A 144179-nucleotide genomic window follows, 5' to 3' on the forward strand; every position below is an offset into this window, starting at 1 on the left:
ACATGCAATGGGTCATATAATCCAAAGCATGTTTTTTTCTGGTGGGGATATCTAATCTGGCATATTATTTCAGATATTTTTGGAAGAAAATCGTAGAGACTATAGGCCCAGTGATATGGGTTATTGGGGTTTCAGTTAGATAATTACATATTGAGAAAAAGAAAATAGTGAGTATTAGCACAATAGGAAAAACAGCACAATGTTCAGCAAGTTTACATTACAACGTAAACCATTAGCTTGGCTATTTTTCTGTTTTGTATTCTTGTTTTTGTCCAGATAATGCATTTGCAGTATTATTCTTATATGGATGATAATGTAAGTTTCTGAATATTTGGGAGGATGACAGAAGGAATAATCGTGTTCATTTTTTAAGCTTTCTAAATTCCTAGAAACATAAGACATTTAAATATTTCGAAATGAGTTTTACATAGGTTTGTTGGAGAAATTAAAAAAAAAGTTCACTTATTTGACCCCTTTCTTACTCATGTTATAAAGTTTCCATATTAAAAATGTTAATACCTCTTAGGCAATTATCTCTAAACACATTATTAAAAATATAAGAAAATTATCTAATATATATATTTTTACATTCTCCTCCATTAATCTTAACAGTAAAATGACTTCATATTTATGCTCATTTCTCATTTTATAAAATTACCCTAGCAAACAAAATTTACCTAAGTTTCTATTTTAACCTCTAATGGCCTAGCTTATTTGAATGATTGTTACATCTCCAAGAAACAATTGTCTAAAACTTTGAAACATTAAATACTGAGTAAATTGTAATATCAATAGCTACCATTTTATTGAATGCCTACAATGTAGCAAACACTATGCTAAGCATACTTTGCATATATGCTCTCATTTATCCTCACCATCAGTTCACAGACAGAGCAATGAGACAAGAAGAGCTTTTGAGCTAAAATGCAAGTTAATTTCAACCTAATCCTATGTTCTTTATCATTATATTGGATTTGGTGTTTGATTTTTTCTTTCTTTCACAGTCCTTATTGTATTCTTTACTTGCATCTGACAGTTTACTGATATCCAGTAGAGATGAGAGAACCTGTGGGAAACACTGGATTTTAAGGACTTTCTAATTAAATGATTGCACGATTATGTAGAGTGTGAAGGAGAAAAATAAAGAAATTATGCAAAGAGTTAAATAAAGTTTTCCAACATATACTTAGCTTTATAATTTTAAAGACTTTCTCATCAAACAGTGGCAGAGGTTTTGACTAAAATGGTAATTGTTTATTTCTTCATCTCTGTAATAGCAGTTTCTTGGCTAGACAGATCATTTAGGTAGCTCACAGCTGTTCTTCTAGAAATTTCCCTAGAGTGATTTACAAATTTTGTGGAACATTCTGTTAAGAGTGGGAAATATGTTAGGAAAAAAAAAAAAAAAGAAAGGCTATTGGAAAATCAAAGTTCTTTCAGATTCCAAATGTTGACTAAGAAGAAGGAAGTAGCAGTTTCCTATGGCTTCCTAATTGAGAGTGCTTGCAGCTTACAGGAGGTTCAGTAAATTAGAATTATGCCCTCTGTAAAAATACAGATTAAATATGGATTAAAACCTTGGAAACACTCAAGTTCATAATTGACTCGACCAATGTTATCTCAGAATGCATGAAAAACAGCAAATCATCAGTATCATTGACAAAAAGGTTAATTTTGGCTACAACTAGGATTTGTCTAAAACTTATTAGGATAAATTGTAAATTGAAATAAAAGATTTTGGTGTTAGACAAACCTAGTTCTAGTTAATTGTCCTTAACTAAATTTAGCTAGCTCTTCTAAAAATAATTAAAGAAGAAAAACACTTTCAGAATTGTTTCAAAACTTTTCCTGAGCTTGAAATGCTTTGAATAGTTAGTGTAAGTCAGAACCACATGTATTATTTTTTCCAGAATATATATAAACTTGGAAAGGAAAAAAAAAGTTAATGATTTCAGAAAATGTTTTGTTGGTAAACAGAACTCAAATGTTAAGACATTCAAAATCTCCCAAAGAGTGGGGCTCCCTGTAAAATAGTAAGCAGAAAGATTCTCATAAAATCTTTGATGTTTGGGAATTAATCAGGCACTGAAAGAAGAAATCACAGGTGTAATCAGTTTGGAGATGGCAAGCTGCATTAACACAGGCTAGTTTTGAAGGAATATAGAAGCTGCTGTAAATGAACACTTTATGCTAGAAGGGATGTGGATATAACCAACATTAATTATAACCAATGTTGATTTTTGTTTCTCCATCACAAAACATCTCTATATTTTTATTTATTTTTTATTTATTTATTTTTAAAAATTTTATTTTATCTATATTTGATTTTTGTGTCCCTTTATCGATTCCTCCTTCCCCCCTCCTTCCCTCCCTCCCTCAACATCATATCTGTTCACTTGTCTTAACGAGTTCAAGGAATTGTGATTGTTGTGTCTTCTTCCCTGCCCCTCATTTGTTTGTGTATTTATTTTTAGCTCCCACAAATAAGTAAGAACATGTGGCATTTCTCTTTCTGTGCCTGACTTATTTCACTTAATGTAATTTTTTCTAAGTCCATCCAGTTGCTGTGAATGGTAGTATTTTATTCTGTTTTAGAGCAGAGTAGAATTCCATTGTGTAGATAAACCACATTTTCTGTATCCACTCATCTGATGATGGACATTTGGGATGGTTCCAACTCTTGGCTATTGTAAATAGTGCTGCAATAAACACTGGAGTACAGGTATCCCTTCAGCATGATGATTTCCATTCCTCTGGGTGTATTCCCAGCAGTGGAATAGCTGGGTCATATCGTAGATCTATCTGTAATTTTTTGAGGAACCTCCAAACCATTTTCCATAAAGGCTGCACCATTTTGCAGTCCCACCAACAGTGTAGGAGGGACTACACTGCAGAGTAGTGTAACCCTGCCAGCATTTATCATTCTCAGTCTTTTGGATATTAGCCATCCTAACTGGAGTGAGATGGTATCTCAGTGTGGTTTTGATTTGCATTTCCTGAATACTGAGTGATGTTGAGCATTTTTTCATGTGTCTGTTGGCCATTCATATATCTTCCTTTGAGAAATGCCTATTTAGCTCCTTTGCCCATTTATTAATTGGGTTACTTGGTTTTTGCTGTAAAGTTGTTTGAGTTCCTTGTGTATTCTGGATATTAATCCTTTGTCAGATGTATATTTTGCAAATATTTACTCCCACTCTGTTGGTTGTCTTTTCACTCTGTTGATTGTTTCTTTTGCTGTGCAGAAGCTTTTTAGTTTGATATAATCCCATTTATTTATTTTTCCTCATCACAGGGATGCAAAGTTGGTTCAACATACGCAAATCAATAAATGTGATATGCCACATCAATAAAATCAAACACAAAGACCATATGATCATCTCTATAGATGCTGAAAAAGCATGTGACAAAACTCAACATTCATTCATGATAAAGACTCTCCACAAGTTAGGTATAGACAGAAAGTATCTCAACATAATTAAAGCCATATATGATAAGCCCACTGCTAGTATCATCTTGAATTGGGAAAAGCTAAAAGCTTTTCCTTTAAGAACAGGAACTAGACAAGGATGCCCATTCTCACCACTCCTATTCAACATGGTGTTGGAAGTACTAGACAGAGCAATCAGAGAAGAGAAGGAAATAAAGGGCATCCAGATTGGCAAAGATGAAGTCAAACTGTCCCTGTCTGCTGATGACATGATCCTATATATCAAACAGCCTAAAAGCCTCTCCAAAAATCTCTTAGATTTGATAAATGATTTCAGCAAAGTTGCAAGATACAAAAGAAACACACACAAAACAGTAGCATTTCTATGCTCCAACAGTGAACATGCAGAAAAAGAAATCAAGAAAGCTAGCCCATTTACAATAGACACCAAAAAAATAAAATACATAGGAATAAAGTTAACCAAGGATGTGAAAAACCTCTACAATGAGAACTACAAATCACTTTTGAAAGAAATTAAATTGGACACAAGTAAATGGAAAGATATCCCATGCTCTTGGATTGGGAGATTTAACATTGTGAAAATGTCCATCCTACCCTAAGTGATCTACAAATTCAATGCAATCCCTGTCAAAATTCCAAAGACATTTTTTTTTGAAATGGAAAAAACTATCGTAACATTTATATGTAGTAAAAAAGACCATGAATAGTCAAAGCAATTCTGAGGAAAAGAAATAAAACTGGAGGCATAACACTACCTGACTTTAAACTGTACTACAAAGCTATAATAACCAAAACAGCATGGTACTGGCATAAAAACAGATACATGGATCAATGGAATAAAATAGAAAATCCAGAAATCAACCCTTACCCCTACCTACAGCCATCTGATCTTTGACAAAAGTACCAAGTCTACAAACTGGGGAAGAGACTGCCTCTTCAGCAAATGGTGCTGGGAAAACTGGATATCCATATGCAGGAAAATGAAACTAGACCCATACTTCTCGCCATATACTAAAATCAATTCAAAATGGATTAAAGAATTAAATATACACCTCAAAACAATAAAACTCCTTAAAGAAAACATAGGTGAAACACTCCAGGAAGTAGGATTGGGAAAAGACTTCATGAATACAACCCCCAAAGCACAGGCAACCAAAGGAAAAATGCACATTTTTTTTTTTGACTTACTATATGTTGATATTAAATACTTTTAGACAGGGAGCATTCTCATAAAATCTTAAAATGCCAAAACTAGAAAAACTTTTATATGTAGGTAGTCTTGTCCAAAACACTCATTCTAAATATGAGTAAATGTGCAGCCAGAGAAATTAGATATTGAATACATTCATCCACCAAGTTAGTGTCAGTATTGGTACAAGAAACAATTATCTGTTAGTTTCCTCTCCAGAACTTTTCCCCAAAGCCTCTGGTGGAAAAGGAAAGTGTTAAACACTTATATTTATTTTAATTTTTTTTTTTTTCAGCAAAGGACTACATATAAGTAAAAAGTCAATTAATATGAAAGGGCTTCTAGCAAGTAAACAGCTGTCCCTCATCTCTCAACTTCTACATCCAATTCTCTTGTGGCTTCCTTGCACTCTTGTCATTACGAGGTATAGTTCCTTGCTATTTCTACTTCTCTGTATGGGACTTATTCTTTCACATTCTCCCCTGTCCTTTTAGGAATTTTCTCTTCCTTGCTAGTATGTGAAATTTCATGTGCGGTGGATGGGGAGGAGGGTGCTGAGTGGGTTTTATTTCGTAGGGTAAAATATAACATTTCAGTAAAGGAAAGCTGTGCCCTTTTGTTTTATAAAATCTCCCTCCCCTTTATTTGTTTATTTTTCTCTTTTGTTTTTAATTTACACAAAATAATTGCACATATTTATGAAGTACAATGTGATGTTTTGATACATACATACATTGTGTAAAAACCAAATCAGGGTATTTAGCATATTCATCACCTCATACACTATCCTTTCTTGGTGGTGAAAACAATCAAATCTTTTCTTCTATTTTGAAATATTCAATATTATTAACCATAGTCACCCTTCTGCACAATAGAACGCAGGAACTTATTCCTCCTATCTATGATTCATTGACCAATCTCTCCCTACCTCACCCTTACCAGCCTCTGATAACCACTATTCTCTGTATTTCTATGAGATCAACTTCTTTAGATTCCATATATGAGTGAGATCAATTAGAATGGCTATTATCAGAAAGACAAAAAATAAAATGCTGGTTCGCATGTGGAAAAGGGGAAAGAAACTCTTATACACTGTTGGTGGGAATGAAAATTAGTACAGTCATTATGAAAAACAATATGGAGGTTCCTCAAACAATTAAAAATAGAACTACAATACGATCCAGTAATCCCACCACTGGGTATATATCCAAAGGAAATGAAATCAGTAGGCTGAAGAGACATCTGCACTCCCATGTTTGTTGCAGCACTGTTCACAATAGCCAAGATATGGAATCAACCTAGGTGTCCATCAATGGACGAATGGATAAAGACAACGTGGAATACATACACAATGAAATACTTTTCAACCTTAAAAAAAAGAGTAAAATCCTGTCATTTGCGGCAACATGGATAAAGCTGGATACATTGTTAAGTGAAATAAAATAGGCATGGAAAGACAAATATCTCCCCTCTATTTTATCTCTTCTATTTTTCTTGACCTTCTGTCACTTCCTGGTTGGGCTTTTGAATTGATTGCCAAATTTTTTTTCTCTTTTATCCTATTTTCCATCTCTATGGCTTTTTCTTTTTGTAGCTTAGAAATTTTGTGACGTTATTTATTTATTTTTTTTTCAAATTGTTTATTGTTTTTGATTTACCAAGTCTTTTTTTTTCTTTACTATCTAGGGTTATTCTCTTATTTCTCTATGAATACTAATTATATAGGTTGCAATATATATTTTTAATTAGATTTTTTATGTCATATAATAACATATTTGAATATTTTTCTGTGAGATTTTCTCTAAAAGATTTTAAATCATGTTTTTATGGAATTTACTGTTAGGTGTATTGGAGTTTTTGTTCTATTGCGGCTATTACATATTTTTTATTTTTCCACTTAGTGTACAGAAATGCTATTGATTTCATATGTTGAACTTTAATATAACAATCTCGATGAACTTCAATATTATTTTTAATTGTTTTCTTTTAGGTTCTCTTAAATTTTTAATTATGACAAGCATATTATATGATAACTATGATATAATGTAACATGCATACCTAATTTCTGTTTTTGCTTTTTGCATTGGCTATAAAATTAAGAGTGTTTGCAATGTTAAATAAAAAAGGTACTGTTTCAGACCTTGAGAATGTTTTTAAACATTCTACCATTAACGTCATGTTATTACGTTTATGGGAGATATCTGTGATCAGATTATTAGGTCTCTAGTTTGCTAAAAGTTTTAATCATGGAAAGAGTATTAAATTTTATCAAATGCTTTTTCTTTATTGAGAATGATAAAATTTAAGAAAACAGGACCAATAACTGAGTTATATTGAAATCTGAGGCAAAAAGAAAAACTAATAATACTGATGATTTATTAAGAAATATAAAGGTAGTTCAAATTCAATCATCATTTAATATAATAAAAATATTAACATCAAAAGTAAGCTAAATAGTCGTTCTCAATAGATAGAGATAGAAATATTTTATTCTTCATGAGTTATTGCTGTAATCTTGAATTTTTTAAAAATACTAGATTGCAGTATTATTTATCTTGGTTACTGAAAATTTTTATGCCCCCTCAGATTTTGTGCCTGCGGCAATAAGCTCACTTGCCAGATCACAGTTTCACGTAGTGTTCACACAAACCACACAATCTGTTAGTGGACTTGTGAATCCAACCTGGTCAATCAGCAATTAATGTTTCTCTAAAAATGGTGTTTGGGTCAAAGATGGCCATAAGACATTTGGGTCAATGAGCATGAAGCCAAGACTTCGATTCAGTTCTTTGAGGTAAGAAAATCCAAACTCTTCTAAAAGACTTTACCTTGAGAGAATGTGGGCCTTAAATCCTGGTTATCTTGAAATCCTATGAAGTTAGAATATAAAGGCAAAACATATTGGGGAACAGATTCAAGAGGCAAAGATAGACTGAGTTTTGGTGACTTATTATGAGGCCCTAAATCCATCCATACTAAGGTGAGATACTTCTGGTCTTTTCCATTTTGTGATTTAAGTATATCCCTGTTTTGTTTCAAACTCATTGGGCTAGGATTTTTGTAATCTGTGAGCAAACTGATACAGAAGTTATATTTATTGTCCTAATGCTCTATTTTATTTATTGTATTATGTGGTTAAAATGCATCTATCCCTCCCCCCCCGAGAAATGAATTACCATGCATGCTTGAATGTGCTCCGAGTGCTGAGTAATTCTAACCAAGACGCCAATTACATAGTTAGAGTAGCTCAGAGACTGGGTCTGAGAAACTATAGACCAAAGTCTTTGGTTCTACATAGAAGAATGCAGGAAAGGCAATTGTGTGTCCAAACTAAAGTCTTTGAGAAAGAACTGAAAGTCAAAAGTTGGAAAAACTACATACAAATGCCAATTTCATAAAAACAAGATAAGAACAAGAGCAGCTGATGAACAATCAACACCCCCCTAAATAGTTTGGTAGTTTAATGTCATTTTCTTTCTTCTTGTGGTATGGAGATGGACTGGGCTAACTACAATAGTCAGGCTTGGAAGCCATTTATATTGTGTGTAGTGATATATATTTAAATATACATATGTCTATATTTATACAATTATACATGAAATTACTGCTGCATATGTAGCAGAGTAACATAGAATATATGGATTAAGGCATAGTGTATAATTTGTTTGACAAATAAGAGATCATAATACATGGTTGTGCACTTGTTATTAAGGAAGTATAAGCAGAATGAAGCTGGGAAAACAATTTTTTTCTTTTTCTGTCTTAGGATTCTGTATCTTTGAGACATCTAAAGAGCACTAAATTATTTTATTATGTACTAAAAACTTCATGAGTACAACAGTCAGACTTTATTATTCAGAGTAACGTAGTAACATCTTTTACTTTTTTTTTTTTTTTTTTTTTTTTTGGCAGCTGACCAGTACAGGAATCCAACCCTGGAGATTGATGTTATCAGCACCACACTCTGACCAGCGCAGCTAACTGGCCCACCTCTCAGAATAAGATATTTTATGTCTTACAATTAAAAACAAATCATCTGAGCAGTTTTCAGCATGACCTGTTAATTTTGAATGTAGGGAATATACAAAGTAGGTAAATACATGTACTCATAAATGCTGTATAATATAACTCTATATAAAATTCACAGTTAGATGCATTTGATGATGCAAAATAAAAAAGTACTTTTAGAGGGCTTCTTATTTAAAAACACAGTAAAAGTAATATTCACATGCATTAAACATTGCGAATCATCTCAGTGTGTCTTTCTTTACTTAAGTAATGAACCAATGGTTATTTTTGGAGAAAACAATTAGTTAACTCGCCAATGTGCTGTTTATATCTTCTTGGCAGCAACTTGCCACTTGACCAAAGGAGACTGTGCCACTTATTTAAAGCTATTGCTATCCATGAATTAATGATGACACAGCATATTTCACAAGGGCTTTTGATTTCCAAAAGTCTCAAATTCCACAGCAAAAACCCAATTTATGACAATAATTTATGTACTGAATATTTGAAGTAAAGATATAAAATTTCCCTTAAGCTGAACAAGTTGACACTATTTTGTAATGATATAATGTTTTGTGCCACAGTTGAAAAATGGCTTGTAATTGTATGTTAGAACTTTTCATATTGTATCTTGAAACATGGTGATTCTGTAGCTGACATCAGCCAGACCCTGACTTCAGGTGAATGGCCTGAAGGAGATCAGATTTTTAAATAGGAAATCAGCACAAATAAGCTGAGTAATGAAGATTAGTCACTGTTTACTGAATATATCTTTAACTAATTTGAAGTACATGTAGGCAAATCCAAAAATAAAATTCAAAACTAAACTGTGGGGTTGGTTGTGGTGAGGTAAAGTGACAACTAATGAATCTTGGAGGATTTTGAAAGGTGGAGAAATATTCTAAATTTCAGAGGAATTAACTCAATACTGATGAGAAGGATACAGCAGACAGTAAAAAGCCTGGAGTATGAACAAGGAAGCAAGAGATTTTGGAGACTGATTAGATGTGGTAGATGAGGACAAAAAAGAAATCAAAATTTAGTTCAAACTTTTAAGCCTGAGGAACAGGCAGAATTATAATACTACTGCTAGAGAGAAGTCAAGAAGCTCAACCAAATGCGTAAGGAGGTTGGTTGTTTCTAGACAAGTTCAGTTTCACATGTGAAATCTGAGGTGAACACTCTAGAAACTGACATGTCTAGGAGGCTGTTGAGATGCCAGACTGCACACAGCTCAGCAGAGAAGAAAAAATACAGGTCTGGATACAGTGAATTAACTCCAGAGAAATGTTAATTAAAACCCTGAGAGTGAACAGTGCATGAATAGAATCTTCCTAGCTGATCATTTTTTTCTTCTACAGAAATAGCATACTTTTTGAACACAAATTATTAGTTGCATTGTGTGCAAAGCCTAATGATGAATGAACAGGTTTCAGGAAGTTCAAGTATTTTCTGGTAAGAGAATTCATCAAACAATAAAATTAAGAAGTGCATATAAAGAATTTCCTTTTGATTGCCATTAAACACTTCCCTTTTCCATAAAGTTTCTTCTTATCATAAATTGCATTTAACACACTATTATTCAACTGTCTTGACTAATATAATGGGCTATAGTTAAACAGTAAAAGTTAAACCAATTCAGATCAGGCAGGCATATGATGCAGAACTGACACTTCTTTGTTCAAAGACAGTTTGGCTCAATATCGATGGAGGTACTGGTTAGTACAAAAGGACAAAGTATGTCCAGGGAGGAAAGCACATGAGAGAATCATATATTTACTGGTTCTTTCCAAATGCACACTTGAGTGATTTTTATCAAAATCGGGTATTTGTCACCATTGTTGATGTGAAACCCCGAAAATGCTTGTTCTTGAATAGCTGTATTTCTCAATCTGATCATAGGCTATAAAGAAAATCATCATATACATGATCATAACAAATAAGTGGAAACGTTTCCTCAAATAGATCATCACCAAATGGAAAACAAGGACTGATTTGATGTGTCCAGTCCTATAATTTGTAGTTAAATGGCAAATAGTTAGAAAGGGATGGAAAAAGTGAATACATTCATAGTAGGTGGTTAATTGTAGCACTAGAATAAGCAATTTGACAATAGAATGGGAATTCTGAAGCAAATGTATTAATTGTAGGTACAATAAGTATAGAAAATTACTTCATGAACATATTCATTAAAAGTATCTTAGCAAAAAAAAATAGAAATCATGATGAAATGCTTCATATAAAATATTTAGTAGAATTAGTGTTCTAATAATGAAACAAATTTATATATTTTTAACAATTTCTTCATATACTTTTTTCAGTGCCTGCTTCTTTCTTTTTCTTTTGGTTTTAATTAGTCCTCCTTTTGATAGTCTTTGGATGAAACCTATAAGAGGAAGAGCAACAAATTTATGTATGATAAAGTAACACAATAAAACGTTTTATCTATAATTTCGTCAAATTATATTTTAATGTTTAAAACCAAAAGATGAGATTGGTTTAAAAGCCTTTAATTTGTCTATGTCTTTATGCAGAACAGCCTATCTCTAAGGAAGTCACTTTGCATATATGAGTTAGCAAAAGTGGATAAGAATGTAGTTGATTTTTATTATTAGTTCATCTTCAGTTAAAATTCATGCTCATTTTATTTAAAGTAGAAATGTGGCTGTATATGGTTGGTGGAATTACAAATGATTTTTATTTACATTTCATACTTTTTGTATTCTACTGCAAATATGCATCATTTTTATTTTCAGAAAAAAATATGTTCACATGATGTGCATTAAAGAAAGCTTAAAGGTATTTTGGTATAATCTTTTAAAATTAATGCTTAGTATTTAAACATAAGAATAACGTGTTTAATTTGTTTTAAATTGATTCCTTTGCTATGAAGACATGAAGAGGAATTACAGTTAATATATCCAGCAATATTATCTAAATGTAGTTGAAAAAAAGATATTTATTGGCTAAATCATCATACTTTGTTTTTGATATAAGAACTAATTTCATAATATTTTCATAGATTAAAATTCATTCACAATTTCAAAACAACACTATTCTAAACACTAGTGAATTAGTGAGAAGAATATTTTCTATACCTTTTTTACATGTCCTAAGACATTCTTTTTTGGAAGTAAAATTGTTTTCATTTCCCCCACATCCACTGTATTTAAATGGGCGGCATTTCCCAATTATTGAATTGTAGTAGAATCTGTTCTCATTGGCTTGACACAATCCTCTGTCTGCAGGGGTGAGACACCAGGAGGGGCCGTGAAATTCTAAAAACATCAAGGAAACATGGTAAGCCATAAATAATAGTGATTCTGAGGCCTTCGTATTATATATTGTTTATACATTAGTCTTGTAACATGCCTATATAAAATAGTAATCTGAATAAGAGTAGAACTCAATAAAATTAATAAATTTTAACTCTAGGTAAATCTGTAAGTGTCCACTATACCGAGATCTTTCTCCAATGACTAAAAAAAGACACATTTGCTAAAGGGAAGTGTTATGATTACTCTTTATATGAACAAACCAGTTGTACATAATAAAAACAACCACTATATAACAACTTAACTTCTGAGAATTCATCAACATTTGTGTATCACTTGTTTTTGAATGTTTAAGTTGGGAAAAGAAAGCGTCTTGATGAACAAAGTCCTTATTTTTGGTATGACACAAACACTGAAGCTGAGGAAGAGTTTCTTCTCTTGACTAAAACACTTAAATGATATAGTTCAATCACAATGTAAAGTGCAGGAATTCAGGTACTTTATAGCAAGTTTCAACTTTAAGTTTCAGGGAAGGAGCCCAGAAGAGAGATTTCATTTAGTAATAATGTTTTTCTCACGAGTCAAATCATCAGTTCTCGATGAGTTAGATGATTTTGCAAAGAAAACAATATTGCTAAAGCCAGTAAAATAAAACACCATTTTGAAGCAAACAGGCTGGTCTGTCAGTGGGACCAGCAGCTATCAAAGACAAGGAAACAAACAAAACTAGGGTAATAAAAGAAACATTCTATTTCCTGAAGGCAAAGGAGGGAATTAGTTTTAGCTTACTGGTAGTTTTTAACTCCTTTGGGAATTCCTGTCAGTAAGGGGAAGCTGGTACTCTTCAGTAGCACAGCTAAAACTGCTACATGTTAATAAATCAAGACTGCAGGTATGTTGTTGGGTGGTGAGGAAACAATGTCAGAAAACTTCAGTGGCTTTGCCAAATGGTGTGATGTGGAATAGCACATATAGATGAAGATTTGCTAAATGTTCAACATTGGCAGAAAATAGCACTTTGAGGAATCCACTGGCCAATAAGGCAAGCAGATTGTGCAGAAAGCAAGAAGGGGTCTTCTGGCAAGTGAACCCAGATGAATAGGCTGTAAAAAGAAATACAAGAAAAATGAAACAAAAGGAAAAAAATATTAAATTGATATCAGCATTTTTACCAACTCTGCCTTCTAAGATATTTAAAGATTAGAGTGTCTTGATAGCTCATGTACTAGAGAAACATTTCTGGGAAATATCAGTGAGGGAGTGACTACTATGGGAAGGATATATGAGAATAACTTTAGAAAGATGTTTTTCTGTGTCAAAATTCAAGAAGTGAAATCACACAAAAAGATAAGGGTTTATTTAGGTTTTTGACTAGGTATGTAAACACATTTTAAAAGGAACTCCTAGGGACCATAAAACTAAAACATTGTTCAAAATCAGGTAGTCTAATTTATGTTTTACCTTATCCTGTGTGGGGATTATAGTGCACGATCATGTGCCATCACAAATCAAAGTTAAAATGCATTTGGTGAGAATGTGTACTAAATTTTCTAGAAAATGTTGACATCTTTAACTAAGAATGGTTTGTGAGAGTCATTTTCTACCAGTTTAGCAACAGAGATATGTTGTAATTGACCCCTACTATTGTACAAACTTTTCCAGTGTGTATGATGTAGATTCTCATCATCCCACAGCTTGGAATATAAAATGGTTATCAAAAAACATCCCCTTTATCTCATGAGCTTCCAAAGTCATCACCTATGTTCAGAAACAAAAGACTGACCAGAAGCAGTTAGCCTGATTTGAGAAACAGGGAAAACAATAAATTGCCATTTTTATTTTTGCTCAGCAAGCACCCACAGATGCTTTATAAAAGATATGTTAGTATGATAAAATGATAGGTGACTTATACATCAATTTCATTTTATCATTTTGTGTGCAAGAAGTTTCACCCCATGCTAAGTTGCAAATAACATGTGAATGAACTTATGAAGCATACCCTTCTTTACAAATGTTAGGGCATTGCTCTTAAGACATAATAACAATAGCTAACCTGAGACATCTGGAGCTAGTTCCTAGACTGGAGGTACCAAGAGAAGAGACTCTGTTCGAGACCAAGAGCCTGGAACACCAGGTGAAAACTAGAACAATTATGGGCCTCTCTAGTGGAGCTAAAACCATGGAGAATCCCACAGATGTAGGGGGAAACAAACCCTAGGTTCTGCGTGTCTGCCCATCCAGTCCTTCAACAATATCTGCAACTGATCAAACCTATTCAGAAGCCAAAGAAGGAAGGTTCCCCATAAACAAGCACGGGGCAGGGGGAAGACAGTGGATTGTTTGATATTAGACAGTTGACCGGCACAGACACTATCAGAGTTTCACTACCGGTTAAATTGTCCAAGGCTTCAGATTGCCTCTACACGGCACTTTGTGATTTCTGAATCAGAGGTGTCTGGCATGCTGCCTCTAACAGGCTGAGATCTGGTACGCAGATGCAAATTGGACTTGCTCCCTTCAGAGAGTGACAGTCCATGACTGAATGATGGCAGTTGTTGATCTTATTTCGTTTGCCCTGATTTCAATCATTGCTTACACATATCATCAAACACAGCATAGCTTTGACCCAGATTAAGTGAGATTCCTCATACTAGAAATAAGAATATTTTAATAGTGGGTAAACATTTAAAATTAACCACTGAGGATATTATATATAATTTTAGAAATTTTTAAAGATGCAATAAATTATCATTAGCTGGGGAGTCTTTATTAAGCCATCACACTTCAGAACATGAATTGTATCTGTTATGTATACTAATCCATCTCTCCTAAGATCATTTTAACTGAGTAGTAAGACTATCATTGGGTTACTGTAGTGTAAACCACAGTAGAATTAAAGTAATAAAGTAAATGGTTTCTCAGGAACATTTTAGCTTCAATATTCTTTGAGTCCTTGATTATTACCTAGTTAAATTTCTAAAGGTGAGTAAATTGAATTTTTTTTGCACCCCATAAGGAGTTAATCTCAATTGTTTTCAATTAACAAATTTATTCTAGGCTGTATTAGGCCCTCACCTATTTAAAATCTGGACTTTGATATCTGCAATGAAAGAAAATATAAAAGTTTTGAAGTAATTACACAATGTGTTTTTTTGGTCTGGATTATAATTACTCACAGAAATTTAAGATAGAAGAAAAAGACACTAACTGGACTTTTGTTCATTTTCCAAAGGGAATTAATAATCACATGCATTCTGTCTTGATCCCACTATTAATAACAAGTTGGGTAACTTCCATCTAGAGGGTTTTTGATAGACCTCAGAATTCAGGATCTGCTTTTTTTTTTTTTTTAAACCAAGAGCTATCATGATCTAGCATGACTGCTAAATTGTAAGGTAGTACACCAAAGTCAGCTTTACATGTAAAGTGTTTTATGTAAACTTGCTTTTAAATTTATACAGTAAACTTTGAAACTTATAACCACTTTGAATCTTTACTGTGGTGTCTTATTACTCTCATTTTACATGCCTATTTAGGTTTTCATTTTGTCAAACAAATTAGATTTTATAAACCACCTCATGACCAGTTTAGTAAGATTTTTTTTGCCTTCTGAGACATTTTTAGGGAATTAAATAACAAATCATTCCTTTCATTTTCCCCTCTATAATTTTGTAGTAGAGAGAAATATAGATGTTTTAAAAATTATCACAAATCATCTTTTTAAGTCTTTGAAATAATACAAAAGTATAACAAATATACAACAAAAGTTCTCCATAATTTGACCTCAGCTTTTTAACTGCTATCAATAATTTGGTAAATATATTTCCCCAAATTGTTCACATATGCAAGCATATACACTGCTCTACATCTTATTATTATATTTGATAATACTTTGTGGATACATGTCCACATTCTTTCATATAGACATACCTCATTCTTTTTAACATAGGTACAGTATTCTGTTTTATGAATTGACTGCAGTATATTTAGTCAGTCCATTACTCATAAATATATAAGGTTATTTCAATTTATGTTTTTCAATTCCAGATAATGGCTCATGGACATTCTTGTACATTGTTTTAGATACTTCTAAAATTAGAAGATATTTCTAAAATTAGAATTGTGTGACATCTACATTCAATTTATGATTTGATAGATGTTGCTAAATTTTCCCATCAAAGTTTATATAAATTTATATGCCTACAATGGTGTTTTACAGTGCCTAAACATTATTTAAGAAAACATGGATCAGATCTCACATTATTTACTATTCATCACTTTTTCTCTCACCCCACATCAACAAAAGTAGAAGGGTACTATGTGGGACAAGTAACTGCATATTGCTCCTCAAGTGTTCTGCTAATGTCATTTGCGTAGAATCTAAGACATCTTCTGTTTTAAGATGCACCATTATTTTATGTAGTACTTATAAAGAAAGAAAAAAACAATTACCGTATTATACACTATCAGTTATAAGCTTCAGTGTGATTACAACCATCTTAAAATGTAGGAAAATGTGTATCTTAGAATCAATAAAATATGACAGTTTATATTTTTGTACCAACACACCAAACTCTCTCTCTCTCACACACACACAAACACACATAAATGAGAATGACGGTGATATATGCCTCCTCAGATTAAAAAGGAAAAAGAAGAGTGAAGGATATATTTGTTGGGTTGGATTTCTTTGCCTCGATACTGTCCAATCCACAGGCAGAGTTCACAAAGTCATCTTCATTTGGATTTTTCTACACAAAGCCGCAAAGAAAGACATGGTAAAGTTATAACTCATAAAACTGTTATGAGTATAACTTTTCTAAGACAATTACGTCTAATACATTAAAAAAAACTTTGCTTCATGACGTGCAAAACTGAAAACCCTGTAAAATTTTAGTAAAAGGTGAAAATTAATGTTTATTTAGTGTGTTGATAAGCTTTCAATGAAGAATGGATTTTAATAAGCAGAGGAGATAGAGAGGTGTATGGGTGAAGGAAAGTCAGAGCACAAAGGTCAGAATATTCCTGATTTTGGGTTGTACTTTACAAACTCCAGGGTATCTGAAGAGCAGAGTGCGTAGAAGAGTACAGTGAGACACAAGGCTGTAAAAGTAGATTTAGACCAAATTAAGAGAGTTCTTGAGTACTAATATGTTTGGATTTTATGATGTAGGCATTAATGAACCACTGGAAGTATCAAAAGATGCAATAGATGAATTCTGGTATTTCTTGACACATAAAGCAAGCTGAGCTATGCATGTGTAAGTTGAATCCAGTGACTTTCAGTAGCGGAGAATGACACTAACTAAAGCAGTTACAGTGTGAATGGCTAAAATTAAGCACCAGATTGAATGTGGGCAGGAGAGAGAGCTAGAGACAATATACTCCTAGTGTTTCTGGACTGGATGACTTAGAAGATGAAATATTTTTCTAATGTATTATGAAACATTATAGAAAAATTATAGCAGTTTCAAAATTTGTAGCTTTATTGTGGCTTTCTTTCATTGTGGCTTTCCTTAGAAAATGAACACGGAATTGTAAACTATGCCCACAGATTAGCCAGCATCTAGGCAAACAAATTGAAGACAGGTTTTGAGAAGACAGAAAATTTTATTTTGATATTGTTCAATAGGTGTACAATATTTTTGTGACTCTCTCCTCCCATAATGCTTGTGTGGGTCTCTGTTTTAGCATGTAAGATAGGTATTGAAGTCATCTATGTCTCTGTCTCCTTACCCTATTTGACAGGAATGCCTGTAAAGGACAAAACCACCCTCTGGTTTATTATTCTTATACTTCCAATACCCGCAACATGATAGTTCCCAACACGCAGGAGTCAATCTGTGTTTGTTGAACTAAGCTAAAATTACACAGATATGTACCTTAGGTCGTAAGATAAAGTTGGAAATATAGATTTACAAGTCTTCTTATTAGAAATAAGATCCAAAGACACAAAAAGTGTATTGTATTTTATAATCATGTTTAAACTTTACAAGTGCTATATGTTATTTTAGGTAATAATAGTATAAAATATTTTAGATTAAAATACTTCAGATCAAGATTACAGACTTTAGTTTTATTAAAATTATAAATAAAAAATATATACAAATAATACTTAAATTTTTTCTGCCATAAACCTCAGATGAAACTGGGTCATCATTGTCAACAACATCATCATCAAAACTAACCTCGAAAATTAATACGTTTGAGCTCTTACTGTGAGCTAAACTGTGAGTTAAGAATTTTATGTTATCACAATATTCATAAAAATTTATGAGGTATTACTCTTCACATGTAACAAATGAGGAACCTGAGGCCAAGAGAAGTTGTGTGATTTTTTTTTTTTTTCCAAGGCCACAGAGCAAGCTGGGAAATAGCAGAACTGGAATTTAAACCCACATCTTTCTGTCCATAAAGCCAATGTTCTCAACCACTATGATATGTCATTCTGAAAACAAACTAGAAAAAAATTAAAAATAACTGAGCAAAGATATTTTAATAGTTTTATCAGATAAACAGATAGTTGTCACAACTTTACCTTTATGTCTTATCTCCGAATTTCCTCTTCTCTGACACTCAGGTTCAGAATTTGCTACACGTGAAAAAACCCACTTCATCCACAACCCGCTTTCGTAGTTCCAAAGTAGTATCCTGCCTTTTATAATGTGTTCTCAGATGAAGAAGCATAGAAGCATCCCTCATAATCTAAATATGACTGTTTATCTAGATATGGTTTCATGCATGGAGTTGGAGTTTATCAAGTTTGAACAGGAGAAAGATACCTAATCAAAATAAATCACCAAACAAGGAGGCTGAAAACAAGTCTTGGAGGCATCAATGCTGAGCCAAACAATATTCCAAGAGTGCAAACCTTTGAGGCAAGAATTACTGGTTGGCACGGTCCACCTGAACTCATTCTAGAAATGACAGACCAAAGTCGCAAGGCTTTTATGCACTCCATGATCATATTTGTACTGGGCAGTTGGATACATTTAATTGCATTTATATTCTCCTCTATTGAAACCACATAAAGCATCGAATATGAACAAAAACTAGAAACCCACTCACAGTGTCCCGAGCAAAGGTAGAGCTGAGATTTTCCTAATCAGCACATTTTATATCAATGCTTCTCAAATTCATGCCTGCAAAGATTGTCCAATATTCAAATAGAAAAAGGACAGTCAGAGAGTTATACACAACATAGAGTAGCACAGGATTTTCTAAACTGTTTCCACCTCATTCCTAGCCTGCTCTATAGTAGTCAATACCAAATTCATATTACAATAGATTTTTTCATTTTTTTAGCAAAAAATTTGTCACCAAATTAGTATTATTTATTAGTTTGCATCTTGGATTGTATTAATTTGTAAATAAGTTTGGTTTACAATTTATACAGAGGTCATAAGCTTAAGGAATTTATTCCTACTATTTTACTTGTTCATATAAAATTAATGTTATTTAAAATAATTTAGTTTACAAGTTGTAAGTCTGATTTTTCTCTTTTAAAGGTGTCTGTATATTATTCAAGTTTGTGAAACACTTCTCTGGAGGACTCATGATTTGGGCAAAAAGTTGTCTTTGTTAAGAATAGAGATGGCTCAGGAAGAAAGGGATTAGAAAAGTAAGCAGTGGTCACCTAGGGTGACTGCATTTCTATGGCAGCAATTTTGGCGGAGATAAAGTGCCACATTTTTGTTTCTTGCCAGCACTCCTGCCAGGAAGTAGAAGACCTGATGGATGCCTTCCAAGAGTTATCTATTTTTGGAAAGCCAGCTTGTCAGAAAATCAGCACATGAGGCACCAGATTTACTAAACAGGCATGTTTAAATTATGAGGGATGTTTCTCTGCTCCTTGGTCTGAGAGAACACATTATGAAAGGCAGGATACTTCTTTGGAACTACGAAAGTGGATTGTGAATGAAGTGAGGTTTTTCAGAATTCCCCACAGTGTCCATGATTAATTGTGGTATGCAGCTAAATGTGTAATTCTTTAATTGATGGGGATATTTTCTTCCCAGAAAGTTTCCATGGTTGAGATATCCCTCTACATGTAATCACGTCTTCAACAGATGCTAAACAGGTGACAACATCTTCTTGCAGATTTGTAAGTTGACGGTATCAGTGATGGTGTTTGGCTGTCAGTTAGGTCCTTGTGAGCATTAACACCTCTTCCAGAAGGTCGATGATAAACAAAATTAAAAATATATATATCTGTATATGCATTCATATATGTATATGTGTATACATGTTTTTGTTTTTGTTTCATTTTTTTCCCCCACAAAAATATAGAATCTGGCCACCAGTTCATACACTGAATAGATTCAGGAGAGTGACAGAGTTACAAGTAGCTAAATGGTCTTCAGGATGGCATCTAATCATTTTCCCTGGACCCAGCAGCTGGCAGGAATCAGTGAGGGGCTGGGTCATGTATACAGATACTCCTTTTCTCAGTTAAAGATCAAGTACAGGTTTGGTTGGCAGTAGGCTTTCAAAGTCCACCCGAAGATTTTTTTTTCCATAATATTATAAAACTGACATAGTCCCAAGGCAGCTATTAAGAGTTGATGTACAGAAGTACAGGAGGCTGTGAGACCAGGAAAATATCTCCTTTTTTTCTTCATGAATGGTCAGGTCCACTCAAAATGTCCAGAACCATATGAACACTTGAGAATATTAGTTTTTCTTTGCTGGTTAGACATTTACCAGTGAGAATAGTCAGAGGACTATATTAGCTATGTACGTAAATATCAAAACTTTATTAATGGTATGCTATCAAAGGCATCACATACACTACAGAAATATTAAGGAAATGCCAAGAACACAAATATTAACGTATGAATAAAATGCTGTCCAATCCTAAAATGAACATGGATGCGTGAAGGCAGAAGGTGTTCAGAAAGACTTGGTAAATATGATCAGCATTCTTCCAACCATCATTTGTTCCTTCTTTTGTAACTGTGAATTACAAAATTAATAAAAAATGTGAGTCATCTTTCATGTGCTTAATACTGGGCTAAATGCGGGAGGAGGGGACACTTCATAAAATATATAATACATCATCTCTTCCTTCACAAAATGTGTAATCTAGTCAGTGAAGCAGAGCAAACACAACATCAAATAATACAAGTATGAAATGTATCAAAACAGGAAGCAGGGGAAAGAGAAAAGGAGGCTTCCTGATGGTAGTGAAAAGCAGCTTAGATAAGATGAGGGCCAGTGAATTTTGGGGAGGAGAAACCAAATAAAACATGTGGAATGAGTGGATAATTTGGGTTTAATGATAATAAAGACAGCAATTTGAATGGACAGAAAAAATTCGTATTTAAGCGACAGTGAGAAAATCTGGAACAGGTAGAGGGCTAACAGATAATGCAGACCAATTTAAGCCAGGTAGGTGAGGCTAAATTAACACAGAGGAAGAAGGCATTCATTAAGTTTTTTTTTTTTTTTGTCGTTTTTTCGTGACTGGCACTCAGCCAGTGAGTGCACCGGTCAGTCCTATATAGGATCCGAACCCGCGGCGGGAGCGTTGCCGCGCTCCCAGCGCAGCACTCTACCAAGTGCGCCACGGGTTCGGCCCATTCATTAAGTTTTTAAAAATATTTTAACTTAATTTTTCTATAAAGGAGGAGAGATATGTAAACTTGTTTGATTAAACACAGCCTGACGGTAACATAATGAATGCATAGAAGTAGGACATTAATGTCAAAAAGGTCATATACAATTCATGTTATGTATAACATTCTCTCTCTGTCTTTACATTTATATGTAATATGTTTTAGTTGACTTATGTCAGATACCTGATTATATTATGTGTGGCATCTATCTCCTGTCTACATGGCCTGGTTTGCCTGAGCCACTATTAGTTTATGCTTATTTGGTGGAATATCATGTACCAACATACATGTGATTTAAAAATTTAACTTTAAAGTGTTTAACTTTAAAAAATAACTATTTTATAGATCCACCAAAATGATAATTTCTGTCATTCATATATTTTAAAAATAGATCTATAACTTAATTTTTTTAGCATCCTCATTTTACTCTCATCAGTGTCCCAGTTTAGATGATATATGTTTGTTTAGGGAGTTTAAACATAAAAGGTTGATGATCTGAACAAAACAGTTATGTCTGAAAATGAAAGAGACAAATAAACATTCATCAGAAAAAAAAAATAGAATTTAATGAATGACTGGAAGAAGAGAAGTGATGAAAATAAATTACCAAGTGTTCAAACTGGAATAATTAGAAAAACTATTGGCAGAACTCTGAAAGTTTGGACAGTTGGAAGTGTTGAAAGATAAAGAAAAATTATACAAATCAACTTCTTTAGTTTCAAAGCCCCATGATGCTTCTCCATGTCAATAATCTCAACTTGTTCCTAATAAACACATTTGAACTGTTTGAGTTTTCATACACGCATAAATTTAGTTCTAGTGTGAACTCTCCTTTAAATGTTACTTGTGACTTTGTAACTAAATGTTTACTGATGCATTTATCGGAATAATTAGACATTGCATAAGTACCTAAAGTAAAAAAAAAAAAAAAAAATCTCCTGCAAATGGGACCTTACAAAGAGTTGTTTTACAGGTGAGAAACTAAGGCCTGGAAAGTTAAGTGTATTGCTCTGAATTACATGGGTAGTAATAACAAGTAACACTGTAGAGCACTGACTACGTATCAGGCACTGTCCTAAGAGAGCTACATATATTTTAACTCATTTAAGCCTCACCAAAAACAAACAAACAAACAACTTATCAGATTAGTACTATAGGATTACTATCCCCATTTCACATTGGGAAGATAAGACTCAGGTTAAGAAATATCTTAGGGTTGCACAGCGATGAAGTGGAAGAGCTGGGATTTGAACCCATGTCTTCAGGCTCAAGGAACTTTTATGTACTGTACCATGCTGCCAACGACAGGAGGGAAGTCATGAGAAACTAATCATGATATTTTTTTTATTCTGAAGAGTATACACAAAACTGCACACATTTACGGAAATTGCTTTAGAATTATTTCTCTCATATGTAGTGAGAACAAATACGTATTGTAACTACACAGATGTCCTCTTAATTCTTCCAATCAAACTCAAACCATGCTCTTCAGATAGTGCTCTCTCACTTGTGGTCAGGTATATACTTACAAATCATTTTTTAAAAATCTCCTTAAGGAAAAGTAAGGTTCAATCTTTGAGATCACCTATAAAGCCTGTTAATATTGAGCTATGGAAATAAAAAGAAAAACTAAACCTCGATTGTGCTTAATGACTATTCGAATATCTTGAGTCAAGAAAGCTCACTGGAAAAAATATATTGTCAAACCCAATTACAATATTCTAGTAATTAAGAATAAATAGCAATTTTAAAAAGAATTTACCAAGCCATTTTCTAGTAACATTGAACAAAACTTCTGAAATGCTTTTCTAATATCATCATGAAGAGAAATATTAGAAATATACTTACAAATATTCCACTTAATAAATAATTTGAATTTTTAAATATTTAAAAGCTCTAATTACAGATTGTTATTTAATGAAAAGAATTTTAAAAGATTGCTATTCCATTTATGTGTGGGGCATATCATTATTCCTGTACCCTGAACTGAAACATTAAAGGATTTTCAACTTTTCAAAAGAAACTGATACCTGCAGAGAGCCTTACACATTTGATAAAATCTTTGAACAGCAAGGTTTTACATTAACATAGATACTACAATAAGCATAAGAAAATACAGAATGTATTAGTATAATTGCAAGTAGTGATAGATGTAATTATTTTTGAGTTGGGAAACAAGAGGTGTCTATAGATCTCAGAAAACCCCTTGGATGGAGTGGGGAAGGGATTGCCTAGGTCTTAGCAAGGGAGATATCTGCATTCCCACCTTGGACGGGGTGGTTCAGGGATGATGCAGATTTTAGGAAGAGAGATATATAGCTTCATTGATAATTTCTACATGTTAAACCACCCTTAGTGTCAAATTTCTCATAGTAGTTATTGCAACATTGTTTCATGTTTTAGATTAGGAAGGTTACAAAAGAAAAAGAATAAATTACACCCCTGAAAAAAGGGTCAAATTGGCTAGATGAGTGTAATATGTACAATAAAAAAAAATAGTTTTCTGGACAAATAAAGGAGACATTTGCCCTAATTTTAAATGCAATTACTATGAATATATTCCTTAAGTGTCAGTTTTACATAAAAATACTTATTAATATTGTTTTCTTTTAAATTCATGTTGTCAATTTTTACTGCTTCCTTGGTTGATAATTTATTCTTACAACCATTTATTTATTGCACTTTTCAATATGCAGCTACATAAAACCTAGAAAAGACATATATATCAGAGAGTATTTAAAACTCAGTATTCCTTTCTCACAAAAAAAAATTATTTCCTTCCCCAAATCATAAATTTTATACTTCATAAAACTTCCACGGAACCATTTTCTGACCCACTCTACTCACTTTAATGATAAATGACCAAAGATCTCCACTTGAATTGGTAAAATAATTGAAAAAAAAATTAAAACATATTGAAACCTGATTGCATACATTTCTTGTTTGTTAATATATCACATGTATCTTTAACCCTGTTAATAATTTAGCCATTTTTAACTTTCTTTCACAGCAGTAAGATTTAATGTGCTTTTAAACATGTGATATTTAAGTGGATAAAACAAAATATCATTGAAAGACATAGAGTTAGAAAGACATAAAGAAGCAATGTAATTAAACCACTTAATTTTACACATCAAAATCAGAACCACAAAGATACTTATTGTCACTAACAAAGCAGTATTTTAAAATAGTACTTAAATTAATCTGGCATTTAATTTACTGCTCTAATTATAGAATCTAAGAAACTGAAGGCATTTTTGAATATACCATATTGTCTACTTCCCACTGAAAGTTTGCATTCCCTTTATGACATCTTAAGTGCTATGAGAACACTGCTTGAATACCTACAGTTTAGGGAATTTACTAATCCCTGAGATAACCATTCATTTTTGAAGATCTTACATCAAAAATAAACATTTTAAAGAAAAGTATTTATATTTAGCCCTCACACATTAATCCTGATGCTTAGGCTGTATTGAGGGGGACAAGGCAGGGTGGGGATGTGGGGAGAATGGGGACGGACTCTAATGGACAGGACCGAAGGGTGAGGCATGTTCAGAACTTAATTCTCCTTTCACGTGATAGGGTTTCAAGTAATGAGAGCACGTATAATGTTCCCTGTTAGATCTCAAGTCTCCTCATACTTTCCAGTCCTATGTTTTAAACTCTCTTTGTGACTTCTCAGGTGTGGCGCTTAGTGCTGAAGCAAGTCAAGTACCACAGACCAGGTCAAAGTGGGACTAGGCTGGACATTCACAGCCCTCATTCTAGATAAGTCACAGTCACCATTTGTAGTGCTTTAAATCCATCCGCGCAGTTTTGTTTACTTTCTGTTCACTTGCTTGCTTATTGGTTTGCTTGTTATAAAGAGGAAATGCTCAAAGATATTCTGATTCTGAATCCCATCCACGGATTCAGATGTCTGATACATGGCCAGGGTGGAGAATTCTGGACCAAATGCTTTTTATTTAATTTATTAATTTATTTATTTATTTATCATAAGGTTGCAATTTTAATAGACTCAGAATTCCTTAACTTATGCCAAGTTTACATTTGACACATTCACATGGGCTTCTTTTAAGCAAGATCTCTAATGTCTGAATGAGCACATGTGATTTTTATAATTGAGGTAGGACCTTATATTTATACTTTCAGCTTTTAGATTGTTAATTTTCAGCTTTTAGATTGTTTCTAACTGCCCAGATATTTCTGGTTTCTGGTTATGTTGTCCAGTATTTTCACTATTTTCTCAGCTTTGTTTTTGTGCATATATTTTCTGTATATTTGTTTAAATCTGATAAATATGCTGACAGGGTTGAACCCAGAAAAGAATCCTTCAGAATTCCAAAGAAAATCCCTTCCAGAGTGACATATCCTCTAGGCATGGTTATTCAACCAATTTCTAATCTGCCCTGTGACTAACACCAGAAAACTTGCCCAGTACCGTGCTCAATTTAAAAGTACTTTGGACTGCCTTTGACACACTGCTGCCAGTACAATGATTTATTATCATACATGGAGGCTGAGAATTCCTAGTACTATTTTATGAGATAAATTTGGCATAGAGTTAAATATCATATGAAAGTCTTTCATGTCATGCATAACCAAAAGCTTACTTGAAAGCATACTTTAAAGTAGATTATGAAAATTACCACTTTTATGGGATTAAATGTCTTAAAACACTGAATTTCAGCATTCAACACAACCATTATTAAATTATAAAATGAGTATATATATATATTTTAAAGTCATACTTCTAATACACAGTCTACTTCTATTGTTACCATCATAGTATTTTTCTGGAAACAATAAAAGCAATACTATTCTTACCCCAAATGCTGGGAACCTTGGTAGGTTGGGGAGTCAAGGAGTCATTATTTGCAGCATTGAGCTGGGTTCTATGATCATCCACCTGGAAATCATTCACTGGAAAAAAAAAAAAACACCCAATTAAAATATGACAACATTGTCACAATCTCATATTTGTACATATGAAGCAAAGCACAACAGCTGTGTTTAGAAAAATAGACCTTTAGCAGTTTTATTCACATAGTTATATTAAATTAGCAAACAGTGAATCTTCAGATATATATATATATATATGATGATGTTTTCATGGATAACTTTGTAGTTCTTGGTCAAAAAATCATAACAGTTAATTAAGTAACCCCTTTAATAAATTTTGTGGACAAATAAAACCGATTGATTTTAGGTGGTAGTTTCCAAATAACGATTTGCCCTCAAATATTTATAAGCATAAGGGATTTTCCTACAGTTGTGCCAAAATTATACTGCAGAATTCTCAGAAAGAAAAATAATATAACATTAAAAATATGAAATTTATTCAAACAATTGCTATTATAGTTACATATTTTAATTCTCTCTTTTTAAAAAACATGATGATGAACATCTTTCAGATCTAATGAATACAAATATGTCTTCATTTGCATGGCTGAGACAAAACCTGGGTAAACCTGAATATCTAAAATGCCTTAATTTTTAAAGGATGCCTATAAATGAACTAATTGAGAGCGAGAAACTTACATGGGTCCTCACAGGTGTTCTTGCACTCTTCCAATGATTCAAAGTTGTTTAGATTGCCTAGGCACCCACCGTACTTGAAACGTTCACACTGTTTTGACTGATTGTTATAAAAGTACCTGGTAATATAACCTCGACAGATTCCAGCATCTTCTTCCAAGAAGCAGAAATCTGGCTTTTCTAGAAATTATAAAAATGTCAGAAAGCAATATTCTCTTTCTGTGAATAATTTTAACTAAATTTATAAATGAATGGTTAAAGTTGTTTAAGAGGTAAACATGAAAAAATAGATAAGAGGTAAAAACATACTTTATTTACAACTATATAATATTAAAATTATCTACCATATCTACCATATTAGAATAAGGAAGACACAACTGTTATCACACATATTTTTGTAATTGGCATTTCAGGTTCTAAATTTCTCATAGTAAATTAATAGGAAATTAATTATCTATTTTTTAATGAATTGAGAGAAGATGATATTGGGTTATTTTACCATGTACCACTCTTGCTTTGGAAGTACAAATATTATGGCAAGATTTTGGATTAATTATTTTTATTAAGCCTATGTGCATCAACATTTTGGAAAGGTCTTTGAGTATTTTATGTTATTGAAGTGTGGGTATCAATAAGGAAAGAGGCGTAGTGTGTTGCTTCATTAAGAATGATTTAAGTAAACAAAATGGAGATGATTTGAGGGTATGGAAGCTTTCGTGGCTATTCTTAGAAGTTCCTGAATTCTTATGCTGGAATTAATATCTGTACTGGGTGTGACATCCTCCGCTTCTGTGTCTTTTTAAAAAATGTTCTTCTTCCAGGCATTGGAATGACTCCAACAGTGCAGAGTAAGAAAGGAAATACATGTTCAGGGATTGGAGAGGCTTTTGCAGAAGCCTAATTCCCCTTTGATCGGGCTCCAAACCAGGATAAACACAGCTGTCACAAGAGTTGTGCCACTGTGATCAACATTACAAGTTCTGTCTACATACACACTTTGTGAAAAGAATTATACTCATTTTGAAAAATATTATGATCACAAAACATATTGGGCTTGAATGATTTTTTTAGGAAAAAATCTCAAATTTCTCCATTTTTTTTTTTTCCTACAACTATATTACCATAGTGGTAAAAATGAACTGTGGGTATCCTTTCACACTTTAAAGCAACTTACTCCTGTTTCCGGGAAGCAATGCCCACAAGGGTTTTACTACAAAAAAGCAATTATTTCATAAAGCTAATAATTTCTACAACAGTTTCATATCTGGAAAAGATCCAGTCTCCTATAAAAAAGTTGTTTTATTTAATCAAACTTCCTTTTTAATTATAGCTCTAAAATTATATTTTCCATAACTTCTCAAAGTACCAATTTGAAAGTTAACTTATTTTTTATTGCCTCTTGTTTTTCAAAGTGAACGTTAATATGATATGTAGTTAAGTAATATTTGGGGAAAGAAAAAAACAATTCTTAAAATTTTTATAATACTTTTTCATAAAGGAAAGAAAAACTACATTCAATTAATATCATTTTGATTTGTTTTAGTCTTAGTATGTACTTTCAATGAAATTTTAAATAATCTAAGCAGAGGGCATAAGAATTTTATGTTTAACAATAGTGGGTGGGTAAAAATTATTGCATAGAAAGAACAGAAAATGATAACATAAATTTTGCCAATAAGTATAATTAAGAAATTGTAAAACTAGAAGTTATTATTTATGTGAGGCCCCATTGGGGTACATAATTTACTTGAGAACAAAACCAAAAATGTGCACATGTAAAATAATTCTTAGGTTTACAGTTTAAAATACAGCTACAAATCAAAAAATGAATTTCCACTATTTCTCACGTAAAGTAACATACTTATTGAATTTGCATCCACAACCCGTGCTGTAAATTGTTGTTCAATTAAAATTGCATAATGCAGAAAGCGGACTCTAAGCTGTATACCAGATTTCATTAGCCACAGGAGTTTTGCTAACTTTCGTTTGGGCCTGCATACTTGGGAATTGTATTAGACCAGACTTCCTGTCAAAGGGATTGTAATGAATTTGCACTGTTCCAGTGCTGGAAAGCATATCACAAAGCTAACTTCAAGTTGATAGAAGTGTTTAATCATGAATTGGTTTTAGTATCTAAGACATTTTTACCACTCGTGTATAGACCTTTTTCTCTAACTTTCATGTATAATATCAATTAAGAATGATTAGTTCTGAATTAATAAACATACATTTTATAGCATAATTTTACAGCAAAACTTTACCTGCATATATTTTTTCTCCTAATTCTATGTTTTTGGAAAAAGGTCCTAATATTTAAATGTTGGTATATCCTTTCATAAAAATATCTTCTTTTACTTGGTGGAAAAAAAATCCTTCATAAAATATATGATGTATTCTTTGATATTATACATGATGAGAGCTTTATTTAATTGAAGTATTAAATTTAAATTTTTTTTTTAGATTAATTCAATATTTACAAAAATCTATTTTAAAAATTGTAAATAAATTGATAAATTCACTTATGTTGTTTGTACAAAGTTTGACACTGAATTTATTTACAATTATTTACTTATTCGATTATATAAATTTTAATTCAAATTCAGGTCAGTGAAATAAGTCAAAAGATTATCAGTGTCAGAAATCTTCAACTCTTCCCCACACAATTAAATCATAATAAATAAAATTAAAATGTACTTTGAATTTTGTGCTCTTTCATGTCCTGAGTTAAATAATTTGATCTCTTTGTTCAACATTTTCTCATTTAAATGTAAATTCCATAAATGGTAATTGATTTTCTTGATCTGTTGATAACGTTTTTTCTTGTGCTGATATAATATATTCATCAAAATCTGATTATTTTAAGTTAAAAACAGTAAAATAATTTAAATCACAAAATAAAAAATGTGCACCTGCACACACTAAAGAATGTGGGCAAAAGCAATTATTTATTGTTACATATTCCACTTACTTTTGCATATAGAACAGTTGATAACTCAAAGACATACATCCATTGAGGGGAATAGTTGGTGAAACTCGCTGAAGCCACACAATGTTGAGATTAACAAGGGAATAGAGATCAGAGAACTAAAGTATGACTAGAAATATCTAAATCACCATCTGGAAGATGTTAAAGTAGCATGTGTGGCTCTGGACTGTGAATGATTTCAACTAAACATTAAAAACTAAAACATGTAAAAACTAAACATTATGCTGCATTAGAATGAGAGTAAATATGGTGTTTGGAGCCCTACCCACCAAATATCATGTATACTTTTTCTAAGTTTTTATTATGTCCACTGAAACAAAACCCCATTTCAAAGATCATATAGATTTCTGATCAACCTCGTATCAGAGAAACCAAAGAATATCTAGGTGCCTTACATAAATGCTACTAATTTACACAGAAATGAATGTTCACCTTTTTCCAACGTTATCCTCGTAAACATCATTGGATTATCTGCAATAAAAATATATGTACATCAATTGTCACAATTTATAATGTAATACTGTGAATTTGAATTTACCAAACTAGGATAAAGTACTTGTTACCATTGAAATTATTCTTATACAGAAAGTGTCAATAAATAAATTTCTTTTTATTTTCTCTAAAGATTAATTTTTTAATTTATTATAACCACAAAGCCACCTCATTTTAATATAATAATGTCTCAAAAGCTATGCTAAAACCTTCAAACACACTTACAAGAATGAAAACTCATGGTGACAATGTTTGCTGTTCAGAATATCTATAATTAAAATAATTATTAATATAATGTGAAATATGAAAGTAATTCTAACAGCCCACTTTACATAAAAACAAATAATTTCTACAGTGGCTTGGGAATAGGGGTGAAAGGAACCAGAATTATCTCCTTTCCTGATTCCTTCCCCTGCCGCATTGTCTTAACCTACTTACAAATTTCATTATGATCACCGAGGCAGAGGAGAAATGAAGCAAAAGGCACCAGGGACATGTTATTTGGTTGAGCCTCGTAGAAGTAATGGAATTATTCCTCTCAAAACTAGAATGTTAATTGTCTTAGTCTTACCATATTTCAAGTATGGATTCTGTTTTAAATGTTAGTGAAATTCAAATTGATATAATACGTATGTGAACTTTTAATTTGTTTATGCTGACATTAAGAAAGTGTAGTTTTTTGTTTTGTTTTGTTTTGTTTTTTTAATTTTATAATCATTTATTTTACAGAGAGAAGCTTTGGTCAAGGCAGATTCCAACTAGTTGTATGAACAGAGAGACAGAAAGGGAGAGAAAGAATACCCAGATGAGTTGAGTTGCCCCTTTCAGCCACTGGACCATCACTTGTTCTTAAAACAGTCATGTTATCCTCTTATGGTGAATAATACATCTACGAAAGGAAAGCTAATAGGGCCAAACTTTTTTCTGAGTTGTACAATTTATAATTTAAAAGTATTTTTTCAAAAGTATATATATTTCTAATATTGTATTTTAAATATTAAAGAAAAACTGATGTGGGTTTATTTTGTTTTGTTCTATTTTAGAACAAACCTATATTAATGTTTATTAATTAGTGGATTTTCATAATAATCTTACATTAAAATATTTTAATATAAAACTAATATGATTTTAATGTATAAGGACAAAGAAGGAATGTACACATATAAACAGCACAGAAGGCTAGAATGCTAAACAATTATTATTCCTCTGATTTGCCTATTGACAACAGCCATATGTTGGAAATATGGAAATGATTGATTTCAATGTTCCTACAGTATTAAAGGTGTTATCTATTTTCTTTGTTTCTGTTTCAAGTTGGATTAATTCAGGTGCTATACATAAGAACTATGTGTTTTAACACATTAGAATTTTAAGTGTATTTATAATATCAATGATTGTCTTTGAGAATTCTGAAAATAACAACCATGGATGGACGCTCTATTTAATTGATGTTTATGCAGATATCAGTTTGAAATATTAGATATGGTTTATAGCAAATTATCAAATTTTCCTAGATTTAGACAAAACATAATTTATTAATGATTTTTAAAGAGTACTGAGAGTATGTTAGACTAATTTCCATTTTAGTAGTTCCTTGAATTCCAACTCATATGAATTCATGTTTTAATATTTCATTGTGAATGTTAAAATATAATTTGTATTAAACAAGTTTTTTTTAACAAACTATAATTATTAATATGTTTGGTGATCAAGAATTTATTACTGAAATTGAATAAAAACATTTATTTCTTATTTATATAATCATTCAAAATACATAATTTTATTTGTTTATTTGTTTTGGTATGCATTAGACATAATTTATTTTTGAGTTAATGAAAATATACATTGCCTACTGATTTAGTGAGAATCAGTGTTACCAAAACATATAACAAAAATGTATTTATTTTACTACTTTTTTATTGAAACAATTGATTATATACACTTGTGGAGTACAATGCTGACTATCAATACTTGTATACGATATGTGACGGTCAAATCACGATAGTTAGCTTATTCTTCATTACAATACACAATCATTCTTTCTGTCCATAAACCAAGTTCTCACTAACCCCCCCTTCCCTCTTTTCACGTCTAGAAACCACAGTTCTGTTCTCTCCTTCTGAAAGTTCAATGTCAAAAAACATTTATTTAATGCATGAGGATAAAGTGCTTAAGATAATTTTTTGGAAGACAAAAGTATTTGTGTCAACTTGAGACAGGGTTTTTATTTAATTCAAGACAGGGCTACAAAGATATGACTTGGATGACTCAAAGCACAGTTTCTAAAGATTAATAGGCAAAAACCCCCAAAATCTCAAAATTTACATTTGGTTAGCAGACAGTTGCATATGATAATTATTCCTCAAACTAACACAGATTTTAGTTTCTAAATCCATTCAAATCTTTAGTTTATGTAAATAATATGTTCATCTGGGTGTGCAAGGAGAGTGTTACACATAAAAGTCAATTACGTGAAGTTGGTAGACAGTATTATTCAAGTCTTCTATATTCTTACTTATTTTTTGTTTACTTGTTCTATCAATTGCTGAAAAATTTGTGCTAAAGTATCTAACTGAGCTCAGTAATTGTCTACTTCTTTCACTTCTGTCAGTTTTTTTCTTTGAAAATTTTGAAGTTCTGTAATTGGGGCCATGCTCATAGACACTGAGGACTATTTTTTATTATTTTATTTTATTTATTTTAATTTAATTTAATTTTATATTTCATTCATTCATTCATTCATTCATTGGCCCTCCCATTCTTATAAATATCTCTCTTTACTCCTGGCAATATTTCTTGTCCTACAGTCTACTTTTACTAACCATTTTTATGATTACTGCTTGCATGGTATATCTTTTTCTATCTTTCACTTTTAACTTCTCTGTTTTGTTTTTTTTTTTAAAGTGGCTTTCCTATCAACAACATGTAGTTAGTTCTTCATTTGCTTTTTTACATACAGTCTGAAAACATCTGCCTTTTAACTGGAGTGATTAAACCATTAAATTTTAACTTAAAGTCATTATCATTATGGTTGAGTAAAATTTCCCTAGCTAATTGATTTCTATTTTTCATCTGTTCTTTGTTCCTGTTTCCCTTTTTCTATCTTCTTTAGGATTGAATATATTAATGACAATTTTATACTCACTGCTGGCCTGTTTGCTCTATCTCCTTGTTTAAATTTTTAGTGGTTGCTCTCGAGCTTAAAATGTGCATCTTTAATTCATGACAGTGAAGTAATTTAGACCGCTTTCAGCTGTAGAACCTCGAGAACTTTACAGCAGTAACCTTTTATGTTTCTCCTTTTCTGTGTGCTTTAGGTTTATATCATTTTATATTGCTTGTGTTGCAGGTTGGCCAGCAGTACATCTTCTCAGATATTGTTGATTTAAAAAGTACTTAGTTTACCTCCATTTTAGGCATATTTTAATAATTCTAGATTACTAATTGGCAGGGGTTTTTTGGTTTTTTTCCCCCAGCTCTTTAAATAAGATGTTCCATTTTCTTCTCTCTTGAATTGTTTCTGATGAGAAATATGTGATTCTTTTGCTCTTCGTTCCCTTATATCTCACGTATTCTTTCTCTAGCTCCTTTTAGGATTTACTTTGCATTCCTGGTTTTCAGGAATTTGATTTTTACATTTATTTGTGTGTGTGTGTGTGTGTGTGTGTGTCTATGTGTGTGTCTTTCCTCTGTGTTTATTCTTTTTGGAGTTTGTCAAGGTTGCACACATTACAGTTTTCATTCAGTGTGGATAATTCTTTCCCATTATTTATTCACATATTTCTTTTGCTGTAATCGCTGGAACTCCAATTCCACATTTTGATTGACCTCTTGATACTGGGTAACCAACTACTAGGCTATATTCCTTTTCATTTGCTTGTTTGTTTAGTCTTTTCCCCCTACTGTGCTTCATTTTAAACACTTGTGTTGTATTTAAGTTTACTGATCTTTTCCTTTGTACTGTCTAATCTGTTCTTAAGTACATCTGGTAAATCTCTTATTTTATTATTTATTTTTCCGACTTAGAATTTCCATTTGGCTCTCTTTTATATATTCTATTTCTCTTCATATATATTTATAATAGCTATTTTGAAGCCCTTGTTGGCTAATTTCATCACATTTATTATTTTTATCTGTTTCAGTTGAGTAATTTTTCTCTCATTTATGGATCGCAATTTGCTTCTTCTTTGAATGTTCAGAATATTGGGGGTGCTATGGATATTTTTGAATATAATACTGTTGGTTGGTGGACTTTATTGTCTTCCTTTAAAGGATGTTGACGTTCTTTTTGGCTGGTAGCTAAGTTACTTGTGGATTAGCTGGATCCTTTAGAGCTTGTTTCTAAGCTTTGTTAGGGCAAGTTTAAAGTAGTCTTTACTTTAGGTCTAATTTGGTCCTAGTACTAAATGAAATGCTAAGTATCTATCAGTCATATGGAAGCTCTGGGAATTGTTCCACTTGTAAATCCCTGAATAATTATTTTTCCAAACTTATGTAATTTCAGCAAACACATGCAGAATTTTATTATTCAGTGACATACTCAAAGGGGACCTTATCTAGATTTTCTCTGCATGAGTTTATCATCTCCTACATATTGGTCTGTAAACCCCAGCCACCTCAGTCCCCCAATCTCCATTTCCTCCACTTGGAGAGAACACAATGCTGCCCTCACATACCCCCATTTAACTGTGGTCCAGAATTCCTTCATGCAGAAAGCCCATCTCATGTATTTTCCTACTCTCTCAGATCACAGTCCTGCACTTTCATTCAATCAATGTCTACAGAAAATTGCTTTATGTATTTTTTCCAGTTTTTTAGTTCTTCGAGTTAAAAGAAAAACTTCACTTCTACTACTCTATCATGGATGAAGATGGAATTCTCTCCTTAAGTGATTTTTAAAAAGTCCAGCAGTACCTTTTCTATAGGCAGCTATATACTAAACCATGGTCTATCGTGTAAAACACTGTGACATTCATACAATAATTTCAAGTGGCTTTTGAGGTGATAATGAGGAGATGGAGGCAAATGACTTACATTTATATGCTAGCCAGTAATAATATTTTAAAAGATGTTATAAGCAAGGCTTTCACTAATGGACAAAATGATTATATTTATTAACTTCTGAAAAGAAGGGTAACTGTTACACAGTGGTGAACTATAAGACTTGGAAATTATAAGAAAACAAAACCAAAACTGGTATGTATTTCAGGGAAGAGACCAGTTGATTAAAATAAATAGGCTGCTAAATGAAAAAATGAAGATTGCAAAGAATGAGGCAACCAAGCCTCTAGCCAAAGTGGTGAAGAGGTTTGTGATGAATGAAAAATGACCAGGCAATTACAAAAACCAAAGGCACCACTGAGGATCACTGAACTGCCTAATCTGTGTTAGTAACATTCCTAGGACATCTATGGAAAGGAAAGATGGAAAAAAGTGTTCCGAGGTTAAAGAAATAGATTCACATCAATCTCTTCTGTCAGCTCAGGAGCATACAACAAAGCATCTCAGAGACTCACAGAGCAAAGAAGTTCTCCCTTATTACCACATTGAGATTTTCCCACAGGCTGAGAGCATCACGATGCCAGGCTGTCTAGTAAAAGCTGTTTTGGAAGGCATTATCAGAGTGAGAATGCACAACCACCTGCTGTCCGAAAAAACAAGATATCTGGTGTACTAAATGAAGACACCATCTCTGTAGCACAGTTCCATTCAGCTAGCTCTAAGAACATGTTATAGGGAAATACTGGGCTAGAAACAGGGGAAATAAAAGCAACTCAGATTGTTCTAACCCTCAACTCATAATTTAGAACAATAAACAAAGATGTTAAAAACTTGGTTCAGTAATTATTTGGAACTTACCCTAGTAAGAGATAAAACCACATACAACATTGTAATTTGCGAAATTTGCAGGAAAAAAGTTAAATTCTAATCAGATAGAATAAACATTTAATAACTTAATATACTATGATGTAATTTTAAACTTTATAACTCAGTAAAATTAATATGAAAAGAAAAGTTGGGTTCAGTAAAGTCTACATGGGTCAGCAAGGACAATATTTTATTTTTTACAATATTCCAAGGTTCCAACAAGAATAACTTAAATTATATATATAGAAATATGTCTATTTCTAGTATGTAATGCCGCTCAGACTTTTCCAATTAGTAGCTATAGAGCCTCAAAGTGAATTTTCAGATTCAGTATCTTGAGACAGCATTGTGTTGATAAAAGAAAGCCTAAGTCAATGTGACCAATAATTTCTCTCCTACCAACTCACAGCTGCCCAGCGAGGCTGAATTATGCTCACTTCATTGTAAATATACTTCATTGTTCTGTGACCTTGAAGGTTTTTCTTATCTCTTTATTATGGAAAAGAGTATAGAACAATAAATGAGGTTTACTGTATTTGATAATAATTGATGTAAAGACCTGAAAAACAATAGTTGAACCTGAAAGCAGAAACACGGAAATAAAAGATTCCTTGGGAATGTTAGAACAGTAATAAATTATTTTTTTTCTGCAATCACCAAATATATGATTAGAGGCAATAATACTAAAGGCTATTAGGTAGTAAGTGTTCCCAGAAACCTACCACTTGTACATTTTTCTTTGCACTCTTCCAGACTTAGAAATCGATTCTGATTTCCTTCACATCCCCCATACACAAATTCTTCACACTGTTGGGTGAAAATATTGAAGTAAAATCTTTTCATCATTGCTTTGCATGGGCCATCATCTGCCTTCAGAGCACAAAATGAATGTGGAAGTTTCAGTGGTGGCAACTCAGTATCTACAAGGTAAAAAGAAAAGATATATAATCCTCCATCAACATTATCATAATGTGTTTTTTAGTTCCTTTTCATTTCCTTTTCTATATCTTCTGGTTTTAAGAAAAAGTACAACCACCATAAAACAAGCTAATAAAAAACCATGAACAATTATTCAGTTACCAAAAAGGTAGATAAAGTTATAAATTCACCAAATGAAGCACATCAACTAATAAAGAAAAACATGTAGAATAATTTTTCTAGACTCTTGTTCATAGGTATTTCTTATATCTGTACCACTTGACTGAGAGAACTGAGAAGCTGTAAAGCAACCTCATTCAAATGAATGTTGCCATTACTAATAGAGACCTCTTCCCTTAATTCAGCTAATGGGCAATTCTTAGAGTTCTTCTCCCTAATATACTGTTGTGTCACTTTCTACACATAAAGCAACTCTTTAAAAGCAGCATATTCACATTCATATGTATACATTTATATAAATGTGGGTGTGTATATAATACTACATTAAACCATTCCCTAATCATTAAAATTTATGTTAGGTTTTATAAAAAGCTTATGCTGCATGGTACATTCTTTGACTTACATAATCAGTTTTTAATAACGATGAAAAAACTTAAACAATGCTTTCTATGTTTTTAATAGAATGACTTATAACTCAAAGTCTTTTGACCTTGAGTTATACATTTTTTTCCCCAAAATATTCAGTCACTTAGTTACAGAAGAATTTCCTGTCTTGGGAAGGTACAAGCACATAAACAACACTCAACTAAATTTTAAAATATATATTTTTGTATTGAGTCCACTAATATTAATAGAGGTCTACTTTAAAATAAATTGCATTTATTTACATACTCTACCAGTAACGATGGACACCGAAAATTGCGGTTGATGCAACCGAAATAATAAGGAACATAGAACACACCATATAATACCTTTTGAGTATTGTTTCTTGAGTCTCCGTGTTTTCTACGTCTTTGGGAATCGACTATTGATTCCTTACGGAGGATATTGAAACCTTTAAATGACCTAACCAATTTTCCCTCTAGAGGGCAGAAGTATTCTACTAAATTAAAACAGATTAGTATAAGTGTCTACAAAAAAGTGTTTTAATGCCCATAAGGGATCATCAGCAACAGTGTTCCTAAATCTCATCAATATCTATGGTATATATGTAATAACTTTATCAAAGTAAGATCATAATTTTCGATGAACATGTACAAGTTTAAATGCCATTTCTTTTTCTAATTCTTTACTTAAACTTTTATGTTTATGAATTTATCTGAAATATGATAATTGACTTTAAAAGGTATTTCAGGCAGACCAAGAGTTTCTGTTACCTACAGATATGGACACTTCATGGTAAAATTCAGAATTATCATTTTCCTTAAATGTTTTTAGACTTTCTTGAAATTCTCCATTTTTTTTAAAGTATATACACAAGTACTTCTTTCTATAGAAATTCATAACATAAATATAAGCTGCATTTTAGAGGGTTGCTGAAAATATTTTCCGTAGAAAAATATCTGTGTATAAGCAGGAATGACACGGAAAAACACATTTTCTCCCTCCATCGCTGAATTTATAATTGTCAGTTTGATTTCAAAAATCAACTGAAAGTTTTTTCAGAGTTGTACATTTATGAATAATTGTAAATGCTGCTTCTATTCTCTATTTTTATTTAAAGATTTAAGAATGCCTTAACTGACATTGAGTTGTGAGAAGCTGGAGAATTACATGAAGACCCCGAGTGGTGCAACTGGCTCAGAGCAGGCGCACAGTTAAGTATCGTGAAATCAGCACTGTGAGGTCTTATGCTCCAGACATGTTTTTCAGAGAGTGATAAAAATTTGGTCAATCTCAAAGTCAGATCTCAGAATTCACATAAATAATTTCAAGAAATGAGCCAAGAATAAAAATATTCTGGCATTTTGAATCTTACAGCTATATACCATTATCTTAGAAATTAAAATAGCACTTCTTATATAGTATGATGGTCCTCATTCCCAAATTAATGTTGCTGTAGAACTTTACAGACACCAAATAATTGAAGCAGTGTTCCAGACAGATACATTTCTTACAGATCTACACCCACAGAACACAGGGAAATTTACCTAATACCTGAGTTGCCACATATATTTAGAAAACCGTTTCTTATAAATAAATAATTTATATCAGATTCATTCTCATTGATGATTCCTTTACTTTTTACTCTTAATATATTTGATAGTTCTTACCATCAAGCTAAAACTTTTCTATTTTCTGTATTAAGAATACACTCACCCCAAGTTCAACCTGCTATTTAGAATTGTGCCACCAGGGGGTAGCAGTGCACCAGAAAAAAAACAAAAGCACACCCTTCAGTTGCAGTAGTTGTAGCCCCAGTAATAGTAACAATTAATTCTATTTACTCAGTAATCGTTATGCTCTGGACAATTTTATAATTATCTTATTTAATGATCGCAACAATATACAGAGTTAGGCATTATTATCTCCATTTTACAAATGATAAAATAGCATTGTGGAAATTAAATAAATTGCTTAAATTCACACGGTAACTGATGGGTTTGGAATTGACCCCCACATGGTTTTACCCCAGATATCTCATACATTCTTAAACACTGAGTGAAATTGTCACAGATACGTGATGGAGATTTCTAAGCTGGTATTTGTATCAAGCACATAGATTTAGTTATACAATTTCTTCTCAATTAATAACATTTTTCCTAAAATTCACTTTATGAAATTAAAAAATGATTCCAAAGATAAAAGTAGGTGATGTTTTTATAGTCATTTCCTAAAGAAAAACAGTAAGTATTGACTTCTAACTATATTTTATTATTAGCCGATTATTCATATTTACCACTCACATTTTAATATATTTCTTATAGGAATTCTGTATTAGAATATTCTTTTGTGCTGTGAGCTTGCGATCCACCCCTTAGCATAGCCTCCCTGTGGTGGGGGAGAGGTCAGGTGTACTTTCTGATCCACAGTGCCATGCCACTCAAAAGGGACAGAAGTCTGTCTTAGTTTTTATTTCTCACTTTGGATAAATCTGTTTGAGTGTGTCAGGCACTATGCTGTCACTGCAGATCTGACAGTAAATTAGGCGTCGGCAGCACCTCTTTCATGAAGCATGTGGACAATGTGGTCTTAAAATATTCAGGAATTTCTGGGTGCTGTGAGTGTCTAATAGGATACCTAAGCTAGCCTAAGGGGTTCTGAGATAAGTTTCCTGAGACTCGCTATTGAGACTTGAAGGAAATGTTGACAGAGACAAGGATTATCTGCCTACAGCCATGAAACTGGAAAACACATACAGAGCAATACAACAGGAATTTAATCTGATGCAGCTAGATAAATAGAATTATGGTTTGTATTTAATCATTTTGTTAATTGATTTCATGTATTTTATGTCTTACAGTCTGAGGGTTACAATCTTGCCTTCTCCTCCCTGTGTCATGGGAATAGAGGGCTCAGTATAATATTTGGTGCTTACAAGCATGTCATGCCCTTGACTGTTAGAATCCTCATTCTCCTGGAACTTGATTGTGAATCCAAGGCTTTCAGGCAACTTACTATCTAACAGAGTCCACATGCTGCCTGCCCTGTGATAAGAGGATTTGATATCTCTGGAAGGAAAGAAAATAGATGTATACTCTTTGCCTTCTCTGTGCCAGAAAATGTGCCAGGTGCTTTTATGCTGTTTATAAAACAACATATGAAACCTGTTATTTACAATATTTTTTTTACAGTTTAGGACACTGGGAGTCAGAGAGCTTAAATAACTCATTTAATTCTACAAAGATACTGCACGGCAAAGCACACCTGCAATTTCGGGTCTTTCTGATTCTAAATCTTATGCATGACATCTTCTGCCTTTCTCTAATCTTCTAATCTGCTACTCTTCTCTAACACCAAAGGAATTAAAAAAAAAAAAGCTTATCACCATCATGTTAAGTTATCATTTTTGTCTTATCAAATAGTTTGTTCTATATCATCCTCCCTGCTGGCTTGACTGATTTTTAAAAAGTCTGCCGTTGACTTGTGAAAGAAGCAATAAAATTCTGTGTATTTTTCTTTAGTGATAGTAACCTATTTCAATGAAATGATATACTTCTATAAAATGATGATATGATCTTGGTAGCATGTGATAAATTGTATCTCCAAAGTTGACTTGATTCAGATGTGAGATCACGTTATTGAAAAATTAATAAAAAACAAAAGTAAAACAAAACTAGGTAAGACTGTGCAGCTAGTTGGCTAAGAGGTCTTCAAATTTGGCTTTAAGCTCAAAATTCTTTCTTATCCATCTAAGTTTGGAATCTACCCTATTGTGATTTTAAACTCTGGTTTAATTACCGATGAGTTAATTCTAGTTTACTGGTTGACTGTGGCAGCAGCGACAATTTCAGGAAACCTCTGGTTAGTTGGCGTGCATTTTCTCAGCCTAGTTGAGGAAGACTGAACTGGGAGAACACTGGGAGTACTTGGACCCATTCTTTTCCCACTTTCCAGGACAGGGTTGCCTGTTTTTTCCCTGTTGGGACTTTATCCTCCACATCCCTTGTTTCTGTAACAAGAAACAATGTTAGACCTTTAGATGACCCCCTTTTGAGAAAAGAGCTGAATGAAGGATGGAAACTCATCTTGTAATGTCCAAATTCCTATTTCAAAAGGCACATTATGGTGTTTACTTTAATAAATAACATTCCATCACCAGGAAATTTTCGCAACACCACTTTCCCTTGCCAAGCTCTCAGTTCGCCAGGCTCAGATGAGTCCCTTCTTCTTTGTGTCAACAGCAGAACCCTGTGCATGCCTCTGCCCCTTCATTTACTACTTTATACTGAAATAACCTGTCTACCCTTCAGTCTGCCTGAAACTGTGAGGTTCTGGAGAACCTGATCTCAGCCATCACTGTTTCCCTAGCACCTACCACAGTTTCAGGCATAAAAGATGCATGTATTCAATCTTTATTAAAGGGAGGTACACTGAACACAACTACTTTAAAGGGCTGTTAGAGATAGGAAATACAAATGTATTTATGGAGGTCTTTTGTACATTGAAAACTGTCATACAAATAGAAACTATCACTTTGTTTATTAACTCTTACTATTACCAATGATTTGAGATTTCTGTCAGCAGTTTACTAGTTCACCACCAAATGTTACTTCTAAGAACCTCATACAACTATAACAATTACTATATAGTCTCCTCCTTATTCTATTCTTGTTGTTACTATTTTTATTTTTAGACACAGAGCTTTATGGGGTTGGAGCTAACTTCTATTACTAGATCCTTTGGTGTCCTGCTTGACTGGATTCTTAACATTGGACACATCTGGGAAATTCTTATTTTGGAAATACCTGTATGGGCAAGAAGGAGAGAATGGATGAAATCTCAGATGTCTCTAGTTCTCTTTCCTTATCACACTTTTCCCAGCCAAAGGGTGGCATCAGGTTTTATAGAGAGTCATTTCTATAGCACCGTGCTCCTTGCAATACCCCAGAGTTACTTTAGTATTTAATATTGCAACGAGAAAAAAATTTTTTAAAAAGGACTCCTTGCTAAAGTGACTTGTTTGGGGATTGAGAGTTTTAAAAAAATGCATATTAGATATAAGAAGTTTCCTAAGAAAAATGTCATTTTGATAAAAACTAATTTCCCTACACAATGAAAGAATGTGATAAATTTAGGGGATAAAATTGAGCAGTTTGACTAGCTTAAAGAGTTAAATGCTTCTAACATTTTACCTGTAATGTTTGTATGTTCTTCGTCTTCCTCAGGACCAGCATCAAGAGGGGCTGGAGCAAGACTAAGCAGCAGACATACAGAAGCCCAAAAAGCATGTTCTTTCTTCATTGTATAAATCATCTCTGAAATACAGAACCCACACACCTATAGTAAATAGAGTGTTAATGTGTACTTGTTTATAGACTAGTAGGAATCTTGTGCATACTTCCAAAGCAGATTTCTACGGCATCTAATGTGTATTCACATGCATCTCTCTCCACATACTCCTTGAGTCATATTTAGAACATGTGTATGTAGTATTCATAATTACAGGCAAGCACACTCTTAGTACATATATTTAATAATAATCAAGTACACAGATCATGTTTCAAGTTTGAAAATACATATTAAAAGGGCAATAATTGAGAGATCTGGGTAAATGTTGATCAATATATAAGCTAAGTAAGTCTTAAGATCCATTTTCATGTGCAATTCTATTTTCCACATCTTGCTCATAGCTATTCTTTTTCAGTCAGAACTAATTATATTTTCATTTTTACTGAATGTTTCTATTGTTTCTTTAAGGCAGCTTTCAATCCCTGATTTCTCTTTCCCTTTGCTCTGTTCCTTCTTTTAAGAATAGAATGTATTTTCAGAATTGTCCTTTTTGTTTCCTGTAAATATATTTGTTTTTATAGTCAATTTTCTAACCAGGTTTACTAGGAGATAGCAGCCAGCCAGAACTGCAGACAAAATAAATATCTAACATGCCAGCCAGTCCCTTTTTCCAGTTCATCTTCCCTCTATTTAGGGAGTTATCTGATTCAAAAGAGTTTCACAGAAAAGTGACTAAGTGATAAGCCAACACTTTACACTCCAAGGGGAAACATTTCAGCAGATGAGTGAGACTTTTTGCTGTTTAAAATCATTTAAAGATCCATAGCAAAAAATAATTTAAAACACTTATTTTTATTTTTATTTTTTTTAAAGATGATCTCTCCTTTGGATCTAAAGGTGGAAGAAAGAGTTTAAAGTTCATGCAGCATGGGAAAAGGAAAAGAGGGGAACACAGGTTCACATTCAGCCACTAATGCCATTAAAGTCAGGAAGGAAATTGTGAACTTATCAGTAAACATTCACAAATGCAGGGACAGTTATTCCATCAAAAACAATTTAGGAAATTCTCTGCTATTGTCTGCAACGTGTCACAGCTGCAATATGTACCATTAAGGTGTGCATAGCCTTGTAATAAATAATGTAGTAATAAATGCCATTTTGCTTTGTTTCATTAAGATCGCTAGTCAATTGTTTAACCTATTTTCTCACAACACTTTTGAAATGTTAACACATATTTGTTATTTAGTCAGTAGCCATGTTATATACCTTGTAAATCAGACCATAAACTATTTGAATCCACAAATATATATGAGGGGTTTTCGAAAATTTCATGGAAAGATTCATATTATCTTTTATTCTACTTTTCCACAAACTATTTGAAGTACTCTTTTATGTATGCATTCATTTTATATATATATATATATATATGATTTCAAAGAATCTTTCCCCTAAACCTCTAGTCTTTATCTTATTTTTTAATACATATTTTTCAGATACTCTTCAATTTCCATTTGATTCTTTGAGATGTACAATCCTGTTATACTTATAAAATACAGCATTTTTTAAAAATTTTTTTTTTGTATCACATGGCTTAGGGAGCAGGCTGAGGCTGGGTGCCTGCTAAAGAACTCAAGAATTAGAATGCTAAATTCAGCAAGTTTCTTTCTTAAAAACTGACCACCTAGAATGACTCCCACACTTAGTAGTTTAGACCTTCCTTGGCTGCAAGAATCAAAAGCTGGCCCAGACAAATTTAGATAAGAGGTCATCAGCTCATTAATTCTGGAAAATGTGGGATAGTTTAGGAATTGAAAAGTAAGTTTGTGCTGGATCTCAGGAAGAACTCGAGCCAGGACGCTGAACACCGCCAGGTGTCTCATGGCTGTTACTCCTTAGACAAGCTTTAATTTCTCTCAGTGCAGCCCAACTTTCTCTACATAGGTGTCGCATGATTATTGCCGTTTCATGGATTTTAAACCTTAAGAATTCTTTCATCAAAATAGCATGACTACTTCTCTTTATGGACCAGGTTCAAACAGCTTGAAAACAGAACTGATAGTTTCAATTTGGAAAAAGTGCCACCCTTTGGACCATTTGGAGTTTGAGTGCTGTGAAAGACCAGCATGGATTTGGAGAACCCTAAACCAGATTTGGTGACCTTTGAATTAGGGCTCAGGAATAAGAAAATATAATAACATTGCAAATCTTAATGGAATTATATGGGGGGGGTGGGCAGGTAGTGGATGATTGTAGTTTCCAAAAGAAGGAGATTGTTGCTTCTAGAAGAAGCTAAGGATGTTGGACAGATAAAACTATGACTTTATACTATAGCAAGCCATTTAATATCTGAGAGCATTAGAAGACTGATTTGGGCACAACACTGAAAAATAGCACAACTTGTTATAACATTACCTCATATGGTATCATACACAAAAATTGATTCAAGAGGACTCAAAGATCTATATGTAGAAGATAAAACATTAAATGTAATAGAAGAAAACACAGGAGAATATATATTTATAGTGAGGTTGGCAAAGGTTTCTTAATCAGGATACAGAAAGCACCAATTATAAAATGAAACACTGATAGATGTTATTAAATTCAAGAACTCCTTTTTATCAACATAAGCATCACTAAGACACTAAAAAGGCAAGTTGAGAGAAAATATTTGAAATTCATGTCTCTGAAGGTTATATATTAGAAATATCTAAACTACAAATAAATACCCAATTAAAAATTGGTTAAACATTGAATAGGCACTTCTTATAAGATTGTGTGTGTGATTGTATATATATGTGTATGACCAATAAGCATATTAAAAGGCTCAGCATCATTAGTGACCAAGAAAATACAAATTAGCATTATCGGGAGATTCCGCATCTAAAACTGATGAATACTGACAATACCATGTTTTGGTGAGGATGGGATTTCCATCATTGTCAGTAAAATTATAACTTGAGAAAACCACTTTGGATACAATCTGGCCTTATCTACTAAAGCAATCATAGTTATAGATCAAAAGAAATCAGTATATTTCCATTAAAATGTGAGGGTACTTCAAAAAGTTCATGGGAAAGTAGGATTAAGAAAAAGAAAGAAAAAGAAAGGAAAGAGGAAGGAAGGGATGGAGGGAGGGAAGGAGGGAGAGAGAGAAAGAAAGAAAGAAAGAAAGAAAGAAAGAAAGAAAGAAAGAAAGAAAGAAAGAAAGAAAGAAAGAAAGAAAGAAAGAAAGAAATGAAGAAAAGAGAAAGAATCACAATAATACATTGAAGTTTCAGAAGGAGAGAACAGAACTGTGGTTAGTTGATGTGGTAACGGAGGAGGGAGAGAGGATTTAGTGAGAAATTGGTAAATGGACACAAAGAATGATTACATTTTGTAATGATGAACATACTCACTTTCCTGATTTGATCATCACACATTGTACCCAGGTACAGATATTCCACTCTATACCACACAAATATGTATAATAAATTATGCTTTAATTAAAAGAAGAAAAACAAAGATAATATGAATCTTTCCATGAACTTTTTGAAGGACTGTCATAAATGTACAGGAATGCACATAGAAACATTATTCACAGTAGACAGAAACTGGAAACAATTCAAATGTCCATCAACACTATGATGGATAAATAAGGAGCCACTACATATAATAAGGAATATTTCACCACATTATGTCTAAGCCAGACTTAAAAGGTACATACTATGTGGTTCCATGATAGACATAAGAATAGTGGTTACTTCTGGGGTGATATTTTCATTGAAAACAACTATAGGGAAATTTTGGGACTGCTAAAATGTCTATCTTTAACTGAATGGGGGTTACACAGGTATATACATACTTATCACACTTAAATTTGTCATACTCTATGTATGTTAGAGCCAATTTCAAAATAGATGAATGTAATAGTAATGAGAGAAAGAGAAAAAGCCAGGTATGTAATTTTTAAAAAATAGGAAAATAAGCAAAAGGCAAATAAAGTACAGTAAACCCTTCAACAATGCTGGTTTGAATTGCACTGGTCCACTTATATGTGAACTTTCTTCAATAAATATATTGGAAATTTTGCCAATAAATATATTGGTATGTCATGATGACATACCTATTAGCAGGTTACTAGTAGTTAGTTAAGTAGTTAACTACTTAAGTAACAACAAGGTGCCCCTCCCCCCACGGGGCTCAGGTGTGCAGTGTGGGGTGGCCTTGACCTGGGGAAAGTGCAATCGGGGAAAGCACAATATACTTAAGTGATAGTTAAGTAGTTTTGGGGGAGTCATAGTTATATGCAGATTTTTGACTGCACTGGGGTCAGTGAGCCTAATCCCCATATTGCTCAAGAGTCAACTATATACATGTTACAGGTGGAATCAAATAACCAAATTTTTACTCAAAATCCTGTTGTGATTACAAATTTAATGAAGGCATAAATCCAAGTACCAATTCTAATATATCATACAAAATCTCTTTTTTTCTTCTTGTGCAATCCAACTTTCCTAAAATTGGAAAAACATAGATTTTATAAACAATTATCCATGGATCTCTTCCTCCATAAGTTGCAGAGAATTTCCTGTAAGGACCTGTTTGATAATCCCATGGTCCTGGTTTTTTGGTAGAAACATCCCTTTTTAAAACATTGACTTTCTTATTTAGATAGATTTATCAAACAATTTAGAAGAGACTGCAGAGAGTTCTCATACACCTCGCCCCTAGTTTCCCTATTATTAACCTCTCACATTAGTATGGTGCATCTGTTACCATTAACATACCTATACTGATACATTATTATTAACTAAAGTTCATACTTTAATCATATTTTCTTAATTTTTCCCTCATTCTTTCTCTGTTCCATCATCCCATACAGGATATCCCATTACTTTTAGTTGTCATCACTTCTGAGGCATTCCTTGGCTATGTCAGTTTCTCAGACTTTGTTTTTGATGATCTGAACAGTTTTAAGGAATATTGGTCAGATATTTTGTAGGATGCTCCTTTACTGAAATTTGTCTGATGTTTTTCTCATAATTAGACATGGGTTATGAGTTTTGAAGAAGAAAACCAGAGGTAAAATGCCATTTTTATTACATCATAACAAGGGAATATATTACTGATATGATTAATGACTGACCTTGATCTCCTGGCTGGGGTAGTGATTGTTAGATTTCTCCACTGTGAAGTCACTCCTCACCTCACCCTTCCACAGTGTACATTTTGGAAGGAAGTCACTTTGCATACCCCATATTTAACAAATGGAGAGTTATTCTCCCTCTCCTTGAGGTAAGAGTATCTGCTAAATTGTTTAGAGTATCTCTGCACCAGATATTTGTCTCCTCTCCTTCATTTATTAAGTTATTCAATCCTTTATATCAGTGTGAACTCATGGATATTGATTTTATACTTTGTATTATAATCCAATACTACCTTATTTTTATTGTTGCTCAAACTGTCTCCCAGCTTTGGCCAATTTGGGAGAGCATTCAGTTGGCTCCTGTATTTTTCTTACATAGCTCCATCAAATCAATGTGGTTTTTTGTTTTTAAGGTTTTGAGTGCCTTCTTACTTTGTGCCACTACAAGATGCACGAGGCTCGTGTTGTATACTTTATGCCTCAATCCTAGCGTCAACCATTTCTCCAAGGAGCCTTGAATCCTTTCAATAACGATTGATATTAGAAACAAAGACCTGGGTGCTCGATATGGTGTGTGTGTGTGTGTGTGTGTGTGTGTGTGTGTGTGTGTGTGTGTGTGTGTGTGTGTGTGTGTGTGTGTGTGTGTCCTTCTGTGACTGGCTTATTTGCTTATTTTATTTGACATAATGTCTTCAAGTTTTATCCATGTTGTTGTAAATGGCAGTATCTCCTTCTTTTTAGAGGCCAAATAATATTCCATTGTATGTGTACTGTACCACATTCCTTTATTCATTTATCTGTTGATGGACGTACTTCAGTTGGTTCCATATCTTGGCTGTTGTGAATAATGTTGCAGTGAAATGGAAATGCAGATATCTTTACAAGATTCTGATTTCAATAATTTTTGATATGTACCTAGAAGTTAGGGGATTGCTAGATCGTATGATAGCTCCATTTTAAATTTTTTGAGGAAATTTCATAGCATTTTCTATAGCTGCTGCACCACTTTACATTCCCATAAACAGTATGCTAGGATTCCAATTTCTCCACATCCTTGCCAACATGTTATCTTTTGATTTTTTGATAACAGCCATCCTAAACAGGTGTGAGGTGATATTTCATTATAGTTTTGATTTTCCTTTCCCTGATAATTCATAATGTTGAGCATCTTTTCATATATCTGTTGGCCATTTTATGTCTTCTTTGGAGAATGTGTGTTCAACTCCTTTGCCCATTCGTTAATTGGGTTATTTGGGTTTTTTTTATTATTGGGTCATAGGAGTTCTTTACATTTTTTGGGAAAGTAACCCCTGATTAGGTTTTGTATGGTCTGAAAATATGATCTCTCATTCTGTAATTTGTCTTTTCGTTCTGTTGGTTGTTTCCCTTGCTGTTCAGAAGCTTTTTAGTTTGATGTAGTCCCATTTGTCTATTTTTGCTTCTGTTGCATGTGCTTTTGGTTTCATATCCAAGAAATCATTGTCAAGACCAATGTCAAGAAGTGCTTCCCCTATGTTTTCTCTGAGAAGTTTTACAGTCTCAGGTAGTATCTATAATAGCCAAACTCACAGAAGCAGAATATACAATGCTGGTTGCCAGGGGCTGGGGGTGAGGGAAATGAAGAGTTATTCAACAGGTATAAAGTTCCTTTTATGCTAGATGTATTCATCTAGATGTACTCTAGAGATCTGCTCTACAACATAGTGATTATTGTTAACAACATAGTATTTTGTGCTTTACTATTTGTTACAAGGTAAAATCTCATGCTCAGTGTTCTTACCACAAAAAAACAGAACAAAACAAAAACAAAAACAAAGGGACATAAGGGAACTTTGGGAAGTGTTGGATATGTCTACTGCCTTGATTAAGGTGATGTACATGGGTGTTTGATTATGTCCAAACTCATCAAATTGTACATATTAAATATGTGCAGTTCTTTGTATATTAATTATACCTTAATGAAGTTGTTAAAAAACACTAAAATAATAAATTAATTTAATAATATAAACCATCTTTGTCTATATTAAGCCAAACATGAGTTCTTAGGTATGTTTTCAATTCTATTCCATTGCCACATGAATCATTCTAGCCTCCACTCTCGACTTACCTGTAAAGTGCCACTCCAACAGTGAGAACTTGACTCCCATCATCCACCAACCATTTAATTAATTGCTCAGTTTTAATATACTGTATATGCATAGCAATATTAGAATCAGTAATCCATACCCTGGTGGGATACAACTCTATCAACTAGTGCACAGTGTTTATGTGTAGTTCCTTTTCCCTTTAGACTTACAGACTCCACTTGTTTCCAAAGTTAATTAGGTCAGCACTCTCCTGCCCTACCCCCTGCACCAACCCAAACTCCTTCACTCCTTTAATGAGATTGTTTCACACACTTGTAATGTTTGCAATCCTTCCTGGGATTCCTGACCTTTTAATTATATTTTTAATTTTGCATACATTAAAGTTCACTCTTCACGCTGTCAACATCTATGAGTTTGACAAATGCATAATGTCGTGCATCCACCATTGCAGTATCATACAGAATAGTCTTCTATTCTAAAAATTCTGTGTACTTTATCTATTCTTCCATCACGTTCTTCCTTCCAATCCCCTGGTATTCACTGATTATTTTTTTTTATTATCTCTGTAGTTTTGCCTTTTCAAGAATGTCATATAGTTGCAATCATACAGTATGTAGTCTTTTCAGATTAGCTTCTTACACTTAGCAATACACATTTAAGTTCCCTCCATATCTTTTTCATGGCTTGATAGCTCATTTTTATTCTTTCTTATCACTGAATAATATTCTATTGTATGGGTTTACCACAGTTTGTTTATTCACATATTGGAGGACATCTTGTCTGCCTCCGGTTTTTGGTGATTATGAATAAAGCTTTTATGAAGCGTGTAGTTTTTTGTGTGGACATAACTTTTCAAATCAATTGGGTAAATATTTAGGAGGGTAATTGCTGGACTATGTTAAGACCATACTGTATTTCCACCAGCAATAAATGAGACTTCCTGTTTATCTGTATCCTCGCCAGCGTTTGGGGTGTCAGTTTCTTGGATTTTAGCTGTTCTAACTGGTGTCTATGGGTATCTCATTGATTTAATTCTCAATTCCTGGATGATACTAACGAGCATCTTTTCATATGCTTATTTGCCATCTAGTACACCTTTTTTGTTTAGGTTTCTTTTCTGATCCTTTGCCTATTTTTTAAATTGGGGTTTTGTTCCTATTGTTGAGTTTTAAGAATTCTTTGCATATTTGGGGTATGCTTTTTATCAGATATAAAGTTTGCAAATATTTTTTACAGTATGGGGGTCATGTTTTTTATTTTGTTTACAGTGACCTTCAGGACGCTACTGAAGCACTTGGTGGACTTTGGTTTTTTGATCTTGCATCACATTGCACTCATGTGCTTTGAAGTTCACTGGCTTTGAAAACCACTACCTAGGTGTAACAAATAGTTTAATGTCTCAGAGTCCATCAGCTGTAAAATTACAGTTGGAATATTTTCCTTAATGATTTGACTTATAGTTTCCTGACTTATGATTTATTTACCACATTTTTCACTATAGAATCATAACATTCTTACTATTTTATTTTTTTTCTTTTGGTTATTATTTCATTATTCAGACAACTGGAGCATCATTTTAAAGATACCATTTTTCATTGTGTATTCCTTCTTCTAAATTTTGTAGTGGTTCAATAATCCAACCCTTATAATTTATTTAAACTTTCCTGGTATTGAAACCAGCTTAATGGAGTTCATGGATAACACAAAACTGGCCAGGTGCCAAAAACAAACAAAGGAAAGAAATAGTGATTTGTCAGTGATGGGGTACATTTATAACAACAGGTTTTTAAATAGTTAAACCTATTATAGGTGCAATCGTGCAGCTGGTTTCTTTCAAACATATTTCTCAAATATCATTTGTTATGTGTGATTTATCAAGATGTAATAGTTCAGTCAAGAATGCTCTAGGCATTTATTTAAATTTATCAACCATAGAGAAACAGTCTGTTTCAAAGAGCAGTCAGCAGTTGGAAGTTGACTTAGTATCTTTGAAAATTGAAGTAAAAATAAATTTACTTTTTTCCATAATCTTCTTTAAAAATAAAGCGTAATTTTTAACTAATCAGTTTTACTGCTTCTTGAGGCACCTCTTTTCGATGGATTGGCTTCATAGGCTATTGGTAAATCTTACGTAATTTATAATTTGGCCCCAGAAGTTGTTTAAGCAAGGATACATTATACAAATGTTAGTGATTGGTTATACCTGATAACATGTTAGACACTAAGGTAGATTTAAATATATAGGGAAAGCCTGAACCTTTAGGGAATTTACATTCAACCAAGTGAGTTACATAAAAATGAGTTGAATTTTAAAAGAGCTAAATAATAAATTTTAAGTGCCAAAGTGAAACGTCAGTATTTCCTTGCACATACTAGGCACATAGCAGTGGACAATAAATATATGCTAACTTATTTTTTAAAAAGAGTACTTACATATTGGGGCAATAAACTGGAAATTCTAAGCTGATCTCTGCCATCAACCTAAGTGAACTTTGGAAAGAAATTTGTGTTTCTGAAACTGATTAGTAAAATATATGATTTGGGCTAGATTGTCTTTAAATTCCTTTCCAGTTCTAAAAATTTATGATTTTGAATTAGCATATTTTACACACATTGCACAATAATTTATAGTTATGTTGTTTAATCTACATCTTCTATTCACTTTAATACTAGTATGTAGCATAAATTTTATCCTTTTAGGTCAATGTATGTTCTTGGAGTGCTAGTTCAGCAAGATGTTATGAGTTGTTACACAAACAAATGTTAATAGGTTAATACATGTTTATATCTGAGTTAAAATTTACAGATTTCTCAACTATAGGACTTTTTAGAATATTTATTATGATGATGTGCAATTGTGTCTCTTATAGTAGAATATAGTAAGTACTATTTCTTAAAATTATTTGACAAGATACTATTTTCCCATAAAATCTTTTTGGGAACACACCTTGAGAGGTAATATTACGTATAAGAAAATGTCACTAGATTTTCTGAACCAGAAAAATATGAAAAAGCCTGATATAATTTGTGCTTTGATAAAATTTAGGATATGTGGAGAGATGTTGAGAAGATATTATAATTAATACCAAGAATATTACAGAGGAAGACATTAGAATTATGATCAGGGGGCCGTCAGTGGGACTACAGAGAAAAGGGCAGATGTAAGAGATTTTTTGAATTGTGTTGATAAAATTGAGTAATTGAGTAGAAAAAGGACATGAAGAACGGAGGATTCAAAAATATCCTGAGTGAGCTGTATATTCATACAACTAGGTAAATTAAAATAAGCATTTATTGGTGTGCATATAAGGAATAATTTTCATTCTGGGCAGATTGCATTTGAAGTTATAACTTTTCTAAATAGACCTGTATAAGGGCAGTTGCAGAAATGAGGCAGGAATTGGGGAATGTCTTTCTATATCATCATCATTATCATGAGACAGGATCCTTTCACTAAGGTTAAGCGTGTCCAGTAAGTCATCCCCAGCTACCCTTTCAACTTTACTTCCTATCAGTCTTTCTCACAATCACTCAGCTTTATGAACACTGTCTATCAATCTTTTGGCTCCATGGAAACTGATGATTCTTAAACAAAGCTCATTCCAGGTTTAGAACTTTGAAATTACTATTTCCTGAGCTGAGACCACTCTTCTACCAGACACTGGAATGGCAGATTCTCTTCTTTTCTTCAGGGCACTGGTCAGATATCCTCTCCCCCAAAATAAATGACTACCAGTTCCTCTGTCACTGTCTATCCCTATAACCTGCTGGGGGTTTTTTTGTTTGTTTTGTTTTGTTTTAAATTTAGTTTCTTTTCCTCCTCATTATTGAATTGTAGGAGTTCGTGATATTTTACGAATATAACTCTTTGTCAAATATTATAAATATTTTTCCAGTCTGTGGTTTACCTTTTCATTTTTATAGCACTGTCTCTTGATGAGCACAAATTTTAAATTTTTATGAATTTGTTTTTTTTAATATTTCAATATCTATTAGTTTATTCACAGCATTGTACAAATATCACCAGTCAATTTTAGAGCATTTTCATTATCCTATAAGGAACTTCCCCCCATACACTTTAGCTACTAATTTCACCCTCAGATTCCCCATCTCCATATCCATAGGAAACTATCAGTCTATTTTCTGTCCCTGTATATAGTCTATCCTGGAAATTCCATATAAATGAAATGATACAATATGCGGGCTTTATGTCCGGCTCCTTTCACTTAGCAAAATGTTTTCAAGGTCCATCCATGCTGTAGCATGTGTCATATAGCAACTCCTTGAACAACATGGATTTGAACTGCGCTGGTCCATTTATACGGAGATTTTTTTCAATAGATATATTGGAAAATGTATGTTTATATATGAATACTCGACATACCTAACCAAACAGTTAAGTAGCCTTCCTAACAGTAGACTATTAGTCGTTACGTAGTTAACTAACTACTATTGAAGTAAAGATGTGGCGTCCCCAGAGTGCGCTTTGGGCGCGCAGTCAAGCATAGCCATGACCAGAGGTGAAGTACACCACATACTTAGCTAGTAGTTAAGCAAGTAAATTTTGGGGAAATCAAAAGTTATATGCAGATTTTCAACCATGCGGGATCGGCACCCCTAACCTCAGCAGGGTCAACCTCAGACCCTTGTTCAAGGGTCAACTGTCTTTCATATGTTTTTATTGCTGAAAATATTCTATTGTATAAATATACCACAATTGATTTATTAATTCATCAATTGATAAACATTTGTGCTATTTCCACTTTTTGTATATTATAAAAAACGCTGCTATGAACATTTGTACACAAGTTCTGGTGTGGATATGTGCATGCATTTCTCTTGAGTATACACCTAGGGGTAAAATTGTTGGATCATATGCTAACTGTGTCTGAGAAATTGCCAGACTGTTCTTTAAAGCAGTGCTACCATTTTACATTTCTACCAGTAATGTCTTGCTTTATTGTCTGAATAGCTCTCATCATCACTTATATATTTATTTGCTTACATGTTTGATGTCTCCACCACTAAAACGTTTTCCATTCTTAGCATAGGTACTTTACATAACATTTAGGTCCGATACCGAAAACAATGACTAATGTAAGTAATAATTGATAAATAAATGAATAAATTAAAATAAATTTTGTGAGCTAAAATTAGGCTGCAATATGGATCTTTGGCTATATGCATGCAATTTCATGTATTTCTACCAATTCTACCAAAAAATAAAGAGATCGTAAACAAGTATTATGGAATAGTGCCATCAATATATTTTTTTCTAATTGTGTCTTTTTTTCTGCTTATTTCACTTTTCTGAAGGTATGAAATATTTCAATTAAAAATATGTTTAAAAGGAAATTTGAAAAAAAATGGAGAAATTTAATATTTATAAAATTTTGCTTAAGTGATAGGTATTTTTCAAGTCACAGGACAAAGACAAGGATGACTGCTGAAATCCAAGCAAGAAATATAAGTATGTGGTACAGATGACTAAAGAAAGGCATGCATAGAAAACAGGTAATTAGGTGAAATAAATGCATTATTTGCTATTTCACAGTTTATTTATAATATTAATATTCCTGATGAGAGAATATGTGAAAGAAAGGGAAGTGGTCTGTATTGAATCTAGTAAGTGAGGAGCCAACAATGGAAAGGAAAAGAGAACTTAGAGATTTTCATGTGCTGAAGATATGAGGTCTCCCATGAACTTCATATCAACTATAATCCCCCTAATAATTCTGTCTTGTAAGAAGTATGATGCACATCTTAAGAAAACTGAGGCTCAGAGAGGGAATATAACTTCCCCAAATAGATGAGACAGAGTAATGTTTGCTCTCATATCTCTGTGACTCTCTATTTCATGGCCACTTCACCATACAAAGTTGCCTTCCCAAGAATTAGTGAATTTGTCTCCAGCGTTGTCCAGAACGCATCCTACCTCCAGTTGCCTATATGCTTATTTTGGTTTGCTTGGCAGATACGTCACTGTAGTGTAGATAGCTATCTCCCATATGGAAATCAAGAGTCATTAAATCAGTCCAAGTAATGCCCCATGCTGGGATCCCCAGTAGCTTCTTTTATCCTTCCTTTCTCCCTTTCTCTTCCTTTCCGCTTCTCTCTTCTGTCTTTCTTTTTCTTTTGCAGATTATGTTTGCTTAGTGACTAAGAGAAGAGGCTAGAGTAAGACTGTGTATGGACTGAATTGTGTCCCCCTCCAAATTCATATGTTGAAATCCTAAGTCCCAGTACCACAGGATGTGACTGCATTTCGAAGAGAGTCCTCTAAATGGGCAATTAAGGATAAATGTGACCATCTATAAACCAAGGAGAGAGACTCGAAATCATAAGAAATCAACTGTAATGACACCTTGATCTTTAACTTCCAGCCTCCAGAACTGTGAAGAAATAAATTTCTGTTGTTTAAGCCACCTTTCTGTGGTACTTTGTTATGATGGACCTAGAAAACTAATGCAGACTGTAAAGCTTCAAATGCCAGTTTTGTAATTCACTAATTATGTAAATCTGGCAATATATTTACTTCTATTTTGTCTCTGTAAACTCATCTATAAAATGTGTATTTTACCTGAACCTACCTCATACTGCCATGTGAGGATGAAATGTAAGGGAATTAGAATGGTGACTAACTCAATAATCTTAGCTATTATAATTTCTATAAGAAATTCTTTATTCCATTTGGGGTACACTGTAAAAACAGAAACTTAATATTCACAGAGCTTATTTTGGGTTGAGAGTGTCATCTCAGACTCTCTGAAGATCTAAAAACCTAATTGAAATATAGCACTGATTTGAAAAGAATTTAGAGCCAAACCAAGACATATTTTTGTTCTAATTTTGTTAGATATGAGAGCCAAGAATTGCTAGACTACAAGTTGTAAGGTGAAGCAGAACAGGTTTGAGTGTAAAATGAATGTTCTTCTAAAGATCCAAATCCATTGGAATTAAAATATTTTAGCAGTTTGGCTTTGGTACCTGGAAGGGAAAAATTCAAAAGGAATGACAATGGATATTGACATAGGTGAGAATTTATGAGATGACCCAAAGAACAAGAGCTCACATAGATGAAAGAGACAAATACAGCAGTAGGTTGAAATTTCAAAATTCGATTTCTAGCACATCATTTTTGGAAAGGCATCACACAACCAGTAGGCAGTTACTGATCTGTTATATCATTAGTTTTGGGGTACACACATTATTTTATCATCTTTAATCTAGAAAAATCACATATGGTGTTTATATATATATTATAAGCATGATACTTATATAATTTAAACTTCCTAGTTCAGATTTTCTTTATTCATCACTTATTGTTGAACTTTTACTTTTTAAAAGTATTACTATTAGTCTCTAAGCTCAATGAGTATTTTGCCATGTATTAAAAATAAATTATTTTAGCTGTTTCTTTATTTATAGTAAACCAATGAAAGAAGGGAGAGACAAAACCTGACAGTCAGAAAAGGAGAAAAAAAATAACTTGAATCATTCCAATTTTCTGCTCAGCAGGGGCTAATATTTTTACCTCTTGGTGTTTATTTCTTCTATCCACTCAATTTTGCTGATCCCCAGGGGGCATGCCCTTCTGCCCACTAAAACCTGGAAGACTGTCTTTAGCCGATGTGCCTTTTTTTTTTTTTTGCTGACTCTCATTTTGGGTAAGTTTGTAGCACACAAGGAAGCAAAGAAAATGAACGAGGAAAGGAAACATTGGAATAAAACCATGGTGGAGGGAGGGAGACAAAAATACAAGGATTCTAATAGTTTTCTGTTTTCAATGTTTTGAAATTCACTTTTTAGAAATAGTATTTTCAACTGAAAATTTCAAAAGATTTACAATGACTAGGGTCGGGAAATGGATTTTTAAAAAAACATTTCTTACTAGACTTCCGATTATTCCCCAATGGAGCACTCGCATGATTTCAGGGAGAAGTTTAAGAGCGAGATTTTTCTCAGGAAAGAGTATTTTCTGAATAAATACATTGTGGGAATGCAAATGTTTGGGCAGTTTCCCAAGGGAGATCTAAAGCTGTGCAACTGCACATTTGCCACATACCAAATTCTAAGAAGTCAGCACAGAGCCTTGTTTATCTCTTTATTAACTTCCCCCCCTGGGCCCACATTCTTCGGGCATTGAGTCATCACTGTAAGAATAATTTTGGCATCAAAATAATTTATCTATGGCATAAAATTAAAATTAACATCAAATATCATGAGTTTCTGGATGTATGGCATATATACCACATTTATTCTACGAAATATTAGAAATGCAGATTATAGCATCATAAAACATAATTTTTGTAATGATTTTTTTCTTAAAGTGTTTTCTTGTCTATGAAGTTACCATATCTTGACAATCATTTTGTGTAAACAACTGCACAGGTGTATTACATTTATGTTAGAGATACGTGATTTATTTTCCAACATCATCTGCCTAGATAGCTAGCAAATGACCAAAGCAGGACTATGTCCTGGACTACGTTATCCCAGAGCATCCTTAAAGTAAACAAGGTTTATAAAATACAGGCCAAAGTTTAATTTAGGAAAATATAATTAATATATCAATTATTTAATAACTATTTATTACTTATCTAATTGTTTATTTATTTATTATTACATTATTAATTATTTAATAATTATTAAAAGTATCGTATCTCTATACTTCTGTTGAAATAGTGTCTTACTTGCAACTTGAAGAAGATGGTTAAGCAATATCACCAAGAGAAATACAGGATCAAAACTGGTTTGTCTGATTTTCTAATCCTACAAGTACAATTTATTAGATACTCTATTTTTACTATGATCATTATTATAATTTTTGATTCAGAGAGTTGCTTAAATATATTTTTTCTTGCTTATACTCTCTTATTCATTAGTGATTACATTTATTACTGTAAAAATATTTCCACATTCCTTTACCCACATATGTATACTTCACACACACACACATTTTTCAAAAAGTACATGGAAATATTCATATTATCTTTTACTTCTGTTATTCCATGAGCTTTTTGAAGTACCCTCTTATAGGAAGTTGAGTTTCAGCCCAACCCTTAACTAACCACATTGGAGAATAACATAGGCCGTAAACCTTAGAAACCCTGGGACTTGCCCTACTACCTGGGAAAATGGTACAGAAGTTCATTCAGCAGTCAAAGCCTGAATGAATAGATGAGAACAAGCCTAAACAAGGGACTGTCTCAAAGAGGGACTTGAAAAATGTCAAGTATCATATTTTCTTTTTTTAAAATTTTTTCATCAAACTTCGGAGGAGATAGAGACCACACGTACACACATTAAAAAAAAAACTCTAGGCTAAAGGCAAGAGTTTAGAAGAACAAATCCTATTTTATTTGAGCCCCATTTCAAACGTGTAATTATAGTCAACTCTTGAATTATCTGGTATTAATTTTCATACTGTAGATTAAGTCTTTGTTTAGATTTTCTCCCTAGATACCATTTTGTTGCCATAGGGTGGTTAAATTTTGGTTTGCTGTTTTAAGTGTAATCATCATAATGCAAATAGCAGTTTCCATTATTGAGCCTTTATTATTATTCTGGTTTTCTCATTTGTATCTGGCATTCACCTCAACAGAAGGTTTTCTTATCCTCATTTTATAGAGGAAAAAAACAGTGATTCAAATGATAGAATAAATTGTCCGAAAAACAGCTTGTAAGTGGCAGTATAGGTACACCTGACTGTGAAGTCAATGCCTTTAATCATTGTTCTATACTGTCAGATTTTTTAAAAAATGTTGGTGAAAGAAAATGTAAATATTGGTAAAAATTATATTTACATAGTGATGTGTGGATTGATTAGTGTGATTTATTTTAATAAAAATGGTAAGTATGAATTTTTGAAAAAGATTTGATAAAGGTAGTCACCATTTTAGAATGGAATCATATTCCAAACCATGTTGGTAGGGCCAGTTTTTTGGAACTATGAACATACAATGTTATAAATGAATTAAACTGACAAATTGATAGGTGAGCTGGTAAAAAAAAAAAAAAATGAATAAAAAAGTCTGAATGCTTAAGGTGAGTAATCTTAAAGAACTAGTCCAGGTTTGAGGTCTGGTAGTAATGCTGAATCAGACCCAGTTCAAAGTGGCTTTCCTTTGCTATCACTTCCAAGCCAGCCAACAAGGCTTGAAATGGATCTTTACCAAGTGATTTTGTAGATAAATCTCACAAGAGTTGTCTTAGTCTATTAGGGCTGCTGTAATAAAATATCACAGATTGGATGGCTTAAACAAGAGAAATTTGTTTCTTACAGTTTTGGAGGCTGGGAAATCAAAGATCAAGATGCTTTGCTGTAGTCGATTGAATTATGTCCCCCCCAAACTCACTGAAGCTTGAATTGTGTCCCACAAGTTTTATGTATTAGAAACTTAACCCCCAGTGTGACTGTTAAGGGGGTGAGAAATCCTATTATGGTAATTGAAAGGTGAAGCCTTGAAGAGGTGATTGGATTGTAGGACCTTGCATTAGTGAATGGATTAAAAATGGTGGTCAGAGGTGTGGTTCTGAGGGCTTTAAAAGAAGAGGAGAGTCTTTTTCTCTCTCCTCACTCTGCTTCCACCATCTTGCAATGTGAGACCCTGGGTCAACTGTCACCACCACCAGATGGACTTTGGACTTCTCAGCCTTAAAAACTGTTTGCAATACATTTTATTTTCTTTCTAAATTACCCAGTTCCAGGTATTTTGCGATAAGCAACAGAAATGGCCTAATACACTTGCTGTTCAGTTTTTGGAGGGCTCTCCTCCCAGTTTGCAGATGATGGCTGCCTTCTCCCTATTTCCTCACATGGCCTTTTCTCTGTGCATGCACAGGAAGAGAGAGAGAAAGAGATCTTTCTGTCTTCCTTTTCTTATAAGGCCACCAATCCTATTGGATCAGGATTGCACTCTTATGATCTCATTTAACCTTAACTACCTCCTAAAAGCTTTATCTTCAAATACAGTCACATCTAGGGTTAGAATGTAAACACACAAATATGAGGAAGACACAATTCAGTCCAGAGCAAGAACCTTCCTAGTCTTTTAAGAAAGTGCCTCTAAACTTGGTTAGTAAATTTGTCTCAGAAGTCAGAATCACTGCCTTCTATCTTTAGGCTGGAGAAGGGGATATATCAGTCCTAGAGTCTAATTTCTAATGCTTAAGCCAATTCTTTCCTTTTTATATGCTATAGACTTTCACATTCTTTTCTGTTGGGCCTTAAAAACTAACACCACCTTAAGTGACATTACAAGTGGTGCCATTATGGGCCCACAAGGGCATATTAACGTGGCAGCCTAAGATGGCACCGGGAGGAAGTAGGGTGGGGGTGTCTGCGGGAACCTTGCCTTAGCCCTTATTGGCCAAATATGTGCTTCTGCGCTTGTGAACACTGTGTGGTTGCAATTGCTAGGCACTGAGACAGGATGCATGCCCTTGACCTTTAAGCTGATAAGCTTATGTAAAAAACCTCCCTTCCCCATTTGCCTTTAAAAGCAAGTGCTTGTGTGATAATAAACAGAACTGCTCTACAGAACCCCTGCCGCGTCTGAGTGTCCTTTAACTGGGCTGTTTGGGGCCGGAGGCTGTGCTCACCTCTGTTCATGGCTCTCTTCCCCTGTCTCCTTCCAAAGGGGACAGGAGGGAAAGAGGAATCCAGGCCATTTGCTCGCCCACCAAAAGGAACGAGGCTAGGGCTGTTCAGGTCAGCTGGCGGCGGACCCGACACTTTTTCTTGCTGCACTGTTAAGCTTGAGGCAGGACTGGCCATGTCCTATCAAGTTCCTATTGGAAATGTGAAAATCACCCATATAAATAGTACACTTTCTATCCAGTTTTCCTGATTTTCTTTCTTTCTTTCTTTTTTTTTTTTTTTGTGGTTGTTTCTAAGAAGAAGCAACTTTTCTGGGAAAATAACTATTCTCTGTAAGTCTCTTCTAATAAGAAAGTGTCTTTTTTTAGTTCACAATAAGGAAAGACTTGGCAGGGAAAATAGACCTTCACTGACTCACTCCTTCGTCACCCCTCATTCCTCAACTGTAATCTCACTTCGTGTGTTAGAGAGCAGAAGTGATTTCTTGTAACTTGAAATTGGGGAATAATTATTTTTTTTCTCATACAGTTAGTTGTGTGGGCTAACTATAAAATTACTCAGAAGTTTTCAAATTAGAGATTTTTAGAATATTTACAATAAAGTTTGTATAATGAATGTTCTAAGGGCTGGAAAGCTAAATATTAACATTTGCCCCAATATTTTGGGAAAATCAGCAGTCATTACCTCTAGTATGGAAAAAGGTGGAGAGACATTCCCAAATGTCAATCCCAACTGCCATACAAAGGAATTTCTGTGCTAGATTTCTACTCACTGGCTCCTCCTTATCTCTCTACTTCTGTAATCATGCCCTGACTTAACTTCATGAGTGCAATGAAAATATTGCTTCTATATCAAATCAGATCAAATGATGTCTTTTAAGAAAGTCCTTCCCTGAGCACCTGAGACAAAATAGCTCTGTGATTATGTTCAGTTTCCTCCTATGCCTTTTAAATCACTACACCTATGCCTATGTAACACATTACATATTTATTTGCTTATTTTGTCTTTTCTCTCAAATGGAAGCTCTTTAAATGAAAGGATTATGTTTGTTCTCTCTAATACCTAAAGAAGTTCAATGAATGTTTACAGAACAAATCAATGAATTAAAAGATCTGTAAAATAAAGTTATTTTACAGAAAGTAAAACATCACTGGAGAAATTTAAAACAAATGTATAAATTAAAATTATTTGAAGCTGCATGAATGAATGAAAGTGAACATAATGAATCTCAATTACAAATTAATCCTCTATTAAAGAAGACTGATTATTCAACTACAGTTATGTGTCATTTAACAACGGAGATATGTTTTGAGAAATGCAGTAGGTGATTTTGTCATTGTGCAAATGTCATAGAGTGTGCTTAGACAAACCTGGATGATATAGCCTACTATACACCTGAGCTATACGGTACAGCTGTTGTAATCTGGTGGGACCACCATAATATATATGGTCCATCATTGTAATTATTTCTTCTGCCCTCACTTCTCAGAAAACCTGCCCATATTCTGTACTCAGAAAGTCTGCTTTTATGATTCCCATTGAATGGCAGCATAGAATCACACCAACATCTGGCCACAGCTGACTTGCCAAGGGCTAACACACATACAGATTCGGGTCAACTGCTGATCTGTAGAGAGAGGTGTGGTGCAGATTTCCTTAGAGGACCAAATAAGGAGAGATCTCTAGAGAGACTGCTATGGCAACCTTAGTTGTTGGGAGGTTGAGAAATTTCCATACATTCTTAACTATGCATGTGTGGATATTGTTGAAATGGTATTTATTATAGTTAAGCAAAATTTTACTATGACCATGCATTAGTAATTATAATACATTTAAATAAATATTTTCATCTAAAGGTAGACAGAAGTATTGACAAAATAAATATTTTCTTACCAACTGTTATTTTTTAAATTAAATTTCAGATACTATATTTCATTTATTTTTAACTATGTGTTTAACTGCTCTACTCTTTTAGTATTTTAAAAATTAAAAGTCTTCTTAAATTAGGAAACTAATATGTGTTTTTTTCCAAAAATTTATAAAACATAAAGCAGAATAAAAAAATACAAAATAGCATCCACCTACCTATTCAGAAACAACCACTGTTGCATATGATTTCATTCCATGTGAATATGTGTAGAAGTGTATGTATGTGTGTGATTGTATTTATATAAACGTATTTAAGTGATCATAGCACATATGTTGTTTGGTAACCTCCTTTGTCACTGAACATGATGATATTGATATCTTTCCACACTGACCTGAATAACTTCATTTAATAGCTGCATAATTATTTTTGTATATTTAGGAATTTGTCAATTACTTATTATTGAGCAATTAGAAATTTCCATTTTTGTAATTACAAAAATCAATGTAATAAATATATTTATAATTTAATATTCCAAAATTTTATTATTTCTTTAGGGTAAATTCACAGGAGAGGAATTATTGGGACTGAAGTTTGTACATTTCTAAGACTATAAATATGTATTTAAAACTGCCATTCAGATATATAATGCCAATCTACACTTTATTCAGGAGCACATAAAAGTGTTTCCTTCTTTGCACCTTTAACTAAATGGTGTGTGTGTGTGTGTGTGTGTGTGTGTGTGTGTGTGTGTGTGTGTGTGTGTTTTCTTTCAAACTTTATTAGTTATCCTTTGGATTTCAACAAACGTTAAGTGGTTTCTTCATTATAATGTCTGTGAGGAAATTAGAGGAATATTTTACAGAGTATGAGGATGTACAGTAAGGATTGGCAATAATAAAGTTCTGGATTTGCTCTTGTACACTCTTAACAAAATAATTTAAGGATTAAAAAGAGATAAGATGGAGCAAATAAATATATTGGTGTTACTTTGTATGTAGAGCAAGAAAGCATGGTAAAAAAAAAAAAAGAATGGACATAAGAAAGAAATGAAAAAGATCAAAGTTTAATTATCAGCTTTTTTTAAAAGGAAAAAGCTTTTTAAGCATCATTGAGATTCAAGTTTTTCATCTGTTAAATGAGGTTATTATAACATATGGGTGTCTGTGACGAGTAAAGACGATGTGTGCAAATCACACAGCAGACAGGGGGTCACCTTAGGAGATTTTTCTCAACAAAATTTAATCCATGCCTGCAACTCCCCCATCTGTGATTTTCTACAGAAGTAGCAAATGCCTCTGATAAGTTTGATTCGGGTAATTAGAGAACCAGAAAAAATCGCTCCATTTGTTTTCAGAGTGATAAATGTGATTTATCCCAAATCAGGCAACAGGTATAAAGAAATAGAGGGTGGGGGGAGTAAGCATGAAAAAAAGCATTTAGTTTTAGTTTATCATCAAAATAAATAAGCATGTTTTGAATCATTAGCTATTTTCAGAGAATTCCTGACAGACACCACCCATCATCATTATCCTCATTCACTACCCTAAACTATTTGAGTATAGTTTGACACTAAATAGGAGTAAGATACAGATTCTTCTCTGTAGAAAACTGCAAAATAAGATGGGAAAAGTGTGTCAATAAATAATAGCATACTATGATCAAAATCAAAGAGGTTGAGCTGTATACTCAGAATAAGGGGATTGGTGCCCTCAAGATGAGAGTTGTAAACTGGAAGGGGTTAATATCTGGAAGATAGATCCTAGGTAAAGTGATATCTCAAAAACCTTTGAAATCTTGGAAAGAAAACTTGATAAATTCGAACAAAGAGTAAGCAAAATGTGTGAATAATTTTGTACATGTAAGTTGAATAAAGGCAGAACTGCTTTCATATAATAAATTTTCTTAGATGGAAAGAAAGAACCTATAATAAAAAATTAGGAAAATTAAAGAGGCAAGATTAAAGAATGACAGATTGTGCAAGATGCAACAGATTCTAATGCACACAGTGGCCCAACCGAGCAACATAAAAATCTTCAATAAAAAAAAATAAAAGTCTATATGAAAATCTTCAGACACATTATCATATATATTCTTCATATTTTATGTCATAACATCACAGATGTTTACCACACACACACTCAAAACATAAAAGACATAAAACCAAAAAGTCCTCTTAACACGTATACTTGAAAGTGTTTATGGAATAATTTGAGGTATAGTCTGGAATATCAGAAAGCCAGAAGATTCTGGATAATATTTTAAGATGAGAGGTGCCTATGATATGTAAAAGAATATCGAAAATAGGGTTGGAGAAAAGCGGACCGATTTATGAAAAAATTAAAAAATAAATTCAAGAGAGTTTTGTGATTAAAATGATAAGGCAGGTGAGGAAGAGAGAGAGATTGAGGACGGATACAGCTTCGGACTCAAGCAAAGGAGTCAGCGGGTGGTTCTGGGCACTAAGGCGTGGAGCCTAAGAGAAAAAACATGCTGCCTTAGAAAGGTCATAAATTCAAGGTAAGGCAGTTTGAGTTTGAAGTATTTGGGAGACCTCTAGGGGAGCCATAAAATGAGCTTCATGGGTAGACATGGAGCTCAGGATAGAGGTCTCTGCTGGAGATAAAAATGTGAGAATCAGTATATAGACAGTAATTGTTTCTGTGGAGTGGATGAGATTTATTTATATAAGAAGGACTCACAGCACTTGGTATACAGCAGGCACTCTGCTAAGTGCTTTTATAGATATTAATTTATATAATCCCCAGATATTAACTTATATAATCACCTCTCTGAGGCGAGTGTGAAGATTGAGAAGAAATATCAAGATGAAGAAAACTAGTCTGAGAAGGAGACTGAAAAGAAATAGCCAGCGAAGACAGGACACTTGGGAAGCTGTAGGGACACAGATCCTAAGGGACGTGAATATTCCCAGCAAGTGTTGCCAGTCAACACTGTCTAAAGCACGGAGGGTTTCAGAAGGCAAGTGCTAAAACACATACGTGGGATTTGGTGGCAATGGCATTATCAGTACCCTTGAGAAAGCTGTGTTAGCTGCAGCAGGAATGGAGGCTGTGAAAACAGCAATTTAGCATACTGTTTTATGAATCTGTGCTGACAAGTAACACAGCATTTCTAGAAGACTGAAATTATCTTTTCAAAATGATAAGTAGTGGACTTTTAAAAATGTGAAGGTTTGATGTTTTCTCGGTAAAATGAAATGGGAATTAATAATGTCTTATAAAAAGATTTCTGGGCTGCTGGGATTTCAAACCATAAATTCATCAAAATTTCTGCCTGCCAAATTCAGTACTTCTTCCCTCCAGGTAAAGGTATTAAACATGTGCATGATTCAGTGTTGGATTTCATCAACTGGACAGAGATAAAGAACAAAAAAGGCAGAGCTTTGAAAGGTGTTGGTAGCAGAAAACATATAAGTGGTTTATTACTTAATTATCAACTAATAATTTTTCCTACGTGTGTATGTTCTTTGTTCAGAAATGTAGATGATACTTTAAACTAGTAACATCACACTTAGGAATTAAAAATATAAAGCAGCTAATGCACATTCATGTTTATTTTTGCAGAGAAAATTTCATTTTTCAATAATGTAGGTTTTCAACATTGTGACAGTTACTAGCTATGGTGGCATATCCATCTAACAGATGTATTACACAAAGTTAAATTGGTAATAATAATGACTAGAAGGGCCGGCCCTGTGACTCACTAGGGAGAGTGCGGTGCTGGGAGCACCGAGGCTGCAGGTTCGGATCCTATATAGGGATGGCCGGTGCGCTCACTGGCTGAGCGTGGTGCAGACCATACCGTGCTGAGGGTTGCGATCCCCTTACCGGTCAGAAAATAATAATAATAATAATAATAATAATAATAATAATAATAATAATAATAATAATAATAATAATAATAATAATAATAATAATGACTATAAGATTATGTGGGAAATTATCAGGGTAATATGAATTTAAAAATTTGTACACAAAAATCTATCTATATTTTAAGATCAACCAAGCAAATATTGGGGTCTGTGAAGGTAAAGGTGGTTTAGTAAGGGAAAATACATTAGATTGGTGGGATTATGAACGTATTTTGTCATTTTTCTTCAACTTATAAAATGTTTTAGTTATCTTGTTTGTTTGCTTATAAAACCACCATTCTCTGCCACTTGCATAGTTAGCAGACTCCTTATTATGTTTATAAATCCAGCTCTCAGGGAAAGATAGCCTATGCCACCCAAGGAAAAAAACTTGATTAATCCACATTAATTATGGTGATTCCATTTCCCTTACAGTAATTGGTTTAAATATGTCTTTTGATAAATCTCTGTCCATTGAGATAAGAGGGACATAAGCTATCTTCCAGCACTGAAGATGGATGCTTTTGAAAATGATTGTTGCTGTGAATGCAGTTACATGGGAAGAACCACATGATATCCCCTTCCACTTGTCATGTCTGTACCTGATGCCCGTGACTGAAGCAGCCAGCTTGCAACATTGAGGACTACCCCAAAATAAAATCGATCTGCTAATTACCCTGATTTGACCATCACACATTGTATAAATGCATTGAAATATAACTCTGTAGCTCCAAAATATCTATAATCAATATATTGTCAATTAAAAAATAAATTCATTAAAAAATAAAATACAAATAAAATCGATCTGCTGTGAATTATGAAAAAATGATGAAAAGAAACTAGATCCTTATTGAATTAACCAGTCTTGCAGCATCCTACCTCTGTACTTTGTATAATGTGGGATAAGTGGCCTTATTATTTAAGCTACTTGTGCCAAATGTAACCAGACAGTTATTTTGCTGTTTTTGTTTTCACAAAGAAGCTATTAACCAATTTTTAAAACTTATTTTGGCTGGAGAGTGCTTGGAGAATTAATATGCAAGATTAATACTACAAAGCTAGGAGGCTGGGGAGAGACTGGGGAAGGGGCATAAAGAATAATTATGATTTGTAATAATGAATATACTAATAATATTGATTTGATCATCACATGTACACAGGTAATGGCAGTCAACACTGTACCCCCAAAATAGGTATAATCAATTATGCTTCAATAAAATAAAATAAAGTAAAATAAATACTACAAAATTCAGGTAAGAATCTCCTTTTCTTATCATTAAAACTGTTTTGATATTAAAACAATGCCTGTTTTTTTGCTATAAAAGAGTGAAATTTACAAATTATAAATTTAAAGTGTACCCAAACTAAAATAAAATATGCAAGACAATAGAGCAAAACATTCTGGACCTGAGAAGTAAATTAATATTAGAAACACAGAGTGATTTGAAAACAAAACAAAAATAAAAACAAACCCCTAAATTAATTGCAGACTCTGTTAACCCTAATCATGTTTACTAAAAGACTAGCCAATCCACTAGAAAAACTTCTTTTGGGTTTGGCTCTTGTTAAGGAACTCATAAATTTTCTGGAGAATTACTTATGTGAAACTCATTAATGTCAGATAGTGAGTCAAATGATAACACTTTTCTATATTTTAGATTGTCACAATTTCACTGATACACTAGAAGTTTGTTACTCTCTCTCTCTTAGATACAGAAGTGATTGCCATGTATTGTTTTATAAAGCAGGGGAGTTTCCTCTATGAACGATGTTAAAAACTATTCATGTGTAGACATAACTGTTTGTTATTAATAGTATAAATTTATAAAGAAGAAACAGAGTGAATATCTTCATGTTACAATCATGATGGTAAAACACTGCTAAAGGTAAAAGAAACCATCGAGACACATGTCTGAAATATCCCATTTTTTTAAATGAGGAAAATCAAGCTTAGAAGCTCATTTTTTTCCAATGTCTCACATTTGCATATTGGCAGAGCTTCAACTGAAACAAAGAAATTGTGACCGTTCAAGGAAAGAGCAACTGCAAGTCTCAGAAAGAGCCACTGTTCTCACAAATATCTTCCTTTTTTTTCTCCTAAAGTGAATTTCAGATTACTCACCATCTGTACAAGTTAGCATTTTACCAAATCATAAAACAAGGAAATTTTTATTTTCTGTTGTGGGCTGAAGTTCTGTAAGTAAAACCTAAGTCAAAAAACTTATCAATTAAAACAATTATTTTCTTACTTTTGGTATTTATGTTTTTGAAAAGGAAAAATAGTCTTTCCCTAAATAATAATAGGGAATATTAAATCTTATTACCAATTAAGAGAGAAGCCTGAGAGCCCTGTGTGTGAAGAAGGAAAATTGAGAAGCACTAAAGGGGTGGGGTTGGGGGTGGGTAAAAAGATAATCAGAAAGTAAAAAACAGGGAAAATGTATACCCATAAACATATTTCTTAAAATTTGCAATTGAAGTCCAAAGAGAATGTGAGATGGTACAGATCTCTTACTACTAAATATACAATGAACAAAGTGAAATAAAAATACGGAATAAAGGAAATAATGTCAGGTTTTTTTTTTTTTGGTAATGAATACTATTTTACTGTTTATTGTTATTTTATATGTTCTACATATAGTTGCCCAAACTACTAAAACTCTTTTACCAAAACATGTGTGAAATTATTTTGACTGGATTTTAAATTTGTAAGACTTTTTTTCTAAAGGAGGTGGCATTCAGTTCTTTAAATGATTCACTTTTCTTCATCATTATGACTCTGATTCCCATACTAACTCAATTTGTTCAGAAACAAAGCTCTTTATAGCATGCTATTTTTATTTCTTTAAGAGGAGAAAAGATGCAGATAGATCTACCATACGACCCAGCTATCCCACTGTTGGGAATATACCCAGAAGAATGGAAATCATCAAGTCGAAGGTATACCTGTTTCCCAATGTTCATCGCAGCACTCTTTACAATAGCCAAGAGTTGGAACCAGCCCAAATGCCCATCATCGGATGAGTGGATACGGAAAATGTGGTACATCTACACAATGGAATACTACTCAGCTATAAAAACGAATGAAATACTGCCATTTGCAACAACATGGATGGACCTTGAGAGAATTATATTAAGTGAAACAAGTCAGGCACAGAAAGAGAAATACCACATGTTCTCACTTATTGGTGGGAGCTAAAAATTAATATATAAATTCACACACACACACACAGACACACAGACACACACACACACACACGCACACAAACCGGGGGGGGGGGGAAGAAGATATAACAACCACAATTATTTGAAGTTGATATGACAAGCAAACAGAAAGGACATTGTTGGGGGGGACGGGGGGAGGGAGAAGGGAGGGAGGTTTTGGTGATGGGGAGCAATAATCAGCCACAATGTATATCGACAAAATAAAATTAAGAAAAAAAAAAAAAAAAAAAGAGGAGAAAAGATAAAAATTGATATTTTTTATTTAAACCCAAGTGGAGTTTTCCGAGAATAGAACTCTGCTCAACTGCTAATGCTAGTAGCTCTAAATGGAAGAAAATGGGGAATGAATACAATAAATTTTGGTGTGAGAGGAGAAAGAAAATAATTGACTATGTGTGAAACACAATGAAGTGTGTTTTTATCTATTATTATTATTACTATACATATTAAGAATGTGGATGCTATTGAGAGACCTATGGCTGCTTGTGGCTGTTTTACCTGCTTTTTTCTATTTTTTCTTCCAGGTACCCATTATTGATTAGACAGGCAATTGGTATTTCATGACCAAAACATCTACTTTCCTGAAAAGTTACATCTCTAATTTTTTATCTATCAATCTACCTATCTATTGGTTAATTAATTAATTTAGTAATAATTAAAATCAATCTATTATTTTATATTGTGTGGCATTTACATGCAGGAAGAATATATATTTTGCAAAGACATGGAAAGACAGTTGAGAGCTTCCTAACAGGGTTCAAAGAAGAACCTTGAGTCATAGCTTCTGTAATTCAATTACCTTTTTTTATTTTAAGAATCAATAGCTAAAATCAGGTCAGTTTCTTTATTTTCCCTCAAAGTCTGTTTTCATCCTAGATTTTGTCTCTGTTTAGACAAATGCATTGGAGACCTCAACTTTCTGCTTCTAATTATCTCAGCTCGTGATATGAGGAAAAAAAACAGAGAAAAAGAAAGCAAACTGTTAGCTGAGGGGACTTTCCCAAGAGGTGTTACTATATTATCTCCTTTAGGAAAAGAGGAGCAAAATTTATACTCAATATACCTGAAGCTGGATTCTTAGAACATTTCATTTTCAGATACACATATGATAAATCAGGTAACTTTCTGACTAAAAAAATTATAGTTTTGAATATTAGCTAAAGTTTTTATGCTAAAGTACAATAAACATGACAAACCTATAACAATCAGTTTTTTCCCTGCTGTCAGTAAGAGTATTTCTGGTAGTAAAACTAAGGGTTATTGTGAAAATCCCTGGAATTTCTGATTGCGCTCTAATGGAAAGTATCTGGCAGGGGTCTGAGCTTGGTTCAAGATTAAAACTACAGCTCTTGGTGACTAAACCCATCTGTTCAGATGCCATCCTGAGTTGAATTTCTCTGAATCATCACTCTGAGGAACACAGAGCCCCAGGCAGCTGAGTCATGGTCCTCAGGAGGTCATAAACAACTTCATCTTCAGCCACTTCCATTGAACAATAAAATGTCAGACCCATGAAAGAATGAGAACTACGGGCCCAAAGAATGACAGGAAATTGGTGCCACTTCCTTTTTTATTTACATCATCCAATAAATAGTTCTCTTTTTCTCTTCATTTCTCGTAATGAACGCTCATTATTTTACATTTTTATAAAGACCCGTTACTCTAAATTGCTATTACTTTTATTTTTTTAATCTAAGTCCTACCTAACACATAATCGTATAATCAGGAAATCAGATAGTGTTTTCATGTTAAATGCCCTACTTAACTCATTTGATGGTAATTTTCTGGGAATGTCGACCAGAGATTTGATATTTTGTAAGCTATTTAGAATCCTAATAATTAGGTTAATTTATAAATGACTACAATTTATCACATTCTGCACTTTTTGTATCCTGCAAATTTTCTAACATTAAAATGCATATAGATAATGCTCCCTTTGAAGATATTCAAATTTTAATCTGCTTGTTCGAGTATTATGATAGAACTGAAAGAGATCTTAAAGTGATTTAATCTCTTCCTTGCCTTTCAAAAAGATTTTGTATCCTGCCGCCTCCACTCTCATACTATGTCAAGATCCTGCCTTTGAAATATTTACCTTGCCTTCTTTAGCGCAAACCATTGCTTGATACATAGTGTTCTCCTTAGATATTTAGGCATGTTTTGGATACATATTTCATGGTGCTGTGTAAGCTCTTGGCAGGTCGGAAGAAAGCTATGGGCTCCCTTCTAAAGTGCAAATACACACATTCACAGATATTTTTTCAAACACACATTCTTGAAGACCATCTACAGACAACCATTCACTCAGATCTTTTTCAGGGAGGCCTTCCAGAACTTATTAGAGAGGATAGATGGTCACTTGTATCTCTCTGGCCTCTAAATAAGGAAATGATAATATGGAATGCAGGTAAGTGGTGATGAGGATAGTAATGCTGACATCATAATGATATAGCAAACACTGACACCTCAGGAACTTTTTAGTTTTTTGAGGGCTCTAATTAATGATGGCAAACTTTAAAAGGCTTGAAAAGAGTTTCATTTACAGCTGACCACATGTAGAAAAAAGGATCTCTCTTGCTATATGAATAGAGGCTAATCTAAATACCCCCCAATTAAACATCTTTCTTCAGTTGGCATGTTCTTCAGCAATTCCTTAAGAGAAAAACATACAAAAAGAAGTGAATTCTGGGAAGTCTAGAATTAGAATAAAATTATTGGCACTGAAAGGAAGGCCTGGATATTTCTAAGATAAATTGCTTATCTCACCATTTTTGATAATGCGCATTAGCACCGGAAGTGAATGCCATCATTTCTTTAGTGTGTGCCTGTTTCCTTTCCTCATCTACTAAATAGCTTTGCTAAATGAGATAAAAATCACAGAACTCAAATGAGATCATAGGAACTTGAATAATGCACACATTCTCACATAATTAGAGAACTAAATTCCAATGGTAGTATAAATTATGTCTACAGTATTTGTCATTTGGGATTATCTGTTTGCCTAGATTGGAATAAATAACTGAGCAGAAAGCATGTGAAACTGTGTTTTCTTTCACTAAAACAGAAGTTTTAATTTGTATTTACTTTCCCCAACTTTCTATATATGGAAGTAGCCAGGAAGCAGGGGAGGAAAGATAATAATGAGAAATGTGATAGGAAACTATCAGGAAAAGCAATCTGTAATTCCTGATAAAACTCTAGAGGCTCTAGATAAATAACACTGAGCCCTCGAGGTTTTGGAAGTGCCTGCTGAACAAGTGACAACTTAATTTGTTTTTAGCATGTGGAGCTCACTTGTTATCTAAAATAGAAGAGAGTGAGATATTAGCTTCCCAAACAGCTATTATTATTAGAAAAACATAGTGAACAAATAAACTGCTTATCTCAGATGAAATAACTATTTTGTAGAAGCAGTGAATTCAAGTTCTTTCCTGTACAAACATACAAGTGTATGTACTCACCTAACATAGTTCCTGGGATATAGCAGGCAATAAATGTGTGTTTTTCTTATCCTGGCAGACTAGTAAATTACAGGCTCTGTGCTCTTAAAATTTCTCTCTTTATTTATGTTCACTAATAAATTTTAAAATATTGTTAAAATATATATATATTTTTTAAAATTGCCTTTCTACTTCCAGCCACAATGGATTAACAGGAACTGGATTTATCCCCCACCTGAAATAACAGGGAAAAAAAAGAAAAGACAAAATATACAAAATAATGTTGGTCAGTGGAAGGCAGTGATCCCAGTGGAAACAGTGATCACATAGAGATAGAAAACAAGAGTTCAGCTCTACATTCCTACATTTGTTCCAGGACACTGACTGAAGAGAGTTTCCATGATAAAGTTCAGGAAGGCAGAGAACTCTGGAACAGCCTAGTGTTCTCCCTGAGTTTAAGAGACAAAACAAGGAGTCTGGGAAGGTCAAGGTGGCTAGAGAATCAAGAGCAGAGTATCAGAGAGGAGAGAGCTATACAGAACAAGAGACCCAGAGATCTTTAGATGGACCTTGAATTTTCAGCTGAATACAGATCAGTGTATGCATGACCGAAAGTACCAAAATCTGGGTAAAGTACTACCTAAAAGGGTTTGAAGGAGACAATACTTGGAGCAATGTAGATCTGGGAATATTTCCTGTCCCCAAGTTGTAAAAATCTCCATTTATGGAAAATTCATATAAAAATCTCAATTCAGAACTTTGAAGTACTGGTTGTTTGCCTTAGTAGTGGGGAAAAATTAACCATAGAATCAACATTGCTCTTGTCCTGACCAACAAAGCTTAACAGCAAGACAACCAAGTATCAAGCTGTTTCCAAGTAACTTAACTGAAACCCAGAAATGAGCTAAAGAATATTTACAGATAAACAACATATCCAGCACTCAATAAAATAAAATTCACAATATCAAGCATCACATTGAAATCACTAGGCATGTAAAGACCAGTAAAATATAACTCAAAATGAGAAAAGTCAAAATGAGATGGATATGGCACAGAAAATAGAATTAGTAGACAAGGATATTAAAACTATAATTTTAACTCTATTCCGCATGTTCAAAAAGCTAGAGAAAATATTGAGTGTATTAAGAAGAAGATTAGAAGGGACACAACCCAAGTTTCTAGAGATGGGAACCACAATATACGAGATGAAAAATACTCTAGACGGAATCATAACATATGAGGCATTGCAGAAGAAAGGATTAGGAAACTTAAAGACATAGTGATATAAACATGCAAACTGAAGCATAGAGAGGGAGAAATACAACAATTAAAAGCCATGAATGAAGCATCCATGAGCCGTGAGGTAACTTTAAGCGCTCTGGTTGTAAATAGAGTCCTGGAAAGAGAGGAAAGAATATCTGAAGAAGGAAAATAGCACCAGATGAAAATACAGATCTGTATAAAAGAAGGAAGATGCCAGAGGTAACAACTACATGGATAAATATAAAATAGCATTTTAAAAATTTAAACCTCTTTAAAAGATAATTAGTTCATCCATTTTGAGAAATGTACCATGTTAATATAACATGTTCATAACAGGATAAACTGGTTCCAGGGTACATGAGAACTCTCTCTAGCTTCACAAATATTCTGTATTCTATATAAAAAATTTGTAACAGATTACTAAGTATTTGAAATCAATATTGTAGTGGATTACTTATAACATACGTAGAAATAAAATGTATGACAATAGCACAAAGGCCCAGGAAGGGAAAAATGGAAGTATACCGTTTGAATTTTTTAAATTTTTTGTGCTATAAGAGAAATAGCTTAATATCACTTCAAGGTAGACTGGGATAAAGTAAAGATATATACAGCAATGTGCCAGATTTAAAACGAAACATATCAATTATCACATCAAATGTAAATGTTGTAAACACCCCAATTTAAAGGTAAATATTGTCTTGTTAAATAAAATAGCAAGACCCAACTATATGTTGCCTAAAGAAATCCACTTCATATGTGAACACACAAGTACAATGCTAAAAATTTTGTACTATGTTTACTCTAATCAAAATAATCCTGGAGTGACTATATTAATATAAAATTACATTTTAGGTGAAAGGATAGTACCAGTGATAAACAGTTATTTTACAATAATAAATAGAAAAATTTAGAAAGAGAACTGTCTGCAATATTTTGATACCTAATAACGGAGCTTCAAAGTACATGAAGCAAAAACTGGCAGGACTGGAAAGTGAGGTAACCAAATACAGAGTTATAGTCAGAGAACTTAATAGCCATGTCCCAACATTTAACAGAAAAACTAGAGGAAAATATTTAGTAAGGATATAGGAGATTTAAGCAACAGTATGAACTAACTTGATCTAATAGATATTTATAAAACATTTCATTTCACAATAGCATAATATATATACTTTTCAGGTGCATACAGAACATTTACCAAGTTACTTTATATTCAGAGATATACAGTAAGTCTCAAGAAGTTAAAAGTTTTTTAATCATATAAAATATATACTCTGACCCTAATGTAATTAAATTGAAAATAAGTAAAAGAAAGATATCCAAAATCCTCCGGAAAATACCCAAATATGTGGAAACTAAGTAACACTTTTTCTAAATAACCCATAGGTCAGTGTTTAAATCACAGGGAAATTATAGAATATTTTGAACCAATAAAAGCACAGCATATCAAAACACAGCTAAAGCAATATTTAGAAGGAAATATATAGCAAGAAAATAATAAAAATCAGAGCAGAAATCAATAAAGTAGAAATAGAAAAACAATATCAATGAAACTAAAGGCTGGCTCTTTAGCAAATACATAAAATTGATAAACCTCTCGGAAAAGTGATAAGAAAAAAAAAGAAATGACACAAATTATCATTAACTAAAGGTTATACACCACTGCAGGTTCTATTATAAAGAAATATTATTAACTTTATGCCAATAAATTTGACACGTTGGATGAAATGGACCAATTCCTTGAAAGACACAAAGTATTAAAGCTTACTCAAGGAGAAATAGATAACACAAATAGCGCTATAATTATTTTTAAACATTAAATTTAATAATTACAAAATTTCCCACAAAGAAAACTTCACCCTCAGATACCAAACATTTAAAGAAGAAATAACACTAATTTTACACAAACTCTTCCAGAGAATTTAAAAGAACAGAATAAATATTTGGCAACTCATTCTATGAGGTTTGAACTACACTGAAATTAAAAGCAGAAAAAGACATTATGAATAAAAAAGGTTAGCCTTCATTACAGCAACATCATGCAAAAATATGCTCCAATTTCAAACAGAAAGCTCCTGTTTTCGTTTTTAAAAATTCAGGCAACCAACTCTATAATATTTGTGCATTTTAATCTATTAATTAAGAAAATGTAAAGATAATATCATCATGCATCTGTAATTCTTCAAACTGAATTCTTATTGATGTCTTTTTTTTTACAATTTTTTTCTTGGGTAATATAGATATACCTTGAAATTTGCCATTTCAACCAATTTAAGTGTACAGCTCAGTGGCATGAATTACATGCACAATGTTATACAACCATCACTACTATCTATTTCCAAAAATTTGATCACCCCAAACAGAAACTCTGTACCCATTAAACAACAACTCAACATTTATCCAGACCCTGGTAACCTCTAATTACTTTTTGTCTCTGTAAATTTCCCTATTTTAGAAACGCATATAAGTCCTTTTGTCCTTTTGTATCTGGCTTATTTCACTTAGTATTATTTTCAAGATACATCCACGTATTATGGATCAGAACTTCATTCATTTTGTATTTGTGTATGTTTGATATCAGTAGCACAAGAAAGGGTGAATAGGAAAATGACATTTTAATATTACCATTTTGATCTATTTTCTGGGATGAAATGAATCTGGGAGTTTGAAGCTTCCTGTTAAAATATTACCGAAGTATTCACAACAAATACCATTATTCTGGAAACTCACCCCATTTGAGATTGACTTTGTTTTTAAGCCTTGAGAAATGAGGAATTTGGTGATGCTTAGAGACAAATTATTATGGGATTTAAGGGTTAGATAGGAATAGGTAACAGTCAAGAATAGCAGGGAAGATACAATGAGGTTGGCAGCAGAGTGGTCTTGGCGCTGAACCCGAGCTATAGTTCAAGGGTGTCAGCGGTGCACTATGCTCAGTAATAAAATCACTAGTTACATTTTATCAGTGTCCTATTGATGGACACTCTTACATTTCTGATGTTGAAATAGCCTTATTATAACCTAATAGAAAACATATAATATTTATTCAATCACATTTTGATTGGAAAATTTCTTGTCTTCTTAGAGACCTGTGGTCCACCAGATGGAACAACAGGAATAGAAGTATTGCAGCATTGGAACTTCTACTATGGGCCATGGCATCCTTTTATTCTTCTGTTTTTAAAATAATTTTAAAATGTGGTTGTTCCAAATAAGCACAAAGGATCCCAAAGGGAGACCTGAAGAGAGCTGAAAACAGTGGGTTTGACATGGACCCAGTACTTTCTGTTATTGCTGATTTTGAGAAAGAAAGGTCGCCCTCAGCCTTTTGGTACTTGAATCTTAGGCTCTGGTTCTACATGGCACCTGCCACGTGGAGAAGTGAGGACAGAGAGAGAAGGGTAAAGGGAAGACTGGGCCCCTGAAGCTGATACATAATGCTAAGAAAGCCGATCACAGAGAGCCAAGAGACATGGTCTAGCATGAAAAAGACTCACTAGAAAAACTTGCACCCTTTTCTCATTTTGCTAAGATCTGATATCCAGAAAGAAGGACCTGTTTCACCATACTACTGAGTTCAGATTTCTACAAATGCACATGGTAATTGGAAAGAATTATAGCATTGTTCGTATTTCTATAAAAGGCTGCAGATGCTACTTTTGATAATAATGCATTTATAAATATTATTGTGTTTAAAAAAGGCAACCCGTCAAGTTAGGTTGCCCAAATGAGTTAAATGCTGTAGATGGGAAACAAAAAAAGGTGGCTGATTGGAGAAGACCTTTACTGAGAATAGATGCGTTGGATTGTAGTATAATTCATAGATCATGTCTACATAGCCAAAATAAATTGGTGATATAATTAACACGTTTTAATCTATATTGTTGTTTAATTTATTTAACCTGTACTAATAAAGATTAAGATTTTTAAAAAATCCTATTTTGAGTATTTCCCTTAACTTTTCATATTGTTCTCTCCCTTTTTATTTTTATTTTTTGCAAGGATGTTTACTTTGCATTTTTTTCCCTTGTATTGTGATAGGAATATCAGCTGAAATCTGTCTTAAAAGTTTTTGACACTAAATTTAATCAGCCAACCATTTCTAAAAAATCAATAGCACATTTACTATTTGGTTAGATTGCTAGGCATTCTGGAAATAAATTAAGCCTTTGGGCTTGGCTTTTTTCCTCTAGTAATGTGTCATACTGCCCACTTACCTTTAGAATTTGAATAATGTAGATAATTAAGATCAAGAAAATAATTCTTAAGGAAGGAATAAATTAATGTTATAAAAACTGTGATTGAAAACAAAAACATTGTCATATTTCATGTATTATTTTTAAATTTAACAATAATGTTTACAATAGATGATTCTAGTCAAAACAGTTGTGCAACCAATAAGCAAATGAAGCATAAAGTTTCACGCAATCAATTAGACCATCAAGAACCAGATGATGACATAATCCATTTGAACAGAAAGCACATTTTCCAAAGTAGTTATGATCTAGTCACTGTACCTTAGAGAAAAACAATACAAAACAAAGCAAAGCAAAATAAAAACTTGTTTGATTCAGCCTACCTAATAGAGAGGAGAACCAAATAGAAGTACAAGGTATTTACGTCATTAGATTTTTCAACAAAATTCTATGGTCACCTGAAGAAGACAAATTTGGTTTCCCAACCTAGAACTACTCAAGTTGTTAAAGAAGTAAGTATTTTAAGGCAGTTTACTCTTGTTTTAAGGTTTTTACTTTATTATGTTAGTTATCTATATTTACATTAATATTTTTCAGTCTCTGTTGATCTCTATTCATATTTCATATCATTTTTTAACCTATAGCCCCAAATTAATATTTTGTATTGAAATAAGTTTTCAAAGAGACTATTCACTCTTTAGCTTGAGAATTAGATGAGATATGGATAATATGCCTTAAAATAATCATGCACTAGAATGATGAGTTTAAAAGAATCTTCAAAATGTTTTATGAAAGGATTTCTTCAGGTTCAAAAATTTGCAGTATCTCAAAATTGTCACAACTTTTCCTCTCTAATGTAAATATTATTCTTTTACACATACAATATGACTCTCTGGGCTGGATGTTTCCTGCCTGGGTCCTGCCCTTTGTGTTTATATTATCTTACATTATGTAAAGTCATTTTGTGACTAATTTCCAGAGCACTGAGTCACAGTGTGGCTGTTGCTTATCTTTTCTTTTCCCACATGGCACTGTTCTTGACCCTCATATTTTGGTAATTCTTTTATACAAATGAGCTTTTTCATAACTAAATAATTGTCCCCTTACAGTTCTGTGGTTGTATACTGCTATATTATGTGCTTTCTTTTATTGCTGGAAGCTAAGTTTTAATTTTATTTTAGAACCAACAAGAACATGACAGTACATCATGTAGGTATGTAATTTATTGCTCTAATTTACACAATTGAACAATATAAAGACTTACATAACTATTCTTATTTAAGTGTCTTAGAATATGAGCTTCGGTCTTTGGAGACTCGTAAGATATTTCCTTAAAGAGATTAGTTAATGCTGGCATAAAATATTTAGTTTAGATTACAAGACTTCTAATGTTTATCCCTCATTTTAAATATCTCTAACTAAAAAAAGAAGTTTCTCTAAATAGAAGGGTGACAGATAGTCTATTATAGTTCTTTATATGTTACTAAATGAGATTTAAAGCGAAACTAAACCTTCAAAAAATTTCAATTAACCAGACACAATTAGTAAAGAATTCTACTACAATCTTAAAATTATAAAAAAGGCTATATCTCACCAACTACTTGTAAAAATGTTCATGGTCTTAAAAGCATAAACGTTGCACTATTTGCTTAAGAACTAAATGGAAGATGCTGAGAAATCAATTTTGCATTGCAACTTTAGTTCACTTTTTTTACAGGGAAGGGTTGATTTTCATTTTAGAGGACTAGACGATGGTCCTCCCCTACCCTTTGCCTCTCAGCACCCTGCTTTTCCCCCAAGAAAAAGAAGGTTATTTCTCATGGGCTAGACAGCATATTGCCAAGTACTCACGAATAAAATCTCTGAGGAAAGTTCTTGGAAAGATTTTTTCAAAACGGAGTTGAGGTTATTTTGTTATCCTTTCTAGGTACTGACGAGAGGAATTATCTTCTTTACTTCTTTTAAACAGATCAAGAAACTGTGGAGTGGAGAATACTGAAAGAATTGCAATCTGATCCTTCAAGCAGTGAAAGGGCGAGGTAAGAATTTGACGGTGATCCAGACCAAAGTTGCTCCTGTCTATTGGAGCAGAGAGGGAGCCTGAGAGTCTGTTTCAGAGATCACTGGCAGTTAGGAGCAGCCTGGCTTCCTGTTAGGTCACACTCACTCCGACTCTATTTAGTCTAAGTTTGCCAAACTCTTCAAAAGCTTTTCTTTTTTTTTTTTTCATGGAGGAAATAGACTAAGGAAACAAACAGCTTACACTAAGATTTTAGACATTACCATTTTTGAATAACTATTTCTTTTACTTTCCAAGATTCTTTTTATAATCAATAATAATTTTAGAAAACACTTATTTTCACCAGTTATGTTCTTTTTTTAAAAAAAATTACCTATTTATCATTACATTGTTAATAAATGAACTCTTTTTTTTTTTTTTTTTTTTGCAGTTTGCTATCTTCTTCAAATTATTTCAACCATATTGTCAATATATTGAAAAAAATCTGAGGGCTACCAGAGGTCCCTCTTATAAGAGAGACAATGTAGCACATTGTGCCTTGCAGGACATGGCTGTGAACCCTGCCTCAGATACTTGCTATCTTTCAGTTTTGGCCAAATTATTTACATTCTCTGAGCTTCATTTTCTTTTCCCCTAAAAAGGTGATAATAAAAGTTCCTAGGCTTAATATGAGTACTAAATGGATTAACACATAAAAAGCCCTTACGACAGGCCCCAGCACACAGCAAATTATCAATAAATGTTGACTACTGTTATTGCTGTTTATATTATCATATTATTATTTGACATATGATTTACAAATTTATTAATATATAAACATTTAAGGATGTCACTCAGGCTGTAGGTCCCCATCACTGAGTAAACTTTAGTACTTCCATATTTGAATTATGGTCATATTAGACTAAGATCTTAGAGGCTTAATAAGACAGCAAACTCTACTCTGCCGGCAAGTCAGAAAATTCATTAGTTCTTTTCTCCATCTCAGATTCTCTTTGTACATTCAACTTTTCTTGTTTCTTTCTCTTGACCTCTTGTGAGAGGTAACTTTTCCTCATTTGTTTTTGATATTTACTGCATAATTATTAGGTGCCTGGCACATCAATTGTCATTAATTATCACAACTAGCTTATGCAGAAGGTCCTCTCTGTGTGCCCACTTCACAGGTCTAGGAAGGTTGAGCTCAGTGTGTGGAGCTGTGATTCAGATCATGAAATCTGACTTCAGAGCACAGGTGCTTAAATCCTCCTCTGTGCTTCTCTCTCACCCATATTCTGGATTTTCTATGATGTTAGCCACTTATCCTCTTACTTCCTCACACCCTGCCACTCAACCACAATCAACGCTCCCTCTCCCAGAGAGGACAGTGGCCTGTTCTTTGTACTACAGTGAACATTGACTAAACTTTTGGCCTGTCTATAGCTCAGGTATAAGTTAGCTCAGCTAATAAGATTTCCATTCTTGGAAACGAGGACCAAAAGCTATAGAAAAAAGTGGACAATGCATGCCAGACTCTTAACTAAAAAGTTATATAGAGAAAGACCTGGCAGCCATAATGGTTGTGTGCCAGATGTTCAGGTGGAGAAAACCAGTTGAGTAGGAATGATGGAGAGAATAAGTGAAAGAGAACACGTAAACTCTGAAAGAGAACTAGGGGAAGAATGAAAGCAAGAGCAAGAGTGAGATACACATGGGGAAAGCGTGATGCCTGAGCTCTGCAGTGACAATCCTTCCCCAGGTCTAGTTCACGTTTCCCTAAGTACTCAAGAACATGTGTCCTTGTGATATAAGAGGTGCTTAGTTTCCCTGGGCTCAGGTTTCAGGACACACCTCTGGGTTTCCAGCCACTCCCCAAGATCTCAGCCTCCTCCTCTAGGATCTCTCCTAGAGGAAAGTTACTATTGCAAGTTAGATCTGTTTTCAGCACCAACTCCTGGAAAATGAGACCACAAGAGGCTGGCTTATGGAAATGCAGTGGCTGGGCATGCTCAGTAGAAAAGGGTTATATAACCCTGGTAGCTGAATGACCTTCCACCAGAGGTGCTAGAGAGCACAGAATATTCTTGAATATGTCTGATGCATGTGATAGTATTTAACCAATGAACATGCTCCAGGAAGGGATCAACTGAGCATGTGCAAGACTAAGGTTACATACCTGGGAAGCATCTCTCTTTTTTTTTTTTTTTTTTTTGTCATTTTTTTTTTTTTTTTTCGTGACCGGCACTCAGCCAGTGAGTGCCCTGGTCATTCCTATATAGGATCCAAACCTGTGGCGGGAGCGTCGCTGCGCTCTACCGAGTGCGCCACGGGCTCGGCCCCTGGGAAGCATCTCTTTAACTGAATGTTCATTGGGCTGTGAAACTATAAAAGCCGAATCCCAGCAGAAGGCTGGGCTGTTGCTCACTCTCTTGGAGCCAGCCTGCACTCTGCTGTGGAGTGTGTAATTCTTTCTTTTTGTATCAAACTTAGTTTTAGCAAGCAGCTGCTTGCACTCTTGAGCCAACCTGCATTCTGTACTGAGCTTTAAGTATTTCTTGCTTTTGTGTTAAACTTGATGTGGGCCCTGCTCAGTCTCTGGAGCTAGGCCGCACTCTCTCTGTGGAACCTGTATTTCTTATCTATTATATTAAACTTGTTCTCACTTTCTACTGTGACTCTGCTCTTGAATTCTTTCCTGAGGCAGAGTCAAGAACCTGGTAAGAGGATGGGGTGGGTTGAGGCCGACTATCGGGTCCCCCAGACACTACCTCCGACATCACTTGAAATAAACTTCTTGTTCTAAGTTCATTTAAGAAATCTTTTTTTCTTATTATGTTAAGAACCTTATCAGAAAGAGCCACAGCTGAGCTGAAATTATTTTACCAAAGACAATCAATTTCATATTTAAGCTACACTTGGTATCAATGAAAACTTTTCATCATTTTCTTGCCATGTAAATTACACACACTTGGGGTCTTCTTTTGCCCAAGGAAATTGATGTTAAGACATATTTAAGACAGTCTAATGCCATAACTTATGGTCTTTGTAGACTCAGCTCTCCTCTCACTGAGGTTTGCATGAGATCCTTTTTGTGAGTTTGTTACTAGCTTTCCATTCCATTGTGTGTAACTCTTACATCTAAATTATTTGGATAAAATAAATTTTCTCATCAACGATTTTACTATATGTCATTGTATTTTTAACTTCTGTACATCTAATCAGTATTTGCATGTTCCAGTTACCCACCTAATACTAAATACTCTCTTTTTCATTCCTCACCATATTCTGATATTTTTTTTCTTATTAACTCACAAATTTGAGTAATATTCCAGGTCATTAATATGAGCGTATATATTTCTTGACCACGATATAAAAATAATCATTTTTTACTTGCCCTCACAACAGGAAACATTTCTTAATTTTATCCTTTAACAATCTTGTTTATTAAAATCTATCTAATGTTTCAACAAGTTTAGATTACTCTATATGACCGAGATATAATCTGGAAGGAAGTTGGTTCCTATCAGCATTGGGAAAAGAATACACATCGTTGCAGGATAGAGAACACCAAAATTAGAATGGATGTTAAAACTTCAAATTAGAAGTTTTGTTAAACATTTAAAACAAAATTAAATTTTATCACATTGAGCTTTCTTTTCATGCATTTCTGTCTACTTTAAAGTGTGTGAAAGATTAGGTATTCCCTTATTTTATATTTTAACCAATTACTTTTTCCACAAAGTGTGACTGCAAAGGTATTTAACTGGACTGGGTTAAGCATGAGTCCTGAGCTTCACTTTGCCTTAGTCTTCATCCTTTTATCCAGAGTCTGAACCACATTGCTGTTTCTACTTCCCTTTTCCTGAAAGTGAACTTCTGAAAACTGAGCAGCAAATGGAAACAGTGGACATTTTCAGATTTCAGATGTAAAAAAAGATGGCACCTAGGCTTTATCAAATTGTATTCATTGAAATTCTATGTAATAGGTAAGACATATACAAACATGGATGCAAAAATGTCTCTGTATCTATTTCATCATTAATGCAATCATTTTTGTTTTCAAATTCCTATTTTTGATGATGTGGAAAATGAGGCCTTGCCTATTCTAGGTAACTTACTACTGACTAAATTACCAGTTAAACTTTGGTCCCTTTGGGGTAAATCCAGGCAATTCAGATGTCCCCTGCTCTCATTCCTTCCCTTCTCCTGAGGGTCCCCGAAACTTTAGGAGTGTTTGGGGAGGACCCTTGGCCCATGTGCTGCCCTCTATGCTGGCTGCACTACACTGAGAAATCTTATTTAGCCTAGTTGTGACCATTATAGTTTGGCAAAGGTTTGGAATTAAAAATATGTTCTCACTTCAGATCTTAGGTCTTGCAACTTAAAACCTTGGCTTTCAAGAATATATTCTCTTCTGTGGATTGAAACATAAGTTGAGCAAGTCAAAGAGAGCCTCTGCGTTTTGCTCTTAGCTTCATCTGCCTGGGGGAAAAGTGTAAGGACAAAAAGAAGTGGAAAAACACATCACGTAGTTGTAAATCAAAGTGCTACCAGCTACAGTCCAGCTGCCTCATTTTTAGCCGAATTTATGCTCATTTTAACAATAGTTGTTATGCCTAAACTTATTAAGTATCTCTCTGAAGTCAGAATATCTGCACAATTAATTATCTTCAGACATTTTTTTAACTATTAAGTATCTCAATTTTCCTAATTTCCAAATGAAGTTTACCGAAAAAAAAAAAAAAAAGCCATCTCACAGGGAAGCAGGCACAATTAGATATGTGTCAGGGAGAGGGACATACTCAGCTTCTTTTCCTGCTCTTCTTGGTGGTAGACTGTATTACTTGTTCAAACATATTTGCTGCTTCGCTGTCTGGGTCCTTCCTTGGCAATCAGTGGGAAGAGTATATTTCCCTTCATATTTTGCCCTGCTACATTGGGCCCTGTTACATTGCTAGCTTTGGCACATAGAATGAGCAGAAAAAATACATAAGTGACAAGTGAGTAGAATTTTTATGACCTTTATGGAACATTTATGAGTTTTATGCTCTACAATTTTTTTCCATTTTTCTCTGCTGGATGATTGTTGTATGTCAGATAAGGGTTATTCTTTCAAATGGGATCACAAAAAAGAGGAGATACAGCACCAAAGGTGATTGAAAATAAACTCTTTGTTGGTAAAAGTCCTATAGATTAAAGGATTGTTTCTTATCAAACATAACTTAGGCAGAAATGAATAATAATACACTCCCTATCCCAATTCCTTCTTCCCTTCATATGCTATCTTGATTGCACGCATATTATTACATTATGTAACTGTGGACACCTGGACTGAATTGGACCATCTGAACCCATGTCTTCCATCTCCCTATACCAACATCTTTCTTCTTCCTACATACTTGCTTGCAGGATATGAAGTACATAATTTGGGGAGAATGCTTTCTGGAAATTTTCTTACTGTAAGCAGCTGACTTAAAATGCAATAAATTACGTAACAAATTTAAATAACAATCAACTTGAAATATGTTTCAGATTAAAGTAAATTCTTGTTAAGCAATGTAGTAATAGAAAGTTTCCAGGAATTTTCTGATCATAAGCAAGCTGACTCCCATTGTAGGAAAATTCCATCTTCTCACAATAGGTTGAATTGTCATATAAATATCAGACTAAATGCCCATATGCTAACTTGAGTACCAGAATCATTATATTATTTTTGTTTGATCTAGTTCATACTTCTCATTAAGATATTCCTTGCTAATTTTAAAATGATAATGGTTATTGAGAAGTAATTGTGATATGTGGAATAATGAAGTCCTAGTCATGGTTTGAGAGTTACTGAGCCTTCACAGGAGAGTTTCCAAAGATGTCATAGTTGTGACCTGCATTATTAAAAAGTAAACATTTTGGGAAAACATTTTTTTTATCAGACAAAACATATTAACTAGAAAAATGAAGAAGGTTTATTTTTATAATTTGTGTGTAAGTATTGCATTTCACAATAAAATATTGCTACTTATTGATTTTTTTAAAATGCAATGTCTTATGTAGAGAAAGAAATAAAACAAGTTAAAATTTTTCTGGTTTGGTAGATTCAGAGATTCTATTATGTAGCATGGTGATGTTACTTAGAACCCTCACTTTTATTATTGTGATCTCTTCATAATCTTATTTAGTTTATTTCTCCAATTTATACTGTGAGAACATGATAGGTATATCTGTATCAAAGAGGTACTCTGTAAATCTATTTTCTTTTTATTGATGAATAACAGGGGTTTTTATATGTCTACCTCTATGAAATAAGTCCCATGCAAGTGATGTGTCTATTAAAAAAAAGTTACACAATCTTAGGTCACAATAATTGATAATAATCATCTAGGATAAGAAAGTGAATATTCCCACTGCACTTTGCAATCTTTTACTTTCTTCTCTGGACCAAATATTAAGAGAGCAATTGTCAAAGCAGAGTGTGTTCAAAAAAACGAGACAATAACCATGTTATTGAAAGCATATGCATTTAGACACCTTAAAAAATACACATGCCTCAAAAAATGTGAAGCAAGCTGGGGTATTTAACGTTAGGAAGAAGCTTGGAGAGTGGGGAGAGTATACATTTCCTATATATTATGATAGTGTGGTATAGTACAGTGTTTAGAAGAATGTGATGTGGGAAAGCGAGTAAATCTAATCTATTTTGTTCCAGAGAAAATAATTAGGTGGGTGAAAATATTGAGGACACAGATTTTAGCTTAAAATCAAGATAAGTTTCCTACCAATTGTAGTTTGCAAAGATGGGATGAGCTGCTCTACAATAAGGCATGTTCCCATTTCTAGAAGTAATGAGGGAGAGAGACAATTTGTGATAGCTTTGCAGAAGACATCCTGACACTGGATAAGAGATTTGGACTAAACAATCTAGAGAATTACCTTCAATATTCAAATTCTTTTGGGTCCTCTCACCCTTTGGTGAGACATATAAACACAGTAATACATATAAACACAGTAATACAAATAGCAAACGTGGCAACAAAAGCTAATGTTTATTGAGGGCTTACTGAGCACCAGACATTATTCTAAGTGCTTTACATTAAAAAAAATAATTAAATATTTACAGCAAACCTGTGAAGTGGGAAATGTTATCTTTCCCATTTAGAGATAAAGATAAATGGTTAAATGATTTGTGCAAGTTCAAACAGCTAATAAGTCATAGAGTGGGATTTCAGTCCAGAGAGTTTAGATTCTGGACATACAGTCCCATCTACTATAACACACTATCCTTGTTTTAGAAGTTATGATGTTACCTTTTATATATTTCTATAGCCCTGATAATGAATTTTAATTGTTTTTCTTAAAATATAAAAAAATTTCCAAGCCACATCTAGTAATTTTTAAATTACGTATAATATGACCCATAAATTCTATCTCTAATAATCTAAAAAAATTTGCACTTTCCATTTGGGCAACAGTAGATATTTACAGCAATGCTAAATACAATTTTTTTGTAAAAATATGAAATTGAAAACTTTAAAAATCAATCAATGTGGACTAGATAAATACATTGTGGTATTGTCATTTGATAGAATACTATTTGGATAAAATAAATACAGTAGATATTTATGGATATATATGAACATGTCCAGAACTAAAAAATTAAACAGTAAATAAAGTAAAACCCAAGAACAATGTCATTTACATAATTTAGGATATGCACATGAAATAATACTATGTATTAAGTATAGATATATATGTAGTAAAAGGATGCACATTTATGATGTTTACTCTGGAAAGAAAGGGAGACGAATCCAATTGAGAAAGGCTACAAAGATTAGTGTTGCCTTCAACTATACATGTAATATTTTATATCTTTTGTACAAAATACTTAACAGTACTATAGTTTATATAAAATAATACATAATATAAATACATATAAAATATGTTAATATATGATGAAAATGTTACTATTTATAAGTTGTGATTGATCATTGCTTAGACTTTTGGTATATTTTTCCTTATATTTTTCTTGATTACAAATGTTTAAATTAAAAAATAAATTAGGGCCGGCCCCATGGCTCACTCGGGAGAGTGCGGCGCTGGTAGTGCCAAGGCTGCAGGTTCGGATCCTATGTAGGGATGGCCGGTGCACTCACTGGCTGACAGTGGTGCAGACAACACCGTGCCGAGGGTTACGATCCCCTTACCAGTCAGAAATAAATAAATAAATAAATAAGAATATATAACAACAGAAAAATGTTAGAGAGAGAACATTTTTACTGTTTGTTCTCTCCAAAACGTTTAATTTTTGAAATTCTAAAATCTTCCTAAATGAAAGCAAAATAAATTGGGCATCAAAGTGATATTAAAAAAATGAATTACCTCCTTGGTACATTATTTTATTTGGTCATTTTTATCACAACATAATAAAAGTACAAATATTCCTTTACTTTTACAATATGATGCTGTTTTTAATAATATAGCTTTCAAAGTCAATTTGCATGAAAGGTAAATGCTTTTCTCGTTATCTGCACTAGAAGCTAATGTAGTAACAATGCGGAACTAAAAGCACTCCTTTTCTAACTGTACTGATTTTTCTTTTCAACAGCCCTTCCACCGAGCAGGTGACCATTCTTGGCAAGATGTGTGAACTTTAACATACAGCTCTCTCTGGCTGCCTGCACCAAAATGTCTTCAGAATTTCACACAGAAGAGGCTCTTTTTGCCTCCATTTTCTTTTTCTCTTGAGGAAAGCAAACAAACAAACATCATTTGAGGTGGAGCCACTTTACTTTTTAGACAGAAATATCAACTCTATTGAATTTGAAATGTATAACTAAATAGATTGAAAGCTATCCTAGCACTCAGCATGTAATCTTGACATCACTTGAACCCTTGCAACACCAAAAATAAATCTTGGAACAAATATTTTGTGGCATAAGAGAAAGCACATAAGCGAACTTTAATATTTCACTATTTTCATGTGCTTTTTCCTCTTTTGTAAAGAATTTATGTGGGTTATGGTTATCTAGCAAACAAAATCTCTTGCTTCTTCTTGTCTCTCCCCAACTCTGTATGGAAGATAGAAAATCAGGACTCAACCTTCTAGTCCAGCTTGCTTTTTCATCCTTTCTGAAAACTTTCCAAGAAGAGAAAAAATTCCAGGTGGAAAAATAGCCGCAGGTGAGAACTTGATGGGCAGTGGGAAAGTGTTCGAACCTTGGATCCATCTCTTACCCCGCATTCTGTTCTGCCATGTGTAAAGAAGAGTGAGTTGGTCTGCTCACTTAGTCGGGGAAGTAATGTTTTATTTAATACAGAATCATAATGCCATTAGGTATCAAAAACTATACTAAGTTATTAAAATTTTTTAAATTAAATTTTTAGTTTATTATTAGCAAACTCATTCTTACAAATATATCTTTATGCCTTTACCCAATCTATCACTTCCCAAACTCCCTCCCTCCCCACCAGTTATTAAAATTTTTTTAACTAAATAAACTCATTTGATTTTCTTAACCACTCTTTAAGATAGCACACTGGGTCTTTAAATAACTTACAAGTATTCAGTCTAACTCTGAAATCCTTGAGCTTGACTGTTAAGCCGTGCTGTCTAACTACCCTCTTTAGGACTAAGGTGTTTGCAATTTAGAGATCGCTTCTACTTTACAGCATGGAGTGGATCAGTATGTACACACAAAACCTTGGCTGAGTGAACACTAACGAGGAGAGAAAAGGTCATGAAAGAGAGAAGCAAAATTGCTGACAATAAATTCACAGCCCTGTCCCTGAATGTTAACCACTGCTATGCTCACTGGGGTTTCAGTATCTATTCTCTTTATTTAGGATATCTGCCCAGACATCTCCTTCGAAGAAAGTGGAATCTCAGAGAACAGTGGAAAGGCACAATCTTTGCTTTTATGTTTCCACATTTCTCAGGACTCTACTTGCATCTTTATTGAAGTGTTAAGCCTTAGGGTTTATACTTTTAATAATTTTTTGTTTTAGTATTTAATCTTCTAGACTTACATTGTTTTTCTCTTATTTATTTTCTATCTTTTAAATTGGTTTTAGGCTTTTCATGTTCTGGGACTTTTAATTATCTTGTAACACTTATTCTTAATTATTCTTCTAATTTATATAACTTATATTCCATTAAAAACTGCATATCCCATCAGTAATATTTTAACTATTTTTATTACTTTCAGTGTTATTTTAACTATCATTTTTACAGTGTCCATCTTAAGCACTGTTATTGGTACTGTATTAACGTGTATATAATGTATAGTTCCTATTGGTACTGTACTAATGTATAAATAATGTATAAATTAATGGATAAACAATGGTGTCCATGTGTGTGAATACAGCATGGCAAAAACCAGGAAGGTTGTGTCTTTTATTTCCTTCTAGTTGATATAGCAGCAAGCCCTCTGTTCTCCTAAAATAGACTATCCTTCCCTTAGCCAAAATGGTACTCAATGACTGTAAGATCATACATTGAATAATTTGATAGGCCCACAGGCAAAAATTATTTCCAACCCCAGACTTACCTCTCCTGCCAGGACAGACCCCGGAAAAGTGCATCAAAAGTCTATCTTCTCACACCACAAACTCCAAGAAAATTATGTGTAAGGATAGGTAAGTTTTATTTCAGTCGCCACTACCAGCATACCCTTATACTGATTTACGTCTCTTTGTGGGTTGGATTTGAGGGATAATTACTTATACCTTAGATTATCTCTCTCATTGATTAGGAATGCTAAAGGAAGTTTGCTCTCAGAGAATTATCCTTACATTTCCATTCTTGTTGTTTTAGATTGTAAGCAGGGAACTAATCCCTTGACGGATCCTGGTTTCAGAGAGCATGGCTGGTTAAATAAGGTGTCCATGCCCAGAATTTCAGAGCACACAAGATCAGCCAATTATTCTCATTCTTTCCTTGATGATAACCTCAGTGCATCACAAAAGGATCAACTGAATTCAGTGAGAACCAATTCCTAGACTCTTTGCTCATTTCCTTGGTTGAGAACAGGATTTCATGTTATAAAGATTTCAGTTTCTACAAAGCAGGTGGTAACACAGCTGATACAGACTCATTACAACTTTCTCCAATATATTGAGCTCCTCAACAGTTAAATTTTATATTTGTCCCAGATTTACCAACCTAAGCACTATTGACATTTTGGGACAGATAATTCTTTGCTACAGTGGGCTGTTCTGTAGGCTATTTATCAGTATCATTAGGCTCTACACACCAGATACCAGTAGCAACTGCCCCTCAATGGTGACAACTACTAATGTCTCCAGACATTACCTAATGTTCACTGGAGGATAAAATCTTCCCCCATTGAGAACCATTGTTCTACCCTGAGCCCAACTCTGACAAACCTAATTGCATCTGAGGGTTCTACCTAACTGCCTGATCCTGCTATGACTGCCTGTGTGACTCTCCATCGCCCTTCGAGCTGGTTGTCCTGAAATTGCCATCTGTGAGTTCGGGGCTCTCACCTGGTTTCTCAACAAAGTTCAGCTGATTATAGAATGTGGCAATTCTCTCAAAAGATTTTCATTTTATATAAATTAAAATACCAGTGAAATAAAATACCTGATTAACTAAAAATATCTGTTAATTATGAAAATAAAGTATAGAGATGGCAAAACTCAAATAAGGCATATTACTCATATGTATTTCCCAGCTATAGGCATTATTAAAAAGTATTCTATATATTCTTAATCATGGATAGCTCTACAAACAGATATATCTTTCTGTTTTCAAAGATGGGACTATATTATGTCTATCAGTATGTGTCTGTTTTTAATCACTTATCTTTTTATGTTACATGGTCTTCTAATGCCTTATTTTTAGTAATTCTATGTTATTTAATTGCAAATATATTTTATTATTTATTAAGCCAACATCCTGTTGTTAGGAAGTTGCATCTTTAAATGGCTGTAAAAGATTTGAATTTTATAGGCAATATATTCTGGAAAGCCTGTGGACTCTGCAACCACATTTGTACCAATTATGTATATTATTTCAAAAGAATTAGGCCGGCCCCACTTTATGAAGTCTGGCAGGTTGTTTTCACAGATCCATGGACTTCTGTATTTTATTATGTAAATAGCCACATCTTCCAATAGTAGTATGACACTAGTAGACTTATCTCTTAGAGACTAAGTTTCTTCTCTTGGAATGTGGAAGGATAGAATTTAATAGAATAGAGATAGATGCTTATCTGATAATGTTTCTTCTAGGCTATCACAGTATCAAAAAAAGTTATAGAGACAGATTAGGCTTGGTTGAGCATTGAGTAGAGAAAATGCACCAAACTTTGGCAAACTTATTCAAAAATAAGACTTAGACCAGACTTAGACATTCATTTAAGTGAGGGTTAGACTAAGTGCTATATATAATATGTACAGAGTTACATTAAAATGTATCTGTACTACATTAGAGTCCAAAGATTATATTCATGACTGTATATCTCAAAAAAATTCTAAATGACTCCAGATATAGGTTCAAAAGAAATTGAAAGTACTTTGTCTTTTTTATTCCATCATGATCCCTTAAGTTTTTGTCTTTTATGAAATAACTGAATTTGGGTAATACTTTTTTTTGAACTGTTATTTTATTTTTCTCCCTATATTAAGTACATATATGTGTTTCTACTACTAATCATTTCTAAGAGGAACCAGGAAATACTGGCCAGGGTCATTTGGAACTCTGAAGAAAAATGGCTCACTAATATGGTGGTTTTGTCATTGTCGGGTCCGCCACCGGCTGACCCAAACAGCCCTAGCCTCGTTCCTTTTGGTGGGTGAGCAAATGGCCTGGATTCCTCTTTCCCTCCTGTCCCCTTTGGAAGGAGACAGGGGAAGAGAGCCGTGAAGAGAGGTGAGCACAGCCGCCGGCCCCAAACAGCCCAGTTAAAGGACATTCAGACGTGGCAGAGGTTCTGTTGAGCAGTTCCATTTATTATCACACAAGCACTTGCTTTTAAAGGCAAATGGGGAAGGCAGGTTTTTCCATAATCCTATCAGCTTAAAGGTCAAGGGCATGCATCCTGTCAGCTTAAAGGTCAAGGGCATGCATCCTGTCTCAATGCCTAGCTATTGCAATCACGCAGTGTTCACGAGCGCAGAAGCACGTAATTGGCCAATAAGGGCTAAGGCAAGGTTCCCGCAGACACCCCCACCCTACTTCCTCCTGGCGCCGTCTTAGGCTGCCACTTTAAAATGCCCTTGTGGGCCCATAATGGCGCCACTTATAATGTCACTTAAGGTGGCGTTAGTTTTTAAGGCCCGACATCTCCCCCTTTTTGTTTTAATAAGGCAGCTGGAGGCGGCTAACCTTCCCAGCCTCGCCTCCGTTCCCTCTGGTGGCTGTGCCTGTCTTAGGTTGTTTCCCTCTGGAAATCTTACCCGTCATTGACTATCCAGCCAAGCGGGGGCAGGGTGGAGCCTTACAGATTGGTGTTGATTTTTTAAAGGGCCATATTGACCCAAGGGCTGTCAGGGCTTCCATTATTGGCCACCTCCTCTACCACCTGGGTGAGCATTATGAGAGAAATGGTGTTGCGCCTTATAAGGGACACAACCTGGCAAATGGCATAAGACCCCAAGATGATTAAGACAAGGAAAATGGCTAGGGGGCCCGCCAGGGAGGACAGCAGGGTGGTGAGCCACAGAGAACCTGAAAGCCAGCCTTGGAACTAATTACTATTGGCTTCTCACTCTTTTTTTGTGCTTTTCTAGCCCTTCTCTAAGCTTAACTAGGGAATCTTTGACCACTCCAGAGTGGTCGGCATAGAAGCAACACTCTTCTTTGAGGGTGGAACATAGCCTGCCTTGTTTTAGAAATAGCAGATCCAATCCATGTCAGTTCTGTAGCGGCTCGTATGACCTCCCAGGTTTGGTTGGCTGGCTCGTGGAGACCTCCCCCAGTGGCAGAGGCCCTTGTCCTTGTTGACCCGAGGAGGGCGGCCACTTGGAGCATCCACAAAAGGTTCATAATGCAGTCTGAAACATACAAACAATAAACTCCTCAGGGTCCTCAGTACCCTGGGTGTCTGGCAAGAACTTATGATTTTTGGCTGGGACCCATATAGGGGTTGACTCACTGAGGGGGAAGACACAACCAAACCCTCGACCCATAGTTAGCAACGGGTCAGGGCCCCTCCACTGGCCTGTTAAGGGGTCTTTCCACTGCACTTGGACTTCCGGGCACGGTGGTTGAGCTGACCAGTGTTTCTGGAAGGCAGACGGGTTCATTTTTGGAAAAATATAGGATGTTTAAACTTAGGAGTGCCTGTCCCAACTGCTGATGAGGGCTGGTGACTCCCCCTTTTTGTTTTAATAATTGATTTTTTAGGCATTGGTGATGCCATTCAACAATGGCTTGTCCTTGGGGGTTATAGGGAATTCCTGTAGTATGTTTAAGGTTCCATTGTATTAAGAATTCTTGTAAGGTTTTGCTAGAAAAACAAGGCCCATTATCTGTTTTAATTTGTGCTGGCAGCCCTAAGGTGGCAAAACACTGCAGCAGGTGATTTTTTGCATTTTTGGCAGCTTCACCTGTGTGTGCTGTGGCCCAACATGCGTGTGAATAGGTGTCAACGGACACAAAAACATATTTGAGTTTCCCAAAAGGCGGGAAGTGAGTTACACCAGTTTGCCACAGTATATTAGGCTTGAGTCCCCTAGGATTGACCCCTGGTGGTTGTAAGGGGGGTACTTGCAGATAAGGAAGGCATGATTTGCATGTGTGTACAATCCTTTTTAGCTGTGAAATAGGTATATTTGGAAACCTGGCATGTAGGCCTTGCCAGTTTACATGAGTTAAAGTGTGCAGTTGGCTGGCACTATCTATTGTATATATTTTAGGGCCCTGAGAGGCAAGAGTGTCTGCCTGGGCATTTCCAATGGCTAGAAATCCTGGCATCCCTTGATGACCCTGAAGGTGTTGAACAAAAATAGGGTTATTGCGGCCTTGTAAGGTACTCCTTACTTGTATCATAAGGGAGGAGACGGGATTACAATCTAAGCAAATGTGGGCTCCCGGAAGCCCAGGGAGAAGATTGGCCGCATATAAGCTGTCTGTAAAAAGGTTCATGGGGTCTGGCACCTTTTGCAGGGCAAGGAGTATAGCGAGCAGCTCTTTGTATTGTGCCGACCCATCACAGGGGTGAAAATGAGTAGCGGGGGCCACCTGTGATGTGGTGCATGGGGGGTTGTAAATAATTACAGCAGCCCCTGATTTGCCACCGTCCGTGAAGACATTGTAGGCGTCTACCAGGGGGTTGGTGACAAAAAGCTGTGGGTTAGTCCATGACAGCTCTTTGAAGGTGGAGACCCATGTATTGTTGCCATAGTGCCAATCAACAACCCGAGATACCCTTCTAGAGCCAGTGCCAGCCGGTTTTGATATTGAGCTAACTATGTAAAATCTGCCAAGCAGAAGGGGACAACAATTTTCTGTGGTTCCTTTGCGAAACATCTTAGTGAGCATTCCCTTCCTTTCATTATTAGGTCAGCGGCTTGGTTCAGAGTGGTGTACACCCGGGGGTCCCCTCCTAGGGATAAGTGTACGCATTGGAGTGGCTCCCCCCTTTGGGTTAGGGCAGCCATGTATGTGGTGTTAGTGGCTATGAGCCATAATCTATAGGGGACTCACGGTCATAGCGTTTCAACTGGGCGCTGTTTAGGAGATCTTGGACTGACTTTAAAAGCTGACAGCACTCAGGCGGGAGCATGAAGGGGGTGCTGGGGTCAGAGGCATGCAACAGGGCAAACAGGGGAACAAGCCGGCTGATGGAAAGGGGGATCCACGAGCGTAGCCAATTTATTTTGCCTAGAAGCTTTTGTAATTGAGGGAGAGTATACGAGTGTGAGATGGTTAGCTGAGGCTTTAATGGGCTAGCCTTTTCTAAAGTTAAAAGTGTGCCCAGAATTTTAAATGGGGGTATGGTCTGGACCTTATCTGCTGACACCTGTAACCCCCGTTTAGTCAAGCAGGAGAGAGTTAGGCTAAGCACATGAGATAAGTCCGTGGGTATTGGTGCCCCAAGAATTATGTCATCCATGTAGAGATAAAGAACTACACGTGGCAGCTGTTTTACAGGATTAAGCAACTGAGAGACAAACATTTGGCAAAATGAGGGACTATTAGCCATGCCTTGGGGAAGCACCACCCACTCAAACTGCCGATCAGGACACTGAAAGTTTACAGAGGGGATAGAAAAGGCAAACTTTTCACAATCATTTGGGTGCAGTGGAATGCAGAAAAAGCAGTCCTTGATATCTATAGTTACTAGGTATAAGTTGCTTGGTATAGCGGGGGTCCATGGCAGTCCTCTCTGCTGTGTGCCCTGAAGGATCATTCTTTTATTGACCTAAGGTCTTGTAGCATTCTCCACTTTCCAGAGGCCTTCTTAATTACAAATACTGGAGTATTCCAGGGGCTAGTGGATGGGCGAATATGCCCTGCTTGGAGCTGCTCATCGACGATTTGTTGTAGGGCCTGCAATTTATTATCAGGAAGTGGCCACTGCTCTACCCAAACTGGGGGCCCATTTACTCAACAGATGGGGGGAACCAGGGGAGCAGTGGCCTCTAGTATTGGGGGTGACCGGCCATCTGTTTATGAGGGGTTTCCAGGAACTTGACCCTGGGGAGAGGCAGATGGTTTCTTAGGTCCCAAAAAGTGGGGTCCCCCCTATAGTTTGGAAAACAGGGGAGATTAAACTGTTGCTGATCCTCCTCATCTAGGATATCTTCATAAAGGGCCTTATGGTCAGTGGTAATGAAAGCGTCTGCTTGGCCTAGAACATCTTGGCCTAACAGGTTGGCCGCCAATCCGGCAGCAATGAGTGGTTTTACTTCCCCTTTTGTGCCATCAGCATCTTTCCAGTGAAAGATTTCATGGGTTTCCCACGTTGGGGTTTTGCCCCCTACCCCCAAAATTTGGAGGCCTGGAACTAACTTCCAGCTTGAAGGGACTTCTTCCCATCTAAAGAATGTATGATCTGCCCCCATGTCAACAAGGCATCGAAACTCTTTGCCTTGAATTTTAAGATTCATTTTTGGTCTTAAACCAGGAACTATAGGTACAGTTCAATGAGCCTGGGGTACTGGCCTCCTGGTAGGGCATGGAGGCGCTGGCTTTGTATCCCCTTGGGGTGACAGGGCTGGGGATTGCCCCTCCTCTAGTTTAAAGGCTTTCCGTCCTTGTCAAACTTACACCAGCACTCACGCTTCCAATGAAGCCCCTTACTGCACCTAGGGCACGGCATAGAGGTGTGGGGAGCTGCCCACGTTACACCGTAATCGCCATTACAAGATGGCGCCGGCCGACACTGACAATCGGCAAAAACAAGTCTAGAGCGCATGTGCTGGGAATTTCCCCACCTCTAGTCTCTGCCTCTCCCGTGGCGTCATCTGGGCTGATGCACGACCGCCAGTCAGAGAGGGACACGTCCTAGGCGAGGGACAGTTTTCTATAAAAGGGAACGGGTTTCTGTACTTGGGGTCTCTGCCCCGATAAGCTTGTGCTCTGCCTCTCAAGACGCATTAAAGCTTTACTGCAGAAGGATCCTGTGTGTGCCGCGTCGTTCTTGCTGGCGAGACGGTTGCGCGGGACATCTGGTGCCGAAACCCGGGGAAACTTGTGACATCGTCAGCACCTTCGGAGACCCCCTGGTGACAGGGAGGATTCAGAACTGCAGGAGGGTAAGTTCAGAGAGGTGTGTCTGTTCTTGGTCTGGGGTGAATTCGGTTAGATTACAAGGTTTTAGACTCATCCCTTGGTGTGGTCAGACTGACGTAGATACGCAGCTGCACCTGAGACCCGTGTGAGCTTCTCGTACATAAGGGAGCGGTGTGTCTCACAGCGCCTCCTAAAGCAGGGCGCATTATGGGTTCCACGCAGTCTATGGTTACCGCGTTAGAGGCTGTGCTGAGACAACGTGAGATCAAAGTAGGGGGCCGTGTACTCAGAAATTTTGTGAAAGAGGTAGATCGTGTGGCGCCATGGTATGCCTGTTCCGGCTCCCTAACCTTGAGCTCTTGGAACAAATTGGGCAAAGACCTTGACCGCAAGTACGCAGAGGGAGACCTACGTCAGGGCACCAAGACCATTTGGAAGTTCATTAAGAATTGTTTGGAGGATGAAGGCTGTAAACCGGTAGTGACAGAAGGACAAAATATATTAGAGGAAGTCCAAGACAGCATGTCAGAAACTGAACGGAGTGAGAGGATGGGTACCCGCAAAAGGAGAGACGTCTCCAAAAGGTAAACGGCCCTCCCGGTAAGTCTACTGACAAGGGAGTGAAAAAGAAAAAGGGCCCTCCCGGCGAGTCTGCTAACGAGGGAGAAAGTCAGCGCCCAAGTGATTTTCAGGAAAAAAGGGACAGCCTCTATCCCCTGAGGGAGCTGGGAGCCCTAAACTTAGGGGATTCGGGCTCTGATTCCCTCGGTCTTAGTGATGAGTCAGAACTAGAGGAAGAAGCGGCTAGATATGAGGAAGAGAGATATCACCCTGATGAATATTGGAGAAGTGACGCAGAAAGGTTAACGCGGCCGCCGCCCACGGCGCCGCCTCCGGCGCCGCCTCCCTATGCGTCACGCTCATCCGCCTTCTCGCTGATCCCTGAAAGGGTGAGGAAAAGACTGACCATGACCTTTCCGGTCTTTGAGACTTCCGAGGGAGGACGGGTCCATGCCCCTGTTGAGTTTACTCAGATTAAGGAGTTGGCAGATTCAGTTAGAAAGTATGGAGTCACGGCCAACTTCACCCTTACACAGCTTGACAGGCTGGCTATGACAGCACTGACGCCCGCAGACTGGCAAATGATTGCGAAGGCTGCCCTTACCAGTATGGGCCAATTTATAGAATGGAAGGCGCTTTGGTATGAGGCAGCCCAAACGCAGGCTAGAGCAAACGCTACGGCCCTAACACCTGAACAACAAGAATGGACTTTTGAGCTTTTGACAGGACAGGGTCGTTATGCGGCTAACCAATCTGCTTATCATTGGGGCGCATATGCTCAGATTTCTAACGCGGCTATTAGAGCCTGGAAGGCGCTCTCCAGGAAAGGAGGGGCCGATAGTCAGCTTACAAAGATTATTCAGGGACCCCAGGAACCTTTTTCGGATTTCGTGGCTAGAATGACAGAGGCTGCAGGACGGATCTTTGGCGATCCTGAACAAGCCGCGCCACTCATAGAACAGCTTGTCTTCGAGCAGGCCACCCAAGAGTGCCGCACAGCCATAGCACCTAGGAAAAGTAAGGGGTTACAAGATTGGCTCCGGATCTGCAGGGAGCTTGGAGGACCCCTTACCAATGCTGGGCTGGCGGCTGCTATCTTACAATCACAGAGACAGCTAAAGCCGAAACCAGACAAGAGAGCTTGTTTTAAGTGCGGCCGGGTGGGACATTTAAAAAAGGACTGCCGAACCCCAGATAGAGATGGAGCCTCCCTTTGCTCCCGCTGCAGCAAGGGATATCATAAAGCTAGTCAGTGTCGCTCCATCAGGGACATTAAGGGGCGGCTTCTTCCACCACCAGAGGAACAACACAAAACAGATTCAAAAAACGTGAGGTCGGGCCCTCGTTCCCAGGGCCCTCAAAAGTATGGGAACAACAAAGTCCAGGGGGGAAAGAAAGAGGTCCTGTCGGAAGATACACAAGAGTGGACCTGCACACCGCCTCCGACTTCCTATTGATGTCCCAGATGGGTATTCAACCGATCCCGGTGCGACCCATTGCTCCATTGTTGCCTGGTACAATGGGCCTCATTCTCGGTAGGGGGTCGCTCACCTTAAAAGGCCTGATTGTGTATCCAGGCTTGGTTGATCAAGGCCACACCCCAGACATTCAGGTGTTATGTTCATGTCCCGAGGGGGTCTTCTCTGTAAGTCAGGGAGACAGAATTGCACAATTTCTTCTCCTCCCGGACGACACCACCCCCTGTGAGGCTAGAAAAAGGGAGATGGGCTCCTCCGGGCCAGACTCTGCATACCTAATTGTGTCCCTTAAAGAAAGGCCTAAATTGATGCTAAAAGTCAATGGAAAGATGTTTGAGGGCATAATGGACACAGGGGCTGATAAAAGTATTATATCTACTCACTGGTGGCCAAGGTCCTGGCCCACCATAGAGTCCTCACATACCTTACAAGGCCTTGGGTATCGATCTAGCCCGACAATCAGCTCTGCCGCCCTGTCCTGGGAGACATCAGAAGGGCAACAAGGATGGTTTACCCCATATGTCTTACCACTCCCGGTCAATCTCTGGGGAAGAGATATTTTAGAATACATGGGCCTAGTATTATCTAATCTTTACTCCCCACAAGCCCAACAGATGATGAAAAGCATGGGTTACAAACAAGGGAAAGGCTTGGGACGTGGAGAGCAAGGTAGGGTGGAGCCCATTTCCCCTGAAGGCAACCCTGGCAGGCAGGGCCTGGGTTTTTCCTAGGGGCCGTTGAGGGTTCTATGCCCATACCTTGGCTTACAGAGGAGGCGGTATGGGTTCCTCAATGGCCTCTGTCCTCTGAAAAATTAGAAGCTGCCACTAGGCTGGTAAATGAACAATTACAGCTTGGTCATTTGGAGCCCTCTACTTCACCATGGAATACTCCTATTTTTGTAATTAAGAAAAAATCAGGAAAATGGAGACTTCTCCACGATTTAAGAGCCATTAATGCACAGATGCGTGTGTTTGGCTCCCTTCAACGGGGCCTACCCCTGCTATCTGCCCTGCCTAAACAATGGAAAATAATAATTATAGATATCAAAGATTGTTTTTTCTCCATACCTTTGTGTCCCCAAGATAGACAGAGGTTTGCCTTTACTGTGCCAGCTGTTAATCATTCTGAGCCTGATAAGAGATTTCAATGGAAGGTCTTGCCTCAGGGCATGGCTAATAGCCCTACCATGTGTCAGTTATATGTCCAATTAGCCCTTGAACCTATTAGAAAACAATTTCCATCCTTGCTTTTGATCCATTATATGGATGACGTTTTAATGTGCCACAAACATCTAGAGACTCTACAGAGGGCATATCCAATTTTGCTCAAGACATTAGAGCAATGGGGACTTCACATTGCTACAGAAAAGGTCCAAGTTACTGGAATTGGCTTGTTTTTGGGATCGGTTATTCATCCTGATAAAATAGTCCCTCAAAAATTACAGATTCGTAGAGATCATTTACATACTTTAAATGATTTTCAAAAGTTATTGGGAGATATAAATTGGCTGAGACCATTTTTAAAAATCCCCTCTGCTGAGTTAAAACCTCTGTTTGACGTATTGGAAGGGGACCCTCATATCTCCTCCCCGAGAGTATTAACTCCCGCAGCAAATCAAGCCTTGCAAGTCGTTGAAAGTGCCTTACAAAATGCTCAGTTGCAGCGCATTGATGAAACAAAACCTTTTGATTTATGTGTTTTTAAAACTATGCACTTACCAACAGCTGTTTTATGGCAAAATGGGCCTTTATTATGGGTCCATCCCAATGCGTCTCCTGCTAAGATTATTGATTGGTATCCCGACGCAGTGGCTCGACTTGCACTCCGTGGGCTAAAAACAGCTATTATTCATTTTGGAAGAGAGCCCCAGATGTTGATAGTCCCTTATACAACTACTCAAGTTCAAACATTAGCTGCTACTTCAAATGATTGGGCCGTGTTGGTCACCTCGTTTACAGGACAGATTGATAATCACTATCCAAAACATCCCATCCTTCAATTTGCCTTAAGCCAAGCCATTGTGTTCCCACACATAATATCTCAAAAACCACTTGCCAATGGGGTTGTGGTGTATACAGATGGGTCAAAAACTGGTGTAGGGGCCTATGTAACTAATAGTAAAATAGTCTCCAAACAATTTAATGAAACCTCACCCCAAGTTGTAGAATGTCTAGTGGTACTAGAAGTCCTCAGGGCCTTCCCGGGCCCGCTTAACATTGTGTCGGATTCCTCCTATGTGGTTAATGCCGTTAAAGTTCTTGAAGTAGCTGGAATTATTAAGCCTTCTAGCAAGCTTGCTCACATCTTCCGCCTGATTCAATCCACCCTTTTTAATAGAAGCTTCCCTGTATATATAACACATATTAGAGCTCATTCGGGCCTTCCTGGTCCAATGTCTCGTGGGAACGACCTAGCAGATCAGGCTACAAGGGTCATGGCGGTTGTCCTTTCCCCTCAATTAGAGTTAGCAAAAGAATTTCATAATCAATTTCATGTGACAGCTGAAACCTTGCGCCGCCGATTTGCCTTGACGAGAAGAGAAGCTAGGGAGATAGTTACCCAATGCCAAAATTGTTGCCAGTTCCTGTCTGCTCCCTGTGTAGGGGTTAATCCACGAGGAATCCGACCACTACAGATCTGGCAAATGGATGTTACTCATGTCTCCTCTTTTGGAAGACTTCAGTACCTACATGTTTCTATTGATACATGTTCTGGCATCATGTTTGCCACACCCTTAACAGGGGAAAAGGCCTCACATGTAATTCAACACTGCCTCGAGGCGTGGAGTTCTTGGGGTAAACCCAAGATCCTTAAGACAGATAATGGGCCAGCCTATACCTCTCAAAAGTTTCAACAGTTCTGCCGCCAGATGGATGTAACTCATCTGACTGGTCTCCCATATAATCCTCAAGGACAAGGTATTGTTGAGCGTGCACATCGCACTCTCAAGTCCTATTTCATCAAACAAAAAGGGGGAGTCGAGGAGGCTCTACCCTCAGTACCGAGAGTGGCCGTCTCCATGGCACTCTTCACCCTTAATTTTTTAAACCTTGATGCTCAAGGCCGTACTGCGGCTGAGCGTCATTGCTTAGAGTCAGATACACCAAAACAAATGGTCAAATGGAAGGATGTGTTAACAGGACAATGGAAAGGACCGGATCCTATTTTGATAAGATCCAGGGGAGCTGTTTGTGTTTTTCCACAGGAGGAAGATAACCCTTTCTGGGTCCCAGAGAGACTCACCAGGACAATTTTGGGATCGGCGCAAGATGACACACCCATCAAAATGGAGGACCCTCCTGACCCTGATGACACTGTGCCAGGTCGCATTTACAATGGGGGAGCAATGCTGGGGAATCCTGACAGTGTTCCCCCTGCCGATGCCACTCCACCATGATGCACAATTGTTCCCTCGATTCTTCAGTACTAATAAGACTCTAGATTTACCTTACTTGCCTCTAGATGAGGAGGTAGCTGGTATCGGGAAGGATAGGAATATCACTCTTGAGGGTAGTCTTTGTTTCCTGCTGGTTTCCAATCGATCTTTATCAGAGCATCCTTGTATAAAATTGTATAATCAAACTGCCGCTTGGTTTGACCACCCAACAACTGGGCCGGGTCAATCCAATGCCACTTGGATATCTGGAGTTTGGCCCGCGTTTGAGCCCAAAGGGAATGGCACTATTCCTTCACAACCAAAATGGACCCCATTTTGCCGGGGGACCAGATTAGAAGGGGATACCCCACCCTGGACGGGCTGTCAGTCTAAAAAGACAGGGTGGGCGAAAAAAAAAAAAAAAAAAAAAAAAGACAGATTTACCTTTTCTCCTTATATGGGCACCCAGTTTAATGCGACCTTTTCAGGCCTCAATTGGACATATCAAAATCCTACGATGGCGGCCTATTCTAACCCATTTAATGTCTGGCTGCTATGTGGAGTAAATGGCAGCTGCACAGATCTGTCGCCGCTTGCTTTTCTTAGAGGAGGAGGCTGGGGGAATGCCACCTTTTCGTGGAATGTGTCTGCTCCTTTTGAGTCTTCGGTTTCTGTCTCAATGCCTGGAAAAAATACGTCTGTACCATCGACACCTGTCTGCCTTTACCCCCCTTTTGTGTTTATTTTAACTCAAAACTCAGTGCCAGACAATCAACTTACTTGCACAAATGTTTCCTGTTTTTATGCTCAATGTTGGGATGCTGCTAACTTTAGCTTGGCTGTGGTTGCTCGAATGCCTAGGTGGGTTCCCGTTCCTGTGGAAGCCCCTAATGCTATGTCCTTATTCAGGCAAAAGAGGGATTTTGGTTTCACCGCAGCAATTGTTACCGCTGTCTCCTTGGCAGCAGCTGCAGCTACAGCTGCGGCTGTGTCTTTGGGCACCACGGTCCAGACTGCCTCCACATTGAATAATTTGTCTTCTTCTGTGGCCCAGGCCCTGAACACACAAACTGCAATAAATTCTCAGTTAAGGGGAGGATTGATGGTGGTCAATCAAAGGGTAGATTTAGTCCAAGAACAAATAGAGGTTCTATGGCAAATTGCACAACTGGGATGTCAATGGAAATATTCAGGATTATGTGTAACTAGCATCCAATATGAAAATTATACCAGGGCAGCAAACTTGTTTCATCGCTTGTCTGAGTATCTTTTAGGAAACTGGACAGGAGACTTTGACGGCCTGATGCGGGACCTGCGCTCTGCCATCGTGGCTGTGAATTCGACAAGAGTGGATGCCTCTTTTGCAGCTGGATTGTCCTCCTGGATCACAACTGCTATGTCACATTTCAAGGAATGGGTGGGGGTGGGATTATTTGGGGCGGCCCTTTGCTGTGGACTAGTGTTCCTTCTGTGGCTGGTCTGTAGGCTGAAAGCCCAAACACAAAGAGACAAGGTGGTCGTTGCCCAAGCACTTGTGGCTCTGGAGCAAGGAGCCAATCCCGATATTTGGCTATCTATGCTCAAAGACTAGTCCCCCCTCTTTTCGGCTGGCCTCCCTGAAAAACTGATCAGTGGGGTTCGCCCTGGCTCGTGCTGGCCCACAATTCACAATTCAGAGTCCGCTCCAGTAGATCCAGAGACGGGCAACTTCCCCCCAGACGTGTGCCGACCTAAGACATGGTGCCTGGTGGCGATAGGGTTAACCTTTGACGGGTAAGGTCACGGCCTGAGGTGGGTCGACCTAAGACAGGACTACTGGCTAGACATGTTGTGGCCAATGAGCTTGCTCCAGCCTCTTAATGTAATAAGAAAGGGGGAGATGTGGGGAGCTGCCCACGTTACACCGTAATCGCCATTACAAGATGGCGCCGGCCGACACTGACAATCGGCAAAAACAAGTCTAGAGCGCATGTGCTGGGAATTTCCCCACCTCTAGTCTCTGCCTCTCCCGTGGCGTCATCTGGGCTGATGCACGACCGCCAGTCAGAGAGGGACACGTCCTAGGCGAGGGACAGTTTTCTATAAAAGGGAACGGGTTTCTGTACTTGGGGTCTCCGCCCCGATAAGCTTGTGCTCTGCCTCTCAAGACGCATTAAAGCTTTACTGCAGAAGGATCCTGTGTGTGCCGCGTCGTTCTTGCTGGCGAGACGGTTGCGTGGGACATAGAGGGAAGGTTTTTATTTTTCCGGTTGGGACAGTCCCTTTTGAAATGACCTTGTTCCCCACAGCCATACCATTGACCCCTATGGGAGGGGTGGCTGGGGCTCTCCTTAGGGATCCTGACACTAAGAGCCTGGGTCATAGCACCTGCAAGGGTTTCCGCTTGAGCCTGTACAGCGGAAGTTAAGGCCCTGGTTTGTTGTTGGTAGCTTCCAACGTCTCCACTGGCAATGACTCACTTTTCCATAGAACGATCTTTGAGCCCAGCACAGGCAAGCTTTGGTCGGCAGTCATGCCGTCCCACACTAGCATTTTTACAAACTGGTCCCGGAGAGGACCTGGGGGAAACTTTCTCTGTATGCTCTGTTCCACTTGAACTATGAAAGAGGGCAGGTCCTCGGAGAGTCGCTGGGTGACCCCGGCCACTGCGGGCTCACTGGGCACTTCAGCCAACTTTTTCCATGAGGCTAACGCTGTTGCCCTAACCTGGTCCTGGTAGGGGGCTGGGATAGCAGCCTGTTGGATTCCAGTACTAAATTGATCTGCTGTTGCAGACAGCATGCCGAAGCTGATAGGGATGGGTGGGTTGGCTGCTTGGTTTATCTCTGCCTGCACACGGCACTCTTCTTTAAAGATGGTGCAAAATTTGATAAACAAATTTGGAGGGAGGACAGCCTTACAGAGCATTTTCCAATCTTGGGTCGTGCAGGGTTGGTGCGCTAAGCCCTGGAGGATGGTTTCTGCCCATGGGAAATTGGGCCCATCCTCTGTGACAGCCTTTTTCAGCTCTTTAAGGTCATGAGCTTCCCAAGGGTACCAAACGGCTGGCCTATTTCCACCGGGGGCAACGTTGACCGGATAGGCCTGAGGGGCCGCTTCCCCCCACAGGCTGCAGACGGCTGCGGGTTCCCAGCGAGCCATGACAGGAAAAGCCTGCGGCTCTGCCGGGGGTGTTTTTAAAAGGGGGCTAGCCTCCTCTACTTCTTCAGGTGCTGCTTTCTCTCCTTCGGCTAAACTTTGGCAGGGTGACAGGGTAGGGGCATAGGTATCACTCAATGGCTCAGGGCCTTGCATTGGCAGCTTTGTTTCCTTTTTTCTCTCCTCATCGAACTGCACCCAATCTCTTTCTGCCCCTTCCTGATGCTCAGGACGGAAGCAAAGGTTTAGGGAAGAGATGGTTGGGTAGAACCCTAAGGGGGTCATACGAGAACAAGTAGATGAAGGTGCCCAAGGGCACCTTCACCACCTGATGCCAGGCATTGGTGGCCGTGGAGTCAGATATTTCTAGGCCTCTGCTTTTTAACATGTACTTTAGAACCTTGCAGGCTGTCTTATCACTCTTTCCACACACACCTCCCATGTGGCCCCGTGAGGAAGAGACAAAGGGAAGCAACAGGGCAGAGAAGTGCGGGGACTTCCCCTGTTATGGTACTCACCCTGACATGCAGGCAGATTGCTTCACAGCGACTACCGTGGTTGCGGGGGCCACTCCGCTGGTTGATCACCCTTCGTTGACCTTCTTTCAGGACCGAGCAGCCGGGGGCCTCACTCGCTCGCCTTTCACCCACGAGTTTTAAAAACGCCTAACACGGGGCACCACTCTGTCGGGTCCGCCGCCAGCCAACCCGAACAGCCCTAGCCTCGTTCCTTTTGGTGGGTGAGCAAATGGCCTGGATTCCTCTTTCCCTCCTGTCCCCTTTGGAAGGAGACGGGGGAAGAGAGCCATGAACAGAGGTGAGCACAGCCGCCGGCCCCAAACAGCCCAGTTAAAGGACACTCAGACGCGGCGGGGGTTCTGTCGAGCAGTTCTGTTTTTTATCACACAAGCACTTGCTTTTAAAGGCAAATGGGGAAGGGAGGTTTTTTACATAATCCTATCAGCTTAAAGGTCAAGGGCATGCATCCTGTCTCAATGCCTAGCTATAGCAATCACACAGTGTTCACGAGCGCAGAAGCACGTATTTGGCCAGTAAGGGCTAAGGCAAGGTTCCAGCAGACACTCCCACCCTACTTCCTCCTGGTGCCGTCTTAGGCTGCCACATTAATACGCCCTTGTGGGCCCATAATGGCACCACTTGTAATGTCACTTAAGGTGGTGTTAGTTTTTAAGGCCCACATGTCATGATCCAAATCTCTTTATCTAATGATACAAGATACAGTATAAAAAAGCAAGAATGGTTGGCAGACAGAGTTTAACTAATTTTTGCCCGGAATCATAAAAATTTTGCTAACATATAATCTTTGTTTTATAAATCAAAAAAAGTTGTTTACCTTAATTTTATTAAGTTTTGATTAAATTATTTCTATTTATAAATTTCTTGGAAAAAATTCAAAGTAAAAAAGTAAAATAAACTAGGATTTTAAAAAACAGCAAAGAACAAGACAAATAAACCAATTTTTCTTGCTACTTTTCATTTTACTGCAATAATGCAAATTCTACGAATGATTGCAGTTCTTACTCAGTGATTGACAATTACGACATACTAAAGAAATAATGTCTCCTTTTCAAGCTGCTTAGAAAGAAGTTATTCCAATGCTACATCAAAATTCTGTTTATTTATTCCTTCTAATTTAAACAGAATTGTGTTGGTGTATCTTGCTGAGATTTTCACTGATTATTCAATATCCAAAATGTGAAAACAAATTTTTTTGTTTTAAAATATTTCTTTTATTTTTAATTTATTTTTTAATTAACTTGCATTGATAGTATATATTAATGGGGTACAGAGTTATATTTAAATAAATGTATACACTGTGTGATGATCCTAACTGATTTCTTAAAATTTTAAAAGTAGAATCTCCTGGTTAAAAAAATGATATTTTTATATCAATTTCTAGCTACTCATACTGTCGGGCCTTAAAAACTAATGCCACCTTAAGTGACATTACAAGCAGCGCCATTATGGGCCCACAAGGGCGTATTAACATGGCAGCCTAAGACACAGCGCCGGGGAGGAAGTAGGGTGGGAGTGTCTGCAGAAACCTTGCCTTAGCACTTATTGGCCAAATATGTGCTTCTGCACGTGAACACTGCGTGGTTGCAATAGCTAGGCATTGAGACAGGATGCATGCTCTCGTAACCTTTAAGCTGATTGGAGGATGTAAAATCCTCCCTTCCCCATTTGCCTTTAAAAGCAAGTGCTTGTGTGATGATAAACAGAACTGCTCGACAGAACCCCCGCCACGTCTGAGTGTCCTTTAACCGGGCTGGTTGGGGCCAGTGGTGTGCTCACCTCTTTTCATGGCTCTCTTCCCCAGTCTCCTTCCGAAGGGGACAGGAGAGAAAGAGGAATCCAGGCCATTTGCTCGCCCACCAAAAGGAACGAGGCTAGGGCTGTTCGGGTCGGCTGGCGGTGGACCTGACATCATACTTCATAATTTATGGCAGGACCCAAAAACCAATTCCTCAATGACACTTTTAAAATTTTTTTTTCTCAGGTTTACAGGCAAAATATGGCAAAAATTTAAACTGGCAATCCATTGAATAACAGTAAAGTTGAATGTTCATTTTCTTATTAAATATTTTTATTTATTTTTTCTTTTGTGAATTGCTACTTATGTTCTTTGCCTATTTTTACATTTTGGTTTGTTTATTTTTATTGAATTTTAAAGGTTTTCATTTAATATCTCAGATTTTTCTCTTTTGAATAGTTTAAAATTGAGATAAAAGCTCACCTGGCCTTTGTTTTTAATTAACTAAAACATGTATCAAGTTTCCAAAATTTGGCTTAAAAACAAAATCAGTCATTTTTTTATTAAGGGAATATGAACATATTGTGTATATTTGTATACATACACATATATATGTGTTTAAGGATAAAATGTAATATTCTTTGTATTATTAGACTTAGTTGTCCTAAAACAAAGAAATCTGTCTAATAATAATAGTAACAGTATTATAATAATAATAAACACTATTGAGTGCCTAGTTCTCTGTTACACTTTTTACAAATAATTATTTTAGTCCTTAATCCTCAATTAGCTATCGTCACTGTTTTAAATTTAAAGGAATCTGAGAATGAAAAGCTGAATTAAATTGGTCCAAGATTTAGCACTTAGAGACAATAAGAAGTACTAAGCATCGTTTAAACCCAAATCTGTTAAAATCCCTTGTCTGCGGTCTTTCCAGTGGCCACTAACATCCACCATGCAAATGATTTGATGGTAGAGAGTGAATGGCATTCTGATTCCCACGGACAAGGCCTATCCTGTATCCTGAAATCATTTTTATACTCTTCTTTCTTTCATTGTGTTTTCTTTTCCTAACCCAAAGGACTGAAGTTGTTTGAGACAAAGAAGTCTTTGGTTGGTTGAAATCTTTGTTCAGATGAGAGAAAATTGAAATATGATCAAAAATGTTAGGAATAGAGAGAAAAGTGGTGGTACTTTGAATATTATCTTCCTTCAGAGTCTATGAAAATGATTCATTCTTGCTCACAGAGGACATGGGACTATTTGTGGTTAATTACTGCCCTCTGTTGACAACATGTTACATAAATCTTAATTTATGTTTTAAGAATAAAGTTAGAATGACAGGAAACCTAATTTATAAAGATGAATAATTAAATCCCATAGAATTGAAGTCACTTGCCCCAACATCCACAGCCCGTTCATGACAGGATGAGACTACAGGTGTCATGAACTATAATCAGTCTTGTGTTGATGGAATTAGAACCAGTAATTTTTTTGGCGGGGGGGGGCGCATATAATATTTCTCCATTTTCTAAGACTCAAAAACAAAGGAATTAAATAATTTATTTCATTTAAAAAAATTGTAAATAAAATATATATTTGGATTAAAAATAAATCATAAAGTGAGAAGCCAAAAATGAACATCTTTCACTCTCTACCTGATCCCAGAGATGGCAGCTATTAACATTTTTTTCATTGTTCTGAAAGTTATTTTTATATTCATATTTTTTAATTGAAACATTGTTCTTTAAACACATGTGTTAGAGTTTATTCCCTATCACCACACAGAGACATCACTTATTTTTTTGGTATGGCTGCCTCACGTTGATACACTTGAGGATTATAGGCAAGTTTAGAATGCCCTTAATTTGGGTTCACTTGATATTTTTACATAATTAAATTCAGGTTGGGCATACCGTCTAGGACTTTCAGAAAAGTGAGGTTGTTTTGTTCTCACTTGATTACATAGGGAGCTTGACTTTATCTCATTTTTGATGAAAGTTCCCTTTGATCACTTGATTAGGATGGTGTCTGCAGGTTTTTCCATTGAGAACTACCCCATTTTCCTGCTTCTGTGTTCAAGAAGAATTTGAGTGGCAGAAGTGCTCAGCTAAGATAAAAAAATCAAAATAATTACTGTGTCAAATCCTTTCTCAGGAATGGAATTGATCTTAGAATGCAATCACTTTTCCATCAGTGCTGAATGCCCTAATTTGATTCTAGTTTCTCTTTCTTCAGGAACACACAAATTAGTATATTAGTGTCAGGTATTTTCAATAGTTGCACATGAATGGTAAAGAATCTTCTGCTATTTTAAACAATTCATACAATTCTGAAATTTGTTAATATGTATGTAGATCGATATGTAACATGTGAAGAGTCATAATGATTTCTTTAATGGGCAACTAGATGAACACTGGCAACAATAACTGCTGATGGTTTTGTTTTTCTTAAAACATTTAACAATCAGATTTTTAAAAATGATATTAAAATTTCATTTTATGTGGCTTTTTATTTTCAATGTTGATATTTATTAAAAATGGGCACTTTGCATTTGTATTTTAATAAATAATTTCAAATGCTTTAAAAGAAAAACCTTTTTGAAAACAAAATTTTTAAACGTTTAGATTTAATTTAATTTACGTTTTTGACAAAATATTTCAAATTGAATACACTTAAATACAGTAGAACAAAATGATGTGACAATCCAGATTATAAGATAATTATTCATTTTGCTGAAATGAAGATAAGAAAGATCAATGGTATAAACATTTAAATATTTATTATGTATGATTAGTTTATTATTTATCCAGGTATCGCTGGTCAATTAGCTGTATACCCAAATATGCACACAAAAAAATTCAACTGGGACATCTTGGTATTTTGTCAACTTTCAACCATATAAAAATTTAGGTTTGCAACATATTTTTTGAATTTTGTCTTTGTGAAATATATTTATCTACATGGTATAGAAAATATTTTATGTAACAATTTGCTAGCTTAATGAAGAACTTTTGATATTTAACATATGGTTACCATAATGCCTTGCTGCTTCCCACCACCTCACTATCATGCAAGCAGAGCATTTACTGAATCAAATATTCACCAGCTATTTATTGACCACCTTCTACATGCCACTACTGGAACTATAGCAGTAAACAAACAAGATAAAAATTCCTGTTTTCTTGTAACTTATATTTTAGAGTATTTTTTATCAAAGGGGTCAGGAGACATATTCAGGAATACAACATTGCTTTTGCCCACTGAATGTCACCCATAAACTTTTCCAAATTTTCTTTACTGACGTGACAATTTTTGGCCAAATTATCATGTGGTTTTTAGTATGATGTAGTCAAAATTTACAGATAGATTTATTAGAAGATTGGAGAAAAGTCTGGCCTTGGGGAAAATGTTTAGAGGGCAACTGAAAGCAGAATAGTACCAGGAAAATATCAATGCAGCCAACAGTGTCTTCAATATTTAGTAAGTAAAATTGAAAGAGGAAAGAAAGAAGGAAAACATAAATTTAAATTGAGCTTTAAATTCAGGTACAGAGGTACTATAGAAGTTAAGCAGAAAATGCTTAATTGATACCATAACATGTAATAAGCAATCACAAAACCACATCCTCTTTGTCCCCATGGAAACATAGTCATAAACAGCTGCTATCCATTTTGGAGATTCACAAAAGAAAGGTTAATTAGAAATACTGTACTTGCAAATTTAGTTCCATTAACAGCAAAACCAATTCAGGAAAGAATATTTTCATGTCATGATTTTTTTCTAAGTTCTATTCGTATTGTGTCAGATCTACACATTAGTGGTTCATTAGCTTAGAAAGTGGGATGCCTGCCAAAACCCACCTTGCCTAGAAAGAATATCATTTCTACTGCTTTAGAAATAGTCATTTTTCTTTCTTTCCATGTAGACGTCATTTAGAATCCCTGTTACATTCATTATAACCAAAAGTCAGACTAAACAATGAAAGCATAAAAACAACCTTGGTTTTTATTCCCTCACAAGAAAAGTTAAGTAATGCAATATGACAAGCTCAATTTAGAGTTTTCACGTTTATCTTAAAGTTAAGGAGTGCCTGTACCTTTCCTTTCACAAATATAGATGACAACTGGGTCTTTCTGGAATGATGTCTCTGACTCTATTACCTGTATGCCCCTAAGCATGGAAATAATCTTCAGTGAGTATTTATACCCTTTATAGCACTTGGTGTAGGGAGCTGTTGCACCTTTAGATGTTTCTCCTGGCATTTGATCTATTCATGCTTTGCCGATACACTTACCACTCCTAATCAGAACCCAGTCTTAATAAGGACCCAAATTTATTTTACTCTGCTTATTCCAGTCTTTCTCTCTCTTTAGAAGCAGTCAATATCCAGAAGTTGGGATAAAATTTTCCCATGTACGAGGTTGTACATTTGCTATATATTTGCACAAATAATTTATACAATTGTTTCTTGTTTTTAAAGATACATACATAGTATTACACTCTACTTATTCTTTTGAAACGTGCTTTAAAAAATATATCTGCAACTTGCTTTCTTGTTCTTTTGAATAGATATGTAAAGTGGAATTGCTAAGTTATAGAATAAGCAGTTTTTCAATTATATGTGTTGTTGAATTGCTCTACAAAGTGGTCTCCTCACAGCACTGAATAAGACTACCTATTTTTTCATATAGTTGCCAAAAAGTGTTGTCAGAGTTTTTAATTTTTGCCAAAGTAATATTGTCAATTTGATCTTTATTTTTCATATTTGTTCTGAGGGTGTGTTCATGTTTATTGGCCGCTGCTTCTGAGAAGTGCCTGTCATATCCTATGACCTTTTAAAAAATTTTGTTTCCTGGTCTGTCTTGTTATTGTTTAAACAACAAACTTTTTTTATTCTGGACAAAATCCTTTGTGGGTTAAATGGATTGGAGATAACTTCTGTAAATAGGTATCTCGTCTTTTTAGTTTGTTTAAAATATTTTTTTATCACACAGAGATTAATACTGAGGCATATAAATATATTAATCTTTTCCTTAATAATTTATGCTTTAATAATCTTAGTTTAAAAATTCGACCTAACATTATATGATGAATATACTATTCTACATTTTCTTCTAAAATTTTACTTTTACTGTCCTCTCCCTCCTCCTCCCCCTCCTTCTCTTTCTCTTCTTTATCTTTGACATCTTCATCTTTGTCTTGTTTCAAACATTTCAAATTTCTTTTGGCTATTTTTCACCCTTTGCATTTTCCATATGCAATCTAACATTGGTTTTCTTTTGAAACAAATTAATATTGACTGGTATTTCACTGAGTTGATAGATAAATTCAGGATCTTGATTCGTTAAGAGGAGCTGAAATTCACTGACCAGGTGTACTCACCTTAGCAAGGAGACAGGTGGCTCATCTCTAAATACAGAAGTAAAGGCTGAATTAAAGATCGGCTTAATGGACATGTGATTGGTGCAATCACACAGGACTCTTTGTCAGAAGAGTCCTGTGCTTGCTCTATGCTTGCTGTCACCATCTTGAAATTCAAATAAGGGGTCCAGATTTTCATTTTGCACTGGGCCCCAAAATTACGTAGCCTGTCCTGGTGAGTATATGGATACAGTTGCAAAACATGGGGATAGATAGGGTGGTTGTACATGGAAGTTCCCTTCTGTTGGCTTTTGTTTTCTCAGTGAAAAAGGAAGTAAAAGTCTTTTACCTCCCTGTGCTGCATTCTGGGTTATTTCCCGAGGTCTCCTATTCAATTAATTAACTCTCTTGATGCTTTATCTGCAATCTGGGTGATTCAATAATTTTTAATTGCAATGACTGTATAACTATGTCTTAATTTTAGAAGTTCTGCTTGATCCTCTTTCAAATCTGTCTTTTTTCTTAATTTGGTTTTATAGGCTTTAGGCTGTTAGTTTCTTGTTTTGTCTTTAATAACTTCGTACTTGCTTATTTTTGAGATTTGTTTTCTTTCATGTGGTTTTTATATTTTTTGAAGTTGTTAGGACTGTAATCATACTGTTTGCTATGTCTGGCAATTATCACTTACGATGCTAATAATATTGAAAGTGTACTCCATGGTGAGATTATTTGGGAGAATCCTGTTTTGGATTGTGAATCTTTTTAGAGAGGTTGTGCATTTTCATATGCTAGGTATCCCAAATGACTGTTATTAGCTCATAGGTGAACTTTTTATTACAATTTCTACAGGCACTTTATTTCATAAAATTGTCATAATGCATTGAGTTTTTACAACAATGCAACTTACTGTCATTACTGGAAAACTGCAATAGAAAATATACAGTACAATCTAGATGTTACAGATATGACCCACTTCTCTTGAAAGTATATAGTGCCATTGTGTGCTGCAAAACCTGCACAAAATTCCATGGTGGTGTTCATTTTACCTATCTTTAAGGCTTTTTAAAAAATTAAACCAAGTTTTAGGTTATTTTCTCTTACTGTCATTTCTGAACCATTAGCACTGTGGAAATATGACCTCAAACTGACTTGAGGAACATGCTCATTGCTTTAAATGATCAAGGGAAACTTGTTTTCTGGCTCTAATCACAGCACAATAGTCTTATGATCTACTTGTGCAGGTGGAGAGAGATTTCTTTATTCCTTCTTTTCAGTAATTGTGTAACCCTTTGTAGAGCCTCAGTGTTTTGCAGGTGCCTCCGTTCTAACTTCCTGTCTCTTATAGACTCAAAACTTATTTCTTGTCCCCGTGGGTGTGTAAAACCAAACTAAATACCCAGCCACAGCCACAAGATCAGCTCCGTATTTCCATATACTTCCCTGTTTTTGTTTTTCTCTGACCTTGGGAATTTCTCATTCTTTCCTGTAAACACAGCAATACATTTTATCAGAAAAGTTGTTTTTTTATTCAGCTCTTCAAGGCATTTGTAACAGAAAAGGTTGGTATTAATTTATTCTACCACAGTGCCTCAGTCAGAATGTTTTTTAATAGTATTCCATTAACTCAGGAATTTACATTTTCCCTTCAAAACAAGAGGCTACAATTACAGGGATGAGGGTGAGATTTTGAATACCAGCTCACTGTTAGATTATTTATAATATTCCTCAAGTCTCTACTTCAACACATTCCTCTTTACTCTCTATAGAAGATCTTATTCTATTTTGGGAGAAAAAGAACGCTGCCAGAGAGGGTGTACACCAAACTTCCTGTTCCCCACCAGCAATCCTTTCTCTGTCCATACTTTGTTTCTTCGCCACATGGGTCAGGGTTGAGTTGAAGCTAACAAAATCTACTCCTTAATAGTTTAAGGATAAATATATTTATTACAACGTTCTAGATAATCTGGGATTTGGTTGCAGTTTTCCTGTCTCTACAATATAAAATGCAATACTAAAAGGAAGCTGGAATAGATATTGAGTGAATAAATCCTCCACATCTTCACAGAAGATATTATTTGGATTTTGTTTCCTTTTACATGCTTGAGCATCTCCCATTAATCAGTCCTATCACTTTCTATCCACATCAGCTCTTTCTGTTCATCATTAGCACAATCAAGTTTCATTCACCTTTAAACAGAAAGAAAACTCTTCCTTAAGTCTGCATCTTGTTTAGCGTTTTACGCCCTTTTAGAGTCAACTCTTGAAATACTCAGTAGTTGCTACCTGCATTTCTCTTTCTCTCAGGCATCAGTCCAATCACCACGAACTTCTTTCCACACACAACACTCTAATGAAGCCCCTCCTCCCAACGTTTCCATATTTGCAAAGTCAAATGGACAATTTTTAAATGTCCATCTTGACCTCCAGACCTCAACCTCTCTACATGATTCAGGATTAGCAACTGTTTCTTTCTAGAAACTTCCAGGTGATTTTCTATGTCTCTGCCTCAGTCTTACTTTCTAGCTCTTCTTTCTATGTTCATTCATTAATTGCTGATTTTCCCCAAGTTTTTATATACTTTCTTCTAATCTAAAGATTACACCTGATTTATCTCCTTTATATCTTTGCTATGAAATAAGCCATATATGTACTGAATCCCCAATATTTTTCTCTAATACTTCTAAACATGGACGCTGTATATACAATTACCTATTGCATATATCCAGTTGGATATTCCAAACACATTTCTAGAACATCAAGTATAAAGCTGAACTATATCATTGATTTTCTAGATCTATTCTTCATCTTGATACCCTAGTAGTTTTTCTTTTCTTTCTTTCTTTCTTTCTTTCTTTTTTTGTTATTGTAATTCTTTTATTTTAAAACTTTCTGCAGTAAGCATATAATACAAACTATTATACTATTTTAAAGCTGTAAAATTGAAATCCAGGAAAAGAAGAAAAGTTCAGCTGCAAAGACTACTGTTCTTCGCAGGACTAGAGAACAAATGGAAACAATTTCCAAGCATCAGGGGCTCTTCTGCAATTTCCATTCAAAGATATATTTTCTCTGTTCATTGTATCCAAATATATATATCATGGCACTAGATAGATACTATTCAGGTACCTTGCACTCCCTCATATAGAGATTTCTTTCTTTTTTTCCTTTTTCTTTTAAATTAATTTTAATGCCAATTGATAAGGAACAAATTTAACACAAAGTTTAATTTTTAAGGAAAAAAGAACTGTTAAAAATGAATTGGAAAAATCTAAGCAGGAACTTGATGAAGGACATGAGCAGATAAGTTACACATCCCATAAAACACTCCTGTCTAAAATGTACACTAAGATGCTGCTGGGGAGAGGAATGGGGTAGGGGATGGGGCTAAGTCCCTCAGCCCCCGTCTCAGGGCACTTGCGGCTTTTGGTTCCAGCTCCATGGCCGGGCCTGGTTGCGCAGAGAGCAGCGGCGGCCGGCGGGGCCAGAGCCCGCGAGGCTCCCCGCCTTTCTCGGCATCTTCAGCCCCCCGGGGCGGAGCGGCTCGGGCTCCCCCTGGTGGTCGGGCCCAGTTGTGCGCACGGCCCGTAGCAATTTTTCTTAATTCCTCCTTCTGTCTTATGGTCTGTGGAGTACATCTCTGAAACAGTTTTTTGATCTTTTCCATCTTCTTATCCCCACAGCTACCACCTTGGTTCTTCGTTTTTTTATTCAACAAGCACTGTATTGGTTTCCCTAGCTGCAGTCTTAGCTTCTAATTCAGTTTCCAAATTGATATCAGTGTGATCCTATAAAAATAAAACTTTAATTATGTCATTCCTTATATAAATATCTGATGCATTAACTCTACAACCAGCAATTATTATGTTCGAGACACAATACAAAATAGGCAAACTTCCAGTTGTCTCAGAGTTTATAATCTAAAATACTAATTCCAGTGGTCTCAGTAGCATATGACGTCCAGAACAAATTATTTAACATCTTTCTCTCCCAAAAAACAAAATTATTTTCAATAATGACCATGAAGTTAAATTACATACAATATTAGAGGCATTGGATATTCTGAAGGAGAGTCTCACAAAATAAGTTTTTAGGTAACTAAGTGCCCAATACTTAAAGAATTTGAATACAGTTCAAACATCTGCAAAACAATTTAAGTAACTACTAAATCATAACTCTTATGTAATGTTTTATTTTCTTGATCTGTTGTGTAGTTTTTAAATAATCAACTAATAGTTAAAAAAGAGAAGTGCATTCTAGTTTTAAAGATATTATTTAAATTTACTAAAACTGTCCATGTGTGAGATAAAATCTTCACTTACCAAAAAATATTATTCATCCCAGCTCAGACCCCATTTCAATTTTAAAAATTTTAAACACATAAACACAAATTCCAGTGGTCACATAGAATAAGAAAATTGAAATAACATAAGCTCTGTTTTTTCCTTTTTATAATAACTTTGCTATTATTGCTTATTTTTTTGTCTACTCTTCGATGCAGGAGAGAAAGGATGAGAGAAGTAAATGGCACAGAAAGTGAACTGGAGTGATTCCGGACGGTTGTGAACTAGGTGTTCTGCATAATTGGGAATTTTCACAATTAAATTTTGTGTAGAAAACAATGTTTTAAAAAAAGGTAATTAGCAAAATTGGACTAATTTGAAGCTTACTATTCCTGTTATCTATTGATGTATATCGAACCACCATTAGTGGTCTAAAACAGTGACAATCATTCATTTAGCTAGTAAATCTGCAACATGGGTAGGCTCAGTGAAAACAGTTTGTATCATCTGTTTCAAGTGGCACCAGCTGGGACAGCTAAAAGGACAATTGAGTGCTGGAATATGAATATTCACACACCCAACTGTCTGACACTTGATTCTTGTTCGCATCTGGGACTTCAGCTGAAACTGGATCAAAGAAAAAATCCACTGGATACAATTAAACAGGCAAGGAAGACTATTCAAGACTATTGCAAAGGGGTCAAGACTATCACAAGAGGGGAGAGATTGAATTCAACTGCAATGAAACAAAAGGCAGGAGCAAGTTTAAGTGCTGAATTCACCTAATGAAAAAGTATTGGAGGATATTAGGGGTGAAGTTGGTTGATGTGATCAGACCATCTGTGTTTGCTAATTGGGACCTATCAAAGTTAGGCTCCTACCCTTCCACGGAGACTGGGAGATAGGGGTGCTTTTTTGAGGACTACATTTCAAAGGTACGGCTCCCAGATCCTTGAGAAAGATTTCCTTGGGTTGCCGGATTGGCAAGAGGCTGGGAAATTTACATCTCAAAGAGGCAGAGAAAAAATTTGTAATTGTAAGTTTTCTAAAGTATATGCTCTAAGAAGAGGGAGGTCAGGACCCTATAGTTAGGAGAAAACCATCCTAAAGTTTTGTCAAGCTGAGGGGAAGTCTGTCTTGGTCAAGTGTCACCAGGAACATCTACATGTGACTTCCACAAGTGACTGTTTGGCTTCTTCACAGTAAGGATGGCTGAGTTCCAGAAACAAGTATTCTCTCACAAGAAAGAGCAACTTATGACCTAACCTCAGAAGTCAAACACAGCATCACATCTGTTGCATTCTATTTATTTTTTTAGGCACTCACAAAAGTCTACAAAGGGCAAGCAAAGGGGAAAAAGTTTCCAACTCCTGGTAGGTGAGTGAGAAATATTACTGCAGCTGTATTTGAAAAATCCAATCTGCCACACTGGCATATGTATTAATAAAATTAAGCAATAACTAGAGGAATTGTTTAGAATCAGACCAAAAATTATCTGGGAGGAATATTTTATCACTCACATTGTTTAGAATTGCTGATGCATAATTAAAAAAAAATAAAAAGATCAACTAACTTGATTTTATTATTGTTTTTAGGTTCTTTGGAGAAAATGCACTCAATTACTGCCTGTACTGGGGCAATTCCCTACTACTGTCCTGCACTTATTAAGACATTAGTCTAATTTCCTTCAGAATAAAATGCGAATTCCCAATATTACCTTATAAAATACTTTATAAACTAACAATTGCCTTTCCTTCAGAGACATCTTCTCACAATTCCCTACTGTACCTTATATGCTAGGTAGTCTGAATATCTTATAGTTCCTTTAAAAAAAAATATGTATGTATGTATATAAATAATTGACTCTCATTCTTTTATTTTTTTTGGCATATTTTCTCCTCTGTCTGAAATAAAACTCACTACGTACCAACTCATGTTTTTTTCTCTTCAGAAAAGCTTCTCGTACCACACGTGGGACTGCCTAGTCTCAGGTGTATATATTTCTCACCTGTTAGAGAGTTGAGTTATGACTCAGTTCTGTCCGTCCAACCCCTAAGCCCAAAGTCCTATGCACTATGCAGGCTTGTCACATTTCTAGGCCTTAGATTACTCCAAGATAAATTCCGAACTAGAGTCATACCCTCCAATATTCACATTAGGATCAAGGAGCACTAGATTTGTGTATCACAGTACTGTGTCAGTTCATTTCTGTTGCTTCTAGCAAAACACTTGAAACTGGGTGATTTATAAAGAAAACGAAATTTATTGCTTACAGTTTCTGAGGTTGGAAAGTCCAAAGTCCATCAGGTGGTGGTGAGAGTGACCGAGAGGTCTCACATTGCAAGATGGTGGAAGCAGAGAGAGCAGAGAAAGCAAGAGAGACTCTCATGTGCTCTCCTTTTTAAAGTCCTCAGAACCATGCCTCGTGACCACCAGTTTTAATCCATTAACTAGGGCATGGTCTTACAATCTAATCACCTCTTCAAGGCTCCACCTTTCAATTACCATAATAGGATTTTCCACCCTCTTAATAGTCACAGTGGGGACCAAGTTTCTAATACCTAAAACTTGGGGACACAATTCAAGCTTCAGTGAGTTTTGAGGGGGACATAATTCAATTCACTATAACTACTAACTTGTGTATTTGCTCCGTGGCATCAAATGAGACTATAGCTGTGTTATTCATCAAATGAGATTATAGCTGTGTTATTCATACCACTTTGTCTCACAGTAGGTCAAATGTATTAATCTACTTTGGATATACAATCAACTTTTCTTTTCATACTGTAGCACATTTCTGAGAAAATTATCCACTGGGCTGATGGGGAATGCCTGAGCAGAGATTGTCTGTTTCAATATTGTTTGTAGTATTTTTAGATCAACAGTGTCCAGTAGAGTAGCCACTGTTTATATGTGACAATTTAAATTTATATTAATTAAAATTAAATGAAATCAAAAAGTTCCACAGTTGCAGTAGTCATGTGTGACTATTAGCTATCCTACTGAAATTACAGCTATAGAACATTTCCATCATTTCAGTAAGTTCTCTTGGACAGTTTATATGCATTAAAAAAGAGAGAGAAACTTACTCTTAGATGTGGATAACTTTAGTGTATACCTAGAAAACTAAGAAACTATGAATATATCAATAAGGAAATTTGTTGATTATTCTGGTTGATACACAAGAATCAATGTACTTTTTATCTTTACTAACAGTTACCATTTAGAAATAGAAATAAAAACACCCAACGGGTGGTAAGCAGTAAATGATAAAATACCTGGTAATACATATAATGACAAAATAAAAAACCTAGATAATTTTTTTAAATTATTATTAATGGACATAAAACAAGACCATAAAAAATGGAGAGAGGAAAACCATGTAGCTGAATAAAAGTGATTGCAAAATTAATAAAAATTTTAAGCAATTTCCATAACAATTTATTTTATCTTAGATTTTATATAGGATTTTAAAATTCAAAAAAAATTGCATCCAGTAAAATTATGAAGGATTGGAAGGGTAATTTCTGTTCTTGCTTTACTAGATGTTAAAATTGCATATGAAAACATTGTATGCAAAAGAGAGGGTATTGTTTCATTAAGGCACACAGTGACTAGTGGAATATATTTAAAAAACAGTTTTGAAAGAGATATGAGGTCTACAGAAGAACTTCATAGACAGTTATAAAGGAAATATTTTAATTCAGTGGGAACTGAGTTGTGTATTTAATAAATATTGCTGATGGGGTTATTTAACAGCTACAGTGTACTACTTACTGTGATCGATATCTGGTGAAAGAACAAAATTAGTTCTACATGTGTACATATTTGATATATTTATATGAATATGGAGAAAGTATGAAAGAATATATAAAAGACTTCTGAAACTGATTGGTCAGAATTGTGGAAAAGGAGATATATCATGAAGATTATCAAAGTTTTCTTGACACATTTTTGCATTTTTCACTTGATATAATATGCACATACTAATTTCATGATGAAAGAAGAAAATCAGCCAATTTTAAATATAAGAAAGAGAAAGAATTTTATGCATTTTCAAGTCTCTCATACAGATACCTGGGATAATTTGTTTATAATTTTCATAATTGGAAATTAGCTTTGAAAAAAACTGTATGTTTCTCTCTCAAGATTTCCATCATTTCATCTTGTATATATTGCATAAAAATAGTTAATTAATAACAAATTAATTCTAATTATGGTTAAAATAAAATACATCTATAAGTAAAGTGTACTGATGTTTTGTTATATAATCAAATTCTGAATTAACAGTTTACGTTATCCTGAGTGAAAATCATTGAAATAAAATCTGTTTTCCTGTAATTTTCACCCATTGCTCACAGTTTTCTTGTAAGGCTAAAGGAAATATCTCCCACAGGGAAGACTGAAAGGTAACTATTACCGATTATCTACGCTTTTCTTTCTTGGCTGAAATATTCTCAAGTTTTTTCAACCTTCCTTTTAAATGTTTAACCTCCTCTGAAGATGCTTTAACTTTTCAATTGCCCTTTTAAATGAGACAACAAGAGCTGAATACAGCTCTCCAGATTCATTCTAACCAACTGAAGTTCACCATCGGCTTATTTTCTCCCTTTGTTTTGACGTAATATTTCCATCAATGAGGATTAAATAAAAACCTGTCATGAATGTTAGGTTATATTGAATCTGTAGTCAACTAGGAATCTAACATTTGCTTTTTAGTGTGATTATCAAATTATACTTTCCTCATAGTATATTTATGTAATTGACAGACATTTTATATTTACCCCTGTTAAATATAAAATGGGTGGGTCAGTGTATTAGTCAGGGTTCTCCAGAGAGACAGAATCAATAGGATATGTTATAATTATATGAGAGGGATTTATTAGGGGAATTAGCTCAGGCGACTGTGAAGACAAGTCCCACGATAGGCCATCTATAAACTGGATACTGGTAGCGTGGCTCAGTCGAAGTCCAAAGGCCTCAAAACCAGGGAAGCTGATGGTGTCCTTGGTGTAAGTCCTGGAACCCAAAAGCTGAAGAGTCTGGAGCTCTGATGTCCATGGACAGGAGAGAGTAGTGTATCCCAGCTCCAGTGGATACAGAGATTCACCTTTTTTTCCTCTGCCTTTTGTTCTCTCTGGAACCCCAGGGGATTGGATGGTTTCCACCCACACTGGGGGGGGGGGTCTTTCCCACCCAGGCCACTTAGACTCTCAAACTAATCTCTGTTGGAAACACCCTCACGGACATACCTAAAAAGATAGCTTTACCAGGTTTCTCAGCATTCCTTCATCTAACCAAGTTGACACCTAGAATTAACCTTCACAAGTCTGCCCCTTGTCAACTTGGTGTCCACACTATCTCCTTAAATCACACTTAATTTTCAAATGATACAATAACATAATAGTTTCACCTAACATGATACACTATCCTGCGTCCAACCAGAAACACATTAATCCCTTTCCAAGAAGAAATGGTAAAGCCCTTTAATGATACTTATCCTTCTCCCAATATCCCATAACTTAAAATTGCAAATACTATGAGGTAAGGTTAACAGTATTTAAATGCTGATATAAAGCCGGTAAGTCTCATGGTACATGATAAAGAACAAGAGAAACAAACCCAAAGATAATTGCTTAATATGTGTACAGTGTATTAATGGGAATATGTCCCCTATGTTTGTCCCACCATTGTATCTTGGAAGTAGATAACTTGTATTGATTTCACAGATGGGACTTTGAACTTTGGATTCTTGCATTGAAACAAGTTAAGACTTGGGGGATGAAAGGAATGCGTTTGCATGTGAAAAGGACATGAGTTTTGGGGGGCCATGGGCAGAATGTAGTGGATTGAATTATGTCCACCCAAAACTCCCTGAAACTTGAATTGTGTCCCCCAAGTTTTATGTGTTAGAAACCTAGCCCCCACTGTGTTATTAAGAGGGTGGGAAATCCTGTTACAGTAATTGAAAGTTGAAGCCTTAAAAGAGGTGATGGGATTGTAGGATCGTGCAGTAGTGAATGGGTTAAAAATGGTGGTCGGGGCGTGGTTCTGAGGGCTTTAAAAGAAGAAGAAAGTCTCTCTCTCTCTCTCTCTCTCTCTCTCTCTTCTTTATAAATCACATGTATTTTGTTATAAGCATCAAAACAGACTAATACAGTCAGTCCTTTTTTTTTTTTTCTGCCTATCACAATTGCATTAAATTATGGTCTTTTTGGTATCTATTGTATTAACCATCCCCACTATACTTTTATAAATGGTGAATTACAAGGTCAAGTTTTTAATATCCTGCTAGCATTAATGAAAATATTGAATAATGCAATCACAAGGACAGAGCAAAGTGGCATAACTGTAAAGTCCTCTCCACCCCCAAAACTCACAAAACCCACCAAATTTACTTCAATTTTGCAATTAAAAATCACATAGGTACACATTCACCATTTTACCCAATATATATTATACCATATAATCAATAAAAATTGTAAATAATGTCATGAAATATCTTGGTGATAATCCATCATTCCTTACTTCAGTGAAAGTGGTTAATCTTGTAAATAATATTTTTAAGTGTTCTTTTAAAAATTAGTATACAACTTTTTAGAAGAGTTTAGATTTATAAAGAAAAGAAGATAGTACAGAATTCCCAAACTATTTCCCCCCCTCCCCTCCCACACAATTATTAACATTATGCATTAGTGTGGTACATTTGTTAAAATTGACGAACCAATATTGATACATTATTATTAACTAATGTCTGGAGTTTACATTAACTTTCAGAATTGTGTTATACAGTACTATAGCTTTTGACAAATTCATCCAATGTAATCAACATTATAGTATCACACAGAATAGTTTCAATGCCGTAAAAATCCCCTATGCCTCAACTATTCATCTCCACCTGACCCTCTACCCCGCAACCCCTGTTAATAACTGAACTTTTAATGTCTCTGGTTTTGCCTTTTCCAGAATTCCATATAATTAGAATCATAGAGCACATAGTCTTTTAAGACTTATTTCCTTCTCTTAGCAATATGCATTTAAGTTTCCTGCATGCCTTTTTGTGGCTTGATAACTCATTTCCTTTTATGGCTGAATAATATTCTGTTGTATGAATGTACCAGGATTTATCTACTCATCAGTTGAAGGACATTTTGATTGCTTCCAGTTTTAGGTGATTATGAATAAAACTGCTATAAACATTTGTGTGTAGGTTTTTGTGTAGACATAAGTTTTCACCTTATCTGGGTAAATAGAAGCATGATTGTCAAATCACACGATAAGATTGTATTTAGCTTTGTACATAATTGCCAAACTGTTTTCCAAAGTGGCTGTAACATTTTATGTTCCTATTATCAGTGAATGAAATTTCCTGTTGCTCTGCATCCTAGCCAACATTGGGCATTATAAATTTTTTGAATTTTAGCCATTCTAATAGATGTGAAGTGGTACTTCATTGTTTTAATCTGCAATTACTGTATTATGTTTTAATATCATATGTATATTAATTGTATATTTTGGATGCAAGATCTTTATTAGAAATACAAGGGCACTTCAAAAAGTCTGTGGAAAAATAGAATTAAAAGATAATACAAATCTTTTCATGAACTTTTGAAATACCCTCATATGTTGTGAAAATATTTTCTCTCAATCTTAACTTTTCATTCTTTTAATGATTGATTGGTTTTTATTTTTAGCCAGTGATGCTGTTTAATAGATACAGTCACAGAACACTTAAACAGAAAAATGTGTACAGTTCATTATTTAATAATTCATTCTCCTTTGCTTGAATGGCAATTCTAAAACATATTTCTTGAATTTATCTGATTAGTCACTGGATGGCACTGTTGCTTTACCAAATAGGACTGTTTTGTTCATAAAGATAATAATTTGGAATACTTTCTAAATAAGCACTTTAGTAAAAGAAGCATATTCACATGTTAAGTATCTGTCCATAAAATTTAGGTCAAAGCTACATATCAAGAATTAGAAAAAAATTTTGTTATTTAGTTTACATGCTATAAATTTCTTCCTAAGCTTATAGACATGCTTCAGATAGCATATATTGAGAAAACTGTACAGAACTAAAATAGTATTTGAAAAGTGACTTTTTTTCCAAAATAGAAGAGTAATCTTTAGGTTACATATGATGCATGAGTAATGTGTAAAAGTTTTAAAATTTAAAAAACATATTACTCACAAAACATTTAAAACCATATATACATATAAAATATATATTTATATACACTCAGATACTAAAAACTTATGTGCTTAATATAAAATTGAAATAATTTTATCCTATATATTTTTATGCCACAATCTGATATATTTTCTGAAAATTTATGTTTAAAAAATTTTCCCCTACATATGATAATATCTTTACAACCTTGAGGTTTACGATTTTTTAGACAAGATACAAAAGACACTGAAAGGAAAGGGACATGAGGGAGCTTTCTAGGGTGATGGAGATGTTCTATAGCTTTATCTGGTGGATGGTTAGCAAAGTATATAAAATTGTTTTAAAAAATTGAGATGTTCACCTAAGATCAGTGCATATCACTTTATGTAAATTACACCTCAATAAAATACTTTTCAAATGCAAAAAATAATTTATAAACTTCCTTAGTAGCTTTAATAGCCACAAACTGGAAGCAACTCCAATGTCCATCAACAAAATGAGGTGTATCTGTACAATGGAATATGACTAAGCAAGAAAATAATGAACTGTGGATACACACCACAACATAGATGAATCTGAAAATAATTATGCTGAGTGAGAGAAGCCAGAACAAAGAACGTGTACCCACTGCGTGATTCCATTTATATAAAAATCTAGAAAAGGAAACTACTGTACAGAAAGCAGATCAGTGGTTACCTGGAGATGGGGGACGGGGATAGGAAGGGAGGGATTACAAAGAGTCATGAAAATCTTTTGAGTTGATTTGTATGTTCATTATCTTAACTGTAGAGATGGTTTCACAGGTGTATACATATGCCACACTCAAAAAAAATTTTTTTAAAGAATTAAAAAATTTAAAAAAAATTTCCCGTTAAGAAAAAAATGTTTGAAAGAAAGCAGTTTATCACAAGCAACATATAACCACAAAATATCACAACTGCCACATAAAACTGCATATACAGATCAGCTTATTTTGCAAAGTGCTTTATGCTAAAACTGTTCCTACACATGTCCTTTCATCCTTCGGACATGCCCTACCCACCCCCCATTGTCTGCATAAACTCTTCTCACCTTAAGCATCCTTTCTGCAGGAACCTCTGTAAAGGGTTAGGGCCTCATATGTTACATTAGCTTAGGACATTACTTTTTATTTATTTATTTATTTATTTATTTATTTATTTATTTATTTATTTATTTATTTTATTATTAACATTCACAACTCAGGTTGGTAATGGTTGGATGTTTACCTGACCTACTGGGCTACAAACTTCCTTAAGTTAATACAGTGTCTGCCTTATTAATTGCTAGTGTCCAACAGTGCATAGAAGATTATTCATAAAAATGCATTAAATACTGAAGCTTTGGTTAGTCAATAAGCACTTTAACACTGTAAAATATTACACTAAATCATTATGCTTGTAAATCTAAGCATAAAGAACATTACCAAGCATAAACAATATTATAAGCATAAAGAACATTACTAAATGTTTTAGGGGCAATAGGGATAAAGTTCTAAATCTAAAATTAATTAGAATTGACAAATAATTTTCTTAACTATTCCTTGGGTTGAAGAACATATGAATACATCTTAGGAGACTTTCAAGACTCACACCTTTTTATACATTATTTTCTACTGTGTTCCACTTTAGAACATAGTCTTACATATTTTGTCATTCAGAAAATGATGATAAAACTTTGTTTATATACACTTAATGATTAATATAAATGCGATTTTGATGCACAATTTTAGATTTTAAATAACCTTTTTTTTTTTCCCTTTGAGTATTTTCTGGATTTCAGGCAAAAGTTGTCTGAAGCTCATTTTGTATTTCAGCCCTGGATTCAGCCATTTTTCCAAGGAAACTTGCCAGGTTCCTTAACTTGAAACATGGTATTTATAACAAGTATATGCTTCCAGTTCCTGTCAATGTAAAGATCTAGGGACCATGCATACTTGTGTGTGTGTATATATATATAAATGTTTATATACACATGCATGTGCAACTGTATTGTTTCTACCTCTCTCTCTCTCCCTCCCATGGAAACTATGAGTTTGCATGAATATCTCTAATTCCAAATTAACATCACAGGGTTTATTCTAGTTTTCTAGTAGAATGATAGTATTAAATCTTAACATAAAGGATAAAATAAATGTATGTAAATTCATACTAATACAGATAAATGATAGGAAAGATAAATAGACAGATAGATGTGGAAGAAGTGATAAATTCTTCTTACAGAAGAATTTCAAATAATAAATGTAGACAGAATGTGGGAGATAGAAAATTTATCATCAAAATACCAGAGTGCATGAAACTTTAAGGAGAAACAGGATATTTGCATATGCTCAAAGTATCTTCTTCAAAATATGTATTAATCACTTTGGCGAATTTAACTTATGTCCACAAATTCTTTGATAGCCCTCTCACAAAGAGATGGAGCTTCATTCCCCTTAATTCCTTTCATTGTGAGCTGGAGAAACCTGTCAGACACCACTAACCACGGGATGAAGGTAAACATCACCAGTAAAAGTCATGCAGATATCATGTACTCCATGATATGTGATGAAAGGCACCTTTACCTTTGTAGTATTCTTTCCAAAAATTCATAAGCTCAGTCTAATTATGAGAAAATTCCAGGCAAACCCAAATGGAGGAATAGTGTATAAAATACCCAAGCAGTACTCTTCAAAAGAGTCAAGGTCATGAAAGAAAAGGGAGACTGGAAAAATAGTTTAGTTAATAGTATTGTTAGCTTTGATGAAGGTACCATAGTTATGTAAAATGTTAACTTTGGAGAAGGCTGTGTGAAGTGTATATGGAAATATTCTGTACTACCTTTGCAACTTTCTGGAAATCTTTAATTAAAAATACTTGCAAACAAGCATTATATAGCTAATTGCTCCTATATTCTCAGTCTGAAATGGATGGCACTTATAGCATGTTATATTAGTTGTGCAACATAATATTTTTGAGTCTTGCAATTCTGTACACAAGTTGTATTAGGCATCGAACTAGTTTAAACTGTTCGATACTACACTATGAAAGAAATTATTTATTTATTTCCTGCATGATTTAGCAATTGGCTTTTATTTTTCATTTTTCTTGAGAGCTAATTTCTGAGTAATAAAACTGCATAAACAGTCATTTATTTATTTATTTATCCTTCAATTATTGGAACTAATTCCTTAAACTGTGATTCTTTATTGAGTATTTATGAATAGGCAAACAAAAATATTTTAAATATCTGTTTGAAACTCAATTCCAAATTTGAAAGAAGGAAATATTAGTATGGATATGCACAGTGGAATCAGTTAATTAAAGCAGAGCAGCATGGATCAGTTGCAAGAATAAACCACTATTCAATTTATCTTTTGACAATATAAATCAATTGCTGACCCCATTGGCAATGACCCATGGAGACTGATTCTTTGATATTTTAACTGGCTTGGCTGTGTTTGCATTTGGCCTTTATGAAAACAAAACATAATAAAGAGAAGCACAATTACATAAATAAAAGAAAAATATAAGGTATTGACATTGGAAAATTTCTCTAATTCAACATTCTGTCAAAACATACAAAGTTTCGTTGATATTCCAGCAATAAAACAGATATGTTCATATATGTGAAATATATTTCTTAAGGGTTTCTTTAGTAACTTTTCTAACATTTAGTGCTGGTCCAGTACTTGGCTCTCCTAATTGCTTTATATTCATCACTCTTTTTTAATCCTCATAATAACCCAATGACTTAATACCGAGTATGAATTCAATTGAGGTCAAGTGATCTCTCCATTTAATTTAAGCAGAGAGAGATTTAATACAGGGAAGGGGAACTTAGAAAACTATGGAAAGGGCTGGAGGATCAGTCATTAAATTGGGCCCCTAGAAATCACTTTCAGCAAAACACCAGAGAATCATGTTACTGAGGATTCCATCCACGCCAATCACGAATCTGGGGAATCTGGTCGCGGTTTCTAGAATCACACTACTTTAGTCAGAATTTTGGAGCAAGGTAACAACCAGAAGAATTGATGGCTCTATGAACCCACTGCCTTGGCTGGAGACTAAGAACCAGAAAGCTGCTAATCAACTGTTGGCTTCTACTTCATCCGCCTAAGGAAAATAAGCACCTTAGCCTTAGCCTCTCTTCTCTAGTGACTTATTTCCTGAATCTGAGTGTCAAGCAAATTTATCTCTCTAAAACAAACTAGATCACATCTAGAGCCATAGTTGCCAGAAATCTGGGAAATGTACCTTTTTATGTCCTGCCTATGTATATGAAACAGCAGTTGGAAAGTAGGTTGAGTAAGCCGATGCCAGGAAACAGACTTAGAGAAGTTGTCAGTTGTCAAGACAACATATTTAGTTAATGTTTGTAATTTTAACACATTCCTCTTATAGTAAATTTTCACCCCAAAATATTTTCAATTGTAGGAAAGTTGAATGAAATGTACCAGTTTTCCAAGAGAGGGTAGAAGTTTTAACATAACAAACTATAAAAATTGACAAAAATTTTTGTTTTTCATGTGTACACAATTAACCAGTACGAAGTTGGTAATTCATATAACCTCCTAATTTTTAAGCGTCTGGTACATCCCAGGTTCTCAAAATGCTGCAATAAAGAGGAGTATTTATATTCAAAAATATGGGATTGCTTAGTATCTAAATTATTCATTAGACAAGATTTTTAAAAATAATTTCATGTATTGGCTACATCACTATTTGCTAGTAATCAAAATCAGCAAGATAAGGAGGAGTCTCCTCTGACTCCTCTTCAGAGAGTCCTCTGAAATTTGGTACCACTTCCTTTTGTCTTCCTTTGTCTATCTATATGCATATCTATGACCAATTTCATATATCTTTTTGTCTATCACCATTTTCATTAATGTCTTCAGTTCATACCATACATTTTTTAAATGCCATAATTATTGTTTTACTTTCTTATTAATTAAGATCTATGCAGAACATAGTGTATTACATGAGCTATTATAGAGTTTATTCATTTTGGGGGGAATCATGTTCAATTTTTAAAAATAAACCTATTGTATAAAAGTGACGTTAAACTTCTTTCTGTAAGAGCAGTATGTCTTTAGCTATTTCAAAAATATTAGACAGAAAGAACATTTGGTTCAAGATAAAAAAATTCATAAGCACTAGTTTCAAGAGGGCCATCACCAAATTAAAAGGAAAGTAAATACGAGTATGCTTTGATTTTTTAAAAAAACAAGACCACATTGATAAATAGAATCATATTTTACAACTTGTTTCATGTTATTGTTTTATGTACCCAGAAGGGCAAAAAATAAAACACAATAGAAAATGAATATGGTTAAGAACTCTTAGAGCTATATCAGGTTTCAATATTAGAAGCAAACTAATTCTTATCATTTGGCAGAGTAAAGGTATCTTGTTTGATTTTCCATAAATAAGTTTTTGCTATTTATGACTAACTTGCAGCAGATCTATATATTCACAAAAAGTTTTTTTTTTAAGAAAACATATTCTTCCTAATGTTTCTATCAATTCCCTTCCCAACTTCTTTCTGGAACACAATATCTTAAGAGTAAAGATGATAGGGTCAGGACAACTCAGTTCAGGTGATAAATCTATTCAACTATCTCCTATTTGTATCTACTTATCCTGTCTATCACAAGATGTAAGGTTTGTTTTCTTTTTTTAAATTTATAAGCTAATGAAAACAAACTTAAAAACAAAGAGATGTGTTAATAATCACAGCACACTTAACAATATTTAATTGCACATTAACCCTATACAAGAGAATATAATACTATATATTAACTTACTCTTTTTTCCACGTTAAGAAACTGAAATACCCTTAGGTATGACTAACAGTATAGTCTTATACTGTGCCCATGGGTTGTCCTTTGCTTCTAAAATTAATAAAGTCCTGCTGATTCTTTTTTATTTGCTCTGTGTTGTTCTTTGTACATGCTGATTTGAGTTGTGATGACTTTTTCTCTTATTTGAATCTCTGTTTTCAACAGAAAATTATCATCTACTATATCTCACTATTTACTTTTAAAAGCATTTGCTAATTCTTTTGTTTCAATATATTGCTCCTGCATATACGTGTTCCTTTAACCAAAAATACATGCCTTACTAGTTTCTATAAAACATTGGTTCTTGTATGTTTAGATTTTTATGGTCAACTTACATTTTATTTAAAAATTAGGTTCTTTACAGGGAATATCAACTTTTAATTTTTCCAAAGTGAAAGAAAGGGTCATTTTTCCTTAAGAAAGTTTTTTTTTTTTTTTTTTAAATAACCCTCCCATTCACTTTAGCCACATGAAAGAAAGAATATTTTAACATCTAAAAGGAAGGGAAAATATAATCTCAGAATAAAAGGTGATTATTTAAAAGGAATAATTTTAGCTTAATGAAAAACCTGTGATAGTGTCATCAGTTTTCTTATTTGCAGATTGACATATTAGAACCGCTGATCTATAACATTAAGATAACTAAATTGTCCCATTGTCTCATAACGCCCCCAACATGTAAGTTAAGACCAATAAATTCCATGAGCATGGGCTCATTGCTCATGTCCTTTGACATAAACGTGCCTTCCTGGAACTAATAGTTCAAGGATGTTACTGATTAATATTTGACCCATAAATATTTTGGTGCAGGAATCTCTAATCCTTCTGCCCCTTCCTGTGCAGTTCATGAATCAGGTAATCAATAGAAGATACTGGCAGCTTTATGCAAGGTAGGCATACCTTATTCTTCAGATGTGAGCTTCACAGACATGCTTTATTCCTCCAAGACAAGCTCAGGCTCTACTCCACTGACCCTCCATGTTCTGCCCACCTTCCATGCTCTGCTGTCCCTCTGATGCTCTCCCCACCAGCAGTTCAGAGCAGTTACCTTTTTGCTCTTAGTACACAATAGTGGCCACAAGCAAGCATTACATAATTACAACAATCATGCTGAATCAATGAATGGGCACACATGCACAGTTACACTACCTTTATAACTTTTTTCTAGTGAATGTGCTGAATCTTGCCTATTTGTGACAGATGTTAAGGTGAGAGATCCTGACTAAATCTTTTCTCCTTTCCTTATGAAGACCATGTGTATTTGTGTTGGGTGATTTGAGAGAAAGGAGAGAGACAGCATGGTTTAAAAAGATACTATAATCTGTGAAAGAATCTCAAGTGTTACAACTATTGTTCCATACCAATCTAATTGTTGCATAATTGATATAGCCTAAAATCTCTGCTTATCTGCACCCTAATGGAACAAGAATAAAAAGAGATACCATGGTCCCATGATATCTTCTGCTTGCCTGTCAAGTTACATAAAATTTTCAAATGCCTATACACACTGTGGGAAATAAGTTTAGTAGAAATATTCACATTTCCCACTAAGTTTATTCTGGCCCCAATATAAAATTAAGATACATTTGGCATGAATTAGCTTTTACATTTATGTTACTAAGGGGAGAACCATCAATTTTACTTAGTTTATGTATGCAATACTATGCAAGGGGAAATGATGTTCTGTGGAGGATTACAGTTATGAAATGAGCAATTTCTCGAATTCTAAAGTTACAACAAAACTTGTCCATATCTCCAAAGAATAGGTTATTTACATGAATGGTAAGTTTTTGTTTTAAAACTCAGAAAGCCCTAGAATGAAAATTAAAACGTATATTTTAGTTTCAAACTCTTAAATGCTCTATAACATAATAGTTAACTAAAAGTTAACTGGTAGATAGGAAACTGTTGCAAATGAGCGATATAAAGGTACTTGATTTAAAACATATCAAAACAACCTTTGTTTACATGCCCTCGGAAAATAATAATCTCATCTTTGAAATTGGCTTGACTTCCTTCAGGGTCCAGGCTTACTGTCATTCTTTTGATTCTTTGATCAAAAGCAAAGAAAACCTAAAAAGATATTCATTATCCTATGCTAGAATTCTTCACAAGCTGGCATCAAAAGCTTAGAGAACTTAGAGTAGGGACTTCAGAGTTTGATAGATCTAGATTTTAATCTTGCCTCTGCCACTCAATAATTCTGGGACTTCTGGCAAGTTACATATACTTATTGAGACTGAGATTTCTAATTTGAAAAATTAAAATACAATATGAGGTTTTATGCCTAACTCTAACATTCACTAGCTATCTCACTAGCATGACCACAGTCACCCTATCTCAGCACTCTGTGGCTCACGTTTCTTATCTGTAAAATGGTGATAATGGCAGTGCCTCCTTCCAGAGGCATACTAACCAAGTGGCTAATAATGGGTCCTTCCAAGGTCCTGTACTTAAGAATTATTTTTCGTAAAATGGCCTCCCAAATTAAAATCTTAGGTCCCAGGAAATCTGAATCCTCCTCTGCTCACTTCTTTGGGTACTTTAAATATTATTTTTCATGATTGCTATTATCTTTCAGGATTAGGTGATATTATGTATTGTGTCTGTATCAATGTAGGTGCTTACTTAAAGGTAGCTTTGATAATGACATTAGCATTTATTATTGTTGTTATTTTATAAATATAAATTCATGTCACCAACCTTTATTGTATAGTTTTTTCATATGCAATTTATGATACTTAAATTAACCAAAGGAAGTTTCTATACCAATTAATTCTCATTTGCAAAAATATCCTTTTAATGTACTAGTATACATTTTGTTGATTAATAAAAATAATGGTTATTTTCACTGTCGTTATATTAGAACTTATTAAATACTTATCCTAGTGCCAAGCCATCAATAAGTGCAGCCTCTATATAGATAACAGTAGATAGTAGTAGCAATAAATAATAATTAGTCCATGCTGAGTACTTCTGGAATTATCTATTTTTCTAATCTTCATAAGGACCTGTGATATTAACACTGGGGTACAAAGGGACATAGATAAATTACAAAATATGCTCAAATCCTACAGCTTGAAGAGCCAAAGACAGGATGCGGATGTAAGTATATCTGACTGTAGAGTCTATACTATTAAAACACTACACTGTGATAGCTTTTCATGTTTATGGAGAACCTACAATTATAACAATGTCAGATGGAAGTAGTAATGTACTTTAGTTCTGAGATATCCATCATTTTTCTATTTTGTCTTCTCAGCACTTATTTCCCCCTTCTTTGGAAACCCTGACTTCATTTTCAAGTGTTTCTTCATTTTCCCTTTGGATGAGCTTAGCAGGACTGTCAATCAAGATTTCCTGCTAATAGAAAGGCAATACAAACTTTCTAGTCCAGTTGAGTCCGAACCATGGCCTTTAGCTTTTAGGAAACAGTTTTGCCATAAATATCAGATTTGTAAACTCAGGACTGATTGGACATTTGGTAATCAGAAAGCAAGTCTTTATAATAGTTTTCAGTGTGTGTGAATAATAACTATAAAAGATACTCTGTAGTCATAAATTATCTGTGGTATAAAAGGTGATGGACAGTGAGACTCATAAAACAACTAATTTTGTTAAAATATTGTTGCATGAAAAAGTTATTTTCAATGAACGAAAAAAGTCATAGTTTTCCCTTGAGTCAAAAGTTATAAAATAAGACTCTAAAATAAGTTCCAATGAGAAAGTACAAGCCATCATATATGTATTGAAGTGAAAGCATCTTCTATGATGACACATAGTTCATCGAAACAGTGCCATGTTGAGTGATACCTTAGCTCCTTTAGGTCCCCACATTATTAAGATAGTATACAGCACCAAAACTATACAATAATCTCTGACAGAAAACATAATCTACTAAAAACATTTAGAATAAAAGAGAAAATTCTTCTAAGTCATAGATAATTCTTATGTCATGTCTGGCTGATGTTAATGAGCAGTAAAAGGATCTTTAATGAAACTGTGAGATGTGTGAGTTTGGTAATCGCCGTGGTCAAATTCATTAAATCATGGCAAGGCTTCTAAAAGAAGATCCAATGACCTTGATTACAGGAGGCATGCTTCAGCCAGGCTGCAAGGAGCAACCAGCTGTGTGGCATTCCGTAATCACTCACAGGTTAGCTCCCTGTACATTGTGTAAAATATTTAGATACACAATTCCAATTAAAAAGGGGGGGGGAGGTTCATTTGGTAGCAAACGGTGCTGACTTCTGGAGAAATATTAGCACTTTCATCCCTTTTTTATCTTCCACAATATGAATTTATGCAATAAATCTATCTGCAGTGTATGTTGAGTAGCATAAATCTTTTTTTTTCCCATGTACAACCAAATTGCTCCTCTACACCATGCTTTACTGTCTTTAACAACCTAGGGAATGCTCAGAGATGACCGATAAGCAAACTACTTTTAGTAGCCATGCCAGTGGTTAATATGACCAACAGAATATATCTAACAGGTAAGTAGAAATATTCTAAAGATAGCCGTTAAAGAGGACAAAATCTACTTGGTGTGTGGGCTCAAGCATTTCCTGGGATTCTAGATATTACTCTTTAGTTTTGGTAACTGATGTTTAAGAAAGATATTGGAGAGACAAGAAACAATAGCCAGGATGAAAATCAAGTACAAAATTACCAAACATCAATAATATTTTATTTTTAAATTCATCTGTAAAATAAGCTTAACATATTTGTTCATCTTATTTGTGCCCTTTCTCTATAATGAATGAGTATATGAGCCATATACCTAGTGGGCATACAATTAATTTTGGTTTATGTAGTAAACTAATGAATCAAATTTGCAGATTACTCACATCAATACATTTCTGAACATGATAATAAATAAATGGTATTAAAATATGAATCCCCTATGGAAATGCTGTATCTCTCTGTCCTGTATGTATTAACATCAATATCTGTATTAATATAAACTTTGTATAAATATTTCCTCAAAAATATTCCAGCAAAAACCAATATTATTTTATAATTTGAAAAATATTATTTTATGCTTAGGAATTTTTGGATGAGTTCATTTCATGATCTTTAAAAAATACCACAGAGAAATTATTCAAGATGCATCTTTCATATTTATTACTTATATTCTTAGTATCTATAGTTGCTCTGGTGTCCTACATATAAGACAGTACTTAGATTTGTGGATGAACATTAATCTCAGTTTGTTAAAGGTCCTTGAAGAACTTTCCTCTTCATAGACATAGTGTCAGTGTTAAGCTTTTTCAGATAGTAAATGGTCTACAAAGAAAAACAAAGAAAATCTTGTAACTCCTCTGAGAGAATAAATACAGCCTGAATGCATCATTATGAAAGAGTAGAGATTAAGTTGTCTGGAAATCACAGGTATAAGCTGATAGAACTAAGTAATAAGCTGTGTTAGAGATTTATTTTTTATCTAGTCAGTAAATTTTCATCAAATGATCCCTACAAGTTATGTGATTCAGAATTTAATTCTTTAATAGGATAGACACCTCCAGTGTTACAGAATAGGTTAAATAAAACAATGGTTATTTACACAATTGGGTAGACAATCTATTTCTCTGATGTTAACTTGTCTAAAACAAACTTTGGTATATTTATGTCTTGCTAGCTAGCAAGCTATCAATATCTTAAAATATAGGATTAAAAAACATGCTAGCTATATTACATAAATTATTATACAGAAACAAGAACTAAAATTTCAGAATAAGGGACAGCAGTCAGAAGCTGAAAGGTTTCAGCACTAGTTATTTATATACAACATCCATAATACTTAATCTAAGAGTAATAACTCTTTATCAGTAAGATACCTGTAACCTTCTGATGCAACTTAACAGAGTAGGTGAATTATCTCCTGCTTCTGAATTGTGATAAATACAAATTCAGTGTCACATCAGTAAACACCATTTCTGCTAGGAGAATAGTAAGATAAGGCAACGAGAATGAAGGAGTCAAAATAGCCCTCATGTTAACACCAAATGACGTTCCATTTTTCCTCTCCCTTCTCAGGTATTCCTGACTTATGACTTCTGTTCTTCTTTCCTAAACACATAATAGTAGAATTTTTAAAATTAAATCTGTATGTGTATTTGGTAATTATCCTTAAATTAAAATAGAAAAATGCCCGGTTTTCAATATTTTTGCAGATATTTTGGGAACAGCCAAAAATACAGTTTACTTTGAGGAATAAACTAAATCTTAAAATGATGTAGATAAAATGTGAAATTATTTAGTTACTCTGTAAACGTTTAAATCTGAGATCATCTGATGAGAATAATTTATATTTAATTATTGTTTATCTAAATTTACAAGGCTTTAATGTCTTTGGTTCCTGAGACTGTCTGCTTTTTCTCAGAATTGATTCCTCAGCATCTTACACAGTACCTAGTACATACGATCATGCACTGCACAGTGCTGTTTTGGTCATCGAAGGACCACATTTATGACAGTGGTCTCATTAGATTATAACAGAGCTGAAAAATTCCTATCCTCCAGTGATATCGTAGCCTTTGTAACATAGTTGTGCAATGCATTACTCATGTGTTTGTGGTGATGCTGTTGTAAACAAATCTACTGTGAAATATGTTGAGGTGGAATGCCCAGCTTACCCACAGGCTGACCCTGCCAAAGGTAGCTGAGCCCTTTAAGATAGAAAGCCAAGCATTTAACATATTAGATCTGACCCCACTTTAGAATTCCTACATTTTTAAAAATGATTCCCACTCATCCCCATAGCAAAATAATAGTTAATAATAACTAGCTAACTCTCACTGAGTGCCACGCACAATTCTTAACTGCAATTTAATTTTCATAACTTTATGAGGGTGGTATTATTCTAATTCCCATTTAACAGATGGGGAAAGTGAGGCACAGAAAGACTTAGCAACATAATTAGAGGCCCATGCTTGTGCAACTGTGGAGTAAAGATAGTAGGAAAATTCATTGCTGTTCCCTTTCATAACACACTTTCAAACAATGACAAAACTACCTAATGACACATTTCTCAGAACGTATCCCTGTCATTAAGTGATGTGTGACTGCACTAGGGCCCATGGTGAACACTTGATAAATGTTTGTGGTTGTTTCCATCACTCTCCACAAGTACAAAAGAGACAGAAAACTTTCATCACTTCATAGATACTTTTCTATAGCAATGGTTCCTTGTTCCCTCTCCAACATCTAGAACTTTGTAATAGTCTTAAAAATACCACCTGGAGAAAATGATGTGACTTTATGTTTCCATTTAACCTTGAACTGCCCAGCAAACTCAAGAGAGAATTTCAGCTAAATCATTCTCTACAGAGAATCTTCAAAACGACCAAAGCAAGACCTAATTCGTAATGTAAGGGCAGGTCCTCAAGATACTAGGATATATGGCCTCGTAACTGAGTTTGTACACCAGAAGAAGAAAATTCTATTTTTGAGGGAGCGATTCATTATTCCTCTGAATAAAAAAAATCAGTGTTTTGGAAGTTCAGTTGAAAACACACACTGTTGAGTACTGTATTGCTTTGGTGACAACTTCTGGGAATGCCTCATATTCCTAAATTGTTGAGGCAAAACTAAAATTTCTGTACCTTAATATTTGTGATTTGGGAACCATGCTAGGAATTTATGATGTGGTGGTGAGAAAAGGACAGGGAAATTTAAACAAAAGCAAAAACTTTAATAAGTTGAAGAGGTAGTCGGCTACAAGTAGTCTTTCTTTTTTCTGTTTTTCTTTTTTATATTTATTATTGATTAATCATGACTAATATTTCATAGTTATCTAATGAAGAATGCACTTTGCCAATAAGTGTTTGAGCAGACTTAAATTGTTCTTATGTGTATAAGATCATAATCAGTAATTCTAAGGAATAACTTTTGAAGTATGGATTCTTTTCTTTCTAGTACCCCATATTACTTTTTAGTGGAACATTAAGTGAAGTAGAATATATTGACTAAATCAGTAAGGATAGCTGCTTGCAGTGAAGACTGCCTTGCCAAAGCAAATAGCTGTTAACCAAGCATAACAAAGATAACTGAATAGTCCAAGTGATGAGAACAGCAAAAATAAAGGCAATAAAGTGTGAAATTAAAAGTTAAGTGAAGTAGCCAAGATAAACAAAAATGGGCTTCTTTTTAAATCACAGAGTAAAACCAATTAAGCCCATCAACTTGTTAACAATGAACACATTTTGCATAGCTCTGGTGATGTATTTCAGGTCTTTCCCCTAAAACCTGAGTGTACAATTGTGGTGCTTTTGCATCTATTCTTAGACCCAACATCCAAAGCAGAGGGATTTACAGTATAAAGTAAATCATTATTTTCCACATTTTAAGGGAAAGTAAACTCCTACAAAATCACCACAAAACAATGAAGACACGAGGGGCAAGGATGAACCCCCAGCTCTCTGTGCTTAGGTGCATTAGAGTCACACATCCATGGTGCCAGGAGGGCAGAGGTGGCAGAGGAAGTGGTATGAGAATCACCACAAACATATTGGGATAGGTGTAGCAGCCTACTTCCTGTGAAACTTCTGCCAATCAGGGATGGTGGTTTGCTTCCTGGGGAATTTTCATTCATGTTGCAAGTGTTTCCAACGATGAAATGACAGTTTTAAGTAAACCACTAGTGACTAAAGAACATAGTGATTATAAGCATGATAACTAGATGCGTTTCCTGTTAATTACTTTACAGAGTCTCATTTTTCCTCTTCTGGAAAACGAGGTTTATAATACCTAATTCTCAAGTTTTGCATGGGTTAAATAAAATGATATAACAAATGAAAAATTCTTTAGCTAGTGTTTGGCATCTGGGGGTCTTTGAGAAAATACACATGCGCTTGGGATCTACATGATCTATGTGCATTGTAGGTTGAGACTGTTCATCAGTAGTTTGAAAGAAGTTCCTGGGAGTTTTGTGAGCATACATGCAATGAAAGAAAGCATAAAGGTGAAAGGGTCACTAAAGGTAAACACTTTCATGTGTCCTGCACATGGCACAAGATTAGGACTTTCACATGCCAAAGGAAAACATTGATTTCAATCCCTGAGCCTTGTTATTTGAGACCATTCTATTTCCCTGTATGCTGCTGCTGCTGGCACAGCAATCCTGCTGACTTGCAGTGTTGCTCTGCACTACTCTCAACTAACCACCATCTATCAATGTGACAGTTATCGGTTTGTAACTGTTGGCCTTTTCTCCACTCCCTAGTTCTAGCCTTAACTCTAATTCCTTTCATGTCTTTTAGCATTTACCTAGTAGAGCAATGGATTCTTTAATAACTTACCTCACATGAATTAGTTATGTGACTCCAAATTAATGAGTCAACACCAATTCCCAGATGAGCAAAGAATTCCAATTTTTAAATTTATGCATAATGAATAAGTAAATAATTCTTAACGATTGGATTTCAATATTTTTAGAGAAAACAGTATTACTGGTTATATAATATAGTAGATGTGTTACAAACAATAAAGATTTGCTTACAAACAGCTTAAGAAAAGACTAGATAACATTTTAAGAGGTGAATTTTAAAGAAAAGATTATCTGGTACAGTTTAGTTTTATGGCTCTCTAGTTTCACTTCTTAAAATACAAGAGTTTATATCTCATTAGTAATATCTGATGATTGTGAACATTATAAATTTCTCTCAAAAATGTTACCTTTAAATAATAGTGAATAATATGAAGTATAGAGAGGCAGTGGAAGGCACAGGATGTAATGTTACTGTTTACTAGGATTGAGCACCTTTGTGAGGGATATGTTATAAAACCAAAAAGCTACCGAAGAATAAATCTAACAAAAGATATGCAAAATCCCTACACTAAAAGTTACAAAACAATGCTGAGAGAATTGAAAGGTCCTAAATACATGGAGACATACACCACGTTCATAAATTAAATCTCAATATTTTTAAGATGTTAATTCTTCCCCAAATTGATCTATAGATTCCAAACAATCCCAGTCAAGATTCTAGCAGGCTTTTGTGTAGAAATTGACAAACTAATTATAAAATTTTATGGAAATGCTAAGGACCTAGAACAGCTAAAAGAACTTGGAAAAAGAACAAAATTGGAGAACTTACCCTACAGCATTTAGGA

The 144179-nt window shown here is 35.0% G+C and overlaps 1 protein-coding gene and 1 long non-coding RNA gene across 3 annotated transcripts; one reads left to right on the forward strand and one right to left on the reverse strand.

Annotated features, from left to right (window-relative positions):
• Window positions 1–8361: 8361 nt before the first annotated feature.
• On the reverse strand, window positions 8362–81961 carry TFPI (tissue factor pathway inhibitor). 2 transcript variants are annotated; one of them, XM_063108750.1, is made up of 8 exons: window positions 81735–81961; window positions 43102–43224; window positions 37150–37347; window positions 30500–30538; window positions 27085–27261; window positions 26371–26466; window positions 11747–11926; window positions 8362–11034 (listed from the first exon to the last, which is right to left on the reverse strand). In XM_063108750.1, exons 2-8 carry the CDS (start codon window positions 43220–43222, stop codon window positions 10931–10933), a joined length of 915 nt encoding a protein of 304 aa, XP_062964820.1. In that variant the 5' UTR covers window positions 43223–43224; window positions 81735–81961; the 3' UTR covers window positions 8362–10930. The 2 variants fall into 2 exon arrangements, with proteins under 2 accessions (XP_062964820.1, XP_062964826.1); XM_063108756.1 differs by lacking the exons at window positions 8362–11034; window positions 11747–11926 and adding an exon at window positions 19424–20878.
• On the forward strand, window positions 80283–90742 carry LOC134386561 (uncharacterized). Its single transcript, XR_010024468.1, has 3 exons — window positions 80283–80395; window positions 81853–81922; window positions 90476–90742. It is a non-coding gene; the product is annotated as an uncharacterized LOC134386561 (long non-coding RNA).
• Window positions 90743–144179: the final 53437 nt, after the last annotated feature.

The sequence above is a fragment of the Cynocephalus volans genome, chromosome 1 (genome assembly GCF_027409185.1).
Source record: "Cynocephalus volans isolate mCynVol1 chromosome 1, mCynVol1.pri, whole genome shotgun sequence".
NCBI lineage: Eukaryota > Metazoa > Chordata > Mammalia > Dermoptera > Cynocephalidae > Cynocephalus > Cynocephalus volans.

Bases quoted from the DNA above. Each gene is read 5' to 3' on its own strand.
- TFPI (XM_063108750.1), bottom strand. From the start codon at position 43,222: ATGATTTATACAATGAAGAAAGAACATGCTTTTTGGGCTTCTGTATGT. The intron at 37,348-43,101 runs GTAAAATGTTAG...TTTACCTTGTAG, and splicing joins AGAACATACAAACATTACAG to ATACTGAGTTGCCACCACTG. The intron at 27,262-30,499 runs GTGAACATTCAT...TATAATTTCTAG, and splicing joins GAGGATAACGTTGGAAAAAG to AAAAGCCAGATTTCTGCTTC.